This window comes from Lepidochelys kempii, chromosome 3, assembly GCF_965140285.1.
Source record: "Lepidochelys kempii isolate rLepKem1 chromosome 3, rLepKem1.hap1, whole genome shotgun sequence".
NCBI classification, from domain to species: Eukaryota; Metazoa; Chordata; order Testudines; family Cheloniidae; genus Lepidochelys; species Lepidochelys kempii.
In genome coordinates, this window is record NC_136382.1 from 10844627 (window position 1) to 10988805 (window position 144179).

Genomic DNA, 144179 nt, shown 5'->3' on the forward strand with positions numbered 1-144179 from the left:
GTAGTTACCTCCCCAACATCTTCTGTGGTGAACAAAACTGATCCAAGGGAATAATGTAGTGTCACTTTAAGGTCTTGTCCTTTTCCACTCCGGCAGCCCTGTGGTGCTACCAATTCTCTTGCAGGCATCAGCTTCTGATGTGCATATTTGGCTATTTGCTCTTCAGATTTCTTCCTAGTGCTTTGAATTTCCATCTTCCTTTTTACTGGTTAAAGTTCATGTTCCTGTCTATATGGCTTCACCTGGGCTGGGTTTCCATTGTTCTAAAGGACACCCTTTGGCTCCAACAGCCTTTGGGACCACACTATTCAACCCCCTTGCCTCCCTACTTGCCTCTCTTGTGCATGCCTTCTGTGACGCCATTTAGGTATGTATGGTTGCTCCATGAAGAGTCTAAAAATGTTAATTCCCTTCTGTGTGACTTCAGAGATTTTTTGTGTTGTACAAATAGAACTATTGCTACTCTGTAGAATTTATGACAGATTCCAGGGGAGGGATGGAGGTTAAGAAAATGTTGCCAAGTAATTTTGTGTATTTTACCTGTTGGGAAAGAGAAATAGAGATGTATGCTGGTGTAATTAAGCAGAATTTTGCCCACTGTGGACAGGGCTGGATTTAGGGGCAGGCGTTCGCTTGGGGTGCCAGGCTGGGTGGGCGTGGAGGGGGGGGGTTGCGTCAGGCTCGGGTTGCTGTTTTTGTTGTTAGCAACAAAAGGGAAAATAGAATGTTTGAAGTAAAATGTTTTAGGTATTCCATATGTGGATTCATTTTTCACTAACCTCCTAGAATGTTCTGGACCTTTGTAGAATCTCATGGAACCTTCCAGACTTTCTGAGAATTACATTTTCCTTGAACCTCCTAGAATCGTGTCAGCCATGCCCTCACAGGTATATCTGCAGACACCTATTGTAACACTATTTAATACTGGTGGTGCACAGTTCAATTTCTTCATGTTAGTACATTTCAGTTATTCTTAAAACTTTATAAATTATATCAATTTAATCTATATAAATTATAAATCTATAATGATCTAAAAAGTTTCTATATGCTAAGAGGAAACACATTTTTTCCTTTGCTTATATATGGCATGAATAAATAAATACAGATTTACAGAGCCTAGTGTAACCCACACACCTTCTGAGTGTGGTGTTATGTCCCATCTAGTGGCACCGAGACCACTTAGAGAGAGAGATAAATTGAGCCTGTTGGCTTTTAGCTCATGCGGTAGCGGCTCATGCACTAAGCTCCAGAGGTCCCTGGTTACACTAGCATTCAAATGTATCATCTTATACAATAGGGATAAATCATGCATGAAAATTGTGCATCAAAGTAATGAAATGGGCTACAAATGCAATAAAAATAAGGTATTCAAACATTTAACAAATGGAGGAGGGGCACACCGAAGATGCTTCTTGCTTAGGGCCCCATTTGATCTAGGGCCAGCCCTGACGGTAGATGAGCTGATGGAAGATCAATATCAGGTGTATGCCTCTATGACTATAATCAACATTTCTATCTTCCTTCATTCTGCTCACAAATAAACACCACAAACAAACATCCTGGGAACTCTCAGGATGCGATGACAGTGCTGAAAGGAAAGTTGGCTCTTGCAGGAATAGGCTGTTGAGATGCTGCCAGCCTCTCTCACCAAAGTGAGGGTGGAAGGAACCATAGGAGAAGGTTGGGGAGCAACATGCTGTTGTGTTTGTTTAATGGGAAGTTCTGCTTCTGTTCTCCATAAGACCTGAGACCTTTATCCAGTCTGTTTCTTCCAGTCTTCTTTAGGAGACTGGTGTCCTATAGCAGAGATTTAAGTCTGCGTCAAGACAGCTTTTAACCCTCTACAGGGGTAATAATAACCCCTATTTCCCATTTTACCACTGGGGAAACTGGGGCACAAGGAAGTGAAGGGCCTTGCCCCACCTCAAACCAAGTTAGTGCCAGACCCACCCCCTGAACTCCTCCTCTTCAGCCCTTCCCTACTCCTGAGCCTCATCCTTCAGCCCCTCCCCCTTCCCTTCCGCCAACCCCACCCCTGAGCTCCACCCCTTCAGCTCCGCCCCCTGAACGCCTCATCCTTCAGCCCCTCCCCCTTCCCTTCAGCCAACCCCACCCCTGAGCTCCTCCCTTTCAGCCCCTCCCCCCGAGCACCCCATCCTTCAGCCCCTCCCCCTTCCCTTCAGCCAACCCCACCCCTGAGCTCCACCCCTTCAGCCCCGCCCCCAGAGCGCCTCATCCTTCAGCCCCTCCCCCTTCCCTTCCGCCAACCCCACCCCTGAGCTCCACCCCTTCAGCTCTGCCCCCTGAACGCCTCATCCTTCAGCCCCTCCCCCTTCCCTTCAGCCAACCCCACCCCTGAGCTCCACCCCTTCAGCTCCGCCCCCTGAACGCCTCATCCTTCAGCCCCTCCCCCTTCCCTTCAGCCAACCCCACCCCTGAGCTCCACCCCTTCAGCTCCGCCCCCTGCACGCCTCATCCTTCAGCCCCTCCCCCTTCCCTTCAGCCAACCCCACCAATGAGCTCCTCCTCTTCAGCCCCTCCCCCCGAGCACCTCATCCTTCAGCCCCTCCCCCTTCCCTTCAGCCAACCCCACCCCTGAGCTCCACCCCTTCAGCTCCGCCCCCTGCACGCCTCATCCTTCAGCCCCTCCCCCTTCCCTTCAGCCAACCCCACCAATGAGCTCCTCCTCTTCAGCCCCTCCCCCCGAGCACCTCATCCTTCAGCCCCTCCCCCTTCCCTTCAGCCAACCCCACCCCTGAGCTCCACCCCTTCAGCCCCCCCCCGAGCGCCTCATCCTTCAGCCCCTCCCCCTTCCCTTCAGCCAACCCCACCCCTGAGCTCCACCCCTTCAGCTCCGCCCCCTGCACACCTCATCCTTCAGCCCCTCCCCCTTCCCTTCAGCCAATCCCACCCCTGAGCTCCACCCCTTCAGCCCCTCCCCCCGAGCACCTCATCCTTCAGCCCCTCCCCCTTCTCTTCAGCCAACCCCACCCCTGAGCTCCACCCCTTCAGCCCCGCCCCCAGAGCGCCTCATCCTTCAGCCCCTCCCCCTTCCCTTCAGCCAATCCCACCCCTGAGCTCCACCCCTTCAGCCCCGCCCCCAGAGCGCCTCATTCTTCAGCCCCTCCCCCTTCCCTTCAGCCAACCCCACCAATGAGCTCCTCCCCTTAAGCCCCTCCCCCCGAGCACCTCATCCTTCAGCCCCTCCCCCTTCCCTTCAGCCAACCCCACCCCTGAGCTCCACCCCTTCAGCCCCTCCCCCCGAGCACCTCATCCTTCAGCCCCTCCCCCTTCCCTTCAGCCAACCCCACCCCTGAGCTCCACCCCTTCAGCCCCGCCCCCAGAGCGCCTCATCCTTCAGCCCCTCCCCCTTCCCTTCAGCCAACCCCACCCCTGAGCTCCACCCCTTCAGCCCCGCCCCCCGAGCACCTCATCCCTCTCCCTTTCCTTCAGCTCCACCCCCTTTGGCTCCTCCACCCCGCACGTCGCCCGCACGGACCCTCGGTCCCGCCGCTCTCTTTACTCTCCCCAGCCCCCGCCCTCCTCCCGTGGGGTTACAGCAGCCCCCGCTCCCCGTGGCGCTGAATAGTGTACGGCAGGCCGCTTTGGATGCGGAACAGATGTGCTGGGGTGCGTGGGGGCGCGCCGCGTCGTTTCTGTGGGGAACTACTTCCGGTAGGGGCCGGCGCTCGGCCGGGCCGGGTGCCTGTCTCTCTTCCGCCCTCACCAGCGGGAGGTGGCCGGGGATTGGTCCTGTGAGAGCACGTGGGGTCCAGCTCCCCGCCCCCCCCGGTCTGTGTCCCACCATCCGGGGTATGGGCCATGAAGACGGGGCTTCCTTCCTGCTGTTGTTACTGCCGCGGAGCCGGCCGGGCGGGGCGGGGCTGCAGCCGGGCCAGGCTCCCCGTTCCCAGGGCGGGGCTGCCGCGTCCCGCAGGGGGCCTCGCCTACTGGGAGCTGTGAGAGCAACTCCCCCCCAGCCCCAAGGAGCTGGGGTTGTGACTCCCCTCCCCCCAGGGTGTTAGGGACCCCCCCCCCAGCAGGGGTCGTGCCTGCCCTCCCCGGAGCTGCCCTGGGAGCTGGGACCCATTGTGACACCCTCCCCCCGCCCCCTCCCCCCGGGATCCTGTTCCTCCTCCCTCCACAGAGAGGTGGGATTGTGACACCCCCTCCCTCCCCTCCCCCCCACCTCCTCCCTGGAGACCCCCCCCCAGGAGTGGGGCACGTGACTCCCTCACTCCTAAGGTGGGAGCTGGGACTCGCCCCTTCAGTTATGACCCTCCCCAACCCTTTGGCTCCCTGGTAGCGGCTGGCACCAGCAATTGTGGAAGATCCCTGGGATTGCGTGGATCCCCGTTTTGGCCCCAAACAGGAGGTACTGGTGCTGCTGAGAGTTGGGCTTTCTCCCCCCACCCCCCAGCTAGTTAGTTGCCAGGGTCATTCCCTGGCCTGTACCAACCCCAGAGAAACATGGAGTTTGCAGAGCTAATCAAGACACCGCGAGCAGATAATGTGGTCCTCCACCGTCCCTTCTACCCAGCAGTGGAAGGGACACTATGCTTGACTGGCCATCACCTCATCCTCTCATCTCGGCGCCAGGACAATGCTGAGGAGCTGTGGCTGCTGCACTCAAACATTGACTCTATTGAAAAAAGGTATTTTTCCCCTTCTTTGCCCCCATCTAATTCCTCCTCTTTGTAAGGGATGGGAAGAAGCCCTGTGAAGAATTGGGTGGCAGGAATCCAAGGGTTTAGCTCTAGGTCTGGAGGAGAGTGCAGCCCAATGATTAAAATAGAGGACTGAGAACCAAGATAGCTGCATTCTAGTCCTGTTTGGGACATTAGTTGAGTTACTTCACTTCTGTCTTGGTTTTCCTCTTCTGGAAAATGAGGGTGATAATTGCCTACCTTCCTGGGATGACTGACGTTTGCAAAGTGCATTAATGAAAGGGGCTACAGTTCAGTAATATTTAGCTTTTGTATAATGCTTTCCATCTGTGGATCTCAAAGCACTTTAGAAAGGCTGTAAGCATCAAGCAAAACGATTTGACCAAGATGCAGAGCAAGGCCAAAGGCAGAGCCAGGAATAGAACCCATATCTTTGGAGACCCTGTCCAGTACTGTCTGCATGAGGCCACACTGCCATACATGGACCAGTGCAATGATACTATGCCTACATCTCTCTCATCGTGTGGCTTGATAAAGTTGAGGAATGTTGGCTACTGTACTTCAGTATAGACTCCATCACTGAGCCATTCCATCCCATTCCACCTGATCCATTTAGCGATTACCTCTTAAATATCCTTGTTCCCTGCTGGAGAGGGAGGAAAAACAGGGATTACAACGTATGCCGTTCTGTAGGGTTTGGTAAATAGTCCCAGCCATGCATTCCTTTAGTTCACATATAGTGATGACCCTAAGACAAACCAATGTGCTAATAGAGCAGGCTTATAAAATTCCGTCCTCCCGCCTTGCTGATGACCAAGTAAAATCCAGTATTTTGTATTGTGATAAGGATGGGTGAGAGATGTTTGTACTTGGGCTGGTAGTTTTTCATAATCTTTTTGTGGCATGAGTGCCAAAGCTGCTGCTTTTTTTTTTTGTGTTGGCTTTTTGCGTTTCATGAGCGACTCTCTTGAAGCATATGGCCTATTGGTCTCATTGTGGAGAAGATCCGTCTTTAATGACACTGGTGATGTCAGTATGCTTCAGGAAATGCAGAGAGAGGAAAAACAGCCCCACTAGTATATTAACTGTTACTGCAGGAAGTTATGAAATAGCAGTGCAGGAGGGCATACAGATACATGTATTGGATCATCACTGAAATTGGACAGCTGTTCCATCCATTTATCCCAGTGCTAGCAATTCTTCAGTGCTGGAGAAACAGTCATGACTACTGAGTGAAGAAAATATTTTTTTTTAGCTGAAATAATGGCTTAGAAGAAATAATTCTGACACCAAATCACTGAATTTTGTCTGGTTTGGTTACAATTCAGCGTTTATATAGTGAGGGGGTGTTGGCCAAAAACCTATTACTCATCCCACACAGACGGCTGTACTGTATCCAGGCAACTACAGCTCTACTACCCGTGCTGCTTACTATGGCCTGCGTTTCCTCAAGGACCACTTTGAGCTGTCAACAAATGGCACCCGCCGTGAACTGTGAGGATGAAACAGAAAGGCATGCCAAAAGAAAACTGGCCCGGTTTGACTATCAGGCTGACTGTACTATAGTTGATATTTCAGTACCACCTTTTTTCTAAAAATCTATCGTCTTTGTAAACATTGCTTACGGACTGCTTCCCAAGCGATCTCTGAGGAAGATACCCACTATATGCTCATTTTACAGATGGGGAAACCGAGGAATAGAAGTGAAGTCAGGTGATCAAAGCCACACCCAGCTGGGTAGAACTCGTAGTAGAACCCCAGAGTCGTGATTCCCAGGCTCTCACTAACCCAAGCTACCAAATCTACCCAGACCACTTACGTTGAGTCCCACGTATATAACTCTCTCTACTCTCAAAAAGAAAAGGAGGACTTGTGGCACCTTAGAGACTAACCAATTTATTTGAGCACAGGCTTTCGTGAGCTACAGCACAACTGAGTTCCATGTCTGTCTTGCTAAACCCTGTCAACTTCTGCTAACACCCTCATGCTCTGTGAGATATTTGAATATTTATCTCCCTGCTCTTATTTTCCTACTCACTTCCATCTTTTGTATTTTTAACAGCAATAGGGTTTTTTTGCTAGTTAACATGAAGGAAACAAACCCTTTATTTATTCAAAATGTACGCTTCTTTCTGCTGCATAAGGAACACCTGAGGCATTTTTAATAGGTACCTTTTTCTGCATGTTTTTACATTAAATATTAAGGGCTTGTATGCATCTTATTCCTGGAAGACTCTGAGGACTGGAGAACCTAGTACAGTTATGACTTTGTAGATGTCAAGCAAGTGAAACCTGTTTAATTGACCGGGAAAGTAGTTTTTAGTCAGAGTGAAACATTTTTGTCTTTGTAGTTAACCTTTATTAACTCAAAAAAAAATCTGTTAGATTCAACACTTCTGTGCATTCAGTTAGTGGATCAGAGAGCTCCCAGTCTGTATCTTCTAGGAACATCAGGAAATCTCATACTTGAAATACCTGAGATGTGGGGGTTGTTTGTTTTCTAAACGTTAGAAATCAGGAAGAAACACTTTAACCTTCTATCCCCCTCAACACATACATATCCACGTACCACCATCAGAAGCAAAAAGAGGGCACACCCATTTTTTTTCCAGGCAACCAATACTTCCTTTCTCTTTTATAGAGGCACATGGGGAAGAGATTCGTACCTTAAAGCATTAGCAAGTAACTTAGTTACGTAAGAACATATCTTGCTGAAAGATTTGAATAGCACATCTTTTCTAAAAGAATGTAGAGCAGATAAAGCCCCAATAAGTAGTCGTTTATTTTGCATGTATGCGCTGCTGGAAGACCTGTGTATATTTATCTAGGAATTTGGACATCCATAGAGGCTATTTCTCTTCATAGTTCAACATACTGTATCTTTCACTGCAGGTTTGTTGGCTCATTAGGCACCATCATTATAAAATGCAAAGATCTGAGGATTATTCAACTGGATATACCCGGAATGGAGGAGTGTTTGAACATTGCTAGCTCTATTGAGGTAAGAGTTTTTAATATTTACTCATAGTAATAAATGACACTTCCATAACACTTATATTTTCAAAGCATTGTTCAGACCTTAACTACGAACAGCTATTCAAAGAAATTGAAGAAGAGGCTGGCAGAATGTGGGTTTCTAGTAGGGTAAAAACTAAGCTTTAATTTTAAGTTACTGAGAAAGATCTTGATAGTCATGTTTATCAGATGATAGAAGCAGCCCAGGTGAGGGAGTTCTTATTAGGGAACCTGTATGGCCCCCAAATCAATCACATAACTGAACCCAGTGGACATTATAGTAATACAGTAAATCCTTATTGCCACGTAGAGTGCTTCAGACTGTTTTAGGAGGTGAACAGAGAGTATAAAATCACTCATTTGGGTTGGAAGAGTAATTGTATGAAGTATGTTTGGTTTTTTTCACACTACTAGCAAAAATATAGTTCCCCTTTTTAATTAAACCTCTGACCAGAGTGTTTGGTTTTTCCCAAACATGACAGAACTGTGCTCGTACATGAAAATAAGAAAGTGAAGCTGGCTATTCTAGTTTTATTTGTCTAAGCTAAGTAACAGGCAAAGAATAAGTAACATAACTAAATGCTTTTACTAAGACGGGTGAATGTTATTTAAAACGAGTTCCCTTGACTGTGTTCCTGTTTAATGAGTCTCTTGTTTCCATACTTCTGTTGTACCGTTTTGCAAATGTAACCCTTAGGAGTAACATTGCATGGGAAATACCCACAGAAAGCAAGTAAGCATCACAAGTGTTCTAGATACATCTGTCTTGGAGTGCTTTTGTGTGTCCTACTAACTTTGTGTTAGGTAAATTATACTGCAATTAAATTACACTGTGCCTTAAATTATAGCAATTAACTTGACTTACAGTGTATTTTCAGGCTAATTATATAAATTTAGTTTATATTCTCAAGCTGTGCCTTGTCTTCTAGTTCCAATAACTGGCTCTGCAGGACAGTATCAAATGAACCATAGAATCCTAGAAATGTAGGACCAGAAGGGACACTTGTAGGTCATCTAGTCCAGTCCCCTGCATTGAGGCAAGACTAAGTATTATCTAGACAAAGAGTCCCCAACCTTCGGCACGCGGTCCATCGGGGTAATTTACTGGTGGGACGCGAGACATTTTGTTTACTTTGGCCGACTGCAGGCACGGCCCCCCAGTGGCCGCAGTTCAGTTCCTGGCAAATGGGAGCTGTGGGATGCGGCGGCGAGGATGTCCCTCTAACCTGTTTTTAAAAACATCCAGTGACGGAGATTCCACAATCTCCCTTGGTAATTTGTTTCAGTGCTTAATTACCCTTACAGTTAGACATTCGGAAAAACTTCCTAATCTAAATCTCTCTTGCTGCAATTTAAGCCCATTACTTCTTATCCTGTCCTCAGTGGTTAAAGAGACCAGTTATCACCCTGTTCTTTATAACATCCTTTTACTTATCTGAAGACTATGATGTCTTTCCCCTCAATCTTCTCTTCTCCGTACTAAACAAACCCAGTTCATTCAATCTTTCCTCATAGATCATGTTTTCTAGACCTTTAATCATTTTTGTTGCTCTTCTCTGGACTTTCTCCAGTTTGTCCACATCTTTCCCAGAGTGTGGTGCCCAGAACTGGACACAATACTCTAGTTAAGGAGTTATCAATGCTGAGTAGAGCAGAAGAATTACTACTTGTCTTGCTTATAACACTTGTGCTAATACATCCCAGAATGATGATTGCTTTTTTTGCAACAGTATTACATTTTTGACACATACTAGTTTGTGACCCACTATAACCCCCAGATCCTTTTCTGACATACTCCTTCCTACGCAGTCATTATCCATTTTGTATTTGTGCAACTGATTATTCCTTCGTAAGTGTACTACTTGGCTTTTGTCCTTATTGAATTTCATCCTGTTTGTTTCAGACCGTTTCTCCAGTTTGTCAATATCATTCTGAATTCTAATCCTGTCCCTCAAAGCACTTGCAACCCCTCCAGCTTGGTATTGTCAGCAGACTATAAGTGTACTCTCTGAGCCATTATCCAAATAATTTATGAAGACAGTGATTAGAACCGGAACCAGGACAGATCCCTCCATCCCCCTCCCCCTCCCCCTCCCCCCCCCCCCCCGCGGGACCCTAGTTGATATGCCCTTCCAGCTTAATTGTGAACCATTAATAACTACTCGCTGAATATACTTTTCCAACCACTTGTGCACTCAATCTAAAATAGATTTGTCTAGGTTATATTTGTTTAGTTTGTTAGAGAGGGTCTTATGAGACAGTATCAGAAGCCTTATTGAAGACGAGATACATCACATGTACTGCTTCCTATCCACAAAGCTTATTACCCTGTCAGAGAAGGGTATGAGGTTGCTTTGACATGATTTGTTCTTGATAACTCTGTGTTGACTCTTACTTATCACCTTATTTTCTTCTTGGTCCTTACAAATTGTTTGTTTTTTCCATTATCTTTCAGAGTACTGAAGTTAAGCTGAACGTTGTCTTTATTCCCCTCTTTATAGATAGGTACAGTATTTGCCCTTTTCCAGTCACCTGGCAACTCTATCTGCAGTCACTGGATCTCAAAGATAAACACTTAATAGCTCAGAGATCTCTTCAGCCAGTTCGTATTTCGTCAGGCCCTGCCAACTTCAAGACATCTAATTTGTATAAGTAATTCTTAACTTGTTTGTTCCCTATTTTAGCCTCTGATCCTACCCCATTTACACAGATGTTCACTACGTTAAGTTGTCCAATCACCGCTAATGTTTTTTTGGTGAGAACTGAAACAAAAAAGGCATTTAACACTTCAGCCATTGCTGTGTTTTCTACTGTTGTCTTTCCCTCTTCATTGAGTAATGAGCCTTCCCTGACTTAAGTCTTCATCTTGCTTCTCATGTAATTGTAAAATGTTTTTTTGTTACTCTTCATGTCCATAGCTAGTTTAATCTTATTTTTTGTTTTGGCCTTTCTTATTTTGTCCCTACATTCTTGTGATAGGGGTTTTTGGGGTGGTTTTTTTTTTAATTCATCCATTGTAATTTGATCTAGTTTCCACTTTTATATGACCCTTTTTTGAGGTTCAGGTCATTGAAGATCTGGTTAAGCCAGGGTGGTCTCTTATACTTCCTCTCATTCCTATGCACCGGGATAGATTGCTCTTGCACCCTTAATAATGTCCCTTTAAAAAACTGCCAGTTCTCCAGAACTCTTTTTTTCCTCTTAGACTTGCTGCTACCAGTTCTGAGTTTGCTAAAGTCTGCCTTCTTGAAGTCCATTGTCTTTAGTGTGCTCTTTTATAAGGAACCCTACCATTCCTTATAATCATGAACTCATTATTTCATCATCACTTTCACCCAAGCTGCCATCTATCTTCAAATTCTCAACCCAGCTCCTCACTTTTAGTCAGAATCAAATCTAGAACAGCCTCTCCCCTAATTGCTTTCTCTACCTTCTGTAATAAAAAGCTGTTTCGAGAGCATGCCAAGAACTTGTTGGATAATCTTTGCCCTGCTGTATTATATTCCCAACAGATGTCCATGTAGTTGACCACCAAGTCCTGTGCTTTGGGTGATTTTGTTAGTTGTTTTAAATTCTCATCAAAAGTTTTTGCCCTTTTTGCGTTAAAAGCATAAACGGCCTCAGCAAACCCTACTTTATTTTACACGGCAGTACAATAAAATGAGCAAAAATAAAGATGGGAACCATGGCAGTTTAGTAGGTGGTTCCAAATTGGTAATAGGATATGGGCACTAGTTAGTCCGGCCTGGTATTGGACAATTATTGTTACCATCTGGCTGTTCAGTGCCCTGTGAAATCAGCTGATGATCTCAGGCCACTCTAGACAGAGGTCTATAGCCATCCCACAATTTATTTCTTGTCTGTTCAATCCTTTGCCTCCGTGATAAGATAACTGTCTTCTTAGCCTCAGAGATGAGGTACATTGGTGGTGGCCCATGTTAGAGAAGCTTGCGCTGCTATGCCTGTTCTGCAGAAACCCTTACCAAATAAATATGACAGGAATAGCTCAGAATGCTGCAGGATCACGACTGGAGGTTACAGAATTTTGGACCAGCTACTGCAAAATACCATGACCCTTGTGTAAGATTAAATAAAAGATGAGTCTCAATACAGATGTTCTACACAAGCTTTGAATCCAAATTGTATTGCCAAAACTAAAAGACGGGAACATTGTACAGACATTTTTGGCATGAAAGGTCACCTAAGCGAACAAACTGACGCTTCATTTTTTTCCACAGGCATTGTCCACCCTGGATTCTGTCACACTAATGTATCCCTTCTTTTACCGGCCCATGTTTGAAGTTGTCGAAGATGGCTGGCACTCCTTCCTGCCTGAGCGAGAGTTCGAACTTCTCAGTTCGGTAGTAAGTTGGATATCAGGAATTTTTGTAGCGATACAGAGAGAACCACACAATCGCCTGGGGCTTTATCCTGCCAAATGTATATGTGCATATCGTCTGAGCTGTTCCATGCAGCACTGTGTAGGACGGAGCCCTTAGTGAAACCAGCTGTACCCTGTGTGGGTGGAAAATGAAAACTCTTCATGGGTCAAAAATAACCTGTGTGCTCTTGGGGCTGGCTGTTCGGCACCTATTCTTTACTATGTGCAAGTGGGTTTTTAAGTATCTGCTTAAAGGTGACCTGCAAAGTTACGTGGGGAGTGGGAGGAGGCGTTTCCCTTTTTCCTTACATATAAAAGAAGCCAGGATATCTTTTAAAAAAAATTGCTGGTTTGTCCTTGGGAATAAATTGAATCAAGTTCTCCTGGGTTTGGAGAGCTGAAATGTAGGTGGTTTTTCAGCCCTTAATTGAAGGGACTGGAATGTTAGTCTCTAAAGATCTTTCTGCTAGCCGCAGTTCAGGAATTTGTGTGTATTTCCACCCATTTCACTCAAAGTTCTAAACCAGGGGTGGCTAAACTTACTGATCCTTTGGGCTACGTACCACAATCTTCAGAAGTTCAAGAGCTGGGGTGTGCCTGCCGGGGCTCGGGGCATCAGCCCTGCAGGAGGCGCCTGCCGGGGCTTGGGGCTTCAGCCATGCTCCTGCTGAAGCCCTGACAAGCATGGCCCGTGGGGCTGAAGCCCCAAGATCCCCCCCTGCCCCGCTGGACAGAAGCCCCTAGCCTAGCACCCTGCTGCAAGGCAGAGGTCCCAAGCTCCCTCCCCCAAGTCTGGTGGGGGGGGTGGGCTCTCCGAGCCTCACTTTAACTGTAAAAGAGCCACATGTGGCTCGCGAACCACAGTTTGACCACCCCTGTTCTAAACTGTCTCAAGCCTTATTTGCAATGGGGAAATCTACCAAAAAAAAATCCCACCAGTACTACCGCCAGTTTATCCGAGCCACTGCTAACCATAACGGACCTGTAGTGTAGACAAGGCTCCTGTGGATGGATCCATTTTTTCCATGTCAGTTAACTTGCTTTTAGCTTCTGGAGAGCCCCAGGAGTGTGTATCCCATGTGTAATTGTATTCATGTAAAACTGATTGATAGAACGTCATCCTGCCTTTGTAATAAAATGTCACAGTACACTTCAAGGACAGCACTCCAGAAATTTAGCGGAAGTGTTGCTTAGTCATGCTACATTGCAACATATTCTTGTTCTGAGTCCTCTTGGATGCTGTGGCAAGAACATGTAATGCAAACTTGCTTCAAAGAAGATGGAGCAATTTACAAGTTGCAATCTGCTGTCATTTATTGATAGCATAGACTGTATGTGTACTACTGATCCTGTCTCGGGAGGGTGATGTACAGGGCAGCAGCATCCTTGTCAAGTTTCTACCATGCAGGACTGTTCCAATGAATCCATCACAACAGCAAGTTCTACAGCTAAATGATGGAACTAAGGGTATGTCTATGCTACTGTGGCATAGCTACAGTGCTGCTGAGCACCGCAGTGTAGACGCTTCCTGCATCGGCATGAGGGGTTTTTCCATCAATGTCGTTTATCCACCTGTTTGAGAGGTGGGAGCTAGGTCAATGGAAGAATTTTGTCCACAGCGGGGTTGGAGGGGGGGGGTTAGGGCAACCTAACTACAGTGCGCAGGGAATGATGTAGCTAGGTCGTTCTAATTTTTAGGTGTAGACGAGGTTTAAGTCAATGAAATATATAGCTGATGTCTTTGTGTGAACATTATGGGAAACAAACACCACTTTCTGCTGGCTAAAGACCCGAATATTTTGTGTTGAAAGAGAAAACTTGAAACATGCAGAGACAAACATGTTTACAGAGAGAGGTACATGCAAACAAGTAACCTCATTACAATAAATTAAGTAACCTCATGTCTATTTGGCAGCCGGTATCAAGCGCAGTGCCCCAGGGGTCGATCCTGGTGCTGGTTTTGTTCAACATCTTCATTAATGATCTGGATGATGGGATGGATTGCACCCTCAGCAAGTTTACAGATGACACTAAGCTGGGGGGAGAGGTAGATACGCTGGAAGATAGGGATAGGGTTCAGAGTGACCTAGAGAAAGTGGAGGATTGGGCCCAAAGAAATCTGATGAGGTTCAACAAGGACAAGTGCAGAGTCCTGCACTTAGGAAGGAAGAATCCCATGCACTGCTACAGACTAGGGACCGAATGGCTAGGCAGCAGTTATGCAGAAAAGAACCTGGGGATTACAGTGGATGAGAAGCTGGATATGAGTCAGTAGTGTGCCCTTGTTGCCAGGAAGGCTAACGGCATATTCGGCTGCATTAGTAGGAGCATTGCCAGCAGATTGAGGGAAGTGATTATTCCCCTCTATTCGGCACTGGTGAGGCCACATCTGGAGTATTGCGTCCAGTTTTGGGCCCCCCGCTACAGAAGGGATATGGACAAATTGGAGAGAGTCCAGCAGAGGGCAATGAAAATGATATGGGGAGTGGGGCACATGACTTATGAGGAGAGGCTGAGAGAACTGGGCTTGTTTAGTCTGCAGAAGAAAAGAGTGAGAGGGGATTTGATAGCAGCTTCTTGAAGGGGGGTTCCAAAGAGGATGGAGCTCGGCTGTTCTCAGTGGTGGCAAATGACAGAACAAGAAGCAATGGTTTCAAGTTGCAGTGGGGGAGATCTAGGTTGGATATTAGGAAACACTATTTCACTAGGAGGGTGGTGAAGCACTGGAATGCGTTACCTAGGGAGGTGGTGGAATCTCTTTCCTTAGAGGTTTTTACGGCCTGGCTTGACAAAGCCCTGGCTGGGATGTTGTAGTTGGTGTTGGTCCTGCATTGAGCAGGGGATTGGACTAGATGACCTCCTGAGGTCTCTTCCCACCCTAGTCTTCCATGATTCTCTGAATAGGGCTTTTTCCTAACTTGACTACAGATTGGAACCATATTTGTTTGTGAAACATAGTTAAGGTCCATTCTAACCATCAGGCAGAGGTACTACACATAACACAGCAGGTCACAATAGCAAAGGAGACCTAGACAACAGCAGTGCCATTCCTCTTCAGCAGACGCCTCTTTTTGTCAGGATCCTTCCACAGGCTATCTGGCTGCCAGTCTGCTACTTTTGAAAATAAACTTGACGTTCGTTGTAGTCAAAGCAAATTCCAGGCCAATTTATATGAACGTCCGCGTGGTGGACTCCAGTGATCCTCAAGGGCTTGTGTCAATATGCAGTAGTTGCCTTTTTGATTGAGATACTCTGCTGGATTGGGTGGACACAATACTTGCCATCTATTTTGCCACCACAGAAAAAAACAAACAAACAAAAAAACCTCTTATTGCTTTTCGGGCATCTTGCACCTGCCCAGCCAATCTTTTCATAGTGCAAGACATTCACAGCAGCCCCCAGTATGGGTTTCCCAACCCCATCGGAGCATTTATCGCTTGGGGTTACCAGCTTCAGTAGTGCATCCTCCACCCTCTTTCCCATAGATTAACTCTGGTCGGGGTGGCCTGGCATTCCACTGTCGGGGCAGGCTCCCTGAGAGAGAGGTCTTGCTCATCTGAAAGTTCTGCAGCCATTGGTTCTTATCCCAGGCCTCCAGCATGACCTGATCCACCAAGTATTATTCTTGGTCCAAACATGGCATTCAAAGTGATAAAGGTCCATAGCCAACAGGCACCTGAGCTGGGCTTGTATGAAGCTGCAATGTGAGCCCTCCTATCTCCTGACCAGTTAGTGGTTCTAGCATAGACTTCAGTAAAAGGGGCCTTTATTCTCTGCCTACTGTATTCTCAGTTGCTGTGTCTGACCCCTGATATTCAGCAGTTTCTGCATTGCCAGTTCTGTCAAAAATATGGCTTGCTGAGCAGAGAGACGCCTCGCTCCAGCGTGAATTCGGTATCTTCTCAGTACTTAGCAGTTCTGTCACAAATCTCAGTTTCAGGGAGCTGTGCAAAAATGAGAGATAGGTACACTGGGAGACCCACAGTGCCCAAGTACAGCAATTGTTGCAGGGAGTGCTGTATGTGGAGTCAGCATACTGGTTTACATGAGCTTGGGGACATAGCAAACCTTTGAAGGAGAAAACAGTGCTACAAATGTTAAACTACTGCATTTAACCTCCGAAACAGTTCAATCTTCAAGCATAGATGGACCTTCAGTCTCTTTGGCTTGGTCTGCATTGGGAAACTTGCTAAAACTTCCCACAGTTGCTATTGCTCGTGGTAGCGGTGGGGGCACCAGTTGATGCTGTTTGTGTTTCAGTATTATCTAGAGGCCTAGATCAAGGCCCCTTTGCAGACCTGTATTATATCCTTGTCCCAGAGAGTTCACATGATTGATAAATGCTGGAATCCCCTTTATATGGGATTAAAGATGACTGCATCTGTAGGTAATTCTACTGCCGTGCTCATTACAGAGAGGCTAATGACACTGATTTAAAAAAAAAATAGCAAACATCAATTTTTGGCAGCACTGGCTTGCCTTGTAAAAGTGTGCTCATTAGTGCAGTTGCATAATTGTTTTTTGGGGGGAGAGGATGGTGCGGGGAGGAATTGTCTCCTGGCTCTGGGTGAGGCACAAGTGACAAACCAAAAATCTAAGTGACCTTGTCTGTCGACTTTCAGATGGTATTTTATAACTTTTTTTTTGTAGTTTTAACTTAGAATTTCTTGGCTTTCTAACATTTCCTTCTAAAACTACAGCATTCATTTTCTACTACAACAAAACATTCTCTTGTATCTTTTCCAGACGACTGAATGGCGGCTGAGCTATGTCAATAAGGAGTTTTCTGTCTGCCCCTCCTACCCACCAGCTGTCACTGTCCCAAAATCAATTGATGATGAGGCCCTTCGGAGAGTTGCAACCTTTCGCCATGGTGGCCGCTTCCCCGTTCTAAGCTATTATCATAAGAAGAATGGGATGGTAAGTCTTGTTTGAGTGCTTTGGGCACTTAAGAGGAGTTGGTTTTCTTGGGCTGGTCAAAAAATATAAAGGTCTCTTCAGAAATCTTTTGCCCTATTTGTTGAAAAATAACATATTCTGAAGGCTTTCAATGCAACTTATAGGATGTTAACTCCCTATCACCACCCAGCTTATTCTGAGACCGTCTTTTCATAGCCGTTTATATGTAAACAAGAGAGCCTGGGCAACTCTAGGTGTTGGAATATAGGACTGCCAATCTAGACTGGTAGTGACTGAAACGTTGTCTAACATTTATTCAGTAGTGGATAGGAAATGAGTCATCTCTCAGCAGAGAGATGTCCACCTCCTGCTCACACACCTCCACAATTGGCACTTGTTGGGCTAGCTGTGCCGACTGGCTATGGACTGAACGGCCCACAGAGACTGCATGATCCTTTTCACCCTGAGATGTGGTCCATCTGGGTCATGATAGAGGCACAGTGTGTGAGAATCTAGCACTGCGTCTGCTTACACTGCACCTGTTTTGTGAGTGAGCAGAGGACTCTGTTCTCCAGGCCTGTCAATGTGGCACCTTTAACGAGCAGCAAATTCTGTCGCTGTCTCACGGACCCCCTCCACTTTTAAGTTGTCAGAATCTGAGGCTCTGACACCTCTCTGACTCAGCCACTAACTGCTTGTGATTAGAAAGAAATGTACCCAGTAGGTGGGTTATTATGTGATTCCTTGCATCTAGTACTGCGTGCTGTTGGAGGCAAGGTGTTGGATTAGATGAACACTGGTCTGATCCAACATAAGTACTTCCTGTGATTCTTCTTTTGCCCAGGCTTAGAGTTAAATCATCAACTAGTTACATGTTGACAAATCAGTCCCAGTGAAGGAGTTAGGTAGCTCATGCTGTTCCTTGTCACTGTGGAGCTTCCGTTCTCTTCTTTGCTGGGGTGGGTGGGGGGAAATATTTCCGAGATTTTTGCTCTTAATACATGTATGTTTGAAGCGTTCAAGTTGCAATGCTTGAACTTCTGATGGTAATGCCTTCTGTCATGCACTGCTACACCCTGCTCTAGTCTGTGGGCGTCAGTAGATATGTTGATTGACTCATCACGCTCACGCTTTCAGCTGTCTCTTGTACTAGTGTTATGGCATAGACTTTACAGATGATAAAGCTTTCTTCCATGAAGCCTTATCTTAAACAAGTGTGGCGCTCTGGTTTATTGGTCTTTCCAGAACCACTGAATAAAACTACTACTAGGGAACATGTTTGTATTACATAGCTGACTAAAATGTTATAAAACAGTATTGGTTATAGGTTAAAAATAAAACCCTCCTTCAAATGTTTGTCCATTAAGAAGTTTCAGCAGGAATCTGGGGTCAGAGGTTGTGAAAGTGAGGGGCTGGGAATCATGAACTGAAAGCTGAGGAGGCCGTGTGAGGATCTTTCTACTGCAAAGTGGCCTGCAGAATAATAACTTTTTAAGAAGCTAGAAATCATAAGGGTAATGAAAAAGACAGGAAGAAACTGAAGGGTGCAGTTGCATGCAAGGGGAAATCAAGGGTTTGCAGCTGAAATGGGAAGAAAGGTAGAGTGATATGGGCAGGCTTTTTCAAATAGCAGACTCTACCAAAGACAGCTCTGTGGCCACTTCAACAGCCGAACTATCCAGGTAAATGCTAAGAGGATAAGAGAGTGGGAAGGACAGTGAGGAGAGAAGTCTGGTGCAAGTCCCTGGAGGAACTAAAGGGGCAATTTTGACTTGGATCCTGAAGTTACTGGAAGAGGTATTTGAAGGCTGAAATAAGCAGTTAAACAGTTCCATCCCTGCAGTGATGTTAACGAACAGGGCTTCCACTTTCCTTTAACAATGTGTAGAATTAAACTGGCCGAAGCACTAGCAGATGGATTGCTCCCTAGAATACACCACTGGCAGGGGCCCAGACTAGACAATCTAATGGATCTCCCCGTCTCTAACAGCTGATGCTTTGTTTTTTCTCCTAGGTAATGATGCGGAGCAGCCAGCCTCTCACAGGTACTAATGGGAGACGGTGTAAGGAAGATGCAGCGCTTATTAATGCCACCTTGAGGGCAGGAAAGCGTGGCTACATCATTGATACCCGTTCCCTGAATGTTGCTCAGCAGGCCAGAGCCAAAGGAGGCGGCTTTGAGCAGGAAGTGCAGTATCCTCAGTGGAGGCGAATTCACAAATCTGTTGAGAGGTAAGTGAAATAAGAGGGCCTTCAGGGAACCCCATAGCCCCTTTCAGGCTGCCTCGAGGAACTGGGTTTTCTTGAACCAGTGTAGCTGCCTCACTGCTAACCCCCAGTGTAGATGTGCTCTGCTGGTATTAAAAGTGTCGGCTTCCCCTGATTGGAAACACCAGGGGCCAGATTCTCACCTGTGCCTGGGCTCTGCTTCGTGCAGCAGACTGGGGGTAGGCGGGCAGTCATCAGAGAGCTGATTATGGTTCCCTGATTCTCTGGGTCAGTGAGACTTGAGACCTCTCAGCTGCTTTGAGTCACACCACTGGTACAGGGTTCCTAATGTATCCTACACCAGTGGAGGATAGGCATAACAGAGCTACACTCCCTCCCCCAACTTATGTCAGGGGTATAGAGCTATTAACTGGTGCAGGAACTGGCTGCAGTAGCTTTACACTAGCAGGGAGTTGCCCTATGGCAGGGAAATTCCTTGCTGGCCACTTGTGGCCACAGTCCACCTGCACAGTGCAAAAGGCTGATCTCTTAAGAATCTTGGCTTAGGACCCTGCATCAGTACATCTCCATTATCGTAGCTACACGAGAGCAAAAAACCAAAACCCCAGGGTAGGCATGACCTTAGAGAACTAAGGGAGTGACTAGAACCTTTATGAATTGCTGCCATGTTTTTACAACTCTTGTGAGCAGTTGAACTTGATGGTTTTACAGACAGGCTTGAGTGTTGGTGCATTTTACTTTATATGCCCCTTTCTAAACAAAAATTTTAAAGGTTCAAGTTCATTTTGCTATCTCTGGTTATTAATTTCTTGGAACCAAATCTTTTATATCAAATCGTAATATGCTCTCTTCTTCCCCACACCCCTCCATCCTCTTACTTCCCCACCACCACATTCATTCTCTCTCTCTCACAATAGGTATTAGGCCATGTGACATTTAAATGTCTTATGGTCAGTAGATCTGTAACTTTTAAATGTGCCTTAAGATATCATAGCAGGAAGAGGATCAAAGAGAAACATTTAGTTCAACCTAAAGCATGCAGCTTGCTAAGTCTTGCAAATGGAAGTCATAAGATCCTGTAAATGTTTTTTCAGTTTATCTTTGTGTGTACATAGTCAGTCTGTCTGTCTTAGTGCGGTTGTAGTCTGAAAGTGACTCTGTAAAAATGGCACTGTGGGGTTCTGTATTTTTCTCAATGACCTCCAGATCACATCTTCTTAATTTACAAGTAAAGACTTGTTTTCTTGCTACTCTTTGTCTTCTGCAGCACCCATAATAAAGATTTTGCAATTGGAACTTGGTTAGTAAGTGTGTTGCAGTATGTGCCGGACTGGAATCCAGCTTTTTCATACCAGTATTGATTCAGCCATGTTTATCTGGAATAAAAAGTAGTAAAAACTTACTTAGTCAGCAAAGTCCGTGGATATAACAGAAAACACACAGGGTGCAGGTAAATTAAGGAAGACAGTGCTGTTTTTTTCATCGGGACATTTCAGAGCAGAACATGCCTTTTAAGGAGTGGAATTGCTCCAGTTTAAGCACTGATATTTTTCCATGATGCTAAAATGTGACTCCTTCACAATAAGAACAGATTTGTTGAACAAGAGAATATCGCTTTATTAAAGTCATGCTTCTTACCATAACCTCTCTTGAAGCATGAGTGTTTAAATCTGTATTTTGACTGGTGATCTTATGGATGAGTGAGCAAGGTCTAATAGCTTCAGTAATATTGCTTATGGGCTAAATAATCTTTGCTTTCCCCAAAGGTATAACATTCTGCAGGAAAGCCTCATCAAACTTGTGGAAGCTTGCAATGATCAATCGCACAACATGGACCGTTGGCTTAGTAAGCTGGAAGCCTCCAACTGGCTGACTCACATTAAAGAGATACTAACTGCGGCTTGTCTGGCTGCTCAGTGCATTGACAGGTAAATCCTAACTGTGGTGCTGCTTGTTAAATATTCCTTTCGGAGGCAGCTACAGTATTTTACTACTGAATACTTTCTTGCTTATTTCCACGCAAGACACCATTTCATCACCACCATTAAGGAGCAGCTCTCTAATAGGCCAGGTCTAGGTTTTATTAGTACAAGCATGAATGAGGAATCATAACAATTAGGGATGGACAATCGGTCATGTAGTCAAGATTGCTTTCTGTGTCATCTAATGTTTTGCCCAGTCTAACCTATATCGCCAATAAGTTAAACTAGAGTTTACACACGAGAACTACTGTTGTGACAACATATTACAGGACAGTTAAACTTGATCCTGTTTCGATCATGAATGTGTACACATTCTTTACTCTATGAACATCCTTTCCATTGAGCTAGTCCAGTACTCAGTCTAATTTTAAATGACTAAAGCGATGGGGCTTCCATCATTTCCTTTGGAGTCTTTCCCACAGTTTAATATATCTCCATTTTTTTGATATTCAAGCCAAATTTACTTTCTATCAACCTAAGCAATTTTTCTCCCTTCTTTTAAAGGATCATAACAACTCTAACTTGTCACTTAACCAAGCTTTCTCTCTCTCTCTCTCTCTCTCTCTCTCTCTCTCTCTCTATATATATATATATATATTTGTTGAGTCGTTCCTCATAAAAAATTTTCACTCTCTTCATCAAGTTTTTTCCTTTTATAAAAATTTCCTCTGGTGTATTTGTTATCTAGGTGAGCAGAAATAAATGTAGCAGTGGCCTGTTCACAGCTGTTTGGGAAGGGGCCTATTTTCTCCCATCGCAGAGGATCTACGTCTCCTCTTTGCAAACAGAAAAAACATGCTCTGTGCAAATCTGTGGTCTGAAATGTAATTCAATTTGGTTAAGAAAATGGCAGGAAACCACTGAGATGTGGCATTTAATAAACCTAGCAGCATCATGTCTCAATGTACCGGCAAGGAATTCAAACTGGAACAGGTGCAGAGAAGGGCTATTGGAATGATCAGAGTAATGGAGAGCCTGCCTTACAAGAAGAAAAGGAGTACTTGTGGCACCTTAGAGACGAACCAATTTATTTGAGCATAAGCTTTCGTGAGCTACAGCTCACTTCATCGGATGTGTGAGCTGTAGCTCACGAAAGCTTATGCTCAAATAAATTGGTTCGTCTCTAAGGTGCCACAAGTCCTCCTTTTCCTTTTGCGAATACAGACTAACACGGCTGCTACTCTGAAACCTGCCTTACAAGAGGAGACTTAAGGAGCTTGGCTTGTTTAGCCTATCAAAACAAAGACTGAGGGGGAGACATGATTGCTCTCTATCAATATATCAAAGGGATAAACACCAGGGAGGGGGAGGAGTTTTTAAGGTACGGGCCAATGTTGGTACAAGAACAAATGGATATAAACTGGCCATCAACAAGTTTAGGCTTTAAATTAGATGAAGGCTTCTAATAATCAGAGTGAAGCTCTGGAACAGCCTTCCCAGGGGATTAGTGGGGGGCAAAAAACCTAACATGTTTCAAGACTGAGCTGGATAAGTTTTTATGGAGGGGTGATATGATTGCCTACAATGGCATATTGCCCATCCACGATTGCTATTAGCAAATATCTCCAGTGGTCGGAGAAGGGGCACTAGATGGGGAGGGCTCTGAATTACTACAGAGAATTCTTTCCCAGGTGTCAGGCTGTTGCATCTTGCCCACATGGTCTAACTGATCACCAAATTTGGGGTTGGAAAGGAATTTTTCCCCAGGTCAGATTGGCAGAGACCCTTGTGGGTTTTCATCACTTTCTGCAGCATGGGTCACAGGTCACTTGCTGGTTTGAACTAGAGTAAATGGGGGATTCTTGTACCTTGAAGTCTTTAAATCAAGATCTGAGAACTTCAGTAACTTGGCCAGAGGTTAGGGGTCTATTACAGGAGTGGGTGGGTAAGGTTCTGTGGCCTGTGATATGCAGGAGGTCAGACTCGATGGTCATGATGGTCTCTTCTGGCCTTAAAGTCTGAGTCTATGAGTCTTGGACAATGAGATAAAAGGACTGCACTAAAAACCTCAAACCATGGCAATTACTTGCTTCTTATTTTATTATGGGGAAGGCCAATAACTCTCCTTTACATTGAGTGCAATGGAGCATTTATAACTCCTAGCAGTCAAAAGAAGCAGACTGAGTTTATAGGGAGTTGGCATGGGACAACCCAGGATTTCGGTGCGGACAACCTTATTCCGAAGCTAGTTACTACTTTTGAGTGGACGCTGCACTGAAGTGTATAATCCCCTTAGAAGGAATGGTGGGAGATAGATCTACATACATCCTCTTGCATCCTTGTGACAAGAAAGTTGCAAGATCAGAACCATATTGTCCTAGTTTGTCATTCTACAGGAAGCACATGGACATGTTAGTTCGCTTTTGCATTTACTGGGAGAGGGGGGAAGAGAATGGTAGTGATGTTGCTCTCAGCCTGGAACTACTGGAAAGCAAACTGAAAAAAATATACATAAGGATTAATTTATTCATAGCTGTATTGCCCAAGTTCCTTTTGGATACACTGTGCTAATGCTAGATGAAAGCATTGCCATGTACATGGGCTACATCTTTATGCCTCTGCTTTCTACTTCAAAACAAGTCGTAATAGCAGCAGAGCAATTAATTGGTGTCAGCACTGGTGCTTGCTTGATGGATTGCTCTTATTTACAAACAGTTTATAGCTCAATTTGGGCCTCTGTACATGAACAAATAAACCTACAATTAGCTTTTTAAAAAAAAAAAAGCTGAAAGGGTATTTGCACAAGTGAGCCAACTTGGTCACGTTTCAGGAGTGGGAGATGCGATGAGACCATTGTAAATAACGCCACAGGACATTTGAAGGAGGAGCTTGGTGTGATTTTCAGGGGCCCTTGGGTGGGTGTGGCATCGGAACATAAAAAGAACGGAGTGCAGGGGGATTAGCTGTTCTGCAAAGTCAGTGGGAGCTGGGGGGGAAGAGCGTATGGAATCTTAGCTGTATGTAAAGCAGTGGTTCCCAAACTTTTCCTGTCATCGCCCCTCCGTCCCCTTACCAATAATGGAGTCTGTCCGCGTCCCCTCTCCATTACTGTACGGTTGTCTCAGTAGAAGAGCTTGGGCGGAACTGGGGATGCAGGAGAAGCTAGGGCTAGAGACGGAGCTGGACAGAGGGAAGAACTGGGCTGGAAGCGGAGCAGGGGGCAAGAGTGGAGCTGGGGTTTGAGCCGGAACTGGGTTGGGGCTGGAGCTGGCCTGGAGGCGAGGTGGAGCTGTGGCTAGGGGCAATGCGGGGCTGGGTGACGCTCCCTCCCGGCCCCCTGGGGGGTCTAGTCTGGGCCCTGCTGTGCACCCCCCTGCTAGGGGGCCATGCCCCACAGTTTGGGGACCACTGATGTAAAGTATTAGTCCACTTTCACGATAATTTTCTTAGATTTTTCACTTGCTTTATGGTCTTCTGATTCATCTATACAGAGAGGTGTGTGGTAGTCCTTACATTTGGCTCTGAGGCAGAGCTAAGCAATCGACCAGAATATTTCTTGTGCCTTTGTAGGGCAAACCCTCTCTTACATATTACCCCTGTCCATTTGTAGTTCTACTTTGTATTGCTGTAGCTTCTAAATATCCTAATAAGGAGCATCAGGAGTTTTAGATGCTCGGCAAACACCCAAGAAGACAGGGGGCCTTTGTTAAGATTCTGAAGAGGTTTCCAAGTAGCCTGTTCTTTCCAGCAGAGTCCTAGAGGCCTAACTGAGCTTCTTAGCCTCCTGATCCCTTTTCTAATGGAGTTGAGATCAGTCTTTGGATACTGTCTATTTAATAGGGTGGATCCTAAGTTGATGGATCCAGGGAGAACTCTTCTGTGTGTGACACAAATGTTCTGGATTCCCAAAGCACGTAGCCAGAAATGCTACTGAATCCTTAAATGACGTGAAGCATAAATGACGCTGTGATCTGGGGCTGGAAAGAGTATCAATATTTTTTTTTCCTCCCCCTGATAGGGGTGAGTTTGAGTGGGAAAGAAGGTTGATAAGCCACCTAATGTTGTCTAAGCCCATTGCAGTTATGCTGATGTGTACTGAGAGCCTGGGTTTACCTGCATCTTGCATATTTGTGTTCCTAATCTTTCTCTCTTGAATTTTCTCTCAGGGAAGGAGCATCAGTGTTAGTTCACGGGACTGAAGGAACTGATTCTACACTCCAGATAACTTCTTTGGCTCAGATCATCTTGGATCCAAAGTGCAGGACCATACGTGGCTTTGAGGCTCTTGTTGAGAGAGAGTGGCTGCAGGTGAGAGATACTGTTTAGTTAGCGCTAAGAAAAACGTACGTGTGGCTGTCGCTAGATTGAGGCGCTCACAAGTTGTTGTTCAATATGTGTATTGTAATAGACCCTCAGGCCTCAAACATGTTGGACCCCATTGGGCTGGACACTGTATCGGAGTGACACTGTTACTGGATGTCTTGATACCTGTCTTCCATTGGCTTTCTGTCAATGGAGTATTATGCACTAGCCATCCTTCCCCATTGGCTCTGAGAGGGATCTCTCAATAATGTGAGGATTTCTGAGCCCCTCTCCCATGTCAAGGATACTGCTGCGGTTGTAAATTTAACAAATAATTCTGCTCTTTGTAGTTCATTGCAACTGGTGTTCTCAGCCAGGCGGTTTTTCTTGCATGATCAGTCATTTCATAATCTGCTAAATTCTCTTCAGTGCATATTCTTGTAGTCTGACGAAACGTGACATTACTTGCATACCTCTAGTATCACTGAAAAGTGCAGTTACGTAACAGTGACTTGCCAGTGCCGAGATATTAACACGATGCAGTAGGACACAGTATCACAGATAGAAATAGTTTTGCAGTAATCTTGTGCTTCTCCTCCTATAACATACCCCTCCTATTGCTTTGTATATGACCCCTTGTTCCTTGTTTCTTGCTTATAGGCTGGTCACCCATTTCAGCAGCGCTGTGCTCAGTCCGCCTACTCCAACAGCAGGCAGAAATGGGAGTCCCCCGTGTTTTTCCTTTTCTTGGACTGTGTGTGGCAGATCCTCCGTCAGTTCCCTTGCTCTTTTGAATTCAATGAACACTTCCTCGTCATGCTCTTCGAACATGCCTACGCCTCACAGTTTGGCACGTTTCTGGGCAACAACGAAAGTGAAAGGTTGGTGAAGAGAAGCGTTCTGTGCTCCTGGAAATCAGGCCATGCCCCGTTACAGATATTCTCTTGGTTTGAAAGAGAGAGTGGCCGATGGCTGTCTCCTAGTTTTGAAAGACCCAGCTGTGTTTTAAAAAAATCCAGGATCTTTCAATCATCTTCCCTTAAAATGAATGGAAGTTCTGTCTGTGATACTTATCTGGTCCCTATTAGTATTGTATGTGAGCACCATGCAGTCTTTAATAGATTTCCCTCACAACACCCCTGTGAGGTAGGCCAGGGCTGTTATCCCCATTTCCAGATGGAGAGGCTGAGGCCTGCATGCACAAAAGGAATTGGGCACCTATGTCTGTTTTAGACTCCGCCGCAAAGCACAAAACTCCCCCTGAACTTGTTAGGCCCCTAAACTTACTCAGCACCTAAGATTTTGCCCTAAAAGTTCCCTTTGTATCTGCCTCTGGGCATGTGCATGACTGCCTTGCTCTAGAAGTCCAAATGCCTGTCTCCTGCCTAAGCCCCAGAGCAATTCCCAAACCAGGGGAAGACAAGCATTCAGCCTAAGGCACATGCGGGGCCTCATCCAGTCAATGTGCTCAGAGGGTGCCTACTGGATTGGCCCCCTCAAGTGTGGGGGTGGAGGGAACAGGACCTCCCTCATAACTTTTAGCCCAGTGGTTTGGGTACTCACCTGGGCAGTGGCAGGAAACACCTGGTTCAAGTCCTCCCTCTGTTTGGTGGGGAGAAGGGATTTGGATAAGGATGTGCTACCTCCCAGGTAAGTGCTCTAAGCATTGGGCTATAGGTAATTCTGATGTGGGACCCACTCAAGTCTCTCTTTTTGAAGCTGTTGCACTGTGGATAAATAGTCATTGGAGCAGGGGGACTGGATCCTGGGTCTCCCACAGGAGTGCTCCAAGCCCCAGAATGTAGAGTCATTCTCATGCTTGTGCGTGCTGTCTTATCCCTCTCCCCTTCTCCTCCCACTCCCCCCCCCATGACTCTTTGTGAGAGTAGAACAAGCATGAGAACAACTCTGTAGCCTGGTGGTTTAAGCACTCATCCAGGATCCAGTGAAAAACCACCCAGAGTGCTGGCTTTTGTGAATTGCAGTCTAAAGTGCCTGTCTAGCCCCACTCAGTGTCTAGAAGCCGGGCACCTAACTCGGGCTTTGTGAATTGCAGTGATTTTACAGGCGCCTGAAAGGTGGGCGCTGTGACACTGAGCTCTCAGCGCCTGACAACTCTTGTGCATCCAGACCTAAGTGACTTGACAGGCAGCCTGTAATAGAGCAGACAGCTGAACCCAGCCTGAACCACTGGACCATCTCTTCAGCCTGCAAAGTGGAGGATGTAGTCAGTTGCTTTAATTTATATAGCCTCTGGCATGCAAACTGTCCCAAGCCCCTTTACTAAACTAAGTCCTGGCAGAGAGGCACATATGATCACCCAGGATAGGGTCACGCTCTGTGTAAACTGTGAAAGCTTTCACTTGTTGAACGACCTCTGTCAGATAGCTTGTGCTTTGGTATGTCCTGCCACAAGAGGGACCCTATACACAGTTCTAGTAGTAACCTTACTTTCACTTACACTGAGAATTGCACTGTGATGCAGAATCTGCAGACCCACCCGCCCACCCTCCCTCCGCTCCATTGTGGTAGCAAACAGCAAAGAGAGCAAATATGATTGTCAAACTTATTTCATGGAATCAGGTTGTTCATAAGTGAAGATGGCTGATTTCTACACCCACTCATAAATGAGCTCTCTTCTCTCCCCTCTTGTTTTGAATTACATGAAATTGTCCCTCCAGAATGAAATAACTTGGCGTACAAGTATGACTTTTCAGTATCATTTCACTGTCTTGGACCTCTCTTCATTAACAATCTGAGTTATCACAGTCCCTCAGCACTCACAGCATGTGGAAGACTTGCAGATATTTTAGTTCCCAGGGATTTACCTGATTAACGCAAATGAGAATGCGCAGTTTTGAAGACAAAAGACAATTCAGTAATAATATTGGTCTGTCCCAGGTGTAAACTGAAGCTGCCACAGAAGACTATGTCTTTGTGGTCTTGGGTGAATCGGCCTCAAGAACTGAGCAAATTCAAGAATCCTCTGTTTGAGGCCAACAGTCTCGTCATCTGGCCTTCTGTCGCACCACAGAGCCTGCAGCTTTGGGAAGGTAAATCAGGCTTCTTTTGTATTGTGTATTTTTGTGCTAACAGACATTCTCCTAATTGTCCACTCATCCTACAACTTGACATCTAAGGGCATGATCCAACTCCCATTGAAATCAATCATTACGAATGACTTACAGTACCCACCACCCCAGGAGACATGGTGCCACCTCCTACCACTTCTTAGGCACTTCAGGTGCTCTGAAAGTTCTTACCCAAGGGCATCAGACTGAGCCTTTTTGGACAGTTAGTGCAACCTAAGTTACTTACATATTTCTAAGGTGAATGCTCCCTCTCCTTTCCTCTTATCCTTCCCACCCACCCAAGCATTCCCAAGGCTACAGAGTCATGATTCAGTCCTCTAGATGTATAAACTCCTGAATGTGAATCTATGATCCCATCCAAGATTTACGTTAGCACTAAACTGAAGTGAGAGGGGTGGAATCAGTCCAAGGTGGAGACTGAATATTGACCTGTCAGACTAGGCTACGTGGAAAGCCAAAGTCTATATCTCTCTAACCACTCTTTTTTTTAAAAAAAAGAGAAATAGTGAACATGTTGTGGTTATTGTCTATATTTCAAAGCATTGTTTAGGTAAGTCCTTAAGAATTCTGATGTCGGTCATAGCACTCTGCATTTGTAAAGCACTGTATGAATCTTCACTAACTAGCAGTTTCCTCCTGGTGACGCTAGTCCATTCTGACTTTCCCCCTCTCTTTGGGGCTTTAGGTGTCTTTCTCCGTTGGAATAGGTCCTCCAAGTTTCTGGACGAAGCCTATGAAGAAATGAACAACATCATAGAGTACAACAAGGAACTTCAGGCAAAAGTCAATGCACTGAGGAGGCAGTTAGCAGAACTGGAAACAGATGACGGGATGCAGGAAAGCTCCTGAGATCTTGCAAGGCTTTGGACACCAGGTCTTTCCTTTCAACTCACCTTTACACTAAAGACTAAACAGAGAATGTGCATGTGTTGCAGAACCCTCTGGTGCAATTGCTCCTCAACCCTTCACTGCTGAAACCCTCACTTTACACTATCTACATCTCTTCCGTTTGGGATGGGTCTCTTGTGTTTTCTGTTTACAGGGGAAGTGCACTGTTCAGCATGGTGTTCTCTCTTGACCGTTGCTGTCTTTAATAAATTGTGTACAGTTTCAGCATAAGCTTTGTCTCTTACCTCTGTCAAAGTTTGTACAGGCCAGGATAGGAGATGGATGCGTTATGTTTAAGTTGAGGACCTTTTTTGACCTCTAAACACTCATTTGTAAGAGTATTAAATATTTTTCCAAGTGGTCGGTGAAGGCATTTTTGTCTAAGGTGCCTTTTTTGAGATTAGTTAAGGCAGTGTTGTGTTCAGTGATGCTTATTTTTGGGTTGGTTCTGATGTTGCGTTTCATATATTCTGTGTTCCTTTTATCCAGAAAGGCAGTGTGAGGACGCAAAAGTGGTATAAACTGCCTCCAGTTTCTGGCAGTTTGATGAAACCTCCTGTACACTTGACAGATAAGCATGTAGTGTTTGAATTAAGGAACCGGAATTGGCTTGGTGGGACTACTTGAAACAGAAACGGGGTGAGAATTTTGTATGCAGTATAGAAGTCGTAAGGATTGTTCTGCCAGGCTCTCTGCATTGTCTCTGTGTGTCATGGGCAAGTATCTCCAAAGGGATAACAACTATTCATATCCCACCTGGAAAACAAACAGGGCAAATAGCTAGCAGAGGCATTCATTTGTTCGTGATTAAACTAGTAACTATAGCACATGGCCCTCTTTGAAAGTTCTGATTGCACTGGCCTTTTTTAAAGGTTTGAACTGATTCATTGTGATGCTAAGGTGCAAAAATCCCCAGGCATCCTTTTAAAAACACCCACTTTGCTCCAGATGTATTTTTGTCTTGCATACTTCTGCTAGGCCTTTGGCAAAAATTGGAGTTGAATGTGGTCCAGCAACGTCTTAGAAATGTGTTATCGATTACAATTTATAGCTGCTAAAAAACTGCTTGCAGTGTCCGATTCTCCATGTTAAAAATGTTTGATTACTGTGGCTACTTTCTGCATTTCTGTGGTTAGTCTGTGCTTTCATCAACATTTTTCACTTTTTCCACCTTTTTAAAGGGACAGTCAAGGCTAGGCCTTGAGTATTATTTAACTTACCTAGACAGTTCCACTTGATTCCACACAGCTTGGTGTTTGTCAGTAGGACAATTATTTTCCCCTAAGGGAAGTGGAGGGCAGTCTCTCCGACCCACAGGGATCCTTTCCTCCTCCTCCTCTCCCTGGCTAAGCACCTCTAGAAGAGAGTGATAAGTCAGGGAGGAGCCTAGTAACCTAGTATGTGGGCCCGGCTGACTGAAAACATTGTTGTTGGGATGTAGGAGACCAGCTGAGGATGCTCCTAGAATTCCCTCAAGTCATTCCCAAGAGGCATTGTCGTATATGGCGATCAGATGGGATGGATCTCAGGTCCAGCCCCTGGCAAAGGAGCAGCTGCAGGCTGCTTTATGCGCCATGTCATAGCCTTTACTACAGGAAGTAATATGTATTGCTCGCTGCAGGGCCCAGGAGCATCTGAGCATCAGCCGCAAGGAAGGCTGTTTTCTGTCCAATTGGTCCATGGGGACGGCAGTGGCAAGCGTTCGCCAGTTTGCTTATAGCACAACTTGACATCAATCTGGCTTTAAGGTGGCTTCCTTAACTGAGATCTGTAGCAAGCATAGTTTAATTATTCCCTGCTTTTTTGCTGCACTCATCCCCAAAACTCCCTGCCTGGACTGTTTAAAGCAAGTGCTGTCAAATGGGGCAACTAGACAAGTCCCTTAACAATGAAGGCTTAAGAACGTTTTGAGTGGACAGCGACCAGTCACATTAGTCTTAGCTGGAAAACAAGCCCCGAACGTGAACGTATAACTTCCGATTTTGTTTGGTTTTGTGACTTTAAGCCACAATTACCCCATCACTACTGTTGAGATGTACAGATGGAAAAATGTTCCTAGTAAGGTATAATGTGTTCCCTTTGGAGCTGGTACTGGAGGCTGTCTGGAATGGAGGCTTAAAATGATTGTGTGTGTTTTATTTTTTTTAAAAAGCTTATAAACTTCAAAACTGCCAAGTCCATAATTGATCATTACAAGAAATAAACCAAACACAACTACTGGCCAAGGCAAAAGAGTAGGAGATTTGAATTTAATCGGACAATGAGGCTGGGTGTTTGTTTTTGTTTTTAAAGTGTTCCACATTTGCCTAATTTTCTTCCCAGTGAAGACAACAGGCGTAGAATTAGACCAATGTGGCACATTCTAGGGTGCGCGCTTTGTGTTTAACTCAATATTTTACAGTATTTTTATTCTTAAAGTGAATTGACTGGTGTTTTAAAAACAAAAAAAACAAAAAAAACCCCAATCACTTGCATAATCGACATATGTGAATGGTGAAGGCTTAAACTACTTTAAGAATGTAATCTGCAGAAAATCCTAGTTTCTAAATATGTTGTTCTTCATCAAGGATTTAAAATATTTTCTATATTACTTGACAGTGAGTGACCTTTAAATACCACTGTGCTGCCTTTTATTATAAAAATCCTTTTTCTAAAACATTCTGCTGTGGGCTGATCTAAATTTAGTCCCAAAATGATCTCATTTTATTGCAAACACTAGCATGGCTGCTTTTTATCTAACAGGGTAATGAAAGATAAAAATACATACTATTTTTGTTTTAAAGGTGCTTTTTTAAGTAAAATGGCTTTCCAGGTGGGGACATATGTTCGGATTCTCACGTTAAACATTTTTGAAATGTTTTTGAGGGAGTGGGAGGGCACCTTGGATCCTAAAACTTAAGACATGCAGGGCCCTGGTTTTTCCTGTAATGACTAGTGACCTCGAGTGCCTGTTGGTGACATGTAGAGGGGTTTTCAGAAGTTCTGAGACAGCCCTCAAAAGTCCAGACCCTTTCACATGTATCAAATATGGACCCCCCCAAAATCACTAGCTGCTCTTTAAAGCCCTGGCTCAGTTCACTGTACCTGCCCAGATACATTATTTTTAACAAATACTTTCAAAATTTTGTTACTATGGTTATCATGAGTCCGAAATATGTAATTACCAGCCATATTGGAATGGCTCAGAAGAGATTATTCAGCTCCATAATAGACTATCCATAAAACACATTTTTTAAAGGTTTTGTAACTTCCAAATGTAGCAATGATATATAAGACAGCAGGAAAGAGACTTTCTGGCCTCAGTGCATGGTGGTTCCAGTTTCTCGTGCAAACTGCATGCATCTTTTGGGTAGCCAGCTGTGACCGCTAACAAAAGGCAGAGAGAGCTCACGTGAGGCTGGCGTTTCCTCCTGACCTTGTGCTACTGAACTGCGTTCACCCCAGATGACATGAGTGTTTCCCTCTATTTAGTATTAGTTTGGATCACAACCACAATACTGTTGATAGCACTGATTGCTTTTATTATTCCCATTGTTTCAGCTGTTATATTTCCATTTTTGTTCACAGCAGGAAAAAAAAAAATCAAGGGAGGTGGATAATTATTTTTCTTCCAAATGGACACCTTCCCCATTCCCTTTAAATTGAGGAATTGGGTGGGATCATGCTCTGCACCTTGCAGGATTGCTGGATCAGGGTCCAGAGTTCTCCATACCTTGCAAGATCAAACCCCAACAGCATGTGTGTTCTTAGTGGTCTAATATCCCCTATATCAAATTCCCCTCTAGTAGTCATCTTCACCTCTCTATCACCTTCCAGGTGTTGGGTGGGGTGACCACAGATAATCCAGGCTGGGGTCCTCCGCTTCTTCTCCCACTTGTATCTTTATTCTGGGGCCACGAGGATTACTCCCATATTAAATGTTTACAATCAGCAACGTAGCACCCTTCCTTTGGGAGGGTGGCACAAGCTATGCCCGGTTACATACACCTGTGTTGCCCCATGAGAGACCTGAAGTGCTGCTTGGTGCAGATAGTCACTTGCCTTCAGGTTGGACCTGAGCTGTAAGCATTGTGTGATAATAACCAAGCTTGGTTCTTCAGCCTGGCAGGGCCTTGTGCTGTTTGTTGCCAAGACACCTGCTTCAATTTTCTTTTGTACATACATATATGTGTATATAGAGAGAGTTATAAATGTAATTAACAAGCTGGACCTAGTGCTCCTAAACCTCAAGGAAGTATAGAAACTTGATGGGGACACATGTTGCCGTTTACCAAAAATAGAATGAACTTGCACAGCATAGTGACCACAAAGGGAATATGTACTTTCAATAGACAGATATTTTGATTGTATTATTGATCTAACGTTTGAATGTGGCAATCTGTTAAAGTGCACTATTGTCCATGTTGCATACAATATAATTTGCACTGCATAGGATATCAACATCTGTAATGTATGCTTTTGTTAAAGCCCTGGAAAGTGCTATCATGTACAGGTTCCTGTACAGTGGAAAATGTCTATATATTAGAAATTCTACCTTTTTTGTAATTCTGTGATATTGAATAGCACTGTTTTGTTACGTACTATACGTGATGTATCCATTAACTAGTATGAGCTAAGTAGTAAGTGCGTTCTGTCCGAAAACCTGGAATCTCTAATCCGAGTTGGCTGCTGCATCAAACTTAATTTAAAATGAACTGTGTAACAGGAATTGTGTGTTATTATGTTAGATGTCTGCTGTTTGTGAACAGAATCCAAGCTGCCACTATGTAGAATATATCACAAAAGGCTAATGAATCTGAAGAAAATATATTGGCTGAAATTCTGTTCAGCTGTTTGAAAAACTAAGATACAAAATGGCTGTAAATTTTTGCTTTAGACTTGTTGAGAACATAGTGTAAACTGTCTGAATTAAAACCTTCCAGACTTGAAAAGAAATCCTCGCATTACAAAGCTTGGGTCTTTTCTTGTCAGCATTGTCGTCATAAATCGTGTGTGTGTGTAGGGAGACACCCCCCGCCCCCTATAACATGGTCTCTAACATTCCAGTCTGAGCGAATGTTGCTAAACTTTGTAGTGCAGTGTGGGGTTGGGGTTCAGATAAGGTAGTTCCATATTACAGGGCTACACAAAAAATAGAGTTAAATTATTTGAGGCATATAACAGGTTGCTGGCCTTTGGGCATATGCACGCATTTCAATGCCCTATTTCAAGGTTTGACCTTCTAGTAAAGGATGCTGGGAGTTGTATTCTCCACAGATTGATAAAGGGTCAGCTGAATATCATGTCTGCCAGCTGGAGACTACATAAAGGAGAGCTCCTAGCTCAGTCAGGGAAAGGTGAGGGTTGAGGTAAGAGACCTTGAGGGAAATTCCTCCCAGAGATGTGGCATGAGTCCCACGGGATAACCAGGTAAGGTGTCCGTCTCCCTTCCTATCTGGCGGAAAGTGGGAGGAAAAGCCTTTGTTACCCTGTATTTTGGGGTGGGATTGGGGTTGTGTGTCTTAACAATAAAAACCAGCCCTCAAGAAAAGGGACATGAACTGGATGGGGGTTGGGAGATTTATTCTACCTCCCCTGGCTGATGAGTTTGCCTGCTGGCTTATTGGGCAATTAGTGTGTCTCTCTCCATGTGGCAACGCTGATTAACCTGTTGGTATTTTGGGGGTGGACAGGGAATTAAATGTGGTGTTGCAAAGACAGTAAAATGTATCCTGCTGGGTATCCAAAAATATATACTGATGGGGACGTAAGGTTTGATTCTCTGTGTCTTTCACCTCGTGCTGTCATTTATACTAGAAAAACGTGGGTGTAGAATGCTGCTATTCAGATGTGGTAGCATTTTGTACCCACTTTTCACTGGTGTAAATGACTGCCCAAGGTCTAGGTCAATGGACAATCAGGTCTGTTGTCTAATTAACATAGTCACACAAATCCCCCTGAATGGCCTGATTGGTTCATGCTTGTTCTTCTGAGCAAATCTGCAAAATGCAATGAATTCGCTTTTCTAATCAAATGATCCAAGTGTGATACTTCAATTAACATTCCTAGAAGAAAATTAGGACTAATTTAACTTTTAAAATCATTGAGCGAGGGGTAGGAGGAGATCATGTTTCTCGGTTTGCCTAGCAATGTACCGTTTAAAAGCAAAGTCTGTTTAGATACTTCTGGTTTCTCCAGTGGACATAAAGCTGGTTTTCATTACCTGTTGTGAGGTTGCACCCAAAAGTCAGTGTCAGGATTGGGATTCCATTCAGCTTTGTACAAACACATATGAAAACACAATCCTTGCTCAAAGAGCATGCCATCTTAATGTTCAGATGCCAGTTCACTTGTTGAAGCCACAAATAGGAGGAGGAAAGATGAGTACCCACAGTAAAAGCACATGGTAACTCAGGTTAGCTGCATGCATACCTTGATGGTTCTCAACCATTTTCGTGTTTTTTGCTTTCTAAATATCAGCTATCCCTCAACCCAAAAATCATTAGTTGGCTCCCTTTTTAAAGTATCACAGCACAAGTGGGTTTTGAGGGAAACTGATGCAGAGAGGGTAATGGCTACCTTATGCATTGTTCAGTTAAAATGTACATAGTCCAATTTTTAGTGCCATTGTAGAGCTCTCTGCCTTGTCTTGTCAAGTTCCCCACAGTCTTGTCAGTTTCCCAAAGGAATGAAGCAAAACAGTGAGAACACAAAATGCTGAACATCACCAGGAAAGAGTCCGACTGAATAATAAGTCATAACAAAGGGCTGCATTCGGTTGCCATAAGTTCCCCACTGCTACCTAAATGTCAAGGCAGATTGGAGGTATTTGTTTTCAGAGCCGGAGATGTTGATCCTTTGTTCATGTTAAAAGGATGTTGTACATTGCTTATAACTGTATCTGATGATGATGGCTGCATGGAACAGTAGCCTTAGTAATGAACAGCACCTAAAGAGTCTAGATGGTGTTTGGTTACTTCTGAGGAAGTCATCACAGCCATGCTTCATGTTTTTTCAAAATTCGAACGAGTTCTGGGGTTGTCAGTAAATACCGGGAAAGAGCATTTGGATGCTGTGTTATGCCCACGAACTCCCCCGTCCCGGCATTGCCCTGTTTTCATGTTCTAGGGCTTCATCTGAACCAAGTGCACAGAAAGGAACTGGGGTGACCTTTTAACAAATTTTCCATTTCAAAATTCCTCCCATATATCCGGGTCAGACTTTTCTACACCTCTTATTTCAGCGAGGTACCAGGAAATCATCACAGTTTAGTTGTTTAAACCAAAAAATATTTCATGAAGTTTAGTGCTGCAAGGTGCAAATTCCAATTAGCCATCCTGACCGAATAAAGTGCAGCAAAGACTCAACCATCTTCATGTATCGCCGCACCATCCCAGACGTTGGCTTTGTCGTCAATTCAACCTCATCGATTTGCTTGCTCCGTTCTGTGATATTCCCTCTCTCCATCATGCGCAATAGGTCGTTGAGAGCAGAATGTACACTAGATGTGTGGAACTGGCCTTGCAAGTTCTGTACTTTTTGAGAAATGACTTCAAATATCAGTCACAAGGTCTGCAGGAGTAAAAGCAGTATTTGCTTCTGTTGCTTTCACCTTTTGGTGCAACACATTATGTGCATTCTTGGTGTAGCATGCGATGTTACAAGCCATGTCGTGTGTGCATGTCCTCTGGATCAATGCACTCACTTAGCAAAAACACTGCATGGAAAGTAAAGTGAAGAGTGACTGCTTCATACAGTTTCTTGCCTGTCTCATGTGTTGAAACTGCTTTTTGAATGGCTTCTGGCTTCCTGCAGAAGAAACAAGTGTTCTTGAACCATATGCCATGGGACCGTGTATAAGGCAATTCTCACTCACAGTTGGCACTTGTCCTGACATCTTCAACTTTTTCCTGATGCTTGATGTACTTCCTTGCATACCTTGCCAAATTCATTTTATGGATGCACTTGGAGCATGTAAGGTGCCTCTGAGCGTTGTGTTTAACTAGGTCCTATGTGGTGGCATTCTCCAGAGATTCAGCTACTAGTTGGCACTCTGTCTCCCCATTGTCCAACGGGGGTTGGACTACATGACCTTCTGGGGTCCCTTCCAACCCTGATATTCTATGATTCTATGATGCCTAAAAATGATCAGGCCTGAAGTAAAAACAAGGATTTTGCAATGAATTACTTTGGGATTGTAATTAAAGATGTTATATAATGTATGTTCTGCAACTGTGTGCATACTATTTGCAGATGGATTCCAGTCGTTTCTGGCTACATGCTGACCTATTAACCCGGGCCTCATTATTACTCTTTTGGCATAATAAAGCTGATAATCAGTACCACTGAACCACTTTTATTTTTATTGGGGTTGGGGGGGGACGCGGTGGCTGTTGATAGCAAATCAGCTTGAAGACTCCTTCCATTTATAGGAACCTGTAGCATTAAAAAGAATGAATCCGGTATCACGTTCTGAGCACTAACTGATAACACAGTCCTGTCAGTTGAGAACCACAACTGAACTTTGTGAGAGCTGCAGGTTTGACACGCTTGTGGTAACGTATAATTTCTAGGCTTCTTGTGTTTGGTACATTTGCGTTTGTGGGAGAAAGGGCTTTTGAATGATCCATTTCCAATGATGTATTACCCAATTTCCACCAATCGGAGGAGCTGGAATGAAGAGCCGGAGGGGCAGCGTGTGTCCCATGCCCGCACCACAGAGCATGACACCATTGAAATTCTGAGACTGTAGATTTTTACTAATCAAATGACACCTCCCTTCCCTTTTTAACATTAACTTTCCCACAGAATTACACATGCTCCCAGACTAATAAAGAAGTAGTACATGTTACAATAAACCATTCAAAAGGAAGTGGGCAAGTAACACCTCTAGTTATGGGACAAAGGAGGGTTGATGGGTTACAGATTGTTATGCATTTAAGCTCCCAGGCCTTTTAATCCTATAGCAGAGTATTGGTGCCAGCTATACGATTACCTTTCCGAACTCTTGTATTTTCTCATCTCGCTTTGCATCTCTTGCCAAACATCTGTCATTTTTTTCTCCCTTATCCTATTGAGGTTGGAATAATTCATTTTATTTACTAGGCGTTGATTCTCTGCTCAAACCAATGTAAATCCGAAGTAATTCCATTACAATCAGTAGAGTTACATCAGTGTAAAACTAGTCTAAGTTAAGAGGGGAGACACTCGTGATGCCTAGTTTCATGGCTCCCTAGCAGACACTATTTTGCCCCAAACAGTTATAGACACAGGAGCCCTTGCCCAAACAACATGCTTTATTAAATTAGTGTTTCTCAAAGCTGAGACGTGATCCCAGCTTCAGAAAGCTGGTGTCGAAAGTCAGGCAAATGATCCTGGGACAGATCCTCACATACACACGGTCAAGAAATCAAAAGCTTCTCCAAAGTAATAGTCTCGAAGGAGGGTTTTTAAAGACAGGGATGGTGTGTTTTCATCACTTACTGTTTGTATTATAGAATTGGGGCCCCTTATGCTGGGCACTCTACATACACATAGTAAGACACTCCCTTGAAAGGGATGGCTCCAAGATGGAAGCGTGTAACTGCTAATCCCTTTATAGGGGGAAATATTCTGCTGTAATATTTATTTACAAGTGGTTAATTCAGCTGTGCAGTAACTACTGAGTGCGTATGATGTGTTGGAACAAGAACTCCTCTTGGGGACAGAAAAATAATCTCTGATGAGATGGTGGGGCGGGACACTTCACACTCCTCCAGGCATATTTTCTAACTTGAAGCCGTTTTCCCTGGCTGGTAATTTCTTCAGAGTGTGAAAATAAAATTTTCTTTCCAAGAAAGTTTCTTTTATGGCATGAATGGGGAGATGATTCAGAAGGGCACGGCTGAAATGAAACCGATTAATGGAGAAAGTCGACAGTAAAACGAACCTCTCCCCATTTGTGGATAATTCTGTTTTGCAGCTTCCACTTTTAGTGGTGTGTTTGACATATAAAGGATTGATTTTTTTTTTTTTTGACTGCTCAGTATGCACACTTGTGCACCAAACCTAATGTGACTGCTTGATGTCAAAACAGTTTAAAATAACACATGCAGTTTACAAATATCCTTCAATAGGTGATTTCCCCCTCCCCACCTCCCCTCCTTTTCAAGATTAAATGAAAAGTTCCTCCTTGGCTTGGGAATTTTTCTTTCCTTTGCAATAGATGCTGTGGCTGCAATCCTAAACAGACAGGAATCTGCGTTCTCTGTACTATATTAGCAGCTTTTTAACAGTCAGTGCAGGAGGAAAATAGCAGCTTAGATGTACTTCTTGGTAATTAAAGGATTTTTGCTTGTTCAGTCCTGTAGGTTTGCCCTTGTATTTAAAAAATAAAGCATGGTCCTTGCCTTAAAGAGCTTAAGCTCTAAGGGTCTGATTCTACAATCCCTTATTCATCCGGGTGGTCCCACTGAATTTAACAAAGCTCCCTGCATGAGTAAAGACTTGCTTGAGTGAGTCGGTGTTTGCAGGATTGGACCCCAAGCTGGGAATGAGGTCACTTTCAACAATTGCATTTTTAAGGGGTGTTTGTAAGTCTAAACTCATATATATTTGAGAATGATCTGTGATCGGGGGCCCTGAATTTGCAGTGGGCTCTCAGATGGGAAGGATGGCCTTGTCATTAAGGTATTGGGCTAGGACCAAGAGATCTGAATTCAATAGCTGGTTCTGCCACCAACTTCCTGGGTGACCCTGAGCAAATTGCTTAACCTCCATGTGTCTCGATTCCCCATCATTAGATTGGGGATGATACATCCATTCTTCATTAAGCTGTGGGCCACAGATCAGTTACAGTTGGTACTTCAGCCTGATGGCAACTTGAGGGCAGAACCAAACCTGGCAGGCTGTCTCCAGAGTGGACCAGATCTGTGGACTGCAATACTCTAAGAAAAGAAATTCTCGGGTAAGCACAGATACTTTCCTATTCTTCCACCCTTTGTGTATCTCGTTCCTAGTTAGAATGTGAACTCTTTGAGGCAGGGACACTCTCGCACATTTTGTTTGTACAGTGCCTGGCGCAATGGGTCTCTCCATACGGGTGCCACCTCTAAGCACTCATGTAATACAAATAATAGTAGAGCTGTCTGCTTACTTGGAGCTGCCTAATCGATAAAGCATGCTAAACAAATGGGTCCCTACCCTGAAGATCTTGCAGTCTAAAGGCACAAGTGGGTACAATGTGGTACAAAGAAAGGTCTGGGGTTTATTACAGCTGGAGTTGTTCCTAGCACACAGGTGTGTCCCAAGGAGGCCTTTTGAGAGACAAGGAAGATCCTGTGGTATTCAGCAATCTACAGGTACAATGGGTAGCATGAAAGAAGGCACAAACTAGGGAGCAGGCAGAGACCTAGAGAGAGATCATGAGAGAAGCGTGGGTGAAAAGCAGGGAGTGGAAAGGGAGGCAGAAGGAGACTGAGCCAGAGGCAGAAGGAGGGGCTGAGTTAAGCAAAGCTTTGAAGAGGAAGGGAAGCTTGACTTGTTAGAGGGAAGAGGAGGCGAAGCGGCAACCATGTTGAAATGCAACAGCAAGGTGCTACTTCAGGTCCTAACCACACTTCAAGTCAGGTGTTCTGCCAGAGAGCCCTGAAACCATCTTGAACCAATATCGAATGCTCCTTGCCTCTCCCTTGTACAGGCAGAAACCGTACTTCCACGTGAACTTCCACACGCACAAACAAGTGACTTGAAGTCAACGGAACCTGTACGTCACTGTTTGTTCCCATGGTGATACACACACCCTAAAACAGGCCTTGACGGGGTCTATAAGGCTATGATTTAGGCATGGGTATTTTTAGTAAAAGTCATGGCTGGTCATGGGCAATAAACAAAAATTCACGGCCCACAACCTGGCCATGACTTATACTAAAAATACTTGTGATTAAATCGTGGGGGGGGGGGCGAACACTGCTGTGGGGCGCCCAGGGCCAGTGGCACCGGCTGCCGGAGGATGCAGACCGCTGCTGGCACCAGTGGATCCCAGCTGGCTGGCTGGGGACTGCTGCCTGTGGCCAGTGGACCGCAGATGCTCCAGTCAGCCACCCAGGAACTGCTGCCGGAGCAGCGGCTGGTGTGGCTGTCCTGAGGGCCACCTAAGCAGCTGGCCCCAGAGCCAGATGCTTGGGTGGCCCTGGGATCAGCCACACTGGCCCCTGTAGAAGTCACGGAGGTCACAGAAAGTCACAGAATCTGTGATTTCGTGACCTCCATGACAGACACCGAGCCCTAGTTATACACCACCCTGGAAAGCTTGGGTCCACCCCTCCCTTCATAGATACACAGACTCCAAGGCCAGAAGAGACATGAGAACATAAAAACGGCCATACTGGGCCAGACCAATGGTGCCTCGAGCCCAGTATCCTGTCTTCCATCAGTGGCCAATGCCAGGTGCTGCAGAGGGAATGAACAGAACAGGGTAATTATCGAGGGATCCATCCCCTGTTGTCCTGTCCCAGTTTCTGGCAGTCAGAGGCTTAAGCCATGTCTACACTCCCGGCTATATTGGCGCCGCTGTGATTGATGCAGCGGTGTCGATTTAGCGGGTCTGGTGAAGACACACTTTAAGTCGAAGGAAGAGTGCTCTCCCGTCAACGTCTGTATCCACCTTCCCAAGAGGCGGAAGGTCCGTTGGCGGGAGAGAGTCTCCCACCGACACATTGCAGTGTAGGCACCGCTGTAAGTCGACTTCAGTTATGTTACTTGCATAACTGAACTAGCATAACTTAGATCAACATACAGAGCTAGTGTAGACCAGCCCTTAGAGACGCCCAGTGCATGGGACGGCATCCCTGACCACCTTGGCTAATAATTAGGGCTAGTGTTTTCCAGAAATGAAAACAGAGTAATTTTGGATTTTCAAAGCTGTGTACAATATTTTGGAAATTTTGGATATGCATGATATTGATACAAAAATCTTGCATTATTATAATATTGAGGACTAGAGCCAGCTGTGTGCAGGGGAAGTGAGGGGGGCAGAGGTGCTGTGGACGCTGCTGAGAGCAGGCGCGAGTGCTGTCCTCTCCGCAGCCTGGCAAGGGAGCCTGGTGCCCCACTGCCAAGTGCCCTGTCCAGCCCAGGGAAGCTCTGTGGTCGCTTTGCTGAGCCCATGCCTGTAGGAGGAGGGGAGAAGTTGGCAGCAAGTCTCCACAGGAGCCAGCTCCCAGCCTCTGCCCTGGGGATGAGCCAGGTATCTCCGGGAAGAAATCTGGGTGGCATGACCTAGCATGCCCTGCCCGCTCTCTGAGCAAGGATTCCGAAAACAGAGTCATTTTGGAAAAAAACATGGCAAAAGCAGCAATTTCCAGAAAACGCGGGTCCTTCTAATAGCCATTGATGGGCCTCTCCTCCATGAACTTACCTAATTCCTTTTTTGAACCCAGTTGTACTTTTGGCCTTCACAGCATCCCCTAGCAACGAGTTCCACAGGTTGACTGTGTGTTGTGTGAAGAAGTACTTCCTTCTGGTTTGGTTTTAAACCTGCTACCTATTAATTTCATTGGGTGGTCCCTAATTCTGTGTTTTGTGAAGGAGAAATAACACTTTCCTATTCATTTTCTCCACACCATAATTTGTAGAGACTTCTACCATATCTCCTCCCCCCCCCTTGCCATTTTGTTGTCTCTTTTCTAAACTGAACAGTCCCAGGCTTTTCAGTTCCCCTCAGACGGAAGCTGTTCCTTACTCCTATTCATTGGTGAGGCATGATTTCCCTTTACTTAAGCCCCTTTGACTCTTCCGCAATAGATCATGTTTATCTATATGTCTGATATCTCTATTCTTTATTGCAGTTTTGAGCAATTTGCCTGATACTTAATTTATGCTTGCCAGCCTGTAATTGCCAGGGCCATTGTGGCAATCTAGTCTGACCTCCATCATAACACAGGCCAGAGAACTTTCCCCAAATAACGCCTAAAGCCGAGCTTTTGGAAAAACAGCCAATCTTGGTTTAAAAAATGTTAGTGATGGAGAATCCAGCACGACCGTTGGTAAATTGTTCCAGTGGTTAATTACTCTTACCGTTAAAAATGTTACCCCTTATTTCCTGTCTGAATTTGTCTAGCCTCCAATTCCAACCATTGGATCATGTTATATTTTTCTCTGCTAGACTGAAGAACGTATTATTAAATATTTTTCCCCATGTAGGTGTAAGCAGAGTCAGGATGAGCTCCACCCTGACATCTGGTGGTGAGGTGTGGCAAGTTGTGGAAAAGAACTTCAGGGGCTGATCTCATTTGCATAGGCACACCCACCCCGCCTAGAATGAGGCCATAGTTGCCCAAATGGTCACTTTGGCTGCTGTGAGATCCCCAGTGTCTCTGTTATTGGGGCAGGAAGAATAAATTGTTATTACCCTGATTATGAGAATCAAGGACAGTGGAACGGTACTTGGCCTTTTGTTATGATGGAGGGACTCGCCATCAACGAAGTAGCACTCGCTAGGCAAGGGACATGGGTTCCAAAACTCTGTGAATTGAGAGAGGCTGGGAACAGGTATTAATACTTGGTGGCATGGGTCCCCTGGTGAGGGCCTTACAGACTAATTGCACTTCCTCCTCTCTCCATTGTAGAATATCAGAGCTAATTTTGATTCCATTAGGAGTCTAGTTACAGGCTGCTGAGCTGAATTCACTTTGGGCTAATGGTGCACCAGCACTGAGGCTCCCCTACTACAAGCTGAATTCACAAAAGAGCTAAACTTACTAAGAGCTGAAATCACTGCGTGTTGTGTTAAGTAGTGGGGGAGCCTGAAGATATATGGCGGAGCAGTTTGCGGGACGGCGAGCAGAGCGGCTGGTGGAGCAGAGCAGTTTGCAGGACGGCGAGCAGAGCGGCTGGTGGAGCAGAGCGGCTGGTGGAGCAGAGCAGTTTGCGGGATGGGGAGCGGAGTGGAGTCGTTCGTGAGAGAGTGGAGCGGAGCTGTTTGTGAGATGGCGAGCGGAGCCATTCGTGACACAGCAGAGCGGAGGCATTCATGAGATGGCGAGCGGAGCGGAGCCCTGTAGAGCTGTGGGGTAGTCAGCTTCAGGTCACATAAGGTGCCCCTTACCTCTCCCCCCCCCCGGCCCCCCAGGCACATTTTTACCCAGACTGGGGAGTAAAACTCTGCAGATAAACTTTTGGACTCTGGGGCTGCCCTGACCAGGGACAGAGACTTTTGGGACTTTGGGTGATTTTGGGTTGCTGGACTCAAGAACCAAAGGGAAAGAACATGCCCCAATTTGCTTGGGGTGGGTTTTTTGCTCACGGGTTGTGTTATGAATCCTGTTTGTGGTGTTTCCCCAACATAATGCCACATTGTTTCTCTCTGTTATTAAAAGGCTTTTTGTTACACTCAGACTATGTGCTTGCGAGAGGGGAAGTATGGCCTCTTGGAGGTGCCCAGCGGGGGTGGTATATATTTGTCCCAGGTCACTGGGTGGGGGCTCGAGCCGGTTGTGCATTGTGTTATTGGAACGGATCCCCTAGATACTGAACCCGGCCCTTGTTGCTGCCAACCCTGACAGGCAGAAGGGTTACATAGGTACTTATGGACTGTAATTAAATCAGCCCTTTATCTTCTCTTTGTTAGACTCAAAAACTCCATCTGTTTAGCTTATCACTAGAAGGTAGGTTTTCTAATCCTTTCAACATTTTTGTGGCTTTTCTCTCAACCCTTTCCAGTTTCTCAACATCCTTCTTGAATCGCGGGCCCGAGAACTGGACGCAGTATTCCAGCCGCAGTCAGACCAATTGCAGCAGCGGTCGCATAAAAGTGTCTGTCTTTGAAGATGGTTTTCACAAGTGGCTCTGAGAATTGCTGTACCCTACCACCATTTTGTTTTACTGCCGTTTTTACTCCCTTGTTGTCCTTCTGGGTCTCAGCTGTCTGAGACTTTAGTAACTTGATAGTTACACTTAATTTTTTTCTTTTTCTGACAGTCAATAGAAGAACTACCACATTACTAGATTTCAGAGTAACAGCCGTGTTCGTCTGTATTCGCAAAAAGAAAAGGAGGACTTGTGGCACCTTAGAGACTAACCAATTTATTTGAGCATGAGCTTTCGTGAGCTACAGCTCACTTCATCGGATGCATTCAATGGAAAATACAGTGGGGAGATTTATATATAGAGAGAACGTGAAACAATAGGTATTACCAGTGTGTAATGAAAGCTTATGCTCAAATAAATTTGTTAGTCTCTAAGGTGCCACAAGTACTCCTTTTCTTTTTACATTCGCATGTCACCAGGTCTCTTTGAACATTACTTTCCAGGAGTGAAATTCTGGTGTTTTTTTTAAGTCAATGGCAAAGCTCTGATTGACGTCAATGGGACTAGGATTTCACCCTAGATGTCTTCTTTGCAATGAGTTTTGGATTATTTCCTTCCCACAAGTAGGTCTATTGAAGATATTTTTCCAGGTTGATTCTCGCTTTATTTCCTGCCCATGTTATTAAACTTTGTAAGTTCCCCCCCTTGTTTTCTTACAATCTGTTTCTTGAGCTTATCAACACCCCTTGCAATGCTCTTTCTTATTTGCCTACCCACATTACATCCCCCCTAGTACATTCTGAAACAGTCAAGCCATCCAGAAATCCCTATTTCCTTTTTAGGGATTTTAAATAAATCCTCCGGAGTCAAATGATATTACGTCTCTGCCTGCAGCAGCCATTTGCAATTGATTATTTGCACATCATTTCTCTTGGAAAAGGGTCATTTTCCTTCAGAATAACTGCAAAGGCTCTTGGGGATAAAAAAAAATAGTGGTGGCAGTAGTCACCACCTGACCCCATTGTATAATTTTGTAGGGTTGTCAATTAACTGCAATTAATGCATGTAATTAACGCAAAACAAATTCACTAGATTAAAAAATAGTTGTGATTAATCGTAGTTTTAATCCCACTGTTAAATTAAAATTGGTAGTCTAGTATTGTTATAAATATTTTTGGATGTGTTTCTACATTTTCAAATGTATTGATTTCAGTTACAATACAAAATACAAAGTGTACAGTGCTCACTCTATATTATGTTTTTTTATTACAAATATTTTAACTGTAAAAAAGATAAAAGAAAATAGTATTTTTCAATTCATCTCATACAAGTCCACTCAGTCCTACTTCTTGTTCAGCCAATCACTAAGACAAACAAGTTTGTTTACATTGATGGAAGATAATGCAGCCTGCTATTTATTTACAGTGTCACCTGAAAGTGAGAACAGGCTTTCACATGGCACTGTTGTAACCGGCATTGCAAGGTATTTAAGTGCCAGTTATGCTAAACATTCATATGCCCCTTCATGCTTTGACCTATAGGCTCTAAAGTTGCATGTTCTTTTGTTTTTGAATGCAGTTCTATATAGATATAGATACAAATTCTACATTTGTAAATTGACCTTTCACAATAAAGAGGTTGCACTAAAGTACTTTTGAGATTAACTGAAAAATACTATCTTTTGTTTATCTTTTTTACAGTGCAAATCTTTGTAATAAAAAATAATATAAAGTGAACACTGTACACTGTGTATTCTGTAAAAACAACGAGGAGTACTTGTGGCACCTTAGAGACTAACAAATTTATTTGGTTTCAGAGTAGCAGCCATGTTAGTCTGTATCCGCAAAAAGAAAAGGAGGACTTGTGGCACCTTAGAGATTAGAAAATTTATTTGAGCTACAGCTCACTTCATTGGGCATATCTTCCTACTGTATTTTCCATTCCATGCATCTGATGAAGTGGGTTTTAGCCCACTAAAGCTTATGCCCAAATAAATTTGTTAGTCTCTAAAGTGCCACACGTGCTCCTCATTGTTTTTGCTGATACAGACTAACATGGCTACCACTCTGAAACATGTGTATTGTGTGTTGTAATTGAAATCAATATATTGAAAAAGTAGAAAACCATCCAAAATTATTTATAATACATTTAAATTGGTATTCTGCTGTTGTTTAACAGCGCAATTAAAACTGTGATTAATCACAACTATTTTTTTAATCTCGCAATTGTGATTTTTATTTAATTGTTTGACAGCCCTAATAATTTGTTTGATTATCAGAGTTCCACCGGGTGCGATTGTACCAAGTTGTACTGCCAGAACTGCGTTTCAGATTAAATCAAGCTTTTAACACTTTGCCATCCTCATGAACACTTCTGCTTCCACTTTAACACTTCCACAACCCCCAACTGTTTAGTTCCCTCTGAGTGCTTCAGTGTTAATTTGTGGCACCTTAGAGACTAACAAATGGTGCCACAAGTACTCCTTTTCTTTTTGCAAATACAGACTAATATGGCTGCTACTCTGAAACCTGTCAGTGTTAATTTGTTTGAGAGCTCTTTTATCTGCACATACCTTCTCCTTAAATCACTTATCTCCCAAGGTGATGTGTTTCTCAGCCAATTTTTCTTGGCAGCTCTGATCCTATCTTTTTGGTTTTTTTCAGCACTTGTTTTTTAGCCGCGATTACTGTTCTCTCCAAGGTTGTCCCTGGGTCTTGTTCTTTAAAGCTCCTATGGCATTCAACAGCCCTTTGCTGTGCTCTGCCAGTAATTCTTTGACACAGGTATCCAAAGTACCTCCCTCTGTTTCTCTTATGCTACTGAATTTTTCTTTTAGGAGAGAACAATAAGTTTTTTCCGTTTTTTTTAATATATAATTTTGTTTCCCCCCATCCCTTTTCTTTTATTTTAAATCTAATACCACTTACTGGAGTTCTTTTCCACCTGGTCCCAGTCTCCCCCTACCACTTTTCTGGGGTGTCCATAGGGTCTGCCCTTGGATTTAACCCAACTCTCCAGCATGGTACCGGCTTCCTCATACTTAAACCCTTTCAGTGCCATTTCCCTTACTGCTCGGTAGTGACCCTCATGCTAATGGGTGTGTTACCTGCTCCAGAGGAGAGGATCCCAGGTTTACTCTGGGCTTGTCACTGAGATTACTTTGTCAATACTGGCTCCAGACAAGTGGATCCCCAAGTTTTGGTACCAAAATGTTAGGATTCCCTCCAAGACCTTTTCCACTCGGCGTATCCAGGACACTTCATCCAGTTCTCTGGGTTCCAAAAACTCCGTTCGAATCTGGATTTATCACTCAGGTTTCTTTATTGGCATTTCATAAAGCTTCAGTTTAGGCTCAGGGGTGTGTGTGTGTGGGGAGGGGGTGTGTGTGTGTGTGTGTTAAGGTGTGCCACAACTCCAAAATACATAATTATAAAACAGTTTCTACACATAGTCGAAGCCCAACTAAACACATGTACATTTCGTTCTACATTGTATCACATGCTTTATGATTGGCTTACTAATTTTGTGACCCAATCCCTGTATAGATCACGAGCATCCATGCACTACAAAGTGCAAGCAAGCAAAGCTGCAGTTGCAAGCTTATGACCTATTACTCTTCTTACTATTTCTTTCTGTACCAGCTACATATTATTTGCAAGGCCATTTGTGAATTCATGCTTTGCCCATTGTTAATCTCTGTTTCCTTACTTCTGTTTTCTTTCATTGTTCATGCAAGGCCTACAGTCGGCTCTCAAAAAATTCTGAGAACCATAAAAGCACCTTCTCTCTTAACAGTAAAGAATCGGTCAGTTTTCAAGCATGGATGACTCTTGGTAGTTTGCAGCTCAGTCCAGGATGCTTAGGGCTTCCAGAGGCTTGAACTAACCAAGCACTAAATAAACAAGCCTCTCTGAGCAGCAGCTGCTTTGACTTTCTTTGCCAGGTGTATCAGGGCCAGCCTTAGAAAAAACAGTGCCTTGGGCAAACTTGTATTTTGGCACCCCTGGTCCCCACTGCCTCCCTGGACTCCCCACCCATACCTCCATCTCCACAGCCACTGCTGCCTCCCTCAGCTCCCCATCCCATTGCTCTGAACTGCCTTCTGTGACCTTGCACCCCAGGCCCGCCTCGCTCCTTGTTTCTTGACCACAGTGCCCTGGGCTGTCATTCATATAACCCGCCCATAAGGCAGGCCCTGAAAGTGTTCCTTGGGTGCAAATTAAACCACGAGCAAACTGATGGGGTGAGGGATAGCTCAGTGGTTTTGAGCATTGGACTGCTAAACCTAGGATTATGAGTTCAATCCTTGAGGGGCCCATTTAGGGATCTGGGGCAAAAATTGGGGATTGGTCCTGCTTTGAGCAAGGGGTTGGACTAGACCTCCTGAGGTCCCTTCCAACCCTGATATTCTATTCTATGATTCAAAGTCAGAGGAGTGGCTAACCTGCAGGAGAAGTGAACCATGCTGGAAAGGAGTTGGAGCAGGGGGAGATGCAGACAGTAAGGGATATTCAGTCCTAAATGTAAAGCCCCAGAGCCAGGCAAAGAAATAGACAGCCTAGATATGAAATAGGGGGGGTAAACCATCAGCCACAATTGTTGAATTAAAGGATGTTTATTTTTATCATCTTTCTTTAATGCTGAGCTAATTAATGTACCCAAGCAGTACAGCTGTTTCAGGGTTGGCATTGAGAAGGAAGGTGTCCACAAAAGGATCTTAGTAGTAGGAAGTGGACAGCAATATGAAGAAGTTTGAGAACCACTGTCATGATGAAGGCTTTATCCTTCGGCTACGCTACTGTGCCATATCCAGAGCCAAATTCTCCCTTTAAATATCAGGTGACTATTTTTGACTATTTACCCTGTGTCCCCCTTCCCAGGTCTGATGCTGCAGAGCCTCGCCTCTTCCCCATTCCCTGTTCCTGTTTCCCCACTTAGCAAACATGATTCCAATTTCCCTTCCCTCCACTTCCTGTTTGACCCCAGTTTATATAGTAACAGTTTCAGCTTTATACCTTAAACAATCATTTTACTGAAATTTAACTAACCAATCCTAACATATTGTAACATAATTCTCTAACCAATTATATCCCACTACCCTAATTAACTTACACCTAGCAAAATTAATTATACATCAGACAGAAACAATTAGTGAACCAGACAGATTAACAATAGAAAAGTGGGGGCCATAAAGATAAAACATACAAAAATGAGGGTTTCACAACCACAACCATTGATAAGTGATTTCTTGCCAGACAGGATGCTATCAAACTAAGTTTTCTTTAACCATCTTAAGATCTGTTTCTTTATCTGGTGGTGATGGGCACTATCAGGACAGGATCTTCTTCCTAATAGCCCAATAGCACCTTCTTTCAATGTGACTGGTTTGGAATGTGAGGATGTGACCGTCGCTTCCCAGCTTATGGCTGCCTCTGCTGCTTAGCCAAAGGCCTTAGCCTAAGAACAAGACCTCAGACTATCCTGGTGAGAGAAGGCCCATACATAGGCAGACTGTGCTTTTGATTCTTTCTTTTCATACCCCTGTAACTAGCTAAGTGATAAAAGTACACCTAAGTTCTTAAAGTATAGGCCTTTACAGGCAGGCCTGAATATCTATATCCTAACACTAAATGCAGCACTAATAGGAGGAACAACCTCTAAATATACCTAGGCCGTGTTTTTCTTTAATTAAAATGAAGGATTTGTAAGTCAATATCTCCCGAGGAGAGGCTGTTTCAGAAGAGACCCCTGTCTATGATAGTGCATTTACATTCTGGGGTGAATGCGATGCCTATCATACTTTAAGCGGAAATTAAAATGACTTATTTCTGCCTGCCTGCTAATAAAGTGTGATCCCTTCTCCTGTCTGAGCACAGAGTTTGTTAGTTTTGTCAGATACCATGAACATTAGAGCTAAAGCTTTTCGGTGCTGTTGGAGGAAAGTTGTTTTTTCCTCACCTTCTGGTTTACCAGATTGTCATTTTACCGCTTAATTGCTCTCTCTCAATAATGACTCTCCCTGACTACAATACCTTGTTTGGAAGCCATGGAAACCAAAAACATCTAGAACTGGTTATTAATAAAATTACTAATTAGTGTTGGCTGCTGTAATCTGTCGGATAGTCACAGACCTTTTCTTTCTCTAAATTCTATTATTATTCTTATGCTAATCTACAGTGTAGCTCTTGAGTTGGTATCCCCCAGTGCAGAATTTGTTCTCTACAACATATTTCTTAGTGTTTAGTTTTAATTGTCCTAAACAATGCGGCTTCCACTACCATGCCGTTGAGGAGACTATCCTACTTTCCTGGAGAGACAGCTCCACAGTCTTATAGCCCTTACCGTAGGGAAAGTTTACTGTAGCTCACGAAAGCTTATGCTCAAATAAATTGGTTAGTCTCTAAGGTGCCACAAGTACTCCTTTTCTTTTTGCGAATACAGACTAACACGGCTGCTACTCTGAAAATTGCCTTTTATGGGAGTTGTATGTACACATTTGGAAGGCTGAATTTGGGCCTTGATCATCATTTATTCAAAAACATGTTAAAATCCATTTTAATGATGATCCCTAGCCTAGAGCTTACTAGAACTGCTGTTTACTTTCCAGCATTTTCTGAAGTTTGTTGCTGTAGTTAAGCTCTGTCCCCAGTGGAGATTCAAAATCAGGATCCAGCTCCAAACTTCCTTTTCTACATTCAGGGGTATTGGACTGTGGGCTTTTGGTTGGGGTCCAAGCCAAATTACAAAGGGATTACATTTTTTTTAAAATGTAGGATGAATATCAAGGAAAACTCCCTGTTCCAGTGACCTATCTTACTGTGGAATAGTCTCTTAAAGATAGAGGATAGTGGACAGACATCAATTCTCATCCTTCTGGATCTCTATGGAGCATTTGACACAGTCAACCATGGCTGCTGTCTCACCCCAGTGAGGTACCATGGGCCCAGGAGAATGCACTAAAATGGTTTGAATCCTTTCTAGAGGGATGCACCAAAAGATTAGTGAGGGGAAACAGCATCTCTGCCATTAGATCCCTCACTTGTGTGGATATCCCAAGGATCGATTCTCTCTCCAGTCCTTTTCAGCATTTACATGCAAGCCCTAGGTGATCTGGTGAGATGACATGGACTCAAGGGCAAGCAATTTGCAGATGAGACACAGCTCTATTTATCCTTCATCACGTATGACCACACAACTACCACCAAGATGGCCCAGTGCTTGGACGAGATCCAGTCATGAATGGAGAACAGCTGGCTGAAGCTGAACCTGAGCAAGACAGAGGTGAAGCCAGTGGGTAGAGGAAAATATTTTGAGGAGTATGCAGTCATGGTGCCGTCTCCTTTGCCTGAAGATGAACACCCAACATTGGTCAATTCAGTCCATACTCTAAGACAGTGGTTCCCAAAGTGGGGTCCCCCACCATGTGTTATACTAGGATCCATCCCTTAAGCCAGGGCCAGAATATGCCAGAATTGTATTTCAGGACTTTTGCTGCCTGAAGAATGCCATTTTGTTCTCAAAATGAGGTCCTCCACACAGAGTGATCTCACAAGCCCTGAGCATGAGAGGTCCAGCTGGCAGAGATGTTCCCACACTGGTGGGGGTGTTCTGTAGTACTGGTGCTTGCTCATTCAGGATTACATGATCCCTGTGAGGCTTTAGAAGTACTTTTTCTGCCACAAATGTAAAGACTCAGAACACTTCTACAAGACAGGAAAGTAATACCTCTATTTAGGGGGAAAGAAATACAGGCAAAGTGAAGTGTATAGGGTTTCAGACTCTATGGTGGAGCTGGGTATTGAGTCCAGGAAATCCTGAGATCATTAAACTCTGTGTGTGTGTGTGTGTGTGTGTGTGTGTGTGTGTATTTTTGGAGGCATCATCACAGCTCCATAGCTAAGATTACTCAAAATCATTTTAGTTAAAGTGAAAATAAGGGCGATGTGACAAAAATGGATCAGTGGTTAAAAAGTTAAAGCCTTAAACAGAAAAATGTATCTACTATTGAAAAAGAATGTGAAATTTGGGCTAACAAGGATCAAAGTAACAACAGAAGTGTAGTTAATGACTGGGAATCCTTGATCAATAATTGTCACTCTGGTGAAAGATAAAAATACAGAAGGTGACAAACTTAATGAAAGCACAAATAAGAGGAAGTATGACGAGATTTACATTAAATTTTGCTTTACCTGTGCCATATAAGAAGATATACAGTTGCCACAGTGTGTATGTTATGTTACTAAGGCCTGGTGAATAACATAGCTGAAGTCGACGTACTTAGATCTACTTACCGCAGTGTCTTCACTGTGGTAGGTTGACTGCTGACGCTCCCGCATCGACTCCGCCTATGCTTCTCGCTCTGGTGGAGTACCGGAGTCGACGGGAGAGCGCTCGGCTGTCGATTTATCACGTCTTCACTAGATGCGATACATCGACCTCCGCTGGATCGATCGCTCCGGAGGTAAGTGTAGACATGCCCTAAGTGATTTCTAATGAGTGTTTAAAACCAGGTAGACTCAGCCATCATTTAGTCACAAAGCAGGTTCTGTATAAAAACAAGCCTGTATAATTTTTCAAATGAAAATTAAGTGAATTGAAGGCTGGAAAACAGTGTTATTAACACAACCCATGTCAATCATAAAGCTCTCAAGGTTTCATATAAAGTTGTTATAGAATTGCTAAGGCTGGAAAACCACATGCAATTGCTGAAGAACTAATACTTATAGCAGTAAAAGACATGGTAAACATAATGCTAGGAGAAAAGCAAGGAAAGCAATTAGAAATTATTTCCCTGTCAAACAATACAGTATCTAGTAGAATACGTGACATGAGCGATAATGTAAAAAAACAACTGGTGTCTCGCTTGCAGCTGGGTCTGTATATTGCCTTCCAAATTGACAGATGTTGCTGGTGTGGCTAATCTTTTTGCATATTGAACACTCTTTGCAGTGACATGGGAAGTGAACACTCAACATTATTTCTACACACACAAGTCCATTGGTGATTCCGGGGGAAGCTGTTTGAAGAAAAAGGCCTATTTCAAATATTATTGTTTTCCATTGAAACTATTTTCATTTGAACTGTCTTAAAGATGATATTTGGCTATCACAGATGACCTACTTGGCAGAGTGGATTTTCTTGGTTAAATTAACTAAATTTAGGTCTCCAGAGAATATCAGTATCCATGTCTGATGTGCAAGTCAAAGTAGAAGCTGTGATTTTAAAAACGCTGCAATTGTGGTGCCATCGTGTGACAAATGATCATTTCAATTATTTGCCTTTAGTAGATTAATTTTTCTGAGTTTTTGAAAATACTTTCCTGTGAAGACTGATGCCAACATTTGGATTTGATATCCTTTGTCAAAAATGTGAAACCATCAAAGGATTTGAAAGGGAGTACTTGTGGCACCTTAGAGACTAACCAATTCATTTGAGCATAAGCTTTCGTGAGCTACAGCTCAGCTCACGAAAGCTTATGCTCAAATGAATTGGTTAGTCTCTAAGGTGCCACAAGTACTCCTTTTCTTTTTGCGAATACAGACTAACACGGCTGTTACTCTGAAACAAAGGATTTGAGTACTGAACAACAGGGGGAACTTACTGAACTGTTGTGTAATGGAGATTCGAAGATGGACTTTAAAAAGCATTCATTGATCCAGTTTTGGCTGCAACAGAAGTCAGAGTATCTGAGCTGTGCCATTTTTAATCCCGTTCACCACTACCTATTTGTGTGAAAGTGGTTTCTTGGCAGTTGTCTCACTAAAATCTAAATATAGACACAAGATGGATGTAAAGCAAGATCTTAGGCTGAAATTTTCAACTATTGCGCCAAATGTGTCAAAACTGCGTTCACAAAAGCAAGTCCACCCATCACATTGAATAACACAGAACTTTTTTAAAGTTTGTTTTCAGTTTAAATTAGTTTTAACCATAGTATTATTTTTTCATATTTTTATACTAATACCTCTGATTTCTCAGTTGTAGTAGTGGGTTTGATTTATGACTGCATTTTCCTTAATGTTCTAACGATAATACCTACCTAGACTTTGATACACAGTTTAATGGTTGCAAAAAGTAAATAACTTGCAATCGTTGCAGACTTTGCTTTTGGCTCCTTTGTGAGTCTTATTTTAATTACAATTTTTTTAAAATAATATGCTAACCTAACTAATAGAATAATAATAACATGAAACTTATGTATAAAAAATGAAAGGGGTGCAGGAAATTTAGTAAGGTGCCAAAGGGGCTTTGGCAGAAAAAAGTTTGAGAACCACTGGTCTAGGAGTACTCTTGAAATCCTCACAGATTCTGAGCTCTCTGATAGCCGCATCCACAAGTAATGCTTTCTACTATTTCTGACTAAGGGCCTCCGTTCCATCCTGGAGAACAATAACCGGGCCTTAGTTATTCACACCTTTGGTCACTTCTCAGCTGCGCGACAGCAATGCAGTATACCTGGTTATGAAGACTTCGGCACGTAGGAAACTCCAACTAGTAGAGAACGGTGTAGTGCACCTCCTCAACACACCTCCTTCAAACCTGTCCTCTGCTTCCTATGCTGGCTTCCCATAGTATTCTGAATTAAGTGACAATAGGGACTGAGACCTTGAAAAGAGCTATGTGGCTGGAACGAGGATATCTAAAAGAGCTGAAAGCTCTGGGATGAAGACCGTGGTCAATATCTCTGCTTCTCCAGCACAGTGGAACTCTCGACAATAAGGATAAAGTTCGCATGTGTGCGAGACAGAACTTTCTTGGCAGCTGGTCTGAAACTGTGGCATGAATTCCCTCAGGAACTAAGGACCATCACAAACTTTACCACCTTCCACTTCATGTGCAAGGCACATTTCTTTGACCTCCTCTTCTCTAAGAAATACAGAGCAACATATATATTTACCAAAAATACCCCCAAAACACCCTAACAAAACAAGACACTACCCAGGCACACATGATATATAGTTACACAGATGCTTAATGCACTTCTGGAAGGTACTCAGATACTACAGTGATGAGCACAGTATAAGAACCTGAATATAATAGGGAAGAGATGAAAGCCTCATCACTTAGGACACCTAAAACTCAGCTGTACAAAGAACTGGAGACTGCTTTGTAGGGAATAATCCTCCTACGACTCCTAGTAAATGGCACGAGATCAGTGGTTCTCAAACTTTTGTACTGGTACCCGCATTCACACAGCAAGCCTCTGAGTGCAACCCCACCCCCCTTATAAATTAAAAACACTTTAAAAAATATTTAACTCTATTATAAATGCTGGAGGCAAAGCGGGGTTTGGGGTGGAGACTGACAGCTCGTGATCCCCCATGTAATAACCTTGTGACCCCCTGAGAGGTCACAACCCCCAGTTTGAGAACCCCTGGACTAGATAATTTAACAAGTATTTTCCAGCTCTAATTTCTGAGAGTCAAGTTATTTTGAGGTGCCTTGACAAAGAGGGTTTTTTTAACGGTTGGATTTCCCTTTATTAAAAAAACAACAAAACAACCAAAAACCTTAATGTCCAGATCCTCAGCTGGTGTAAATCAGTGTAGCTCCAACTGAACTCAATGGAGTTATCCCAGACTGCACCAGCTGAAGCTCTGGTCCAACGTGTTTTATACTGTAAGTAAATAAGGTATCACAGCCTGGATACACATACCATTGTAATTAGAAGATGTCAGCTGTTATGTGCCACCTCAGCCCCACATCCACCATATCTCCACCTACAAACCATCCTGGATGATAGTATATAACCTAGTCATGTACCTACCTACACCGTACTCATTCAGAGCCATTCTCACATGTTCTAGCTTTTGGGTTGTCTTTCTGACCTTGTGTTGATAAAACAAGGCTCCTTCTGCATGAACAGTCTGTAAAAGAAAATTATTTCCTCTGTCTGATTCAGCTCTCTCTCTCTGCTCTTCCAGCATTCCTTCTGTCTGCTTGGATCACGTAGTTCTGTGGAAGTGTTAACTTTTTAGGCGCTGCACCACGGCAATGTGTAAATCGTGGTTCTAGTCCAAAAAGGGACAATGTAAACATGACACCTCCTTACTCATCCCTCCTACGTCCCATTATATTCAGAGCCATATCTACTGACTTCCCTGATTAAAACATTAGACCTGAAATATGATCCATGTGGATGAATCCACGTGCCTGTTTTGAGTCCGATTTCAGTGGGGCTCTATACAGGCATAAAGTTCTTTCTGCATGGACCACATTATACAAATGGGGCCCACTGAATACTTTCTATTCCTGTTAGTCATGCAAAAGCACTACAGCTCTGAGTGTCGGAGCGTGAACCGGCTTCTCTTCTGGGTAACCTACTGTCAACAGAATTGTTACTTAAGTTCAAGATGTAGAACTTTTATTGCCTGGTGATGAGTATGCCTGAAAGTATCCAGCTTGACTTTGATTCCAGAGTGAATCTGTAGGGCTGGCAGTACAGAAAAAAAATCTTTTACCTGTAAACTGAGCAAATCTGATAAAGACATCAATGAGCAGTGATGGACTGGCCTGCTAAACCCAGGGTTGTGAGTTCAATCCTTGAGGGGGCCATTTAGGGATCGGGGCAAAATTGGGGATTGGTCCTGCTTCAAGCAGGGGGTTGGACTAGATGACCTCCTGAGGTCCCTTCCAACCCTAACCTTCTATGATTCTATGATATGAGGGAGAGCCACTTTTACAGAGTCAACTTTGAGAATGGAAATCTTTTTTTAGGTTGTTTTTAAATATGGATGGTAAATTGTTACAAAAAACAAGAGTTTAAGACAAAGAACACTCAATAGATTAGCTAATCTATAATGTTTGAAATTAAGGCTCTGACCCATAGAGATGGGCCATGTATGCTTTCCTTGAGCTGTGTAACTTGTTGAAGAGAACAGGGCCCAGGCATTTTCTCTGCAGAAATGCTCTGAGATGAACGGAGTTGGACAGGATTCCTGAAGGTTCACAAGCGCCGAGTGTTTGGAAATCAGAGACTTGCCTCGTGCATACAAATCCCTACTTTCCCATTTCTTTCTCCCCAAGCCTCTAAGTGGAATGGATGCCACTACACATATCTACAGATCTCAAAGCTCTTTGGTAAACAGAGTTCATTTCGGGTGGCTGCTACTGACCCAGCTGGTGTCTGTCAACGGCACAGGGAAACCCCTCAGTCCCTTGCTGTGAATGTCTCTTGGAATTTCACTTGGCCTCTTTCACTATTTGCCTTCTTGCAGAGGTAGCTGGCTCGTAAGCCAGGAGCATTATCACTGCGCCTGATTCTGGGACGCTCTTCTAAGTCAGTCCCATAAGGCTGGCTATATGACTATATGATGGAAGGTGATAGGTCTGTATTTCAATCATATTACATATTGTTAGGATATAGATATTCAGGCCTGTCTGTAAAGGCCTATAACTCTAAGAATTTAGGTGTATTCTTATCACGTAGCTAGTTATAGAGGTATAAAAGAGAGAACCAAAATCACTGACTGTATAAGGCCTTTTCTCACTGTAACAGTCTGAGGCCCTTAGCCAGAGGCCTTAGCCTAAGAACAGCAGCAGAGGCAGCCATAAGCTGGGAAGCGACCAGTCACATCTTTACATTCCAAACTAGTCACATTGAAATAAGGTGCTATTGGGCTGTTAGAAATACAATCCTGTCCTGATAGTGCCTATCACCTCCAGAGAAAGGGAAGTGCCTAGAAGATGTAAAAGGAAACTTAGTTTTACAGCATCCTGTCTGGCAAGAACTCATTTATCAATAGCTGGGATGTGAAATCCTCATTTCTGTGTTGTTCTATCATTGTAGTCCCCATTTCCCTCTTGCTTGTCTGTATAATCTCTGTCTGGTTCTGTGATTGTTTCTGTCTGCTGTATAATTAATTTTGCTGGGTGCAAACTAATTAAGGTGGTGGGATATAATTGGTTAAATAATCATGTTACAATATGTTAGGGTTGGTTAGTTAAATTTCAGTAAAATGATTGGTTAAGGTATGGCTAAGCAGAACTCAAGTTTTACTATATAGTCTGCAGTCAATCAGGAAGCGTGGGGGGGGGGGGAAGTGGGAACAGGGATCATAGAATATCAGGGTTGGAAGGGACCCCAGAAGGTCATCTAGTCCAACCCCCTGCTCAAAGCAGGACCAATTCCCAGTTAAATCATCCCAGCCAGGGCTTTGTCAAGCCTGACCTTAAAAACCTCTAAGGAAGGAGATTCTACCACCTCCCTAGGTAACGCATTCCAGTGTTTCACCACCCTCTCACTGAAAAAGTTTTTCCTAATATCCAATCTAAACCTCCCCCACTGCAACTTGAGACCATTACTCCTCGTTCTGTCATCTGCTACCATTGAGAACAGTCTAGAGCCATCCTCTTTGGAACCCCCTTTCAGGTAGTTGAAAGCAGCTATTAAATCCCCCCTCATTCTTCTCTTCTGCAGGCTAAACAATCCCAGCTCCCTCAGCCTCTCCTCATAAGTCATGTGTTCCAGTCCCCTAATCATTTTTGTTGCCCTTTGCTGGACTCTCTCCAATTTATCCACATCCTTCTTGAAGTGTGGGGCCCAAAACTGGACACAGTAGTCCAGATGAGGCCTCACCAATGTCGAATAGAGGGGAACGATCACGTCCCTCGATCTGCTCGCTATGCCCCTACTTATACATCCCAAAATGCCATTGGCCTTCTTGGCAACAAGGGCACACTGCTGACTCATATCCAGCTTCTCGTCCACTGTCACCTCTAGGTCCTTTTCCCCAGAACTGCTGCCTAGCCATTCGGTCCCTAGTCTGTAGCTGTGCATTGGATTCTTCCGTCCTAAGTGCAGGACCCTGCACTTATCCTTATTGAACCTCATCAGATTTCTTTTGGCCCAATCCTCCAATTTGTCTAGGTCCTTCTGTATCCTATCCCTCCCCTCCAGCATATCTACCACTCCTCCCAGTTTAGTATCATCCGCAAATTTGCTGAGAGTGCAATCCACACCATCCTCCAGATCATTTATGAAGATATTGAACAAAACCGGCCCCAGGACCGACCCTTGGGGCACTCCACTTGATACTGGCTGCCAACTAGACATGGAGCCATTGATCACTACCCGTTGAGCCCGACAATCTAGCCAGCTTTCTACCCACCTTATAGTGCATTCATCCAGCCCATACTTCCTTAACTTGCTGACAAGAATACTGTGGGAGACCGTGTCAAAAGCTTTGCTAAAGTCAAGAAACAATACATCCACTGCTTTCCCTTCATCCACAGAACCAGTAATCTCATCATAAAAGGCGATTAGATTAGTCAGGCATGACCTTCCCTTGGTGAATCCATGCTGGCTGTTCCTGATCACTTTCCTCTCATGCAAGTGCTTCAGGATTGATTCTTTGAGGACCTGCTCCATGATTTTTCCAGGGACTGAGGTGAGGCTGACTGGCCTGTAGTTCCCAGGATCCTCCTTCTTCCCTTTTTTAAAGATTGGCACTACATTAGCCTTTTTCCAGTCATCCGGGACTTCCCCCGTTCGCCACGAGTTTTCAAAGATAATGGCCAATGGCTCTGCAATCACAGCCGCCAATTCCTTCAGCACTCTCGGATGCAACTCGTCCGGCCCCATGGACTTGTGCACGTCCAGCTTTTCTAAATAGTCCCTAACCACCTCTATCTCCACAGAGGGCTGGCCATCTCTTCCCCATTTTGTGATGCCCAGCGCAGCAGTCTGGGAGCTGACCTTGGGGGATGGGATGGGGGTGGGGAAATTGGAATCATGTTTTGCTAAGGGGGGAAATGGGAACAGGGACACAAGTAAAGGCTCTGTGGTGTCAGAGCTGGGAAGGGGGACACTAAGGAAGGAAACTGGAACCATGCTTGCTGGAAGTTCACCCCAATAAACATTGAATTGTTTGCACCTTTGGACTTTGGGTATTGTTGCTCTCTGTTCATGCGAGAAGGACCAGGAAAGTAAGCAGGTGAAGGAATAAGCCCCCTAACACATATGTTACAGCAAAATGCTGTTTTCCTTTTCAGATCTGGCTCACCCCTATTACTGCAAGATAGCAATGCTATTACTTAGCATTTTCCAAGGATGAAGCTCGTGGATGCTGGTGGTAGATCTTTTTCAGTAGTGACCATGAATTTCTAAAATGCACAGGGTGCAGAAACACAAGTATGAACCAGGCTCCTATGTCAAATTGCTGCCAGACGCACCTGTTTGTCCAGGCGCTTATCTGATTGTGTCCTGTGTTTTGCTCACAGTCTCAGGGGCCCAGAATTGGGACTGGGAAGGAATTTTCCCCCGGCAAGACTGGCAGGGACCTGGGATTTTTTTTGCCTTCTGCTGCAATGACGAGGTATACAAACCCAGCACTGGGCAAAGGGTTAAGGAGCTGCTCTGGGCTCAGCTGGCCCTGCTCCACCACACCTGCAAGAGACGCACAGGCTGGAGGGGGAAGTAAAAGAGAGAAGAACAGGTCACCTGGGGGTAGGCCAGGGAAGAGAAAGGACCTTCACCTTGCAGCTCCTCAGAAAACGCCTGCGGGAAGGCAGGATCTCTCCCATCCACAACTGCCTGAAGGTCCCTCTCTGAGGGAAGGGAGAACCTGCTTTTGAAAGATCCTGAGAGGGAGGCATTTCCCCCCTCACATACTTACGAGGTTTATTTGTGTTTGGTTTATGGCCTAACCCAGAAGGGGAGAGATTCAGAACTGACCCGGCTGGAGGGCCACAACACAAGAGGAAGCAGCCGCCGCGTGAACTGGGGACAACAGAAGCACAGGTGCCAACTTTATTATTTTCCAGGGGGTGCTTGACCCCCTGCTCCGCCCCCACTCCACCCCTTCATGCAAGACCCCACAAGTTTAGGATTTCCACTAGCAGCAGGGCGAATAGCTTTCACAATGGCAAATACTTTCTCCCTTTACTTATGCTGAGTGACAGCACTAGGGATCAGCATTAATTTTTTCTACCCTAAACCATTTCACATTCCAGAGACATAAGTAGCATTGCCTAGGGAGGTAATGTTGAAGAACAAAGGCTTGAGACATGCTCACACCTGGTACAGATACATTCAAGTGGATTCCTCCTCCCTGTGAATTTCACAGACGTCTCCAGCCTGCTGAGAATACAGAAATTTAGCCACAGATATTCAGAGCACACAAATCACATTTAGAGCTGGTGTATCGTCACTCCGTTGCAACACAATGTGATAAATAATACCTGTCTTTCTATAGCACAAGCCGACGGAGCAACTTGCAGTTTTTTACAATGAAGAACACCTAGCCATGCTATTGTGGTAGGTAAACCTTGTTAGCCCAGTTTCAGAAATGGGGAGCTGAGGTACAGAGGTTAAGTGATTTACAGTCACACATAAGGTCAGTGGCAGAGCTAGGAATAGGACCCAGGAGTCCTGATGTCCATTCCCGTGCGGTAACTACCCGACCTTGACTTTGTTCCCTCCCCAGAGTTGGGAATAGAACCTAGGAGTCCTCCAGTTCCTGTCATCCAATCCCTTGCTCTAATCACTAGGACCACTCCTTTCCCAAATCTTGGAACAGAGCCCAGGAGTCGAGGAAAGAGAGATGACTAGTAGCCTCATGACAGATGAGAACATTATTGTGCCTCTTTTTGGATTATCTATTAAACTACTGTCAGAACAGTTCCTTCTCCGGTAGCCTGTTCAGCTTCTGAGGTGAAGCCACTACCCAGAGCTTCTTTCCTTGTAGTTTTTCATTATCAGTGTCCATATGGACATGAGTTACATCTGACCACACACAGCACGGTAATATTCTAGCTGTCCTCAAGAAACAGAGCCAGTGTCCCCCTTGGCTTTGAATAAATGTCTTCTATTTTTCCCATTGAGACTGACCCCTGGGATGGTTATGACCTGACATCTTTGTGGATGGCATAGCTGTTACTCAAGCAGTTAGACTGAAATTAGCATTGTCTCCCACTTGCAGTGGGAGAGGAACTGTTACGCAGTCCTGTTGTAGTATTTCATCTGCCCCAGCTTCCTGGACTGTATCATAGAATCATAGAAATGTAGGGCTGGAAGGGACCTCAAGAGGTCATTAAATACAGCCCCCTTCGCAGAGGCAGGACCAAGTAAACTTAGATCATTCCTGACAGGTGTTTGTCCTACCAGTTCTTAAAAACCTCTAATGATGGGGATTCCACAACCTCCCTTGGAAGCTTATTCCAGAGCTTAACCAGCCTTATAGTTAGATAGTTTTTCCTCATATCTAACCTAAATATCCCATGCTTGCAGATCAAGCCCATTACTTCTTGTCCTACCTTCAGTGGATATGGAGATCAATTGATCAGAGTCCTCTTTATAGCAGCCCTTAACATATTTGACGACTATCCTCAGGTTCCCCACTCAGTTTTCTTTTCTCAAGACTAAACATGACCAGTTTTTTTTAACCTTTCCTCATAGGTCAGGTTTTCTAAACCTTTTCTCATTTTGGTTGATCTCCTCTGGACTCTCTCCAATTTGTCCACATCCTTGCTGAAGTGCGGTGCCTAGAATTGGACGCAGTACTTTGGCTGATGCGTCACCCATGCTGAGTGGAGTGGGACAATTACGTCCTAGTCTTACTTATAACTCTCCTGTTAATACACTCCAGAATATTTTTGCAACTGCATCATACTGTTGACTCATATTCAATTTGTGATCCACTATAACCTCCAGATCCTTTTCAACAGTACTACTATATCGAGAGTTATTCCCCCTTTTGTAGTTGTGCATTTGATCTTTTCCTTCCTACATGCAGTACTTTTCTCTTGTCTTTATTGAATTACATTTTGTTGATTTCAGATCAATTGTCCAATTAGTCAAGGTAGTTTTGAGTTCTATATCTGTATTTCTTCTGTAACTACTTCAGGTTTAATTGCATTGGGCTCAATAAGTCTACTAGAAGAGGGCACTAAAGATTTTGTTCCTCAGTCCATAAGTTTTCTAAGCAGTGATCCTAATAAATAAATTGTGAGGTGTGTTGCAATACTTTAAAAAATGCTACATGTGTGCTTGAATGTGCTGGTGCTTTTAAAAATCAAGTTCTTGCAATTTTTACTGATTTTTCAGCTACACAAGTTGGCTATATAATAAAGATGAAGAGAAACTGAACTGATGTTTCAGAGAATTGCCAAAATAAAACACTTGTGAATTATGGGCCATTAGCTGGTGTTAATTCATCTGGACTCCTATAGACAGCAAACTACTATTTCCAAGTTATCACACTGTTACTTGATGTGTTGTGCAATAGCTCAATTTCCAGAAGAAGCGAGTAGTCCACTAATGAGAATCTTTTCTGTTCAATTCATACAGAGAATTGATAATCTTGGATCAAGGAAACCCAGGAAACCCATGTGGTTTCAGTGATTCTGTATCCTGTACAGATTACAGATTTCACAGTTTGAAACTTATTTTTTATGGAAGCATTCATGGCCAGCCAGAATAGGACATGTTGGCCTCTCTTCTTACACTTCTCAATAATATACTCAGTGACACTGTAGATAAGGAAGAGCATTTCCAACCACAATTAGTCCCTCAGACTTCTTTAAGATGAATCATTTTGTGCACACTGTGAAATTTTGTTTTGGAAAGGGGTGGTACTTGAGTCATACTTGCTTCAGCTTCTTTCTGCAGCTGCTTGCTTTCACTACAACAGCTTGAAGGCATGTCCACTGTAAAAACCTCCTTGTTGGGCCTCTATTTCACATTTAATGAATATTTTTACCATTTCATTGTCATTTTTTATAATCTAGATCATGCTTTGCACAATGGCTTCTGTAACATGCTTTCCAACAGGTCATGGCCTCTTTCTACCTCAACTAATTTCTGCCCATAAACATTCATTAAACTGCTCACAGCCAGGAAAAAACTGCCAGCATTTCTTTTTCAATCTGTGCTGGCATAGGTCTTGTGACCTGAGGTGCTAGAGTAACCCACACTGAAAGTGCTAAGGTCAGGGCAGGCTGCAAAAAGGAGAGCAGATTCTCCCCAAACTGGTGGTTTACACTGTAGTTAGATTCACCAACCAGCCGCAAATTGTGCTCTTGACCCCCCGCACTGGCTATCAAGAAGCTAAAAAAGAAGAAATCACATAGCCCCTTTTATTGCATTCCAGTTCTCTGGCTTCCAATCAGTACATACGTCCAGTAAGGTGAAGTATTATTTAAAACTCTGCTCATTATACAAAGTGTTCTTCTGATCCCCAAAGGGCCAGCCACATTACCAGGTCAACACTAGTTTGGATCTCACCCAAAATACCACGTTGCCAGTCAGTCATTTCATATCTAAAATTATAGGTTTTATAATAAAAGAACAAGAAGAGAGTCATGAAATGGTCAAAGCAATCAGATACCTACATAAGACTTCAGAGCCCATATAGCAGGTTCTTAGCAGCACTGGTGAATTTGCTGGCTTGTAAAGTCCCTCAGGAACACTTAGATGAGTCTGTCAGTCCTTTGAACAAAGCTTCAGTTTGTACAAAAGTTACTCCACAAGTAAGAAGCAGAATTAAAAACAAAATGGAGAAGATGCAGCAGCCTTTTTATATTCTTTGGCATGTGGCTTGTACATCCTCTGTCCCAAACACAAGCTCACAGCACAATGAGCACGAGCCTGTGGGCATGGAAAAGCTCTTGGAGCCCCCTGTTCACAGGCATGTCCCTTCATGTCCTGCTGCTTCATAGGTGTAGCCCTTGGCTTCTCTCAGTGAGTTCATTCTACAGCTGATTGCCCTTGATAGGCCATTAAGCAGCCTGGATAGTGCTGAGGCCACTCTGCCTGGGAGTGCCACACAGAAATACCGCACAACTTTGATATACAAATATATCACACATACTTATAACTCACAATACAAAGATGATACATATAAACATGACTATCATATTTAGCGAACTATAACTTTTCCACTGATACCTTATATGGCATCTCTTGTAAGATTCATTGTAATACTGGTCTCAATAATATTATAAATGGTCACCCATAAGCCATACAGCATCGCAGTTCTATTGTCTTAGTCACTGCTTTTGGATGCCTATACCACTGGATGATCATAGAATCATAGAATATCAGGGTTGGAAGGGACCTCAGGAGGTCATCTAGTCCAACCCCCTGCTCAAAGCAGGACCAATCTCCAATTAAATCATCCCAGCCAGGGCTTTGTCAAGCCTGACCTTAAAAACGTCTAAGGAAGGAGATTCTACCACCTCCCTAGGTAACGCATTCCAGTGTTTCACCACCCTCCTAGTGAAAAAGTTTTTCCTAGAATCCAACCTAAACCTCCCCCACTGCAACTTGAGACCATTACTCCTTGTCCTGTCATCTTCTACCACTGAGAATAGTCTAGAACCATCCTCTTTGGAACCACCTCTCAGGTAGTTGAAAACAGCTATCAAATCCCCCCTCATTCTTCTCTTCTGCAGACTAAACAATCCCAGTTCCCTCAGCCTCTCCTAATAAGTCATGTGTTCCAGACCCCTAATCATTTTTTGTTGCCCTTTGCTGGACTCTCTCCAATTTTTCCACATCCTTCTTGTAGTGTGGGGCCCAAAACTGGACACAGTACTCCAGGTGAGGCCTCACCAATGTCGAATAGAGGGGAACAATCATGTCCCTTGATCTGCTCGCTATGCCCCTACTTATACATCCCAAAATGCCATTGGCCTTCTTGGCAACAAGGGCACACTGTTGACTCATATCCAGCTTCTCGTCCACTGTCATCCCTAGGTCCTTTTCCGCAGAACTGCTGCCTAGCCATTCGGTCCCTAGTCTGTAGCAGTGCATTGGATTCTTCCGTCCTAGGTGCAGGACCCTGCACTTATCCTTGTTGAACCTCATCAGATTTCTTTTGGCCCAATCCTCCAATTTGTCTAGGTCCCTCTGTATCCTATCCCTACCTGCCACCGTATCTACCACTCCTCCTAGTTTAGTATCATCCGCAAATTTGCTGAGAGTGCAATCCATACCATCCTCCAGATCATTTATGAAGATATTGAACAAAACCGGCCCCAGGACCGACCCTTGGGGCACTCCACTTGATACCGGCTGCCAACTAGACATGGAGCCATTGATCACTACCCGTTGAGCCCGACAATCTAGCCAACTTTCTACCCACCTTATAGTGCATTCATCCAGCCCATACTTCTTTAACTTGCTGACAAGAATACTGTGGGAGACCATGTCAAAAGCTTTGCTAAAGTCAAGAAACAATACATCCACTGCTTTCCCTTCATCCACAGAACCAGTAATCTCATCATAGAAGGCGATTAGATTAGTCAGGCATGACCTTCCCTTGGTGAATCCATGCTGAGTCAGTCAAGTCAGTTGGTGTCTGATTTTGCTCAAAAACATCTAATCTTATGATCCACTGAAATTCAGCATTTACATTCTCTCATTTCTAACAGGACTTTATGTAGTGTGTTTTTGTATTTTGGCAGCACACTGGAATTTATGTGAGTGGCATGTTATGCAATAATAAATCCCAGCCATTAAAAACCTCAAATTCTTAAAGAATATCAGTTGCATACTGTTTAGCACGGCAGTTATACACCCATTTCTGACACCCTGTGCCCCATGTTCAGCACTTGTATATAGTTATATATTTTGTACAAAGTATGCCTTGTTAGGCAACATCTGAAAACTCATAATCTGCTGAACATCACTGTCTGTTAAGAGCTGTATAACAGTGTGTGTAAAACTGAGATTTTACTGTATGACTGTTACTCAGAATTACAACATATTTCAGTAACACCCACAAACCAATGTCTCAGAGACAAAGACACCCTAATATGCCAGCAAGGTGCTAAGGCGCCATTACCTGTTTAATTGGATATTCATCAGCCATGGGGTAATTTCCATTTCATCCCAGAAATGCTTCAAACCTCACATACATGAGAGACTGTTTGTCTGCCCCCCAGTGGGGGGTAATTCTCAGGGAAAGGAGGAGGGTATAAAAATGAGACCGTGACCTCCACATGACCTCTCACCCTTCATCACTACTCATGGCAGTGAGATTGCTTAAATGACAAAAGATGCATAATTGAACTGGGGGAGTGGTCTTGGCCTGGACGTTTTACAGCCAGTACTGACTGCTGTAGGCTTTTGGAGAGAGAAACTCCTTTTTTGCTTTTAAACCTATGAGCCTTGGTAACGTTGAAGAATTAGCTACACATTTATCCTTTTATTTCTTTTGTAACCAATTCTGACTTATAGGCATCTATACTTGTAATCACTTAAAATCTATCTTTGTCTATTTAGTAAACTTGTTTTATTGTTTTCTCTAAACCAGTGCGTTTTGGTTGAAGTGTTTGAGAATCTCTACTTAGGTCATCAAGCCTGGTGCATAATTATTACCCGGTGTTGGAATGACAAACTATCTATCTAGTGGGCTACTGAGCAGTACAAGATGAAAGTTTCTGGGGAGCAAGGCTGGGGCTGAGGTATATAGAGGTGTCACCCAGTCTAATTCATGGATGGCTGGGCATAGCATTTATGTATCTAGCTAGGAGTAATTTTACATGCTGGTGGCTCTGTGTGTGTACACAGAGCCCGGAGAGGTTGCTGTTCACCAGCAAAGCAGTGTAAAAAGCATCACAGGCTGGAGAGCGAAGGGGACACAGCAGTCCAGCCCTTCAGGTCACGTCCTGGGGAATATCATAGTCCCATTGCTACTAGGACTTTATGTAGTGCATGTATTTTGGCAGCAAACTGGATTTTATGTGAATGGGATATACTGTATTATGCCATAATAAATCCCAGCCATTAAAAACCTCATCAGATTCTTAAAGAATATCCATTGCATCCAGTTCAGCAGGCCAATTATACACCCGTTTCATCACAGGCAAGGCTGCAGGCTGTTCTTGAACATGTGTACATGGATATCCCTCTTTGAAACTCTGAATGGTACCTCTTCCTTTATACAGACATTCCAGTGTGACTTTGTGCCTGCAGCATGGCTTAGTTTTCAATTTTAGGAGTGGGTGGGCACTAATGCTTTTGTAAACACTTGACCCTTATTCCTTGGCCCCAATCATATAGAATTTAAAGCCAGAAGGGACCACAAGATGAGAGAGTCTGTCCCCCTGTATATCACAGGCCACCAACAGCACCCAGCACTCCCCCACTAACCCCAACAACCAAAACGAGACCAAAGTATTACAGCCCACAGGAGACTAGACTATTATATGCCACAGGCAGAGAACAGGAGAGACCAAGGTGCACCAGTGCCTCAGGCCCCCACCATTGCAGGAATTAAATGAGATGATTAAGTGAGATGTACCCAAATAATCCTGGCAAGTTGACCTGGCTGCACATGCTGCAGAGGAAGGTGAAAAAACCAAGTCACTGCCTGACCTGGTGGAAAATTCCTTCCTAACCTCACATATGGCAATTGGTTAGACCCCGAGGATGTGAGCAAGAATCAGCCAGCCAAGCACCTGAGAGAGAGAGAAAGAGAGAAGTGTTTGCTGCCACCTCAGAGCCCTTGATGATCCTGCCAATGTCGCATCTCCAGGCATGGCCATTCCTGATGTTTCGGAGGAAAGAGATAAAAATAAATACATTGAGGGTTAAGGGAAAATCCCTGCCTGACTCCTGAAGGTGGCTGGCTGAAACCCCTGAAGCATAAGCTTTTAGGAACATGAGACATGAACCAGAAGTGAGACCCAGAGCTGCTGAGCCCTGCCTCCTACCAGCACAAGCAACCCTGTCATACAATCACACTCCTAAATTTGTCCAACTCTCTTAAAACTAATTAACTTGTTTGTCCCCGCAACTCCTATTGGGAGGCTGTTCCAGAACCTCACCCCTCTAATGACTGGAAACCTTCTTTTAATTTCCAGCCTGCATTTGTTCATGGTCAGTTCTTTTGCCAACATTGTCCTTTAGCTTAAATAGCTCTTCCATGCTCCCTGGTATATACTGCTGATGTATTCAGAGAGAGCAATTATATCCCCTCTGAGCCTTCTTTTTGCTAGACTAAAGAGTCCAAACTCTTTCCATCTCATCTCGTCAGATGAGCCCTCCATTCTCTGATTATCCTAGTAGCTCTTCTCTGCACCTATTCCAGTGTAAATTCATCTTGCTTGAATATGGGCGACAAGGTGTGTACACAGTATTCCAAAGGAGGTCTTATCAGTGTCGTCTACAATGGCATTAATACTTCTCTCTCTCCCCACTGGAAACGCCTTGCTTGATGCATACACGGATCATGTTTGGCTTTTTCACAGCCCCATCGAATTGGCGGGTCGTAGTCATCCTGTGATTGATCTACACACAATGGTCTCTCTTCCTCTGTCACTTCCAGCTGATGAGCCCCCAGCTTATAGAATAAATTCTTGTTGTTAGATCCTAAGTGCATGACCTTACATGTTAGACCTATTGAATTTCAGCCCATTTCTGTCAATCGAAACTTCAAATCATCCAGATATTCCTGTATAATATGCCAATTCTCCTCGGTGTTGACAATGCCTCCCATCTTTGTATCACCAGCAAATGTTATTAGCACACTCCTACTTGTTGTGCCAAGTTCCTTAACAAAAATATTGAATAATTGGCCCCGAGACCTATCCTTGAGTAATCTTCCTTCAGTCTGATCATTCGTCTGTCAGAACAACCTGTTGCCTTCTCCCCTTTAGCTAGTTCGTTATCCATCTTATTCTTACTGATCCCCATTTTCCTTAATAATTTCCTACGCGCTACTGTGTCAATTTCTTTACTGAAGTCAAGTGTATTAAATCTGCTTTATTTCCCCTGTCTAGAAAAAAAAAATCCATTACTTTCCTCACAGAAGGAAATCAGGTTAGTGTGACATGATCTACCTTTGATAGACCTAGGTTACATTACATCCTCTTTACTATTTACCCCCATGAATTTAATTATTCTTTCCTTCACAATGTGCATACTACTGAGGTCAGACTAACATACACTGGGAAAACTTCAGTCCATTTTGAGAATGGGTCTACTACCACCAACAGGTACTTGTTTCCCTTTTTAGTCTTTGGTAACGGTTCCACAAAATTAATCTGAAAATTATACCATTGTCCTGAATTTCTTTGTGGTCTAAGGGGAGCGTTGTTTTACCTACTTGTTGTTTAATCTGTGCAGAAAATAATCACTTGCCACAGTATTCTTTTACTTCTTTTTTCATTTGTGGCCACCAGCCGAGTGTTTTTAATCTCTGCATTGTTTGGTCTGCTCCCTGAAAGTACATCATGAACTAAATATATCAGATCCTTCCTGATTTGTTCTGATAAAATACCAGTTTGGGTAGTATTGCCTTTGTACATGAGCAAACAGCATTCTGTTGCAATGTTGATTCATAAGGTGAGGGAGAATCGTGTGACAATTTTTTGTACATGTTTAATCACAGGTCTGTTAACGCTGCACTTTGCTTCTGTAGTACTGCAAGTCAGCCACTGTCTTTGTGGTGCTGCCTGCTGAAACAGACAGTTTCTGGAATATTAACTGGAGGAGTTAGAGTGCTGATGATTGTGTGTGGAAAAAGTCTAATTTCTCGCTCTCTTGAGCACTTCAATTTTGCAAGAGGATTAGCCACAGAATTTTGAAAGTGAAACAGAGTCATTTTACTATAGCTTTTAACATTGAGAACAGAGTCAGGGGAAGGAAGGGGAGCAATGCAAGAAAGGAGAGAGGAATAAGACAAGGGAGATCCATCGGAGGATACTAAGTTGTGAGAGTGTCAGAAAGAAAGAAATTCTGTGAGGGCACTCCAGACCCATGTGGAGTTAGGAAGGGCAACTGAAGCAAAATGTTTCAGTGCACACAACACAGGAGCGAGATTAGCATACTGGGCTGGGTGGGATGTACAAGAAAAAGAAAGAGTGCTCTTTCTTGTGCAAAAAGAACAGGAGGACTTGTGGCACCTTAGAGACTAACCAATTTATTTGAGCATAAGCTTTCGTGAGCTACACTGTGAGCTGTAGCTCATGAAAGCTCATGCTCAAATAAATTGGTTAGTCTCTAAGGTGCCACAAGTCCTCCTTTTTCTTTTTGCGCATACAGACTAACACGGCTGTTACTCTGAAACCTCTCTTGTGTAGTAACCTGCAAACGAAAAGGTGTGGTAGGGCCAGACCTGCAGCACAGGTTACAGGGTTTTCCCCAAGACAGTAACTGCCTTTGTGTGTTCCTCTGTTCAGCATTACTGCAGTTCCTTCTTCACAAGGTGGTACAGGGGATCAGAGAGAGAAGCAAAGTTAGGTATAAAATTTCCGTGGTAGCCAGTAAGGGATTAGAAGGTAGGGACACGGATAGGTAAAGGCAAATGCAAAATTAGGTTTACCTTTTACTGAGATGGTGTCTGTTTTTAGACAAAATAATTTCTAAAAAGGAAACAGCTTGTTAGCAGCTGTGCCACGGTTGGGTTACACTTTAGACCAGCCTGTTGTAGTAGCTTTAGCAGCTCAGGTAACAGCTTGAAGTGCTCCTCCTGAGTCTACATGGCAAGGCATAAACTATTGACGTACGGGGGGAACCTAGATGGTTTAGAAAATAACAGTGCATGTTTCACTTGTCCATGGAAGAGAGAATGGCAATTGTGAAACTCTTTGTGGCAGATGTATATAAAGTTGCAAAAAGAACCAACATAAAAAACAAAATAATTATGTCAGACACAGAGAGAGAGAGAGAGAGAGAGAACAAGACCAATGTTGTGTCACATACAAGACAAAACATTACAATTTAAATTAATTAAAACAGTGCATGTTAGGAAACCAAAATTAAACAACAACAAAAATTAAACAAATTGATTTAGGCAGCTTACCTTTTATTTAAAACTTTCAGGAAATGTTCAAAAAAGTATTTTTTTGTTTGAGACTTTAATTATATTCATTTAACTGATAAAGCAATTTACTTTACTCTTACCTTGTGAGCACTGCTGTGCAGAAAAAAGGGACAAGAGTTTAGTAGTTATGCTAGGATTACTAAAAACAAAAAGTTAATTTTGCTGCTTGAAAATCATATTGCATGTTTGACCTTTGGATTTAAAAATTGTTAACTGTTAGTTTTAGCATTTTTGGTACTTTGTTTTTAATTGAACCTGCTTTATTAATTTCTAAAAATATAGTGTCATAAAAAGTAAGTATTCTGTTTTTTACAGTGCTGACTGCCAGACATTAGACATAAGACATTAGCTTACAATTTATGGCTAAAGGGTTTCTTCTTTCCCCTCTCCTTCAACTCTTTGCAAAACCAGATGTGTAAGCTTTTCTTTAAAAACAGAGGGAGGGGGGAAAAGGTAGGTAGAGACAAGAGAAACTTTTACCGCAAAACATTCTTATAAATATAAAATATAAATATCATCTAAATTAACACAGTTTCTCTAGTATTTAAGATAACAAGATAAACTAGACAGTGTCATGATACAAAGAAAAAACACTTAAAGAACTCCCCGCTCCCCCTGCCCATGTACACAAAGACAGTTCAGCCACTATGAAGTGAGCGTGTAAATCAGTATTCAGCTCTGTCCTGTGTGTTAACAAAATTGATAGTTCTTATTATCTCTTAAATTTAAACAAAACAAAAATTAACCATTTAAAAAAATACAAAAAGATTAGTCTTAATTAAAAACCAAAGTAGAGTCAGCGGCTAATAACTGTTAAATCAGCCTTAACATACACAAATGCAAACATGATTTTCTTACAATTACAGTGCTTTTTTAAAAAAAAAAAAAAAACACAGATGACAAGGTGCTGGATTTAAATCCTATAACATAGTTCAATTATGTTTTTTTCAGATAACATATTACATTGTAAGGCTGCTTTAAGGCAATAGAAATAAATATAAGACAGGTTTCAGAGTAACAGCCGTGTTAGTCTGTATTCGCAAAAAGAAAAGGAGTACTTGTGGCACCTTAGAGACTAACCAATTTATTTGAGCATGAGCTTTCGTGAGCTACAGCTCACTTCATCGGATGCATGCCGTGGAAACTGCAGCAGACTTTATATATACACAGAGAATATGAAAAAATACCTCCTCCCACCCCACTGTCCAGCTGGTAATAGCTTATCTAAAGTGATCATCAGGTGGGCCATTTCCAGCACAAATCCAGGTTTTCTCACCCTCCACCCCCACACACAAATTCACTCTCCTGCTGGTGATAGCCCATCCAAAGTGACAACTCTTTACACAATGTGCATGATAATAAAGTTGGGCCATTTCCTGCACAAATCCAGGTTCTCTCACCCCCTCACCCCCCTCCCAAAAACCACACACACAAACTCACTATCCTGCTGGTAATAGCTCATCCAAAGTGACCATTCTCCCTACAATGTGCATAATTAAGGTGGGCCATTTCCAGCACAAATCCAGGTTTTCTCACATCCCCCCCCACCCCCATACACACACAAACTCACTCTCCTGCTGGTAATAGCTCATCCAAACTGACCACTCTCCAAGTTTAAATCCAAGTTAAACCAGAACACCGGGGGGGGGGGTAGGAAAAAACAAGAGGAAATAGGCTACCTTGCATAATGACTTAGCCACTCCCAGTCTCTATTTAAGCCTAAATTAATAGTATCCAATTTGCAAATGAATTCCAATTCAGCAGTTTCTCGCTGGAGTCTGGATTTGAAGTTTTTTTGTTTTAAGATAGCGACCTTCATGTCTGTGATTGCGTGACCAGAGAGATTGAAGTGTTCTCCGACTGGTTTATGAATGTTATAATTCTTGACATCTGATTTGTGTCCATTTATTCTTTTACGTAGAGACTGTCCAGTTTGACCAATGTACATGGCAGAGGGGCATTGCTGGCACATGATGGCATATATCACATTGGTGGATGTGCAGGTGAACGAGCCTCTGATAGTGTGGCTGATGTTATTAGGCCCTGTGATGGTGTCCCCTGAATAGATATGTGGGCACAGTTGGCAACGGGCTTTGTTGCAAGGATAAGTTCCTGGGTTAGTGGTTCTGTTGTGTGGTATGTGGTTGTTGGTGAGTATTTGCTTCAGGTTGCGGGGCTGTCTGTAGGCAAGGACTGGCCTGTCTCCCAAGATTTGTGAGAGTGTTGGGTCATCCTTTAGGATAGGTTGTAGATCCTTAATAATGCGTTGGAGGGGTTTTAGTTGGGGGCTGAAGGTGACGGCTAGTGGCGTTCTGTTATTTTCTTTGTTAGGCCTGTCCTGTAGTAGGTAACTTCTGGGAACTCTTCTGGCTCTATCAATCTGTTTCTTTACTTCTGCTGGTGGGTATTGTAGTTGTAAGAAAGCTTGACAGAGATCTTGTAGGTGTTTGTCTCTGTCTGAGGGGTTGGAGCAAATGCGGTTGTATCGCAGAGCTTGGCTGTAGACGATGGATCGTGTGGTGTGGTCAGGGTGAAAGCTGGAGGCATGCAGGTAGGAATAGCGGTCAGTAGGTTTCCGGTATAGGGTGGTGTTTATGTGACCATTGTTTATTAGCACTGTAGTGTCCAGGAAGTGGATCTCTTGTGTGGACTGGACCAGGCTGAGGTTGGTGGTGGGATGGAAATTGTTGAAATCATGGTGGAATTCCTCAAGGGCTTCTTTTCCATGGGTCCAGATGATGAAGATGTCATCAATATAGCGCAAGTAGAGTAGGGGCTTTAGGGGACGAGAGCTGAGGAAGCGTTGTTCTAAATCAGCCATAAAAATGTTGGCATACTGTGGGGCCATGCGGGTACCCATAGCAGTGCCGCTGATCTGAAGGTATACATTGTCCCCAAATGTGAAATAGTTATGGGTAAGGACAAAGTCACAAAGTTCAGCCACCAGGTTAGCCGTGACATTATCGGGGATAGTGTTCCTGACGGCTTGTAGTCCATCTTTGTGTGGAATGTTGGTGTAGAGGGCTTCTACATCCATAGTGGCCAGGATGGTGTTATCAGGAAGATCACCGATTGATTGAAGTTTCCTTAGGAAGTCAGTCGTGTCTCGAAGGTAGCTGGGAGTGCTGGTAGCGTAGGGCCTGAGGAGGGAGTCTACATAGCCAGACAATCCTGCTGTCAGGGTGCCAATGCCTGAGATGATGGGGCGCCCAGGATTTCCAGGTTTATGGATCTTGGGTAGTAGATTAGAATATCCCAGGTCGGGGTTCCAGGGGTGTGTCTGTGCGGATTTGATCTTGTGCTTTTTCAGGAAGTTTCTTGAGCAAATGCTGTAGTTGCTTTTGGTAACTCTCAGTGGGAAATGTGCTGGAAATGGCCCACCTGATGATCACTTTAGATAAGCTATTACCAGCTGGACAGTGGGGTGGGAGGAGGTATTTTTTCATATTCTCTGTGTATATATAAAGTCTGCTGCAGTTTCCACGGCATGCATCCGATGAAGTGAGCTGTAGCTCACGAAAGCTCATGCTCAAATAAATTGGTTAGTCTCTAAGGTGCCACAAGTACTCCTTTTCTTTTTGCAAATATAAGACAAGAATACATAAGCCAAGTGGGTACTCATTAAAGAAGAAGTTTAGAAAGTAAGGAATCTCTTTGGTCATTACACAACCCAGAGAAGAAAAAAGCAAGCAAGATTAGCACAGAAGGAGCAGCTGCATCAACCACAGCTGAAAATAAGTTTGAGAGAGGGAAAAGAAGGATTTAGAGGCTGTTTGTCCTCTGAACATTCTGATCTGTTCCTCCAATATTTTTATTTAATTTTACTTTCCAGCCTTGCCACTGCTGTAACGGGACATTGTACTCCTGTGTTGTGTTTTTGAGATTCCTAGCCTAGTTTTTCCACCTCGGCTTCTCTTAAGCTTTCTAATTTGTTCCTGAACTCCTCCAATTTTATTTCTTGCCTCTTGCGAATTACAAGACAAGGAGGCATTTACTTACACCTTCCAATTGTTGTCTTAACTCCTTCCTTTGCTCTTTGTGTTTGTTTCTCTTTCCTCTCTGTCCTTGGAGTGTTTTACAGTAATTTTCTGGCTATCAGGAAGAAGTTGGTTTTGTGCAGCCTGACTTTTTAATCTTTGTTCTCCGGTTCTCACATATTCAGACAAGCAGAACCCCAAGAATTATTTTTACACTTTGCAGCCTGGGCAAATGAAATATTCCTACGGGTGGATACATATTTGTACTGTTTCTCTGCTTCCTTTTTAAACAACTTGCAAACGTATTTCCAAAAATTGCTTTTATTAATTGCTCTTTAGTGCAAATACAGTAGTCCCTTGTTTAATAACATAGTTTATTAAATTCTTGAGAGTTTTTCCTTTGTTGGCAAACATTTCTTAATCTCAAAGATGAATACAGCACTATACAGAAAGAACAGGTACCTGCCCATTCCTGCAGATGGTTGTGGAATGCTGACAGCGTTCATCTCCAAACTAACTTTTCAACCCTCTTTTCTTTCGTAGGGTGAGACAAACAAAACCTCCTTTTTGAGGGAAAATACTTTCCCATGATTAATTTACTGTGTGATTTGTTTTTCTAATTACTGATGGATTTTTAAAGATGGTTAAAAAGGAATCCCTAACCCAGTCATTATTACTGACAGCTGTGACAATCACCAGTTCTTAATGAATTAAAAACATTTTTCAACGGGATTTCCTCCATTTCAGAACCCATCTTCAGTAATAAGTATCCCTTATTAATCACCCAATTTTGTTTATAACAATACTTTTGTAGATACTTTTATTCGTTTGAGGGGTCTTTCCTTTAGATATCTATATTCCCACAGACTTGGAGAAACCCACAATAATGCAGTACAGCCCAATAAATGATCACACAAAGTTCCTGTATATAGGTCACTCAGATGTTAAGAGCCAATACTCTGGGCCTTAGAATGCAGACAAACTCTTTGTTAATGTTGTATAAGATTCTGGGGGGGATAGTTAATATGCAAATAAATTTAATATGCAGGAAAAAATGTTAATATTTACTAACAGGTAGTAATAACTTTGATTATCCTTCCATTTAATTTAAACTGAATCAACTTGTGATCACTCAGCCCAAGGTTATTTCCTATGATTAGCTCTTCTATGATTTCCTTACTATATATACAAAACAAATCTAAAATTGCATCATAGGATACAGAAGGACCTAGAAAAATTAGAGGATTAGGCCAAAAGAAATCTGATGAGGTTCAACAAGGACAAGTGCAGAGTCCTGTACTTACGAAGGAAAAATCCCATGCACCGCTACAGACTAGGGACCTAATGGCTAGGCAGCAGTTCTGCAGAAAAGGACCTAGGGGTTACAGTGGATGAGAAGCTGGATATGAGAACAGTGTGCCCTTGTTGCAAAGAAGGCTAACAGCATTTTGGGCTGTATAATAGGGACATTGCCAGCAGATCGAGGGACGTGATCGTTCCCCTCTATTCGACATTGCTGAGGCCTCATCTGGAGTACTGTGTCCAGTTTTGGGCCCCACACTACGGGAAGGATGTGAAAAAATTGGAAAGCGTCCGGCGGAGGGCAACAAAAATGATTAGGGGACTGGAACACATGATTTATGAGGAGAGGCTGAGGGAACTGGGATTATTTAGTCTGCAGAAGAGAAGACTGAGGGGGGATTTGATAGCTGCTTTCAACTATCTGAAAGGGGGTTCCAAAGAGGATGGCTCTAGACTGTTCTCAGTGGTAGCAGATGACAGAACAAGGACTAATGGTCTCAAGTTGCAGTGGGGGAGGTTTAGGTTGGATATTAGGAAAAACTTTTTCACTAAGAGGGTGGTGAAGCACTGGAATGTGTTACCTAGGGAGATGGTGGAATCTCCTTCCTTTGAGTTTAAGGTCAGGCTTGACAAAGCCCTGGCTGGGATGATTTAGTTAGAGATTGGTCCTGCTTTGAGCAGAGGGTTGGACTAGATGATCTCCTGAGGTCCCTTCCAACCCTGATATTCTATGATTCTATGATCACCTCTTGTTCCTTTGGTGACTGATGAAGAAAACTGCCATCTATCACCTCCAAGAACAACTGGGCCCTACTACTATTAGTAGCATTTGTTTGCTAATCTATATCTGGGAAGTTAAAGTTTTCATTTATGACACAATTTCCAAAAGTATTTTTCTAATACTGTTATAAAAATTTCTATCCATATCTAAGTCTGCCCCGTGGGTCTATAGCAGACCTCTAACACTATCCAAACAGACAGATCCTCTTTTACCATACTTCCCCACAGTGATTTTTACCTCAATAGATTCTGTTTTCTTTATTTCTTTAGTTTACCACTTTGTTGATATACAAAGCTACCCTGCCATCTTTCTGTTTATTCCTCTCTCTCCTAAATAGCATATATTTTCAAAAAGCTATGTTCCAGTCCTATCTGTGTGTCAGGGTTAGAACAGGTGAGTAAAATCACTGAGAGGGAACCAGGATCCTCTGTCTCCAATGACTATCCCTGCTAAAGTCAGGGAAAGAACTCGGGAGTCCTGGCTCTTCATCACCCCATGCTCTAGTGACTGCACCACCTATCTGCCCCAGAGATGGGGACAGAACCCAGGAGTCCTGACTCCCTCTCACCCTGATCTCCAGACTCCCCAGACCCCCTGTCTGCCCCAGAGATGGGGCCAGAACCCAGGAGTCCTGACTCCCTCTCACCCTGATCTCTAGCTTCCCCAGACCCCCTGTCTGCCCCAGAGATGGGGCCAGAACCCAGGAGTCCTGACTCCCTCTCACCCTGATCTCCAGCCTCCCCAGACCCCCTGTCTGCCCCACAGGTGGGGACAGAACCTAGGAGTCCTGACTCCCCCTCACCCTGATCTCCAGACTCCCCAGACCCCCTGTCTGCCCCACAGGTGGGGCCAGAACCCAGGAGTCCTGACTCCCCCTCACCCTGATCTCCAGACTCCCCAGACCCCCTGTCTGCCCCACAGGTGGGGCCAGAACCCAGGAGTCCTGACTCCCTCTCACCCTGATCTCCAGACTCCCCAGACCCCCTGTCTGCCCCACAGGTGGGGCCAGAACCCAGGAGTCCTGACTCCCCCTCACCCTGATCTCCAGACTCCCCAGACCCCCTGTCTGCCCCACAGGTGGGGCCAGAACCCAGGAGTCCTGACTCCCCCTCACCCTGATCTCCAGACTCCCCAGACCCCCTGTCTGCCCCACAGGTGGGGACAGAACCTAGGAGTCCTGACTCCCCCTCACCCTGATCTCCAGCCTCTCCAGAGGTGGGGCCAGAACCCAGGAGTCTCTTCTGGCACCGCCTCAAGGCCCTGTGATGTCACGGCAGGACGTCACCCGATGACATCACCACTCACCTGCTGTTACTCCGGAGCCCAGGGGTGCCTGGGCTGACCCGGCCTTCCCCACTCTCGGGGGGTGCGAAGCTGAGGCGCAGGGAGAGGCTGGCCCGACGCCTTTAAATCTTTCCCCGTGTGGCCGGTTTCCAAGGTTACCGCGGAGGTGATGGTAGCACTCTGGCCCCGCCTCCCCAAGCAGCAGGCCTATCAGGAGGCTCAGGCTGCCCGGTGGGGGCGGGGCTTCAGGGGCAGCGCGAGCGGCTTGATAGAGGAGTCGTGGCGGCGCGCGCGAGCCCTTAGCCCACGTACCGTTGGGCTGCCGCGCGTGGTGGGGGCGGGGGTCAAGGCAGCGGGCCGAGCGAGCGGAACCAATCGCTTTCCTGCTGGAGGGGTCAGTACCGTTGTGGGGGAGCAGAGAAGATGGTCCGGCCCCGGGCAGCTGCCTCTGAATGAGGGGCGGGGCGACCCGGGCGGGCCCCGCTGCTGATTCTCCTCAGCTCCGGCTCCCCGCGCCCTGGGGTCCGCCCCTCCCCATCCCCAGTGGAGCCGACGCAGCTTTGGGTTGGTCGACCCCCCCCCCCCCCCCCGTCCCTGCTTTACCGGCGTTTCCTGGCCGCCGCAACTACTCCCCCTCCCCGCGAATAGCGGCGGGGGGGAGGGGGGCGGGGCTGAAACGGGGGTGGGGGTGTCTGGGGCCGGGAGCTGAAGGCGGGCGGGCGGGGGGGGGGCACGCGCTGGGACTGGGGGGGGGAGAATTGAAGAGACCCCCCCCCCCGTTCGCATCCCCCCGCAACGCGGCCCAGCGGCGGAGCGAGAGCCAGGACGCCTGGGTTCCCTCAGTCGGTGCGTGGTCTTGGGGGAATTAACCCTCCAGGTCCAGGGGCTGCTCCTCCGAGGGCGCTGTGAGGGGCGGCGGGATGTGTGTTCATAGCTCGCTCTGGGGTGAACTGGGCTCTAGCAGGATCCTCCTTTATAAGGTGCTTTGAGGTTTACTGGTGCTCCCGAGGCGCTCGGGGTTATAACATTTTAAGGGTGTGGGGAGAGGCCAGGAGCTGAGCTGGGGCCACTTTTCCATGGCCCAGACTCAAGGGGTCAAGGGGACATCTTGTTTGTGTTGGCAGGTTGGCCTGGGATTGAGGTTCTTGCACCAGCCCGGTTGGGTCCTGCAGCTGCTGAAAGGGTGAAGCAAGACCTATAAATCAGTGACTGGGGTGCTGTGTGCTGTGCATTGCATCCTCGGCATAAGCTGAGGCTCTTGCCAAATGCACCTCCTCAAGGCGAGTGTTAACTCAGCGCTTTGCTCTTATGCGCCACGCCAATGCCTTATGAAGATCCAGTCGCTTTAAAAATTAAAGTGAAAAGCTTGCGGCGTCATACTGATGTAAGAGGCACGGTCTTGACAAGGAAGGTAGCCAAATAGCTGGGAAAAAAAGCAGTTAGATTAATTCTGACAGCTACTTGGGTCACTCTAAATGCCCCCACTGGCAGTCTAGAGATTTTGACTTTACAGATAAGTATTATTAATAATACTTAATATTTCTCTAGTGCTTGTCATTCAAGTCTCTAAAAGCATTTTGCAAAATCGAACCTGTTGGTTAAGAATTTAATACTCCATGCAGTTACTGCATTTATAGTCTCTGATAATTAAGGTAGTTAGAAGCATTCATTTACTAGAATTTAACCTGGGGGAAAAAATCCTACCTAGTTTAGTGAATCATTGTGTCTGATGCTGTTTTCTTGTATGGGTTAGACTGAAATAATTCTGAGTTTTAAAGAATACCTGTTTTCTGTAAATTGTCAGTTTAGACCTATCATCATGACAACAGAAATAAGTTTCTGTTATTTCTGTATTCTTTAAGGTTTCAGAGTAGCAGCCATGTTAGTCTGTATTCGCAAAAAGAAAAGGAGTACTTGTGGCACCTTAGAGACGAACAAATTTATTAGAGCATAAGCTTTCGTTCTAATACATTTGTTCGTCTCTAAGGTGCCACAAGTACTCCTGTTCTTTTTTTTTTGTATTCTTTAAGTATACTGTAAGTGTACTAAGCAGACCTTAGTGACAGTGAGGCTTTTATGAAAAACATGGCAAATGATTACAGCTTTTCTTTTTGCCTTACTGTAGCATGTATTTTAAAAAAAAATAATGCTTCAGTTGATTACTGAAGGAATCTAGTTTTTCCCCTTGCTTTCAGCAACCAACTTTGGGTCAAGTGCTGCTTTCCCATGTAGTTCCTTTCATGCTGAGGGCATGCTGTAGAGCAGTGGTTCTCAAACTTTTTTTTACATGGACCACTTAAAAATTGCTGGGGGACTTGGTGGACCACTTAATGATCTTTCCAAATGTTGTTTGTACCATTAGCTAACTATTATAAAGCGCATTGGATAAAAGCTCTCTATAAAAAAAAACCCTTAATAATAAATTTTTTTTGTTCTACAAATAGAAGCACACAACTTATATTTTAATATCAGTAGTCTTACCTTTCTAATGCAAGGGATGTGCCCTCTCTCCCCTGCCACAGCAGCCCCTGAGCTGGGGCTGGGAAGGAGGGGGGTCTCTCTTCCACCACAGCAGCCACAGAGCAGAGGCTGGGAAGAAAGGCCATCGCTCCCAGGCAGCCACAGCCCTGGAGCTGGGAAAAGTCACCTCTTTCTCTGGCCACGGCAGCCCTGCACATCCCAAATTCCCCCACCCCCTATTCTCACCGCACTGCCACCCCACCTACCCTCTATTCCCTCCAAGGTTACCTCCTCACCTTACATGTGCATCTCCTCGAGGCTCCAGGCACCTAATTAGTGGAGCCACACCTGCGTGGCTCCACTAATTAGGTGGGTGGCTCTTCATTCTCTCATGTGCGGCCACCCAGGCATGCACCTTAGAGGGAACTATCCATGGACCACCTGAATGGAACTTGCGGACCACTGGTGGTCCACGGACCACAGTTTGAGAACCTCTGCTATAGAGAGCCCAAGCAGATGAGCAAAAGACTGCAGAGGAGTAGGTGAAACCATGGTAATCACCTCTCTCAACTCAAAGATCCTTCCAGAGCAGAAGTACAGTAGGAGTCTCCTATACTACCTTTATGGGTAGGAAGGAAGCAAGAACTGCAGAGGGGCAGGAGAGACCATGGTCCAAGAAGGTCCAAGTGTAGAGATAGGATCTTTCTCAGGTCACCCACTTCAAGAGCTTAATATTTTTAGGTTTCAGAGTAGCAGCCGTGTTAGTCTGTATCCGCAAAAAGAACAGGAGTACTTGTGGCACCTTAGACTAACAAATTTGTTTGAGCATAAGCTTTCGGGGGCTACAGCCCACTTCATCGGATGCACAGAATGGAACACATAGTAAGAAGATATTTATACATACAGAGAACATGAAACAATGGGTGTTACCATACACACTGATCACTCTCCTTATAGTGTGTATGGTAACATCCATTGTTTCATGTTCTCTGTATGTATAAATATCTTCTTACTATATGTTCCATTTTATGCATCCGATGAAGTGGGCTGTAGCTCACAAAAGCTTATGCTCAAATAAATTTGTTAGTCTCTCAGGTACCACAAGTACTCCTGTTCTTAATATTTTTAGTAACTTGTAACTCAGATATGATCTGTCTTTCTTTGTTTTAAAACGCAATCATACTGAGCCTCAGTCTCTCTCTCTGGGGGTGGGGAAGAGGCAGCAACGTGGCATGTTGTGTCATCCATGATGGTTCAGACTGGTTGGGGCAGGTAGTGGGAAAAGAACAGGGGGAATGTGTTTTGGAGAGGCTGATCTAACAGCTGTTACTTTAACTAGTGTATGGGCTATAGACATAACCAGAGTGCATTGCACTCCTGCCGCTCGTCTTCCCTGCCCTGACTTGTTCCTTGTGCTGGTGCAGCAAGGAGGGAGTTGTAGGAGCTGGCTACCCCCATTTGAGGTTCCTTTGCTTGCAGGTGTTTTTTTTTTCCCATTGTCCTACCTGGTTTGCACAAATATTATGATTGTGGTAGAGAGATTCTAAAATCTTGACTGTGGCTTCCTGACCTTTTTGAAATAATGTGATGGACGCAAGCCTATCATAGTGGAGGCAGGTGCTTGGCAAGCTTCCTCCTCTGGGTCCCCTAGCACACTTTAGTCCAGTAACACCCTTACTATTCTAGTCTGGAGCTACTCTTGAACAGAGACTGAGGCCTGGTCTACGCTAGCAAATTAGGTCAGTTTAATTATGTCTGTCAGAGGTGTGAATAATGCACACCCCTGAGTGGTGTAGTGAAATCCACCCCCTTACCATGCTGCTCACAGCGGCAGGAGCTTGCAGCCCGCTGCTTGCGCAGCGAGCTGAGGCTGCAGTGAAGGGGGAACAGTGGGGGAGGGTTCAGGGGCGAGTTTCAGGGGCCGGGTAGGATGGTCCCGCAGGCCGTAGTTTGCCCACCTCTGGAATAGAATGAACCCGTCCAACTAATTTCCAGTCTGGCCAGAAGTAGACTTTAGATATGGGTCATTGAAACCCCTTCTATCCAAATGTCCCATCACCCACTCCAAAAACAAAAAAACAAACAAAAAAAAAACCCAATAACCTTCAAGCAACTTAACAAAGATACCAAAATAGGTAGGTACTTCTCTAGTGAATAAAGCCTAATGCTGTAACTCAAGTTTATAAGTATTAGCCAGCAAGAAAAGAATAATCTCACCAAGGTAAGTAAAGAGACTAAACCATCAATTTCTGAAGAATTTAAACATTCTTTTAAAATAATTCAGTGTCTGGTCCCTGTGGTTATGAAGGTAAACTTCTGAATGTGACCTAATGCTTCAAAGCTGTGTTCCAAAGTGTGTCGAAAGAATTATTGTGCCTCTGCAGTTGACAAAGAAAGCTGTAAACTGCTGTGTATTTAGAACTGTGATTCATGTCTCTTTCACGGCTACTATTACAAACCCTTTGTACAGCAATGAAAATAGAAATCATGTCCATTTCACACCCTTGCTGCAGCAGAAGAGGCAAGCACCAGGGAGCTACATATGGGAGAGGGGGATTTAAAAAAATGATGCTGGGGTGAGGGTAGTAAAATCCCCCTTTTTAGTCTTTCTCCTGTCTGAGGTTGCAGGAGTAGTGGAGAACTGCCCCTCTCTTCCCTAGGGATGGACTACTGGAGTTCACCCACATACTCCCTGCTTTAACCCACCAGATCGCTTCGCCCTTTTCTCTCAGTATATTCATGTTTTCTAATAGTGAAAGCACAGATTGTGGTAAGTTTCTTCTACCCACTCCTCCAGTGACACTGTGTATTCTTGGTAAAATGAACATCTTCAAAAATAAGTGTATGCATGAGCATAGCTGGGTCACACAACAGCTGTCCAGCCCACTGAAGCTACAGCTGAGATTTTGTATTCTGGGATTTGACCTTTCTTTTTATGCCTTGGGCTTGATTTCCGGTTTAATTTATTGCTGAAGCTTACAAAAACTTTACTCATTACAAATTAAACTCATAAGTTCCCTTATCTTCTTATTTTTTAAAGATCTATAAAAATCATTAATATCCAAACTAGGGCTGTCAAACGATTAAAAAGATTAATTGTGATTAATACCGAGATTTTAAAAAGATTTAATTTTTAATTGCACTGTTAAGAACTGAATACCATTTATATAAATACTTTGGATTTTTTTTCTACATTTTTCAAATGTATTGATTTCAGTTAAAACCCAGAATACAAAGTGTTCAGTGCTCACTTTATTATTATTTTTATTACAAATATTTGCACTGTAAAAAAATAGAAAAAATAGTATTTTTCAATTCACCTCATACAAGTATTGTAATGCAATCTCTTTATCGTAAAAGTGCAATTTACAAATGTAGAATTATTTTTACATCACTGCACTCAAAAATAAAACTATAAAACTTTAGCCTACAAGTCCACATTTGTAAGTTGCACTTTCATGATAGAGATTGCACTACTGTATTTGTATGAGGTGAATTGAAAAATACTATTTATCTTTTTTACTGTGCAGATATTTGTAATAAAAATAATATAACGTGAGCACCATGCTCTGTGTTGTAATTGAAATAAATATATTTGAAAATGTAGAAAAACATCCAAAATATTTATAATAAATGTAAATTGGTATTCTATTGTTGTTTAACAGTGCAATTAATAGCGATTAATTTTTTAAATCAAGTTAATTTCTTTTGAGTTAATCTCTTGAGTCAACTCTGGTTAATTGACAGCCCTAATCCAAACTGATACTGGGGAAAGCAGCCAGCTAACTTATAAACATGTTTTTTTCTTTTACATCAGCAACAGGTGCTCATGTTACCCTATCAGCACATGTAACATTTGCCAGACTCCAGAAAAAGGGTAGTCGACTGAAAGATTAACTTGTTAAATGCTTGTCAGTTGTGAGGGTATTGCGTAATTTTTTCACAAGCTTATTACAAAACTTGGAAATTCTCGGCTATTCAGCACTGAATTGCTGCTTTGCATTTTAACACAAGCCTGTTTGCTTTTTATTAATGCTTTGCACTATCAGTTATTTAAAAGCTATTCTCTTTAAATGGTTTTAGCAATAATCATATGTTGTGTACTCTCTTTAGCTAAGAAATCTTGTTACATATTTTCAGTATTCTCTACCTATCAGCTGGTAAAACAAGGTGGGTGAGGTAATATCTTGTATTGGACCTACTTGTGTTGGGGAGAGAGAGAGAGAGAGACGAGCTTTGAGCTTGAAAGCTTGTCTTTCTCACCATAAGAGGTGGGTCCAATACAAGATATTACCTCACCCACCATGTTTCTCTAATATTCCGTGGCCAACAAGGCTACAACAACACTGAATGGCACCTGGTAAAGACCTCACAGAATCACATTTGTTTGATTTAAGATGTTCCTGGCTGCTGCTGTTCTCTCCCTCCCTCTTCCTCTTACCTACCAGCCAACTCCTACTCTTTGTAGGATTTTGATTGGCCTAGCAAAGAGGCAGGGCTCTATAAATTCCAGACGCAGGCATCCCTTTCCCTTCTGCTAAATCACCAACAGAAAGAAAGGTAAGCTCAGATAGAATAGAAACAACTCTGATTTATTGCATCATCTTAAATGTTTATCATTTCATTTTTAATAAAAAATGAATGTTAACATTCAGTACACACACTTCTTTGGAGAAACTCTTTGGTTTTATTTAATTAGGATAGTGAACAAATTGTTGATTCTTTTGTTAATTTCCCTCACAAGCTAATATAATGGATGAGAAGCTTGTCAGAGAATCTAGATGGCAACAGACGTTTGACATTTGAAATGAGACAAGAATATTTTCTCTTTGGGGTGGTCAGGAAAGAGAAGGCTACCTGAAAAAAGGAGTTTGTTATATTCGTAATAATACTTAGCACCTTCCATCTTCAAAGCTGCTAATAAGTGGTAAAGTGATGCGGATGACTATAAAATAACAGAATATAATGGATTTCAAAGTTGCCTTTTCAAATTAAGGTCTGGATATTGAGAAAACTGAGTTTGTGCCTTATGCCTCTTCTCTGTTAAGTGATGCTACTAATTTATATTGGAGTCATGCTGCAGCTTTTGCTGGAAACTGGTTGTGTTGGAAATGTTTTTAGGACAGTGATTGCTGTCTGAATTTCCAGCAGGAGCCTTTTTCCTTACTGTGCAAACATTAAGAGTTCATATGAGAAGGAGAGAGGAGGAAATCATCTTTAATAGCATCTATAAAACCAACTTACCCATCTGTGAGGTTACTCTGAGTCAGCCTGTCTGGCAGAGAATTGGGGTGTGTGAGAGAGAGATGGGAAGGGCTTCAGTGATTGAACTCCACATTTTTCATTAAAACAAAAAAGTATAATTTCAGAATGGATATGTAATGTATACTTGCTGTAGCATGTGTAGGATTTCAGGTAATGCTTTAAGGTGTGGCTTCTGCTGCAATGCAAGTAGTGGCCTAGCCTAAGTACCTATATTGAGAGTAAGCATGAGTGGAAAGGCTCAAGTGTAGCTTGACGTAAGTAAATGACAGGGAAGTGACTTTGCGAGTCGCAAGACTGATGATAAACAAATGCAGTAAGTCAGTAGATTAGGATGAAATAAGAAACTGCAAACAAGTTATTGATATTTTAGGATACTTTTAAGGAGCATATGTAACTGACAGTCTCAAATATTAACCACAGTAAAGCCATAGCAACTAGTGACACAAATGCTAATGATTGTGAAATAGGTGGATAATTAACCTTTGAAAACTGAGGACCCTAAAATAAGTGGAGTGTGGAAGATCAGATAAGGAGAAAAGGGGTGAATTAATTATGAATACACATAGGATAAAATGGGTGTTAGCATAATGTGATATAAGAGAGGGTGACACCCAGAACATAGTTGAAAAGAACTGGATGACTAGACAGTAGAAACTGGGATGTGCCCATTCTCCTGATTAGGGGTTTCACCACAAGTGACTGTAATAAAGATTTGTTATTTCTTGGGGGTCTGCTATCTAACAACTCTCATATTGTGGCTTGTCTAGGGGTGAACGCTAATCAAGTAAATATTAACTATTCAAGTAAATAAAGAAGGCTACAATGTTCAGTCTCCCTCCCCCCTGTTTCCTCTCCAAATATATGGACGGGGTGGGCAGGGGGAGGAAAGCAATCCAGAGGCTTGCGGAAGTGCCTCTAACTGAGCAAGAACTACATGCACTGTGTGCCATTTTTGACATGAAACAGTATTTGATTGTAAAGCAATTTTGTAGATTAGATTTTATAAATAGGGCTTCTGAGTTTTGGCTTTAACCAATAAAGACATAAAAACCTAATTAAAAAAAAAAATTGTTAAACACCAGAAAAATACTAGAAATGGTAACTTGTATCTAAGGACTTGTCTACAGGGAGCAGTAATGCGGTCTGTGGGGGGTGATATCTAGTTCACTAATGTGTTGCATGCTAATTGGTCCATGTAGATCCTATTAGTGTGCACTAAAGACTCCCAAGTGTGCTTTAATGTAGTGTTGTTTGAAACAATATTATGTTAAAGCATACTAGAGTATGTTACTTATTACCATATATTCAAAGAGGGAGCTCCCTCAAAGCCCCCAGTTTTTGCACATCTACATAAAACTAAAAGATGCTAAAAAAAATAAACCCTGGAAACAGCAACCTTGTGTATAATAAATCGTTCTGCTTTTTGCTTGCTTCTCTGGTTCCAGTCATCCTGTAAATAGTAAAAAGAAAAGGAGTACTTGTGGCACCTTAGAGACCAACACATTTATTTGAGCATAAGCTTTCGTGAGCTACAGCTCACTTCATCGGATGCATTGGAACCATGTCAAGGTTCCTTCCCCACTCTGAACTCTAGGGTACAGATGTGGGGACCTGCATGAAAAACCCCCTAAGCTTATTTTTACCAGCTTAGGTTAAAACTTCCCCAAGGTATAAACTATTTTACCTTTTGCCCTTGGACTTTATTGCTGCCACCACCAAGCATCTAACGAATATATAACAGGGAAAGAGCCCACTTGGAAACGTCTTTCCCCCCAAAATCCTCCCAAACTCTACACTCCGTTTCCTGGGGAAGACTTGATAAAAATCCTCACCAATTTGCATAGGTGAACACAGACCCAAACCCTTGGATCTTAAGAACAATGAAAAAACAATTAGGGTTCTTAAAAGAAGAATTTTAAATGAAGAAAAAGTAAAAGAATCAGCTCTGTGTGTATGTGTATATATATATATATATATATATAAAAAATGTTTGTTTGGGGACAGTGATGTCCTACAGATGATTTACTGCAGTTTCCGCTGATGTAATTGCTTCTTCTTGATGCAATGTTAAGAAAAGCTAGGTGAAGGACATAAATCCACACTGTGTAGGGGTCAAGCACAGGAGTGTATTACATACAGCGCTGACTGAGTGTCACCTCGCTTATTAGGCTTAGAGACACTGTCAATCAATTGATTATAATGGAATATATGGATTTTCCACAGGCGGGGGAAAGTGACAGGGTAGGCAGTCCCACAACCTCGGATAGGTCTAGTAGCAAGACATGATAGCACTGTAGCCAATCATCAAAGGTTACATAATGTCTCTGCCCATGGTCTCAAGTTAACAAATTAACTTTTAACATATAATTAGTACTTTAACAAATGTATTAGTATGAAATATATATATATTGAATTCTGATTTGGGGTCCATAGGAATGAAGTAGCTCCTTTGATTGTCCAACAGATACATATCTAGGGGTAAACGCAAAGAAACAGTGAAAGTATATGGCATTAAAGATTGTCTTTCAAGTTGTTCATTTGTGTTTTAAGGCAGGCATTGGTCCCTGGGAAACTAAGGTGGGAGGAGGCCATATCTTATACTGACATGCTTGAACCTTTCATAAACCCAAGGTTGGATGTGTGGGAGGAACAGCTCCCTACAGAAGAAACTAACACAACAGAAACAGGGCTTCTTTGTTCTGTTTGCAACTTTGAATAAGACACAATTATTGCCCACAACATCTGGTGTTTTGCTGACCAGGCATATCTTAACAAAAGCAAGGTTATCTTTGGTTATTCTGCTTTCTCTTAGCTATTGCTAGGCCTCTGACCTCTTGACTGGACTTTGGGCCTGTACGCAAATCAATATACCAGGTTATTACATCAGCAATGGATTTTAACCCTTCACTTGGCCATGAGAATGTTTGTTGACTCGACTTTAGGTAGTCTCTAGAATGTATCCATTTAACCCATGTAGTGACAGCTTTCAATCATAATAGTAGGTACTGTTGCTTTTTAAGCTTGTGCCTCCATTTGCCATAGGTATCGTGATTTCTGATACTCACCACAAAAGGGACTAGGCAGAATGTTGAAATGACACCACCTTGGGTTCTAACTGTCTGCTACACTGGACTCTTTATACTTGTGAATATTTTCTTCTGCTAATGCGTGTGATGCTATCCTTATTCATTCTATTTCATGAGCTGCATATAGCAGGTCATGGCACTGGTTTGGTACTTCAGACAAAACTGGGGTTGCATAAAACTTTCCTTAAACACAGACTATTCTACACAGTTCTAAATGTCGGGAGACTGTATTTTTTCTTTTAAAGAATAATTTGTGACTAATACTTTCCCTCTTCTCACAGCTTTATTTAAAAGACAAAAATGGCAATTGTAAAGAACTTGAGCAGAACTCTTAGTCAGTTGCTACAGAGCCCCAGTTGTGGATGTCAGACTTCCCTTGTGCCAGTTAGATGTATTGGTGTCTCACCACGTCAGGTGACCTCAGATGCCAACTTTCATTCAGTATCTTTTTCAGAGACTGATCATCCTCGAGTGTTAATTACAGGTTAGTCATCATTTAATTACTTCATTCTTATTTTTGTTTCTCAGTTGGCAGTCATTTTTTCTATCGAGGCCTGATCCTGAGAATTGCTGAGCATCTACAAATTCCATGTAAACAACCAGGAGTTTTGAGTATTCAGCATCTCTCTAGATCATTATTATGATGTATTATTTTGTATTGCAGAAGTACCTGTAGCCCCCAGTTAGGATTAGCAGAATATTGTGGCTTTTTGGGCCAGTTTATTTTAGAGATATAGTAAAAGCATCCCTTTCCCTTAAAACAGCGTATTCAGTTTCTTGTTTCTGTGTAAACAAAACTCTTCTATTTTGGTTCCCATAACAATGTAGTTGAAGTATTACGTTTTGAACTTCTATTGGTCTATAAGGACACATAAGTAACAGTCAAATATTTCGATATCATTATCTTTTCTTTGACTTGGCTTTTGTTTTTACAATCTCTGTTTTCCTCTTTAGGGGGCCTGGGCCAACTTGGGGTGGGACTTGCTAAACTCTTGAGGTATGTTCTGATTTTGTAATTTTATACATCTTAAGAAGTTAAAAATCCCACGACCAAGGTTTTCAGAAGTGACTGGTTATTTTGAACGTCTCAAGTTGAGCACCCAAAATTTCTTATGAAAGCTAAGAATCTTAGAATGCTGAATGGGACATTTAAAATTTAAAAGTCCATATTTTAACATGTCCTTAGAACTCCTGCTATTACTTCAGAAATCCAAGATGTAATTAAGATTCAAAACATAATTTTACACCTTTTGTGGTGTTTATTCTTATACCTTTTACTCATTTTAGAGCTGAAAAATGACCAGTCATTCTTCCTTTTGTTGGTATTTTTGGCCTTAGTCCTGCAAATGTGTGTAATTTTGTACATGTGACTTGTCATTGGGTTCAGTGAGACTACTTGGATGCATAAAGTTAAGCATATATTTTGAGAATCTAAGGCCTTAGCTTGTGGTAAGTTTCCCTTTTTGTTTTTCATGCACTATCACAGTGCTGCTGGCTTTGAGTTCCCAATATCTCAAGCAAATGTTTAATTTGTATGTCTCTTTTCATGATCTTTTTTGAATTCTGTTGATACTACATTTTTTAGAAACCCACTTTGGGTTTTCTAAAACCCACCAACTTACTAAACACACAAACTTTTGGACCTTGCCATAACTGATGGTGTTTCTTGAAGAGAATTTCAGTGATAGTAACTTAAAAGATAAATTTTTCTATCTCTTATAGTGCAGTAGCTGCATCGTAGTTACGAATAACAGGAATGTTAAGATTTTATTTTGCAGTTGAATGGGCAAAAAGCCATAAGATAGAAACGTCGATATTTGAATTTTTCATGATAGTTTGATGTAAAGTGAATTGATGCAGAGAGAATAATAAGAGCATAAAATGATCCCTTCTGGCACTTTTTCACTGGATTATCTCACTTTTTTCTTTGTATTGCTTTCACAAGAAAACACTCTAGGAGCTGTTCATCCACATTCTTGATCTAATGTGCTGATTCCTAGATATCTGCTATACACAGAGGCAGTATTTGTCTATAGAGCATTGTAGCCATAATGGGAGCACCAAAACAAATCCTCCAAATTTGATGAGGACAGTGTGGCGGCGTGAATGCTGTTGGGGGCAAGAGGGAGCAGCTTTCGCTTCCATCTTCAACAGATAACAGAAAGCAATATGTATCCCAGCTTTGTCAAACTTGCACTCTAATGCAAAACCTTAGCATTGACCTCAGCAATGTTAAGGCAGAGTAACTTTCCAAATGTCAGATGTGCTGATATGTAGATATAAAAGCATATGAGGTCACTATTAAGGTTGTGTGTTAGAGTGTCAGTTTGGTAAAGCAGGATTACATATTGCTTCCTGGTATCTGTTGGAGATGGAAATGCAAACCTTAGGAAGTGTTGGAGTATGATATCAAGAGTATCTTAGGCAATGTACACGTCTTTCCCCTTAACATCTTACTGGCATTTTTTTGTAACATGTATGGACAGTGTGTGCTGCTGCAACTTTTAACTGCTACTAAACCTAGTTTTTGTTTGCAAATTTTCCGAGAAGAGAGAAATTTTGGCACCACGTCTGAAGCCTGGTCTACATTTAAGAATTAGATCAACCTAGCTGTGTTGTTCAGGGCTGTGAAAAATTTTGCACCTTGTGCAATACAGTTAGGCCAACCTAACCTCATGTGTAGACGTGGCTGGGTCTTCTGTCAACCTAACTATTGGCTTTTGGAGAGGCAGATTAATTACATCAGTGGGAAAAACCCCTCCTACTGAGAGAGGTGTCACGGAGTCCCCGGGTGATGCTCTGGAACTGCTCCCTAGGAAGCCAGGCGGGACTCTGGTGAGGTCTCCTCTCTGTGAGCAAACTGTCTTCAGGCAAAAAGCTCACACGGCTTCCACCTTCCTGGGTTTGACCTCGGAGCATTCAGCATCCTCTGCCCCTCCATGCACTTTCCACAGCAAGTCTGCACAGGTGGGGCTCCTGAGAAAGCCAGAGGGTCCTGCACCCCAACTTCGCAGTCAGATGTGACTCTTAGCCAGCCAGTAAAACAGAGGTTTATTAGATGACAGGAACGTGGTCTAAAACAGAGCTTGTAGGTACAGAGAACAGGACCCCTCAGCTGGGTCCATTTTGGGGGCAGTGAGTCAGACAACTATGTCTGCACTTAACTCCTCGTCCCCAGCCAGACCCAAACTGACTCACCCTCCAGCCCCTCTTCCTCTGGGGTTTGTCCCTTTCCCAGGCCTGGAGGTCACCTGATTCCTTTGTTCTCCAACCCTTTAGCTATCACCTTGCAGGGGGAAGGACCCAGGCCGTCAGTTGCCAGTAGACAGAGTGTCGGCCATTTAGGTACACTGGGCCTTTGCTCTCCAACAATTACACCCCCTTATCTCATCTAGAGACTTAAGAAATGCATAGGAGAAACTGAGACACCCCTACAGTATTCAGAGGAAACATTAAGAACTGTCCCACTTAGTCACAGTAGGAACCAACTCTACTACAGCAACACAACTGGAGCCCAGTAGCTTACTCCTGGGGGAATTCTGCACTACTGCATGCACATAATTAATGAGCAGTGCACATTTTTTATTTTTTTGTGCAGAAAAAAGCTTCTGCTGAAATGTTGCTGCCATTCCGCCTTTTCCCCACCAGAGGGTGCTGTGGTGATAGAACACAGCAGCAGCACCCAAGCAGCTAGGGAAGAGAGTCTGTCAGGCCAGGTCAGGAGAGGGGGGCTATAGGAAGCAGAGAGCTTGGAGCTGCTGGGGGTCAGACGGGAGCTCAGAAGGGCTAGTGGGGGAGGACAGACTGGGACAGGGGCTGAATGGGAGTGGAGGCGCAGGGCCACAGCGGGGAGGGAGGTGCAGGGCCATGTGGTGATGGAGGAGGGGGTGCAGAGCTACTTGGGAGATGGCTGAGTGGGGGCACAGGGACACATGGGGGCAGGAGGAGGGGGACAGGGACAGTGGGGGCACAGACACATGGGGGGGACAGGGACACATAGGGATGGGGGTGGCTAGGTGGAGGCACGGAAGCGATGGGGATTGGGGGGAGTGGGTGTCTGAGTGGGAATGGAGGAACACATACAGGTGCAGGAACGCATAGGGACAAGGGCAGATGTACCTGACTGAATGGGAGAGGCTAGGGATCAGCCAGGGTTTGCATGGGAGAAGCTCCCTAAAAATCCCTCCCCGTCTCCCAAAAAAACCTGTTCCATACTTTTTCCACCCATACCCAACAACCCTCCAAGTTCCTACCCAGGCTCCTTCCCAGCAATTTTACTTCCCTCTCCCTCAGCTCCTCGGTTACCCCTGACTCCCACAAGCCTTTGCACTGCTACTGAGGGGTGCGGGAAATACGGTTCTGTACTGTAGTTTAAATGAATTATTACTCACAGTTCTGTATTAATATGCCTAGTAAGGAATCTGTTTGTCAAAAAACATTTCCTGAATCTTTTTTGTTGTCTGTATTGTTATAGACATACTTGCTGATGGGTATTTTCAAATAAATGACCAAAAATAAATTGAAACCAGTTTGATTATATTGTGTTATTTTGACAAAATATGCAGAATTTTGCAGAATTTTAAAATATTGGTCACAGAAATTTTAGTTTTTTGTTGCAGAATTTTTTGGCTCAGACTTCCCCCAGGAGTAATAGCTGTACCACTGCAGCGGCTGTAATGTGGACGTACCTCGAGAATTAAAAAGATAGATTGGCATGAGTGCTTGCACTAGACAAAGTCATACCATAAAATTTACTCTGCCCAAATGACTTCTCCAAATTAGTTCCTATTAAAACTAATGTAGCAGAACAGTGAGTGACACATTATCTTGAAGAGTACAAGCTAATTGTACCATGTGCCTTCCTTTTCAGGAAGCGTTTTGGAAAAAACAACGTGATCCTGTCTGACATTAGAAAACCACCAGATCATGTCTTTTATAATGGTAAGTGACTGGATTAGCATATAGAGAAATCTTCATATTGCCTCTGATGTTGCTCATCCCCTGCAAGACACAGCCAAGCATTTGAACTATGTATAGTTCTTAAATTAATCAAACCACTTTTCAAAGTATTTTTATGATCTTGAAAATTCTGGGTGTTTCATTCTGACTTCTGTGAAATCTTCCCAGAAATTGGATTTTTTTCCTTTGGGTAAGGTGCATTAACATACATCTTGAATATCTTCTTCCCTTCTGATTTTTGTTGACCAAAATACATCTTAAAGTTAAATTGGCTATGGCTTTCATCCCAGTTGGTTTAACCCTCTTGCTTCTGCTGTAAGTGTTGATGCAATTTAAATTTTCCCAAAAGAACTGGGAAATGAAATCCACATTTTGTACATACTGAAATCACTTTCTTATATGCGGTATATGCTGAAATTCATACAAGATTGCCAGTATGGATTCACATAGTGGCAGTACTGCCTTGGAACTTGGTTAGCCTCCTTTCCTTCCCTTTTGCCATAAATAAACTATAAAAGGAACGAGTCTAGAGGCATTTCAATAATATTATGTAAGCTGGTCTCTGACCTCATACTACAGCAATGGTCTCCAACCTTTTTACGCCCAAGATCACTTTTTGAATTTAAGGACAACCCAGGATCTGCCCCACCCTTTCCCCAAGGCCCCGCCCTATTAATTCCACACACACACACCATCACTCGCTGTCCCCCACCCTCGCTCACTTTCATTCGGCTGGGGTAGGAGGTTGGGGTTCAGGAGGGGGTGCGGACTCTGGGCTGGGGCCGAGGGGTTCGCAATGTGGGAGGGGGATCTGGGCTGAGCTGGGGGCAGGGGTTTGGGGTGAGGGGTGCAAGCTCTGGGAGGGAGTTTGTGTGCAGGAGAGGGCTCCGGGCTGGGGCAGAGTGTTGGGGTGCAGACTATCAGAGGGAGTTTGAGTGCAAGAGGGTTGGTGTGTAGGAGGGGGTACGGGGTGCTGGCTTGGGGTGCAGAAGCGGGTTTGGGATGCTGGCTCCAGGAGGGGTCTGGGGGTTGGTGCAATCTCCTGCTGGGCAGCACTTACCTCTGGCGGCTCCCAGTTGGTGGTGCAGCATGGCTGCTGCTAAGGCAGACTCCCTGGCTACCCCTGCCCCGCGCTGCTCCCAGAAGGCCCCTCTGGGGGTGGGCGGCACGTGGCTCCGCGCATTGCCCCTCTCTGCAAGCACTGTCCCCGCAGCTCCCATTGGCCACAGTTCCCCGTTCCTGGGCTGTGGGGGGCGGTGCTTGCAGGCAGGAGCAGTGTGCAAAGGGAGGTCTGCCCCGGACCCCACTGGTCACTTCCAAGAGTGGTGTGGGGCCAGGGTAGTCAGGGCGCCTGTCTTAGTGGTTGCCACGCTGTACTGCCAAGATCGCGGCCGACTGGGAGATCCTCTAGGATCGTCCCATCACATGCAATTGACCGGCTGGTAACCACTGCGCTATCGGTGTATGCCAGCAGTTGATAGAGTATATTTGATAGAACAGAGGGTCCCAAACTGGCCTGTGGTCTGCAGAGATGGCTAATTAAACATTGTTAGCTATCCTAGTCTTCAGATGCTAAATGTAGACAAAATACATTAAATACCCTTCTGTGGAGTGCCGAAGCTGCTACAAGGATGTTATGGGATTGCACATGGAAGAGCAGCCGCCCATGAGAAAGTGTCCTTATTAAGATGTGACCCGCGCTGTGAAAAAATTTGCAGAGCCTTTGTGATCGAATCTTTGAGAGAGGGAGAGTATGAGTGCTCTAGTGGCTGCTGCCTACAGAAGGCAGAAACCTGATGCATAAAGTGGACTGAACGATATCTCTGAATAAAGACATGGGCCAGAACCTGTGAACTCATTGGTCCTCCTGTTGTTTTTTTATTGAATTTTGTCTCAAAGTGTCATCTTAGCATCCAGTTTTCTATTTGGTCCACTCTTTTAGGTCCTTTTATCTACTCTGATATCTTGGACTACAAGAATCTCCGTGAAATAGTGGTGAACAATCGAATTACTTGGCTGTTTCATTATAGTGCTTTGCTCAGTGCTGTTGGAGAAGCAAATGTTCCTTTGGCCAGAGCTGTAAACATTACTGGTAAGTGCAGTAACTACAGTAAGTGATTACAGCACTGTTTGACTAGCCTTTCAAGTACATGACATCTCTGGAGGAGATTTTGTTTAAATTCTGATAATTTCTGTTTGTTCCAGGTTTGCACAACGTTCTCGATATTGCAGCTGAGCATAGTTTGAGACTCTTTGTCCCTAGCACAATTGGAGCCTTTGGACCCACCTCTCCCCGAAACCCAACTCCGGATCTCTGCATTCAGAGACCCAGGACGATCTATGGAGTCTCCAAGGTTCATGCTGAGCTCATGGGAGAAGTAAGAACTTTGTTACGGATTGTTAGTCTCGATGGAAGGTGGATCACTGCGGTGTTCTTTCCTCTTCCTGTCTTCTCTTCCTACAGACATATTTTCTTAGTAGTATGAGGCAACTGTTGATGCTTTGCCTGAGGGGTTTGGGGTGGGAAAATCATAAGTTCTGTGTGAGGAATTAGCATGAAGTTGGAAGTTAATGAACACTTGAGTTTTAGTATTGTTTTGGCTTCTGACTCTTTGTGACCCTAGGAAAATATTTCGCCTCCCTGTTCCTCAGTTACCAGCACGGCATGGCTTGGACAGCTGAGGAATGGCACATTAGTACCGGAAAGTCTTCCTACAGTATATTTTCTAATGACTCCAGGGATCAGGATGGATACCGATCATCAGGGTGGATTAAATCAAATCAAAATAACTGACTGTTCTTATTTAATTCATATTTGTTATTTACATGTTGCATATTCTGGCATGGTAGAGGAGGGAAAGGGTAGGAATGGTATCAGAGGCACTGTGTGCCCCACCATGTGGGAATGGAGGTCACAGAGCCTCTGACATATGACACCAATGGCATGAGGAAGCGGGACATGCGGGCGGGGGGTCACACAAAGCTCCTGGCTTGTGGAAATGGGTTGTAGCACAGAGTCCCTGGCATGGGGACATGGGTGCATACAGAGCTGTTGGCAGGATAAAAGTGATGGAGGGCTTATAGCAAATCTGTGAAATAGAGAGGGAAAGGAGCTTGAGTGTGGGGGGCGGGGGGGAATGGAGGGATGCAAAGAACTGTTGGTGTATGCAGTGTGTTTAGTCTATAGAAGCAACAAAGTGTGCAACCCTCTAGTTTCATGTCTAAAGTCTTGCTCATCTCCTTCTTCAACAGTACTACCACTACAGGTATGGGCTAGACTTCCGATGTCTGAGGTATCCTGGAATTATCTCTGCTGACTCTCAGCCTGGTGGGGGAACAACTGGTAGGAAACTCTTTTTCCATGTCTCAGTATTATAGGTGAGAACATTAGCGTGCAAGCTGATTGCCCCACATAGCAAAGATGAGAGGGACATCAGGGTGTAATTTGTCTGGTGACTTCATTTGCCAAGAAACAACTAACCAGTCACTTTGAAATGCAGTCACATAAATGAATAATGGCCATCATATATAGGTGTAGTCACAGACCAGCAGGGCCGGCTCCAGGCACCAGCATTCTAAGCAGGTGCTTGGGGCGGAAGCTTGAAAGGGGCGGCTGTTTAAATGCGGCAGTGGCAATTTGGCGGCAGCTTCTCTATTCCGCCGGCCACAGCAGCAAATCGGCAGCAGCTTCTCTCTTTTGCCATCCGTGGTGGCAGTTTTTTTCACTGCTTGGGGCAGCAAAAACTGTAGAGCCGGCCCTGCAGACAAGAAATCTGTTGTATCGTATTCTAATACCAAATGTTGTGTGCTGTGTTGTACAGTGTGCCTATCAATGTCTAACTTAGAGTGCACCTGCATACATAGTCCAGTGAAAGTCATTTGAGGACATTTTTGCTAATTAAAAGAATGGTCTCATGAGAAAAAGTGGAACTTTCAGGAGACTAAGGTTGTGTAAAATGAAACACTGCTTCATCTAAATAACTCCTGAAATGCAGGTGAAAATACAAAGCATACTTCTGCTGAAACTAATCTGAGAGGTGCTGAATGGCCCCAGGGAACAGGAATGAAATATGATTCCACCCCAGAGATGGCTGCATTTCTAGAATTCTGAAAAGAATTTTTAATATTTTATTTATTTGCATTACCAAAGCATGTTGAAGCCCAAGTCATAGACCAAGACCCCCATTATGCTGGTGTACAAACACAGAACAACAAAGACAGCCCCTGCCCCAATGAGTTTATGATCTACGTGTAAGACAGATGAGTACAGATGGGGGAGTACAAGGAAACTTTTTTTTTTCCTTCAGACTATGCAGTCCAGATTTTCCATGATGCCATAAAGAATGGCAAATTCCAGTGCAACCTAAAATCAGACACACACCTCCCAATGATGTATATCGATGACTGCCTGAAGGCTACGCTAGATGTCATGGAAGTGCCTGCTGCTTCACTTAGCATGAGGACTTACAACATCAGTGCCATGAGCTTCTCTCCTGAGGAGCTGGTGCAAGAGGTCAAGAAGCATATTCCTGAGCTCCAGGTGACCTACAATGTAGATGCTGTCAGGCAAGCCATTGGTTAGTATCTGCTTTTTCATTCCATTCCATTCCATTCCAGTGATCCTGTATCAAACTTGTCTGGGTGAAGTCAGATGCTGGGACAGAACAGTATTTCCCTTTTCCCCCCCTCATCTCCTATGTGTTCTCCTTAGACACTTGCAGTTTGTTTTGATCTTGATGACATCTGGAAGTGTTGCTGTACTATTTGAAACTCTACTCTGGTACTTACTTATGAAACTTTGAAAGATCTTTGCTATAAATCTCATGCTCTGTGTTTTTTCCTCCTCCCCCCCTCCCCTTCCTTGTAGCTGACAGTTGGCCGATGAACTTTGATGACAGCAATGCCCGGAGAGATTGGGGATGGAAACATGACTTTGATCTTTCTGAACTGGTGACCACAATGTTTAACATCCTTGGCTCTGACTCCCGGGTAGCCCACATTAACTGAAACTCCTTTTCAAACCTGGTTTCCAAACTCCGACAGAGGACCAGGGAGAAACTGCTGAATTAGTTCATTATGCTCTAAGTCTTATAGCAGGTAAATTATAAACTTTACATATATTGCAATAGAGTTGGGGTTTAAATACTATAGTTTGAATTCAGTGTGGTTATTTGAGACAGTACCAAATTATTTAGTAAAACTACAGCATCATTAAATGAGAAACATATAGGATTCTTGAATTTTAGCATTTAAGAAGCTAGAAAAAAAAATCTCACTATAGGGCTGGTAATGCTATGCAGTCATTCCTACTGCCTGAGTATCCTTCTGAAAACAACACATGGCAACATTACAAAGCCTTGTGCTTAGACACATACTGAAGGATTGACAAAGTATACATTAATCAATCATTTCCTTAGTGGAGGTAGCTAGTTGTGGATTGTAGGAAGGTGGGATTGTCCCTTCCCTCTCCCACCAACAGTTAAGAGATCAGAAGAGCCATTTTATTTTTAAACTTGACAATGGTCATTAAAGGTTATTCATTTTAAAGGGAAACCTTTTAGTTAATAGTTCAACCTTCTAGCTAGGTATAGTGCTAGGTAAACCTGCAATTTGTTTACAGATGAGATTCAGAATGTTTGTAGCATTAATCTTATGTCCATAAATGTAAAGGAAAAGAAGACTTGAATTCATGACGCTTTTAAAAATACAGAGTTTTCAAAACAAGCTTTTTTGTGTTCTTTAGAAATTCTGTTTACTTCAGTTTTGTTGTAAAGATGAATTTGGGACACTAAAAATCTATGTTGCATATCTGAATCTATAGCTATCCTATTTAAAGTAGGCAATGCCCAGGAATGAGCTCACCTTTAATTAGTACCACATTTGGCCTGTTTCCATTCACATTTACTACACCATTGTGATCATATGCTGCAGAGAGCAAGTTTTTAAAGGTAGGTTGTGACTTGAGTCAGTTGTAAAGCTGAGCCAGTCTTGAAAATACCTGTTCCAGTCACTGTACAGTGTGCGCTATGTATATGTGTATTTGTAGATACTATTTATGTGTAGATATAATAAATTTGTATGCTTCAGAGGAGTGGAATCCAGAAGTTGAGATTGTGCCAGCACTTCTTTATTTCACAAGTTCAAGAAATGGAGCCAAAGGCAGCCTTCAGTTTATCTGAATCTAATACTTAAAGTACAAGTTTCTCTAGTTGCTGAGTTATGTGAAAGGTTGAATGTTTGTAATTGATGGGATTGAGTTGTGAGTGATGTCCCATAATCATCTATATAAAAAGAGTGGGGGAAGTGTACAGTCTCACCTTGCCACCAAATTCTAGCTACAGTTGATAAGGGCTATCCTACTTACTTAAAAAGAAAAGGAGGACTTGTGGCACCTTAGAGACTAACCAATTTATTTGAGCATGAGCTTTCGTGAGCTACAGCTCACTTCATCGGATGCATACCGTGGAAACTGCAGCAGACATTATATATACACAGAGATCATGAAACAATACCTCCTCCCACACCACTGTCCTGCTGGTAATAGCTTATCTAAAGTGATCATCAAGTTGGGCCATTTCCAGCACAAATCCAGGTTCTCACCCTCCACCCCCCCACACAAACTCACTCTACTGCTGGTAATAGCCCATCCAAAGTGACAACTCTCTTCACAATGTGCATGATAATCAAGGTGGGCCATTTCCTGCACAAATCCAGGTTCTCTCACCCCCTCACCCCCCTCCAAAAACCACACACAAACTCACTCTCCTGCTGGTAATAGCTTATCCAAAGTGACCACTCTCCCTACAATGTGCATGATAATCAAGGTGGGCCATTTCCAGCACAAATCAAGGTTTTATCACCTCCCCACCCCCATACACACACAAACTCACTCTCCTGCTGGTAATAGCTCATCCAAAGTGACCACTCTCCAAGTTTAAATCCAAGTTTAACCAGAACATCTGGGGGGGGGGGGGGTAGGAAAAAACAAGGGGAAATAAGCTACCTTGCATAATGACTTAGCCACTCCCAGTCTTTATTTAAGCCTAAATTAATAGTATCCAATTTGCAAATGAATTCCAATTCAGCAGTTTTTCGCTGGAGTCTGGATTTGAAGTTTTTTTGTTTTAAGATAGCGACCTTCATGTCTGTGATTGCGTGACCAGAGAGATTGAAGTGTTCTCCGACTGGTTTATGAATGTTATAATTCTTGACATCTGATTTTCATACATAGGAGTTTCTGGGACTGATACATGAGTTTTAATAGGGGCAAAAGGTTAAGGCCCACTTCTAAGGCTTGCTAGCTTGGTCTTTCCTGACAAAGAAATCTGGTTCCTCATGCAGGACACATGTTCCTTTGGGCTTTGTCTACCTCTCTTTTTTACTGGAGAAAACTGTTACCGTAGGTGACTCTGCTCCTCTCCTTTCCTCTTGCTGTTTGTTACACACATGAGATAACTGACCTAGTTTCGCAGTAATTAGAGCTAGACTTCTGGCGGCCACTTGAGCCTGAATGCACAAAAGGAGTCAGGCATCAATGCAATGCACAGAATTCACGCTGAATCCTGTAGGTGCCTGAACTCACTTGGCACTCAAGTTTTTGCAGTAAAAGTTCCCTAGAGGCACCTCCCTAAGCCCCAGAGCTATTCACAGCCCAGGGGAAGATGGGCATTTGCTCACTTAAGTTGCATGTGTGGCCTGATCTGGTAAGCTCAAACAACTCAGAGAAAGAGTGAGAGAGCATGTGTGTGTAAGAATGACTGTTGCCTGATAAGAGCACTCAGATGTGTGGGAGGAGAACCAGGATACTGTCTCCCCCCTGCTCTCCAATCACTCTAGTTTATCTAGAGTGCAACAGCTTCAACAAGAGAGACTGAGGGAGTCCCTCGTCAGACTATCCCATTGCCCAATGGTTAGGCAGATCCCAGTTCAAATCCCTTCTCCCCATCAGATGGAGGAGTTGGGCGATATGAAAAGCGCAGGGAGGAGTGTCTCCCACAGCCCAGGTGAATACTCTAACCACTGAGCTAAAAGTTATGAGGAAGCTCCTCATCTCCCCTGCTTCTTGCTAAAACTGCATAGGCCCCTAACACCAAGAGAGGGTTTGTAATGGAGAATCCCAAGCAGAGAGATGTGCCTCCCTGCAGCCCAGACATAGGTGCCTATCACCGAGACAGAGGCTGGACTTAGCACACACCCATGTTATCAGCATTTCCCATTGTCTATCTTAGGCAGAACTCCACCTAGCATGCTGGCTTTTATGAATTTCAGTCTAAGGTCTAACTTCAGGCTTTGTGAAGCACAGTGGTTTTCTAGGTGCTTAACAGTTAAGCATTGTGATGTTCACAATGCATCACTACTTCTGTGAATTCAGGCCTTTGCTACTGGACCTTTATGGAGAGAACTCCACTAATTTATTACAGAATCAACCAAAACCTAGAAGAATTTAATTTTCTTTTAAAAGCTCTAAATTGTTTTTATTAAAAATTAAATTGTACTTAACAAACAACTTTAAGATTCTGTTGTAATAACTGGGGTGGCCAATTTACCCTCATTGTAAGCTCAGTTGTGAAAAGTATATGAAAGTCCATAAAATGTTACAATAACGTATAATACCCATTGATGGAAAGCAGGTCAAGTTGCTTTCAATAATGTTATAACATTATAAATATGTGCAAAAGAACCAGACAGCCACTAAATTAGTCCAAACAAAAAAGGCCACAGTGATATAACTCAAGGACTATGTTAAAATCATACTTGGTAAAAACAGAAGATGTAGAACTGGAAATTAATGGCTCCAAACTGTTATATTAGACCTAATTAGTAGATAAAATAATGAGGGGATGGGCTATTCCACCCACCATTCCCTTTGTGGGTTGTTAAAGAAAGAGACTTTGGGGTGGGGAGGAAGAATGTAGAACAGACAGAGGTTACTGAAGCGAGCTTCACCATTATGGCTGCCATCCCTACCGTCTCCTGGAACCCCAAGCCTTCTCCATCCTAATCCTGAGAGATGTCCTGACCGGGACTGAGATGACATTGCCAGCTCCAGCTGAATCCCAAACACCACCTGTGATGAAACGGGATTGGACCTTTGCAGCAGCAGCTCCTCTCAACTAACTTCTTTTTTCCCCAAAGGACTGTTATTACCATCTGTGATATTATCTAAGACGGTCAAACCAAGGGGGTTTTTCTTCTTAAAAATCTCTCCCCAGCTGAAGGGATGCTGTTAAAAATGGAGGCCTCATTTAATGCTTTACATTTCACATACTTTAACTGTTTTTCTTTACTGTGTCTTCAATAAAAAGGTTAAAAGGATTTTTAACAGTATATTTGTTTAACATTCCCAGGGTACAATCTGAACTGTTGAACAGCTGTGTCCCCTTAATTCTCTAGCTTAGGGTGCCCTTGACACTGTTATGCTGTCAGAACATCCACTCCTGGCCTGCTCACACAGCCTTCACCATGCAGAGTCACTCCCAGTTCAATACATGAGCACTCTAACCAGTCACTCATGAATTACAGACAAGGCAACACCCGCAAATTTTTAGTCCCAGCCTTTTCCCCTCAGAAATATGCATCATGTACTGTCCAACACACTACTGAACAATGTAAGCTCAGAGAAAGTCTGTCATTTCATCAAAGGAAAATTATATATGCACCAGCCTTGCTTATCCTAATTGGAGCTTCCCACACATTTTAATCCAAATACACGAAGATAAGTTTATTAACTAGAGAGATTTTTAAGTGATTCCAAGTGATAATGCAAAAAAGTCAACATTGGTTACAAAAAATAAATAAAAGAATAATGCGCAAGCTAATACCTAACTTAACAAGCTGAATGTCTTTAAAAGCAAAGGTTTTGTCACCATATGCTGCTGTAAATTTCATAGGCTGGGTCCCCTTCCAGCCTGGGACGACAACGCCCTTAGTTCAGCTCTTTGAGAGTTGTTATCATAAGCAGAGACACAGGAGGAGAGGCAAAGTCAAGTATATTCTTCCCCCTTTATAACTGAATGCATCCGATGAAGTGAGCTGTCGCTCACAAAAGCTTATGCTCAAATAAATTTGTTAGTCTCTAAGGTGCCACAAATACTTTTGTTCTTTATAACTCAGTTTCTTGTACCAGAAACAGCCTTGCTGAATTATGGAGTCCATTGTGGATGTGAGGTTTGAAACGTTCCTGTGATGCAATGTAAACTACTTATTCACACCTTCCTGTTGCTGGAGAATGGCTGCCTAAGTAAGCGATAGCCCACTTGACTTTGTTAATACCTGTCCAGGGGTACCAGTGTGTCTTTGTCTCTGAAAAACTGGTGTGGACCTACTTTTCTAACTCTGGAACACGTTAAAGCAATGTTATACAGTAGAAACAACTTTACAGACAATGTTGATACACATTTTATCAGGATAATAATGCTCACCGCACTGAGTTTTCAAATGGTACCTCACAAGGCATGTTTTGTACAAAAGTTGTAATCTTGTAAAAGTGGTGACCGTAGTCGTATAGACTATCACAGTTTGCCATGGTACTAGGAAGGCGGAGGTTGCTATATCAAAGCCTGGACCTTCTTTAACGGTGTTTAATGTTGGATAGTGATGGTGTTACGTTAACACTTTTGGCCCTGTATTCCATTTAAATGAATTCAGCAATCCTCAAGGCTGCCATTTGAGGCTAGGGTAGGGTGACCAGATGTCCTGTTTTTAAAGGGACAGTCCCATATTTAAGCCCTACTGCAGGTATCCTGACTTTCTTAAAAATGGGTCAATTGTCCCGTATTTTCTGTCTCTCTCCCCCCCCCACTCCCACATCAGTACGGGTGGGTCTTGCTGCTTGCCGGATCCCTGCTTGCCAGCCACCCCCCTCCCCACCAGCAGTGAGTGGGGGGGTCCCATGGCCCACAATGGGGGTGATTATGCAAGGTTGGTGGTGGGGTGAAGATGCAGCGTGTGGTGCCAACTGCTCCCCCTGCTGGTCTGTCAGTACAACCCCCGTTGCATGCCGGCTCTTGCCCCGCAGGGCCCCACCCCCCCATCCCATTTCTGGCCAGCACTGGCTGCGTGCTGCAAGCTGCGATGGCTGGTGAGTGTGAGCAGATGGCGGCCGGTTACTTGTCACCTCTGCTGCCCACCCTTCGGCCCTTTACATGCTCCCCCTCTCGCTGTCCTCTCCCTGCTTTGGCCCCCTCCCATCCCGCTGCTCCTCCATATCCTCCCAGCGCTGTGCAGAGAACCAGACCCTGATTGGAGCACTCAGCTCATCAACAGCCTGGCCAGAAGGCTTCTGGCTTTCCCCCACTGCTTCTGGCTTGGCTGGGAAAGCCCAAGACTCACCAGCCAAGCCCTGCATGTGTCAAAGCCTCGCACAGTGCTGGCACGGGGAAGCCTCTCCACCCCTCAGCTAAGCTCTGGAGTGGGACAGGGGGAGGGGGGGAAGCAATGTCCAGCTTGTTCTTGCCCCAAACCTGCAGGCTCCACAGTAGCCCCCAGGGCAGGGGCTTAGCACCCTCTTCACCTACCCCACCCAGCTCCTGTCCATAGGGAGCCATTGGGCTGCTCTGTTCCCTAGGCACCCTCCTGTGCTGAGCCACCTCTCTGGCCAGGTTCCCTGGGCCCTGATGCACAATGCATCTTTTAAGTCTTAAGACCTTCCTGCCCACGCTGCAGCCCGGGGACAGGAGGCAGCTGGATTATATCGATGGCCAGCAGCAGCCTGGAGGTGTTAGCTGCCTTTTGACACTGTGCAGGCAGGAAGGGACAAGCTGCTTCTAGCCACATGGGGGGCCCTTCCCTGTGGCTGGAAGCAGCTCCTGTCCCTTCCCTCGTGCACAGTGTCAAAAGGCTGCTGCTGGCCACATTCTGGTGTGAACCCTGGCAGAAATCAGGGGCAGAGGGGTGACCCTCTTTGCCCCCCCACATGTTGCCTCGGGAAGACCTGATGCCAGGTATCAGGAGAGGCAGGTCCGTCATGGGGGTCCAGCCAGGCATGGAGGGCAGAGAACACCGGGCAGGGAGCATCGGGTCAGTTGGTCATCCCCAGCCCCTTATGTAAGAGAGGTGTATGTGTGACCTCTCCCCATGTTGTCCGGTGGGGGGGGGAGTAGGGGTGTGTTTGTCACCCCTCCCCGTGTGAACCCTACAGCCTTAAAGATAAGAAGGTAAATAAAAAGAATCCAACTACACAGTATTTCTTTTTAACGGGCTCAGTCAACTTGATGTTAATTTGAACATTTGTACTGCATAGTTCTGATTGATTGCAGCTGAACTCACTTGAATACAAGAAATTTTACCAGGTGTCCCATATTCAGCACCAGGAAATATGGTCACCCTACCCTGTGGTCTTACTTTGTCCTAATCCCTTGCTATCAAAAGCAAGGGGTTAGATCGAGCCAATACTCAAAAACAGGTTGTCCTTAATCAAAGTTGCCTGCTTTGCCTATCCATGAAGAAGTGATGCAAACTGGGGAGAAAGGAAATTCATTTTACACAAAAGGGCAGCCTCTGTGGATGTAAGTCTGAGCTATTGGCTGCTGTAGAAATATCACACATGTTGACGTACAGCATCTGGGGGTCTTAATTAACATTTTTCAAAGAAAAATAGATCCATGTCATGTCTTTTTTTTTCCTTTCCAAAAATCACTGAAATTTCCTAAGCTCTGTGGCTTCATTTTCATATTGTCCTATTTTTAGTACAAAACACCTATATACCCACCCCTTAAATCAGTGGCCCCTAAACTGTGGGTGCACCCTGTGACAAAGCTCTGTCCTTGTCTCTGTGGGTCCTGCATTTCCTGGTGGATTTTGCTAGCCTCAGAGGCTCACTGTGACCCTCCACGTAACCCTTCTCTCTCTAGAGACAAGGGTCACAGTCTACTGAGCCATTTTCATCATAAGCCAGCAAGGGAGGTGAGGAGAAGCTATCCTCCCTTGCACAGTCTCTGTGGTCTCCCAGTCTCGGTGATTAATCGGTGGGGGAGGAGGGGGCAAAAGGGAGGAGCCCAGGCCCACCTTCTGCTCCAGCCCAGGGACCCTAATAGTATCAGCTATGGTAGCTGACCTTTTAGAAACATGACACATACAATTCCCTGGGCTACTTCCCCCACAGCAGCCCTCACTTCCTCAAGCTCCACTTCACCCTTACCTCAGGGCCTCCTTCCTTGTGCCTGATATGGTGCGTACTGCTCAGCCTCTCCAACAGCACAACTTCCTCCCACAGCTCCTGACATGCACACCCACCTGACTAACTGGGAGGCTTTTAACTACTTTCAGCCAGTCCCTGATTGGCTTCAGGTGTCCCAATCAACCTAGCAGTCTCCCTGCCTTCTGGAAAGTTCTTAATTGGCCCCAGATGTCTTAATTGACCTGGAACAGCTGCCATTTCACTTATCCTGGTACCAGGGATTTGTTTAACCTGGAGCTAATATAGCTATCTCCCACTACTTTTCTATAGCCATCTGGCCTTGCCCCGTCACAACCCCCATAGGTGAGCATAGAGGAATATTCAGGGGGCTGCATGGTGGGGTCTGGGAAGAAAGCACCATGCTTCCAGCCCCACTCTGCCCGCAGACCAGCTCTGCCAAACCCAGCTCTGCCTCCACTCATTTCACTGCATTTACTTTTCATCATTTCTTCAGTTTGCAAAATTCCTCTAAAATGATCTCTGGCCTAATTACCCACAGGTGAATGTGCAGGAAGTACAAGCCACAAAAGGCTTGGTCTCAAGAGGCCATACAAAAATGGAACTGGATGCGGCAGCTTGAAGTGGTTTCCCTCATATACAGGGTTTACAGTTTTGTTCAATGGCTTTTAGCACCTCTGCTACAAAAATGGTTTCAGCACCACTGCCTCAGGGGTGAAAGTAACATTTCTCTCTTACCGGAATGGGAGGGGCAGCTTTGCATCCCCACCCTGGGAAGGGGCGGGGTGGGGCCGAGGGGGGGGGTCAGTGTCCCCAAGCTAGCCTGAGCGCCCGCCCACACTGCCAGGGTCTCCAACGGCGATTTAAAGGGCCCAGGGTAGCTGCTCCTTTCCTCCCTGCCATCATCGGCAGCCCTGGGGGGGAGGGTGGGCAAAAGAGGCAGGGTCCTTTAAAGTTGGCGATACCGGCGGCCACTTTTTACCGGTATGCCATACCGACCCGCACCACCTTACTTTCACCCTGCACTGCCTCCAAACCAGGTACGCCCCCAGGTCCCACTCTGTCTGTAGCCCCAGCTCCTCCTCCAATCCCCCCAGCTCCACCTTCATCCCAAATTCTGCTGCTGAGGGGGTGCAGACAGATTCCATTAGTGGTAAGGGGGGGTAGGACTGAAAAAGTTTGTGCACCACTGCCTTAAATACATTCTGCTTACATATTAAAGCTTTTGGCTTGGGAAACTCACTGTGGACCATGCTGTTAGATCTTCGTATGCATTATTACAACCCTGCATCACTTCTTCAAGATGTGAATAATTTACGTGAACTGAGTGACATCTTATTTTTCTTTGAGAGACTGTCAAATCTGGGGGTGCGGGCGGCGGGAAGAAGAGAGATTTTCTCATTCATGTAATGGTCAGATGAATATTCTGTGTTGAACCTTAGTTACTTTAAACATCCGTGCTTCAGTTTAGGTCATGAAGTGTCTTCTTTCCCTTATAAACATAAACTCCAGTTAGTACTACTGGGAGCTAATAAACATGAATCGAAGAGCAAATAGATTCCTAGTTTGGACATCACTTTGGGAAGTGAAGTTTTATAGAAGCTGTGAGGGCAGGTCATAGTATTAAAGATGGGATCTCAGCCTGTAGCATTCTAAAGACAGTATCTTTGATTTTTACCGAACAATATTCACTGATAACTTCAGCTGAATGTGGCCACTGCAGGAATTTATCATTTTACTTTAGTCTGGTTTTAAAAATAAGCGGTACTGTAATATACAGCTATTCTGAGATGACAGGGCAGCAATGGTCAGGGAATGCTGTTGTGTCAGACTTTTAAAAAGGTGGATACATGAGTCTTTTTACTTTTCAAAACTGACTGGTCTGCATTAGACTGATCATGCATCTATTTTTATCCTCACCATTTGTTTCTCCTCCATTCTTAACACAGTTGGATTCTAACACTTTCTGTATGAAGCGAGTTGTTTAACTGCTATGTCTTTATTCATCATAGACATGTTGACAAGTTTTCATGCCCCTTTTTTGCTTTATGTCCTGCCCTCTGGTTTCATTTTTGGATGTGTGCCCTTTTGATGTGTGTGAGTCATCTTAGAAAAAAAATGTTAATTTTTTCTTTAGGGGGTGAATTAGGACTTTGTGTGTGTGTGTATATGTCCATGCTAGAAGATTTTCAGAGGAAAACAGGTTTTCACACAGTTTAAATAAAGGTTAGCAGATTAAGCCCTTTTAAAATAATTTACCAAAGAAAGGAAAAAAGACAAGAGTTTTAAAACTGCAGGAAAGGAAAAGGTTTAAAGCAGCAAAAAAATAGTGGGTGGGGGGAAAGCACCTCCTGCTATGGGCTGTCCCCAGGCAAATGCCGGCAATTCTGGGGACAGGTAGCCACAGGCAAGCCACACCTCTTGGCTGAGCCAATCCGAAGAGGTTTTACAGAGCCATGACCTTTTATGGCTCTGTGCCAGGACCAAGCATCACACTAACCCCTGATCAGTCAGCCATTTTCAAACAGCACCGCCGGCTCCCTGTGTTAGACCTGGAGCTCTATACCTCAGTAACATTTTCTTTAAACCTGCTCTTTAGTAGCAATAGTGCTCTAAGTATTGCCAGCATAGGCACAGACTCCGTGGGTGCTCTGGGGCTGGAGCACCCCGGGGGAAAAAATAGCACCCACAGACAGCCCCGCAGATCAGCTGCTCTGCCTCCCACCCACTGTGGATCAGGGGACGGGGCAGAGAGAAGGGAGGGGTTGGAATGGGGTGGGAAGCGGTGCGGTACGGGTGGAGCCTTGGGGGAAGGGGTGGAGTGGGGACTTAGATTCATAGATATTTAGGTCAGAAGGGACCATTATGATCATCTAGTCTGACCTCCTGCACAATGCAGGCCACAGAATTTCACCCACCACTCCTAAAAAAGACCTCACACCTATATCTGTGCTATTGAAGTCCTCAAATTGTAGTTTGAAGACCTCAAGGAGCAGAGAATCCTCCAGCAAGTGACCCGTGCCCCATGCTACAGAGGAAGGCGAAAAACCTCCAGGGCCTTCCAATCTGCCCTGGAGGAAAATTCCTTCCCGACCCCAAATATGGCGATCAGCTAAACCCTGAGCATATGGGCAAGATTCATCAGCCAGATACTACAAAAAATTCTTTCCCGGGTAACTTGGATCTTACCCCATCTAAAAACCCATCACAGGCCATTGGGCCTATTTACCATGAATATTTAATTACCAAAACCGTGTTATCCCATCATACCATCTCCTCCATAAACTTATCGAGTTTAATCTTAAAGCAAGATAGATCTTTTGCCCCCACTACTTCCCTCGGAAGGCTATTCCAAAACTTCACTCCTCTGATGGTTAGAAACCTTCGTCTAATTTCTAATCTAAATTTCCTAGTGGCCAGTTTATATCCATTTGTTCTTGTGTCCACATTGGTACTGAGTTTAAATAATTCCTCTCCCTCTCTGGTATTTATCCCTCTGATATATTTATAGAGAGCAATCATATCTCCCCTTAACCTTCTTTTAGTTAGGCTAAACAAGCCAAGCTCCCTGAGTCTCCTTTCATAAGACAAGTTTTCCATTCCTCGGATCATCCTAGTAGCCCTTCTCTGTACCTGTTCCAGTTTGAATTCATCCTTCTTAAACATGGGAGACCAGAACTGCACACAGTATTCCAGGTGAGGTCTCACCAGTGCCTTATATAACGGTACTAAAACCTCCTTATCCCTACTGGAAATACCTCTCCTGATGCATCCCAAGACGACATTAGCTTTTTTCACAGCCATATCACATTGGCAGCTCATAGTCATCCTATGATCAACCAATACTCCAAGGTCCTTTTCCTCCTCCGTTACTTCTAGTTGATGCGTCCCTAGCTTATAACTAAAATTCTTGTTATTAATCCCTAAATGCATGACCTTACACTTCTCACTATTAAATTTCATCCTATTCCTATTACTCCAGTTTATAAGGTCATCCAGATCCTCCTGTAGGGTATCCCTGTCCTTCTCTAAATTAGCAATACCTCCCAGCTTTGTATCATCTGCAAACTTTATTAGCACACTCCCACTTTTTGTGCCCAGGTCAGTAATAAAAAGATTAAATAAGATTGGTCCCAAAACTGATCCTTGAGGAACTCCACTGGTAACCTCCCTCCAACTTGACAGTTCACCTTTCAGTAGGACCCGTTGTAGTCTCCCCTTTAACCAATTCCCTATCCACCTTTCAATTTTCCTATTGATGCCCATCTTATCCAATTTAACTAATAATTCCCCATGTGGCACAATATCAAACGCCTTACTAAAATCTAAGTAAATTAGATCCACTGCGTTTCCGTTGCCGAGCACCTCTGGGGAAATTAGAAAGTCAGCACCTCTGATTGCCGGGATGCAAAAGCAACCCCAAACTGCTCTAATGACTAATTTACGTAAAAGAGCTGATGACCCTCTTTAGCGGAAATAAGAGCCTGCCTTTTAAAAAAAGCTTTTCACAAATACCCTTTTGAAACAGAGCACTGAAACAGTTTTGTAGCTTTCAAAGGTAAAATAACCAAACTCCACATTTTAGGCTCAGTGGAATGAAAATGTTTAAGATGCACCCTGTCCTTTTAAAAATAAGTGTTTTGCTTGTTTTTAAAGTGCCAAACAAAGGCTGCTCTACTTGGAAATTGTAAAGGAAGCTTTAAAATGTCGGGTACCGTATAAAATCCCCAACTGATGGATTTTACCATTTAAAAAAATGTCAAACGTCAAAAGCCAGAGCTTTGTGATTGCATGAAGGTCAGAGGAGGCCTTGACAGTTCTCTGCAGAAAGAGATCCAAGGCCCCATTCCATCCCTTCTCCTTTCCTGGCTTTTTAAAATTTAAAACTGTTAGCTTCTTTTGCTCAACATACAGTTTGTATTCATATTAAATAAATGTTTAGAAGTTGAACATGTAAAACAGGACATGGAGATAAGAGAGCTGTCCTGGGTTTTAGGGGAATATTGATAAATCTCTTTTAGTGAAACAGTTTTGTAAGTAGGCATTCTTTTAGTGGTTATGCTTTAGTGAGGGCAATCATTTGTTATACAAAAACTTTGAGGCATTGTTTGGTGCAACTACGTCGCTCAGGGGTGTGAAATCCACACCCCTTAGCAACACAGTAATACCGTCCTTACCCCCCGGTGTAGACAGTCCTATGTTGGCGGGAGAGCTTCTCCCGCCAACATAGCTACCGACTCTCATGGAGGTGGAATTATTAAGCCAATGGGAAAGCTCTCTCCCCTTGGCTTAGAGCATCTTCACCATATGTGATACAGCAGTGCAGCTGCACCAAAGTAAATTTGTAGTGTAGACCTGCTGTAAGATAAAGAAAAACTTTTGGGCGGGGTTATATGCTTGGAGATATTTTGTAGCTGTGCCTGCAAAGCAACAATGACAATTTTTGGTTTTGTTTATTATTACATTAAAGAGCCCTAAAGTATTATTACCTTGTTTCATTACCTTAGTAACATTGTCTTTAAACAAGGGATATCGTGTAGAAATATTGCTTTTTAAAGCTTTGCCCTGGATGCAAAAGTAACTCCAAACTGCTTTAAAAACTAATTGTTGTAAAAAGAGCTGATAACACTTTTTACCAGAGATAAGTTCTCTGCCTTTTAAAAAAAGTTTTAATAAATCAACTTTTAAAGCAGAGCACTGAAGCAGCTTTATAGTTTTCAAAGGTAAAATAACCAACGTTCATGATTTAGGGTAGAAATTATGGAGACGCGCAAAGCCTTTTGCTAAAGGACTGAACAACTTGAGTGAGCGAGAGACTGTTCCTATATGAAGAAACGTAACCCTTGCATCCCCTCTTCTTTTTTAAAAAAACGTATCAGCTTTTGTAATAAAAGAATTTATGATCACAGGATTAAAATTTGAAAAACCTGTAAAATAGTGCTTATCTCCCCCGCCCCACACATACACTTTTAACATTTCTGCTAAACCAACTAAAGTTTTAACAAAAACATTTTAAAAAGTTTTAAACAGCAAAAAACAGCATTGATTATTTCTGACTGAGATGTAACATAACAAAAAGATCTGTCTCAGAGATGTTTTGTAGAGAATCATAGAATCATAGAATATCAGGGTTGGAAGGGACCTCAGGAGGTCATCCAGTCCAACCCCCTGCTCAAAGCAGGACCAATCCCCAACTAAATCATCCCAGCCGGGGCTTTGTCAAGCCTGACCTTAAAACCTCAAAGGAAGGAGATTCCACCACCTCCCTAGGGAACCCATTCCAGTGCTTCACCACTCTCCTACTGAAAAAGTTTTTGCTAATATCCAACCTAAACCTCCCTCACTGCAACTTGGAAACCATTAGTCCTTGTTCTGTCATCTGCTACCACTGAGAACAGTCTAGATCCATCCTCTTTGGAACCCCCTTTCAGGTAGTTGAAAGCAGCTATCAAATCCCCCCTCATTTTTCTCTTCCGCAGACTAAACAATCCCAGTTCCCTCAGCTTCTCCTCATAAGTCATGTGTTCCAGTCCCTTAATCATTTTTGTTGCCCTCCGCTGGATGCTTTCCAGTTTTTCCACATCCTTCTTGTAGCGTGGGGCCCAAAACTGGACACAGTATTCCAGATGAGGCCTCACCAATGTCGAATAGAGGGGAATGATCACATCCCTCGATCTGCTGGCAATGCCCCTACTTATACAGCCCAAAATGTTGTTAGCCTTCTTGGCAACAAGGGCACCCTGTTGACTCATATCCAGCTTCTCGTCCACTGTAACCCCTAGGTCCTTTTCTGCAGAACTGTTGCCTAGCCGTTCAGTCCCTAGTCTGTAGCAGTGCATGGGATTCTTCCATCCTAAGTGCAGGACTCTGCACTTGTCCTTGTTGAACCTCATCAGATTTCTTTTGGCCCAATCCCCCAATTTGTCTAGGTCCCTCTGTATCCTATCCCTACCCTCCAGTTTAGAGAGGTTTAATGAAATAAAAATGTTTAGGACACACTACCCTATCCTTGTCAAAGTGCATGAATATGTTTGTAAAGTACCTAACAAAAACTGTTTTATTTGTAAACTGTAAAGAATGCCAGGGATTGACAATAAAAAAAAAACATCAGTGAAGGGGGTTGACAATAAAAAAGACAAAAGCCATGTGTCAGCATGAAGGATTGAGCAATTGCATGAAGGAAAGAAACGATGTAACAAAGCCAGCGTGTTTCCTCACACGCTGTCCTGCTTTTAAAAAATCTGTTAACTTTTGCAGTGAAACAATTTTTAAGCACAGGGGTAAAATTAAATACAAGGATTAAAAGCTGTATTACCGTAAAAGCTAGAGCACAGAATGGGAATGCGTGGCCAGCGCGCGTTACTGCCATCATTTACAGACAATGGTTTCCTGTACTGATTTGCACCTTGGGGTGTGGTGCTTATTTAAAGAGTGCAGCAACAACACCAATTCTGTGAGCTTGGTGGGGGCTGTGCTTCGATAAGCTTTGCATGAGCAGTTGAGTTGCTGTGTGTTGATCTGTCTGTGTGACCCAGGGACCACCCCCCCCCCCAACAGGGAGCTCCATATAAAATGACTCCATATATAGTCATTTTCATTTGGCATTTTATTTAGCACACATGCTTTTATTTTATTTTTACAATACACCCAGGTTTGTTCCCAAACTGTGCCCTAACATTTAGGGGGTTTTTTTCTCACCAGGATTTTGTAATTTGCTGAACGAAGATGATGTTCAGTGTTTCGCATTAACCTTTCATCTGTCAGTTTGATTATTTCAGCCAGTGCTCTATCTGGGTCCTCTGCCTGTCATTTTGTCCACCAGCTCTGCTTCCTGAGTTAAATATTCCTGAACTAAAAAAAGGATCCCATCACAATGATATTTAAAACACTCCCCATGCACACATTGCTACTAATATCTTTGATTTTACAATTCACATTGTGACAGGTTCCCCCTGTGATTTACACCGTGCTGCTAAGGCATGCCAGCCAAGCCCTCCCTCAGGCTTCAGACTGCGTTTTGCCAGCACCCACACAGGTGGGGACACACCCAGCTGCAGCTAGACACACACATGCTGAGATCAGCTCTGCATGGGAATTGCCCAGCACTCAAGTGCAAACTCTGGAGTGTAAACCCAAAATTGTACCGTCTCACCCTGCATAGAGACTATACAGCATCAGCCCATGAAAATCACCCCTCCCTCAATGTAGAGGAAGATATGCACAGCTTTTTGGCCCACCCCCAGTTAGGAATTCCACCAATTGATTTTAGAGACAACAAAAACGACTTTATTAACCACAAAAGATAAATTTTAAGCGATTATAAGGGTTAGCAAACAGATCCAAGTAGATCATCTAGCAAATTAAAACAAGCATGCAATCTAAGCTTAATATACTAAAGAAACTTGTTACAAGTAGCAAATTCTCACCCTAAATGTTGGTTTAGGTAGATTGCTTTTGTTAATCTTGGTTTTATTTAGCGGTCCTGCATTTTAGGGAATATCTATTTAGTAAGGGGAAAATAATGCCTCATAACGCTTGCTCCTGCTAAAGGATGAAAACGAATAACAAATGGCTACCTACCATTTGCCATAACGCCCAGGACAATCCCCATGTTCTATTTTACATGCTAAATTTTTAAAAGATAGTTTGATATGATTAAAAATTATATGTTTAGCACAAGATTATATCAGTTTTAAATTGCCAAAAGTCAGGAAAGTAGGAATGGTAGAGAGGCTGGCGGTTAGGCTTGGAGCAGTTTCTTCAGATAACCATGTCAGAGGTTTCTCTGAACTTCACAAAACTATGGCCTTTGTCACTTATTTTCCTTTTTTTTTTAATTATAAAAACCCATCAATAGTGGATTTTCTACTGTACCCTACATTTTACAACTTCCTTTACAATTTATAAATAGAGCAGTTTTGTTTCCTTGTTTGTTTGGTATTCGTGTCAATTCATTTAGGCAAAACTCTTAAAAAAAGCAAACTAAGCCTATTTTTTGAAGAGCTCCTTTAAACATTTAGAAAGCTGTGACATGTCTTTACATTTTTTTTATTGTAAAACCCTTCTTTACAGAAGGGTTTTGTGTAATATTGCTGTTCCTCGGTAACTTATTTCTTCACAGTTTACATTCCTGTAAAGTATTTTGACAGTTTTTCTTACTATATAGTCATTTAAACAAAAAATACTAAAATGTTTATTTAAGTGTCACAGAGATAATTATTTAGTTATGGAAATTGACTTAGACATTTTCTGTTCTTGGCATTTCTTCAGGATGTACATTATTTTTTTTAAAAAAATTATGATAGTATAGCTTTTAATCATTGTATTTCATTTTAATCCTGTGATTAAAATTATTTCACTGCAAAGTTAACAGCTTTTTAAAAAGCAGGACAGGGCGTGAGGAAACACGCTGCTTCATTACATCATTTCCCTCCTTCATGCAGTTGCTCAAATCTTCATGCTGACACATGGCTTTTGCTCTTTAAACTTTAATTTCTTTTAAAAAATACATATGTAAATCATGACATTTCCCCCTTCGCTTTAAATAAAATTGTATTGTCCACCCCATCCACTGAGGATTTTTTATGTTACACTCGGGCATTCTTTACATATTATAAGTAAAACAGTTTTTGTTTGGTACTTTACAAACTAGTTAATGCAATTGGGAAAGGATAGGATAGTGTAGCTTAAACAGTTTTATTTAATTAAACCACTACAAAACAACCCTAAGACAGAACTTTTTGTAATGTTACATCTCAGTCAGAAATGATCAATGCTGTTTTTTCATGTTATATTTTACAGGCTTTTTACATTTCAATTCTGTAATTACGAATTCTTTTGTTGCAGACAATAACAGTTTTTTTTAAAAGACAGGAGGTATGCAGGGATTATATTTCTTCATATAGGAACTGTGTTTCCTTCACTGAAGTTCAATTCTTTAGCACAGTGGTTCCCAAACTTGTTCCGCCGCTTCCGCAGGGAAAGCCCCTGGCGGGCCGGGCCGGTTTGTTTACCTGCCGCGTCCGCGGGTTCGGCCGATCGCGGCTGCCAGTGGCCGCAGTTCGCTGCTCCAGGCTCGTGGGAGCTGCGGGAAGCGGCGCAGGCCAAGGGACCACTGCTTTAGCAAAAGGCTTTTCTTTCTCCATAATTTACAAATGTCATTTTTTTATTCATTATTTTTTATTTATTTTATTTCTTTATTCTAGTCCTAAATCATTCATTTTAGTTATTTTACCTTTGAAGCAAGGCTTTTTTTTTTAAAAGGCAGTGTCTTATTTTTGGTAAAAAAAAAAAATGTTATCAGCTCCTTTTACAGCAATTAGTCTTCAGAGCAGTTTGGGGTTACTTTTGTACTCTGGGTAAAGCTTTATTTCTACAAAATAGCCCTTATTCAAAGACAATAAAAATTTATTTACTGAGGTATTAAACAAAATAATAATTCTTTAGGGGCCCTTGGATGTAATAATAAACACAAAGCAAAAATGTAATTGTTGCTTTGCAGGTACTGGTACAAAATATCTCCAAGCATGTATTCCTCCCACATTTTTGTTAGTTTTATTTATGTATTATTCCTTAGACTGTTGGGAAGTAATGCCTCGTAAAGTTTCTGTATAACAAATGCTTGCCCCTTCTCAAGCAAAAAAGATTTATCAATATTCCCCTAAAATGCAGGACTGCTCTCTTTTCCCCATGTCCTATTTTACATGATCAACTTTTAAAAGTGTATTTCTTTAGCGAAAGCAGGTAACAATTTTAAATTAAAAAAAAAGTCATGAAAGGAGCAGGGTGTGGTCAGCTTGAGTGGGCGTGTGAGGCTGTTTCTGCAGAGAACTGTGTCAGAGGCTTCTCTGAACTTCATGCAGTTGCAAAGCTCTGACTTTTGTTTTTTAACATTTCTACTGTTTTTATTGTAAAATCCATCAGTTGGGGATTTTACACTGTACCCCACATGTTAAATCTTCCTTTACAATTTCCAAGTAGAGCAGCCTTTGTTTGGCACTTTAAAAAGAAGCAAACACTATTTTTTAAGGAGAGGGTGGTGTATCTTAAACGTTTTTATTTCACTACAAGTAAAATGTGGAGTGTACCTTTAAAAGCTGCAAAACTGCTTCCATGCTCTGTTTCAAAAGTTTTTTTTGTCAAAAGCTTTGTTTAAAAAAAGCAGGTTCTTATCTCTGGTGAAAGGGGTTATCACCTCTTTTACATAAGTTAGACTTTGGAGCAGTTTGGGGTTGCTTTTGCACCCTGGCAATACTTTAAAGAGCTCTATTGCTACTAAACAGCCCTTGTTTAAAGAAAATGTTACTGAGGTATAGAGCTCCAGTTCTAACACAGGGGGTCGGGGGTGCTGTTTGAAAACGGCTGACTGATCAGGGATTTAGCATAATGCTGGGTCCTGGCACAGAGCTATGCATGGCAATGGCTTTATAAAACCTCTTCTGATTGGCTCAGCCAAGAGGCGCAGCTTGCCTGAGGCTACCTCTTCCCCCTATAGCCCCCTGGACTTTCTGGCATTTGCCTGGGACAGCCCTTGGAGTGAGGTGCTTTTTTCCTTTTTTGCTCCTTTAAACCTTTCTCTCTCACTTTCTGTAACAAGCTGGGAGGCTTGCCTGCTCTTTTAAACCTTTCTCTTTCTCTCTTTTTTTCCTTTCTTTTGTAAATTTTAAAAGGGCCTAAGCTCTCTTTACTAAACTTTATTTAAACTGTGTAAAAACCTGTTTTCTTCTGAAAATCTTCCCTTAACATGTAAAAACATACACACAAGCAGGTCTACATCACCCCGTAATGAAAAAAAAAGTTTTTTTTCAAAATGGCCATTGCGCCAAAAGTGTACATGCCCAAAACGGAAAATGTAGGGTGGGATAAAAAGGGGGTGTGGAAACCTGTCAAAATGTGTATGATGAGTAAAGATGTGGTGGTTAAACTACTGACAACGTCTGACATAATACAAAATTATAATGGTTTTCTTAGCAGGATGTCAGTTAACTTCTGGGGATGAGACTTTTCCTGTGGTGTTTGGCTGCTGAAGCCCAGCCAACCTTTTGGATTGAATGGGGCACTGCAACGTCATCTGGCAGTTGAGGGCAGGAAGTGAAAAATACCATAGATATTGAAGTGGGGCTAACTCCTCCTCTGTTAATGGGAACAGAGTCAAGCCAAATAACATTTATAATACTTTGTTTACTATTTGTATTATCAAGGTACCTAGGAGCCCTAGTTGTGGATCAGGGCCCCATTGTGCAAGGTGCTGTACAAACACAGAACAAAAAGACAGCTCCTGCCCCCAAAATGCTTACAGGTAGATTCTAACAATCTAGGTGACCTTCCCTTAAGCCACCTGGTGGTAATCCCTCACACATGCTGCAGGGTTCATGTTGGGCCTCAGTTATACATGGACATAAGGCTCAGCTGGCTGACCCGTGACTGCCTACTCTTGTGTCCCTGCCATTTCTCCATAATCCTTTCAGAACTCCTCTGTTTCTTTGTGAAAGGTGCATATTTACAAGTCACTGCAGATGGAGCTGGAGTCATGGGCATTATTGGTTCTAAAAAAAAAATCACATGAGCTTGGAGGAACAAATATCCAACCCATTTGATCAATTTCTAGGTAACTGTTTTTATGCCTGTTATACAGTGGCCTTTTCTGCTTCTGATTTAGCACATTCATATCATATAATAACTTGAAATGGATCCTTTCAAAACTATTTCCTCCATCTGCATGCATTAAATCATAAGCATAGATCATGTTTAAGATGATTGCACGTACAGTTTAATTTCATAATGTACTAGTACATCCAGTGCTATTTAAGAGGCTCCTGCCAAGAGGATGGTGGAAAAATATTTTCAGCATTTCTGTCAGTGATCAGAACAGCTTGAGTTTTATCTCACACATTTCAAATGTAGTGTGTGGAAAGACAGAATGTAGATCAGAGGTGTTATAAAGTAGTTTGCAAACAGGTGCCATTCAAATCCTGCCCTCAACACAGCTTACCATCACACACTCTGGATATGGTCCAAGCTTATCCCTTTGCCTTAATTTAAATAACAAAGCAGAAGCCTTTCACTAAGATTTCATCTACGCCTGGCCATTGCTTGAGTTTTTGTTTACAGGCCCCCAATTTTCCCTCTAGTTCAACTCTGCTTTAGACAGACACTTAAGCCCCTTATGTATTCCTGGAGATAATAGGAGCTACCTAGTCTAGCACAGGGCTGAGATGCTAGGGTGATGGGTGATGTAGGAAATCCGAAGATCACCAAGAGAAGAGCTCTTGCATCTGTATGTGTGATTCTAGAATTGTTTGTCAGGGTGAGTCAGCAAAAGAGCTCTGCATCTCTGCTGGTGGCAGTAACTTTCACCTCTTTTTTCACACACCTTTCAGAGATGACATCAGCATAAGTTTGATATGGAGGTGGCCATGACAATCAGTCGGCTGATCTCTGTAAACTTGGGCTCATTCTTTGCTATATTGATAACTTTAAAGGGCTCGTCCAAGAGTTACTTTGGGAATGGGAAGAGGCTGGGTGGTGCTATTTTACTCTCCTTTGGCCCTGGAATGTGTCTCTTATCTACACTTCCTTGATTACACATGAGGTCCTTCCAAAAATCACAAACTTACAGCAGATTGACCAGCTAATTAAGGTTTAAAACTGACTATTAACTACTACTCTTACCATCCTTGTAGCCAAAGTATGGCAGCTTGTAACCTCTCAAGGGACTACTGTCAAGCTACGAAAGACTGTCCCAGTCTATGCAGTGTTGTTGTAGCCATATTGGTCCCAGGATATGAAAGAGACAAGGTGGGTGAGGTAATGTCTTTTATTGGACCGACTTCTGTTGGTGAGAGAGACAAGCTTTAGAGGCACACATGTCCCCAGGTCACTGGCTTTTGAATGACACTCTCTGTCAGCACAACTGGTCAGGAAACAGCTGAGGCTTTCACGGGGAGTTGATTACAGACAGATTTGGGGGAAATATGTGGCTGGTGACAGCAAACTTTTCACCCTTTCCAGCCCACCTAATTCCTACTCCTTCAGTGATTCACCTCCTGAGCTATTAAAGAGAGCCCATCAGGCTGGGACCTGGGCTGCTATGCATCCATTAACCCTGTGCAATTTGCAGAGTTTAGTCTTTCTGCAGAGACTTTGCAATCCCCTAAGGCACATTTTCCCTTGGAGATGTTTTTATTTTCAGAAAAGGAGCTCGGAGCAGAGATGTTTGCAAGGTGGGTCAGACTGCTCCTTTATTTGACACCGGGCCCATCAGCTCAGGATTGGCAGTTTTGGCTGTTTTTATTCTCATGTTGTTTGTCTGAAACCCCCTGGGCAAAGTGTTGTTTGCATGCCCTGCAGAGTAAAAGCTGATTAGTGAATGCTGCTTAGATTCTTTTCCAGATCCGAACGAAATAGCGGGGCCCAAGATGGAAACAGCATGTCTGCTGGTAGCACAGCCCGATGGGGAAAGCATTCCGATTTGAGGACAGTTCCGCGGTTGGGTAACTGATCCCATTCCTGTGCTGTGGCAGCAGCCCCGCTCGATTCCTGACCTCCCTCACCTCCCACAGCTCTTCAATGCCCCTCCTGACCTGGAACATGAAACACACACGAGCCGAGACACCCAGCTGCCCATCAGTGTCTCACTGAGAGCTCCGAATGGCTTGTTGTCAGCAGGGCTTTCCAGGAGGAAGCCACAGCACCGGTGTCTCATTACTGTGAAAGGCGGAGTGTTGTTACAAGGGGGATTTTACATGAACGCCACAGCTGAGCATTTCATAGATCTCATCAGTGCAAGCAAATCCACAGGCTGGAGACCCTGGCCATGTGCTCACCCTCTGACTACACTGACCAGTTCGTTCTGGCATTTATTTGGTGATCTAGCTATCAACAGAACATCCGTATGCAATCCCCTCTGCTGGTGCCTTGATCTCAGGGACAATGCAGTCTGCTCAGCTGTGTGTCACAGGATCTACACTGCACACAGTGATTCTCCTTTTGCCAACTTGTTACTGTAGCATGAGAATCTGATCTGAGTTCTAGCCCTGCTGTTCGCTGTGAAATTCCAAGTGGCCATGCACCACATGTGTGTTTTACAGCAGCCAGACTTATAGAGGAATGGATTTCCCAGACAAGGGGCTTCTCTGTGTATACTATTGACAGGGCGATGTAAACATAATCCCTGTGGTACAGGCCCGTAAGATGCTCTGGAAGTCACATTATCTTTGGTCAGGGTGCTCTGGCTCATCTCTGCCATTTCAGTGTCTCTGCACAGCTATTAAAGAGAATATGGTACAGAGAAAAATTAAGTGGAGACAAATTGCTTTTAAATCAGACAGCTGTGCTGAAGCCAAATAACACATGCTAGGCACCCCAGGGTTAGATTTTCTCACTGAGGCTTTGCCCTCTTCCATAGCCTGCTCCTGTGACCTCTACGGGCTGGGGACCTTGCGTTAGCATTTGTGGCCCACATCTCTTCAGCAGCGAACAGAATGTTGGGAATCATTAAGAAAGGGATCGATAATAAGACAGAAACTATCACGTTGCCTCTGTATAAATCCATGGTACGCCCACATCTTGAATACTGCATGCAGATGTGGTCGCACCATCTCAAAAAAGATATATTGGAATTGGAAAAGGTTCAGAAAAGGACAACAAAAATGATTAGGGGTATAGAATGGCTTCTGTATGAGGAGAGATGAATAAGACTGGGACTTTTCAGCTTGGAAAAGAGACGACGAAGGGGGGATATGATAGAGGTCTATAAAATCATGAGTGGTGTGGAGAAAGGAAATAGGGAAGTCTTATTTACTCTTTGTCATAACACAAGAACTAGGGGTCACCAAATGAAATGAATAGGCAGCAGGTTCTAACCAAACAAAAGGAAGTATTTCTTCATACAACACAGAGTCAACCTGTGGAACTTTTTGCCAGAGGATGTTGTGAAGGCCAAGACTATAACAGGGTTCAAAAAAGAACTAGATAAGTTCATGGAGGATAGGTCCATCAATGGCTACTAGCCAGGATGGGCAGGGATGGTGTCCCTAACCTCTGTTTTCTAGAAGCTGGGAATGGGCAACAGGGGATGGAACACCTGATGATTACGTGTTCTGTTCATTCCCTCTGAGGGACCTGGCATTGGCCACTGTCAGAAGACAGGTTTCAGAGTAGCAGCTGTGTTAGTCTGTATCCACAAAAAGAACAGGAGTACTTGTGGCACCTTAGAGACTAACCAATTTATTTGAGCATAAGCTTTCGTGAGCTACAGGATGCTGGGCTAAATGGACCTATGGTCTGACCCAGTATGGCCATTCTTATGTACTCTTTGGCAAGGTGGTCTGGTGCCAAGATAGGGATATGCATGCCATCTCTCGCCCCACCACAGTGAGGGAACCCCATTGTGGCAAAACCATCCACTATGTCCTGCACGTTTTCCAGTGTCATTGCCCTTCTTAGCAGAAGTCGATTAATGGCCCTGCACACAACAGCTCCCACAGTGTATTTACCAAGTCTGAATTGATTCCCCACTGACCGGTAACAGTCTGCCTTTGCAAGCTTCCACAGAGCGATCGTCACTCACTTCTCCACTGTCAGAGCAGCTTTCATTTTAGTGTTGCTGCGCCTCAGTGCTGGGGAAAGCTCTGCACAAAGTTCCTGGAAAGTGGTTTTCTGCATTCGAAAGGTCTGCAACCACGGCTCTTCAGCCCACAGATGCATGATGGTGCGGTCCCACCCATCAGTGCTTGTTTCCCAGGACCAGAAACAGCACTCCACTGCGTTCAGCTGATGCACGACTCCCAGCAGCAACCGGGAGTAGCTTCGTTCTGTGGCTTGCAGCAGGGCTGCTTGCATGACATCGCAATGTTCCGCGCCGCAGCTTCTGTCTCAGCTCTGGGAAAACCGCAGGAGAAGGCGTGTGGTGTTTGTAATGCTCACAACAAGAGTGCACAGCTGAGCAGGGTCCAGGCTTCTCGGGTGGATGCGTGGCTAAGCCAGGCTTTTGAAAAAAGGTGCCAAAAAACGATGGGTTATTTGCCATTGATATTGGGGAGGGAGGGAGGAAAATGCACCATGGGAGGCCAAAGCCATGTTCCCATTCCTGCCTGCAACAATGTTTTGGTCCCATGAGGCATTGCAAGCCCGTCCCAAAACACCCTGAGGATAATGGCACTGTGGGATAGCTACCCATGGTGCACTGCTCTGTGCATTGTTGCAAGCACTGCTAGTGAGGACAATGAATGTAGTGTGGACACATACGATGGACTTAATTAATGCAGAGGCTTGATGTCGACTTACATGAAGTTGACTTAACTTTATAGTGTAGACATGTGTCTTTTTAAATACCGCTGTCCCTTTTTTTCTCTCCACCAGCTGCATGTGTTTCAAGGATCACAGGATCTTCTCCTTCCCAGAGGCTAGCGAAGATTAGAAAGCAAAAAAAATGCACTTGTGATGAAATGTTCCCGGAGCTCCTGCTGTCCTCCCACACGGACAGAGCACAGATGAATACGTGGAAGCAGACAATGTCAGAGTGCAGGAAAGCACAAAATGACTGGGAGAAGAGGTGCTGGGTTGAAGAGAGTAAGTGGCGGGCTGAAGAGAGGGCTGAAGCTGAAAGGTGGTGGCAGCATGATGACAGGAGGCAGGATTCAATGCTGAGGCTGCTGGAGGATCAAACCAATATGCTCCAGTGTATGGCTGAGCTGCAGGAAAGGCAGCAGGAGCACAGACCGCCGCTACAGCCCCTGTGTAACCAACCGCCCTCCTCCCCAAGTTCCATAGCCTCCTCACCCAGACACCCAAGAACGTGGTGGGGGGGCCTCCGGCCACCCAGCCACTCCACCCCAGAGGATTGCCCAAGCAACAGAAGGCTGGCATTCAATAAGTTTTAAAGTTTTAAACTTTTAAAGTGCTGTGTGGCCTTGTCCTTCGCTCCTCCACCACCCCTCCTGGTGCTTCTCTCCTCCACCACCCTTCCTGGGCTACCTTGGTAGTTATCCCTCTATTTGTGTGATGAATGAATAAAGAATGCATGAATGTGAAACAACAATGACTTTATTGCCTCTGCAAGTGGTGATCGAAGGGAGGAGGGGAGGGTGGTTAGCTTACAGGGAAGTAGAGTGAACCAAGGGGCAGGGGGTTTCATCAAGGAGAAACAAACAGAAGGTTCACACTGTAGCCTGTCCAGTCATGAAACTGGTTTTCAAAGCTTCTCTGATGTGCCCTGCACCCTCCTGTGCTCTTTAACTGCCCTGGTGTCTGGCTGTGCGTAAACAACAGCCAGGCAATTTGCCTCAACCTCCCACCCCACCATAAACGTCTCCCCCTTACTCTCACAGATATTGTGGAGTGCACAGCAAGCAGTAATAACAGTGGGAATGTTGGTTTCGCTGAGGTCTAACCGAGTCAGTAAACTGCACCAGCGTGCTTTTAAACATCCAAATGCACATTCTACCACCATTCTGCACTTGCTCAGCCTGTAGTTGAACAGCTCCTGACCACTGTCCAGGCTGCCTGTGTATAGCTTCATGAGCCATGGCATTAAGGGGTAGGCTGAGTCCCCAAGGATAACTATAGGCATTTCAACATCCCCAGCGGTTATTTTCTGGTCTGGGAATAAAGTCCCTTCCTGCAGCTTTTGAAACAGACCAGAGTTCCTGAAGATGCGAGTGTCATGCACCTTTCCCGGCCATCCCACGTTGATGTTGGTGAAACGTCCCTTGTGCTTGCAGCACTATTGAAAAGTACCCCTTGCAGTTTATGTACTCACCGGCTTGGTGCTCTGGTGCCAAGATAGGGATATGGGTTCCATCTATGGCCCCACCACAGTTAGGGAATCCCATTGCAGCAAAGCCATCCACTATGACCTGCACATTTCCTAGGGTCACTACCCTTGTTATCAGCAGATCTTTGATTGCGTTGGCTACTTGCATCACAGCAGCCCCAACAGTAGATTTGCCCACTCCAAATTGATTCCCGACTGACCGGTAGCTGTCTGGCGTTGCAAGCTTCCACAGGGCTATTGCCACTCGCTTCTCAACTGTGAGGGCTGCTCTCATCTTGGTATTCTTGCTCCTCAGGGCAGGGGAAAGCAAGTCACAAAGTTCCATGAAAGTGCCCTTACGCATGCGAAAGTTTCGCAGCCACTGGGAATCGTCCCAGACCTGCAACACTATGCAGTCCCACCAGTCTGTGTTTGGTTTCCCGACCCCAGAATTGGAGTTCCACCGCATGAACCTGCCCCATTAGCACCATGATGCCCACATTGCCAGGGCCCGTGCTTTGAGAGAAGTCTGTGTCCATGTCCTCATCACTCTTGTCACCGTGCTGACGTCACCTACTCGCCCGGTATCGCTCTGCCAGGTTCTGGTGCTGCATATACTGCTGGATAATGCGCGTGGTGTTTAATGTGCTCCTAATTGCCAAAGTGAGCTGAGCGGGCTCCGTGCTTGCCGTGGTACTGTGTCTGCACAGAAAAAAGGTGCAGAACGATTGTCTGCCGTTGCCCTGATGGAGGGAGGGGCGACTGACAACATGGCTTACAGGGTTGGCTTACAGGGAATTAAAATCAACAAAGGGGGTGGCTTGCGAGAAACTGAATGGCCCCCTCAAGGATAGAACTCAAAACCTTAAGGATAGAACTCAAAACTGGGTTTAGCAGGCCGTTGATTTCACAGAGGGAGGGAGGGAGGAGAAAATGAATGCAAAACAAATCTGGTCTATTTCTTGTTTTGAGCCACTTCATCTATCTTTATACATCTTGCTGGCAGCAGACTGTGCAGTACGACCGTGTCAAGGTTCCTCCCCCACTCTGAACTCTAGGGTACAGATGTGGGGACCTGCATGAAAAACCTCCTAAGCTTATCTTTACCAGCTTAGGTCAAAACTTCCCCAAGGTACAAAATATTACCCCCGTTATCCTTAGACTGGCCGCTACCACCACCAAACTAATACTGGTTACTGGGGAAGAGCTGTTTGGACGCGTCCTTCCCCCCAAAATACTTCCCAAAACCTTGCACCCCACTTCCTGGACAAGGTTTGGTAAAAAGCCTCACCAATTTGTCTAGGTGACTACAGACCCAGACCCTTGGATCTTAAGAACAATGAACAATCCTCCCAACACTTGCACCCCCCCTTTCCTGGGAAATGTTGGATAAAAAGCCTCACCAATTTGCATAGGTGACCACAAACCCAAACCCTTGGATCTGAGAACAATGAAAAAGCATTCAGTGTTTTACAAGAAGACTTTTAATAAAAAATAGAAGTAAATAGAAATAAAGAAATTCCCCCTGTAAAATCAGGATGGTATATATCTTACAGGGTAATTAGATTCAAAAACATAGAGAACCCCTCTAGGCAAAACCTTAAGTTACAAAAAAGATACACAGACAGAAATAGTTATTCTATTCAGCACAATTCTTTTCTCAGCCATTTAAAGAAATCATAATCTAACACATACCTAGCTAGATTACTTACTAAAAGTTCTAAGACTCCATTCCGGTTCTGTCCCTGGCAAGCGCAGCATACAGACAGACACAGACCCTTTGTTTCTCTCCCTCCTCCCAGCTTTTGAAAGTATCTTGTCTCCTCATTGGTCATTTTGGTCAGGTGCCAGCGAGGTTACCTTTAGCTTCTTAACCCTTTACAGGTGAGAGGAGCTTTCCCCTGGCCAGGAGGGATTTCAAAGGGGTTTACCCTTCCCTTTATATTTATGACACACCGCTAGCCATCGTCAACACCTGGGTGATCAGCAGAAGACAGTGCAGTATGACGACTAGCCATCATCTTCTGCTAGCTGCAGGTTAAAAGACAGTGCACTGCCGGTAGGCCTGAATCGCCACGAGACAAAACAAGAGAAATGACCTGGCTGAGTCACTCCCATGTTTGCCCAGGCTCCCGGTTAAAAGAGCGCCCAGGACTACGTTGATGACAGCTACCAGTCATACTGCACTTTCCGCTGCCAAAAGGCAATTAACTGCTGCTGTGTAGCAATGCAGTACCACGTCTGCCAGCACCCAGGAGACATACGGTGATGGTGAGCTGAGTGGGCTCCATGCTTGCCTTGGTATGGCATCTGCACAGGTAACTCAAGAAAAAAGGCGCGAAACGATTGTCTGCCCTTGCTTTCATGGAGGGAGGGAGGAAACGGGGGCCTGACGATATGTACCCAGAACCACCCGCAACAATGTTTTAGCCCCATCAGGCAAGGGGATTTCTACCCAGAATTCAAATGGGCAGCGGAGACTGCGGGAACTGTGGGATAGCCACCCACAGTGCAACACTCCGGAAGTCGACGGTTGCCTCGGTACTGAGGACACACTCCGCCGACTACATGCACTTAGAGCATTTGTGTGGGGACACACACAATCAACTGTATAAAAATGCTTTCTACAAACCGACTTCTATAAATTTGACCTAATTTCATAGTGTAGACATACCCTTAGTCTGTGCAAAACTACTTTTAACTTCACATTCCTTAGCCTTACGTCACTCACATTCTGTTTTTCATAGTCAAATAGGACTGTTCCCAAGGCCTCCCTAGCTACTAAATTCTGAGATTATAAACTTTTTTCGCCCAGAGTGGCACAGTTCTCAGCAGCTTTAAGCTGATCTCTGTGACGTTTATACTCATTTTTCAGCTTAGCACATTTCATAGCTGGTCTGTAAAAGCTGTACTCCAGATACAACCTGTTAAGGACAGCTGCTTTTTGTTGTCTCAGGCTGTCAGTAACCACACAGATCTATCTCATCCACCGCCTCTCTAGGGTAAGGGTGCTGTTACTGGGGAGGGGGATCCTGTCCCTCAACCTGGTTACACACATCCAGAGTCCCACACTCAAACCTTCAAACTTCAAGCCACTGCACTGACAATCTACCCGGGAATTTGTTCTTCTAGTGGAGGGAGAAATTAGGACATTAGTTGGAGAGGAAAAAGTCTTTGCTTCTGATGAGGTTTCAACTGTGCTATGATATACAGTCATGACTTGACCCTAAGAAATGGACAGTCCTTTTTACTGCTTGTCAGAGCCTGTGAGACACAGAGCCCCAGCTTGGCCTCTTTGACAATACTGGGGATAAAGGCTGCCCCAAAGGGACATAAGAACAGCCAGACTAGGTCAGACCAAAAGTCCATCTAGCCCAGCATCCTCATATGGAAGCTGTTCCATATCCCTTTTATTTTTGTTGCCCTTTTCTGTATCTGTTCCAATATATCTTTTTTGAGATGGGGTGACCACATCTGCACACAGTATTCAAGATATGGGTATACCATGGATTTATATAGAGGCAATAAGATATTTTCTGTCTTATTATCTATCCCTTTCCTAATGATTCCCAACATTCTGTTCACTTTTTTGACTGCTGCTGCACACTGAGTGGATGTTTTCAGAGAACTATCCACAATGACTCCAAGATCTCTTTCTTGAGTGGTAACATTTAGACCCCACAATTTTATATGTATAGTTGGGATTATGTTTTCCAATGTACATTACTTTACATTTATCAACATAAACTATAAGTATTACTTTTCAAGCTCTGGTGGATCACAGGGGGCAATTCACTGACATCAACAAGGGATGGTCAGGAAAGGTGCATGATGATCACATCTTTAGGAACACAGGTCTGTTCAGAAAGCTGCAAGCAGGGATTTTTTCCATGATCAGCTGTGCTGGTGAGTTCCCCACGTAGATCAAACAGGAAATGGGAATTCAAACATTCCTGGGGCTTTATCAGAGGAGGGGCTGTTTCTGGTGTACAAGGTTGCAAAACAATCTCCAGAGCGGTCACAGTGGAGCACTGTGGGACACCTCTGGGAGACCAATTAAGTCAAATTACACAATGCTGCATCTACACTACCTCTATGTTGACCCATCAACATTGAATTAAGCACTACACCTCTCATAGAGGTGGAGTACAGGAGTCGACATTACAGGCAGCTTAGGTCAGCGAAAAGTAGTGTACATTATTAGGCCAACTTAAGGTGGCTTTTGTAGACCTACGTTTGTAGTATAGACCAGGCCTCAGAAAAGAATGAAGAAATGAAAGCAGCAGCAACATGGAATATGGCTAAAATACAGCATATAACAGAGCCCAGGCAATCAATCAGATAAGATAAGATAAATTCTCACCTGTGAAAAATGTATTCAGAGCTGAAATTGAACATAAAATTGCAGCTTAGAATCATAGAATCATAGAATATCAGGGTTGGAAGGGACCTCAGGAGGTCATCTAGTCCAACTCCCTGCTCAAAGCAGGACCGATCCCCAATTAAATCATCCCAGCCAGGGCTTTGTCAAGCCTGACCTTAAAAACCTCAAAGGAAGGAGATTTCACCACCTCCCTAGGTAACGCATTCCAGTGTTTCACCACCCTCCTAGTGAAAAAGTTTTTCCTAATATCTAACCTAAATCTCCCCCGCAGCTTAGTTTAGGGTGTGACATTCCTCTGGTGTTATCTGGACCAGCGATCTGCTAGGTCATTCCAATCCTTGACTCTGGGAGCCAGCCTTACCCTGCTCTGCTGTGAGAGAGAACCCCCACTCCCGGCCCGTTCACGCACAGCCTCTGGCATGTAAGCTGCTCCTTGGATTGTGCAACCAAATGGCACTAGCCAATATGTCTGGTCCCAGACACAACCTTAGGAACCTTCATCTTGCAGTGTCCAATTATGCCCGCTGGACACTGCAAGCTTATATGAGTTCGTCAATTTAACAAAAAAATTGATATGTACTGGGCTTGTTATCCCAAGGGGAGTCTCTGTCATGCTTCAAACCAAATGCACTGCTTCAGGTAGAAGAAACAAACAGATTTATTAACTACAAAGATAGATTTTAAGTGATTATAAGTCAAAGCATAACAAGTCAGATTCAGTCAAATGAAATAAAAGCAAGGGAAATATTACAATTACTTTAGAATATCATTGAGCTATTGCCCATGAGTCCACCTATCATGCCAGGAAAGTGCCTGAGACTTGGACCTTCTCTCTAAATGCAATTAAGGACTGGCAGAGTACCCCCACTCCTGAACATGTTGGAGCTATGATGCCTCCTGCTCCAGAATTGAAGCAAGATGATGAACCATGCCAAGAAATGGAAGCAGGACCTGACAATGGACTAGTGATAAATTGTGAATGTCAGTTTATGTATAATAATGTATAGGGCCAAATGATACCTGTAGTAGTGAATTTAACCAGTTTTACATTACCGCAGCAGCTCTGTCTTGCAAAATGTGTGCATTTCTATATGCAAATGTTAGCAAAAGTGGTGTAGAAGTTCAGACAATCAGTAGGTGGGGTCAAATTGGAGGAAATTTGGTGGCCTGAGAAGGGAAAGAGTAAGGGAAAGAGAGATAAAAGAGATGTAGGAACAGTACTAGTTGGGGTGTTGGGAACATCAGCATGGAATCATATGGATGTCACAGTATTGTGGGAGGAAAACCAAAAAAATGAGAAATCAATTATGGAACTTGTTAACAAAGTTAAATAAGCAACAGAATGAGGATATAGGAGAGGTTTTAAAGGGTGTTCAGGATGTGAGGATAACAAAACAGCTGTGTAGGGAATCAATGAAATGGGAAAACTCATGAACAATCCTAATGTAAGCAGAATCTGAATGAGCTCTCCACTGACATCTAGTGGTGAGCTGTGGAAAAAGACTTCAAAAGCTGATCTTGTTTGCATGGACACACCCACCCTGCCTAGGTGCTCAGCATGATGGGATTGCTTGCCCAAATGATCACTTGTGGCTGGTGTTGGATCCCCAGTCTCCATGTTACTGGGGCAGGAGTAATAAAGGGTTGTTATCCTTGTTGTGTGAACCAAGGGCAGCAGAATGGTACCTTGCATACCCCGATGGAGGGACTCACCCTCAACCGAATGGACTTGCTAGGCTGGGGATATGGGTTGAGAGCGGGTGGGGATAGGTACTTGTACCTGGTGGTGTGGGGTGGGACTGGACTGGATGGGACTGGATTAAGGGTCTTAGACACCATTTGACCCTTCCTTTCTCCATGGTATAATAAAAAAGCTAGTTTAGACTCAACTGAGAGTCTTGTTACATACTGCAGAGCTGAAATCATGGATACCTAATACTTAGACCTACTTTGGGACAGTGTCTCTATTACAAGAGACTGCCCAGTGTGCACCAGCAGTGAGGCTTCCCCACAAACAGCTGCAATCATGAAGAGCTGTATTAAGTGTGGGGGGCCTGAAGACATCTCGGCGAGTGGCCACCTGGCAGAGAGGCACAGCAAGTGGCCAGCAGGGTGGCTGGCGGAGAGGCATGGCAAGTGGCCAGCAGGGTGGCTGGTGGAGAGGCGTGGCAAGCGGCCAGCAGAGAAGCTGGTGGAGAGGGCCAGAGCAGAGCCCCACAGAGGTGTGGTAATCAGCCTTTGGGGTGACGAGCGAGTGCCCCAGCAGTGCAGCATGTAAGGTTCCTCCACACAGGGTGGGAGGTGAACTCTGCGGATGAACCTCTGAACTCTGGGGCTGCACTAACCAAGGACAGCAACTGTGAGTACAGAGAAGGGACAGGCACATTAAAGGGACTTTTGGGTTACTGGACTTAAGAACCTGAGGAGGAAAGGACACCGCCCAACTTACTTGGGGGTGAGTCTTTTGCTCATGGTTTGTGTTTATGAACCCTAGTTGCGGTGTTTTCCCAAATTAATGCTGAGTTACTTCCTTCCTTTTGTTAAAAGGTTTTGCTACACTCAGACTCTGTGCTTGCCAGAGGGGAAGTATTGCCTCTCAGAAGCACCCAGGGAGTGGTGTGTAATTGTCCCAAGTCACTGGTTGGGGCTTGAGCTGGTTTTGTGTTGTATTGTTGAAAAGGAACCCTAGATACTGAACCCGGCCCTTGTTGCTGCTGGCTCCACCCTGGCTCCACCTGGCTGAAGTGTTACACTAATATAGCAAAGGTGAATTACCTGTTTGTGGTATGGCAGCTTCCTGATTCAGAAGCTACTGGTAGGACTAAAGGAAATTCAAGGCAGGGAAATGCCTGGATTCATAACCAATAAGATGCTTGCACAATGGACAAAAATAAGAGTAGATTGGTGCAGGGCACTACTCATGGCTCTGTTATGCTGGTAAAAGGTGCAAGCTTGATGAAATATGGATTCTTCCTAGCAGTACCAGGACTAAGTGGGGCAATGAGAGTGTATAGTATCCAGGCATGTTGGACCCTAGCATCATGGGTTATATTTTAAAGGAATGTGTCACTCATCCTCTGATCATGGTAAGGATGGGGGTGGGGAGAGGGGGAATGTCTGGAGAGCCCCAGATACTTCATGTTGGTCCAAGAGGCATGGCACCTGGCTACGTCATTGTGACTGCTGCAAAGTGCATTACTGGCATGTGGGTTCACCTTGGATGAATAAAACCCAAAATTGTACAGTACAGCTGAGGCAATGGGGACAAAGTCAAGCCAAAGCTGCAAAGGCTGGAGAAGGCAAATATTGGGTAACCTCATGGATCAGACACTTCCAATATGGGACGCAAACATGCAATTGTGACTGGCCAATGTTCTGTTTAGTTCTAAGCACGGTTATCCAAATAGGGGATGAGGTAATTTTTCCAATTCCCCAGCATGTGATCCACAGTGTATTAGTTGATGCCTTTCTCACTGGCACTGCCCAAGACTCTGTGGGACAGCTAAGCTGAGTCATGCCACCATTGCATTTAAATGTGCAGGCTTTAATGAGCAGACACCCAGAACATTTGTTGACCTTAAAACAGGAGAGTCAAAATACTCAACGTGACCTAAATACAATGGGAAATGCTCCTGGTGGGGGTTAGTGTGCAATATTGGGGAACATCCCTGGCTACGCATGATATCAGTGGGCTTTGTAATTGTGCAAGCCATACTAGTAGTGGTAAGTGCATTGCTCTGGAAGGTTAGGAGCTTGGCGAGGCAGTGGGAAAGACAAGAGATGTACATGACATACAGGCATCCATGAACTTTAGAAAGGATCCTATGGCTTTATGGTGGGGAGCTGGGAGCAAAGGCATATTGAGGGCCCATAGACACCTGCTCTGAAGTTTTAGAGTCTGTTCTGATAATGTTTAACAGCGTAAACATAAGTAGGACTGCTCATGCGTCAGAAATTGCTGAGTATCATGTTTGTGAGGAAAAGAGAAGATCATGTAACTAAAAAGCTAGAAAAGACCAGTCTGAATTAACATTAAATCTGTCCTGACGGAGGAGAGTTAACAGGGAAATGAGAGACCAACGTACATATATGAAAAGATTAAAAAGTTATCCCTAAGTGTGTGTAACAAAAGGAGGTAGAAGCTGCCTTGTCCGGTGCTGGAGGCGGCTGCGATGAGATCGTCCTGATGAGCTTCCTACTTGTAAGTAACTGATCAACACTTGCTGAGTCTTTTGCCTTAAAGATCTGTTAGACCCATCTCAGTGCAGCAGTTTTAACCCGTAATTGTTTGGTTTCATCTCTTATGGGATCTCTTATGGGAGTGACCACTAAGGGGCACTCTACCCCCGCATGTGGGATCGTCCGAGCTGGTTCAGGAATAGCGAAGGTGGTGAGGAGTGCGCCATGCCTTCAGAGCGCGCGCCATGTAGCTTGATGATCCAGAGATCACTGAGTAACCACAACCCCCCCTCTCCAGTGCTAGTTCTTTCATCCTCTGACCAGAGAACGCTCCTTGATCCAGGTGGCCTCTTGTGGCTGGTTTGGCAGCCAAAAGCATTTTCCCTGCCAGGACTCTCCTTTTGGACAGATACAATAATACATAGATCTTCCCTGGTGCCTTTCATTGGAGGATCTCAAAGCACGTTGCATCCGTTGATTAACTCTCCTGCAGAATCCTTACAGGAAAAGACCTATAGAATTTGAATAGGGATGAATCCGGTAGCATTCTGTTGAAATTCCACAGCATCCTGTGAGATAAAGTAGTGTGTGGTGTCTGATAGGTTTTTTAATCATTCTGGAGCTGGGATATACAGCCATTCTCTTACGTCCCATAGGGTGGAGGAGGAAGGACTTGGAAAGGGGCCTTCGGTATCATAGATGGATAGAGAAACTCCGCAAGGCTTCCTTTGCAGAGCTCTCCATCGCGATGAAGGGAGCTATGAAATTCTGATGCTTTTGTTTTCTGTCTGCTGCACCTGTAAACGTTTCTAAGAATGCTGCCCGGCTACAGAAACAGCAGCCTCATTGTTGGTAGAAGTGACATGTGCCCCGCGCTGTCTCCTGCAGGCTCGACTTCCATTCTTTCTCTTCCTGAATCTACAAGAAAAGCCATGTGAGGCGCACGGCTTGCTCTTCTGTGCATGGGAAACAGCACCCGCGCATTGGCCTTTGGGAGGAAAGGATTCAGGAATGGAGGACCAGGGGTGTTGACTCCCAACCCTGCCCTCCCTTGGGGATCCCAGGGATCTGTGGGGAAGGACAGCCCCCCCCCAAGGGAGGGGATTGCCTGACCTGGGCCCCTATTGGCTGCTCTTTCACTATTCACCCCTTCGGCAAGAATTCCCCTGCTGTCACCAATGCTTTCAGAGAGGAGTGTGCTGGTCGGGGTGGCTGATGCATGCTTCTGGGAAGGAGCCACTGCATCCTAATCACACAGAGTGCCAGGGGATGACAAGTTTCATGGGACCCCCCCAGAGCATGGGGAAATGTTTTTTTGCTTCCACTCCTGCCATTCCCACCCCCTTTCACTTCTACCTCTCGCCATGCAGAGCAGCACAGTGTTCCTCCCAGGCCCGCAGTTCACTCTGGGAAGCATGAATGACTGAGTTTCCAGCAGCACACACCTCCAGTCTAGGTCTCCTGGCAGGCCTGAATGTACGGGCCTGTCTCCCTGTCAAAATCAATACAGCACGGGAAATTGTCTCGTGGACCCAAGTGGCAGACTGGCAGTTGCAGGAGTTCCAGGAATCCTTTTATGTCACTTTCCATCAGAAAAGGAATCTCAAGGTTGGATTTTTGACTGGGGAAATGGAGCTCACCTCTATGAGAGGCAAAAATTGCAAACAAGTCCCTGGCCAGCTAATCATTTTGGGCCAGAGATGAGCCTTGCTGCATGTCATAGGCTTTTTGGGCAGTGACTTCCTCCCCTGTGTTTGTACAGTGCTGAGCACAGTGGGGCCCTGATCTTGGTTGGGTCCTAGATTAATAAACCTGATTAATAATAATGTCCTGGATGGCACAAACTAGGAGATTCCTTATCAGAGGAGAGGAACAGCCAAGGTCCCAGCAAACTGTCAACATTTCTCTACTCACCAACATTTCTGATAGCATAATCAATGCTGCCAACTTTTATGGAAGTCATGGGGGATCTAGTGTTTGTCTTAAAGTCCCAGCTGCTGGAGTCTCGTGATTATGTGAGAATCTTGACTTTCTTTTTTTTTTTTTAGTAAGGTTTCAACCCCCATCATTGCAGAGAAAAGATGGAAAAACAATTATAAACCCTAAATGCTCAAATATCTGAAGGCAAATAAAAAGAAACCCAAATTTATTATTTTTTAAAATCTCATGATATTGGGGGCACGATGACTCGTGATTTTTGAATGTGCGGGGTAGTGCTGGCCGTTTGTAAATACTGGGATTACATTATAACCCCACACATACAGCGGATCAACGGTTTTCAAATTTTGATGAAATGTTCAATCCGTGGTTTCTGCTCAGAGTCTTCTATAGAGCAGCTCTTCACCCTGGGATCCAAGAACTGTTTGATTAGATGGGATCAAGGAGGGGATTGATGGTATTTTCATTCCGCAGGTTTAGAAAAGGAACACATTTGTGTTTATTCCAAAATGGGAATGCATTTTTTAAATAAAAAATATGCATTTTTGAATTTTTCCTACCTCCCTTTGGCTTCCCTTTTCCCGCACTGTGCCCAATTACCCACCTGCTTTCTCTAGTTTGCCACTGAAAAAAGGAGCCAGAAGGAAGGAAGGGAAAAACAATAAACCAAACAAAGCAACTAAATTTTTCCATTTTTTTCTAATTTTTACTAAAAAGAAAACAAATTTTTTTTTTAATTCTTGGGGTGAAAATTTACAACTTTGAAAAAAAGGCTCTTTTTAAAACTCTTCTCTTCCCCCGAAAAAGAACGGTTTGTTTGAAAAGTTTGCACCACTTCGGTGCGAGATGCAAATGGCTGATGAACTCTCACAGTGACCAAGTTTACTTTGGCAGAGTCCAACCCGCCCAATTATTTTTGGAATTGAGATGAAATTAGTTCAGCCATGGCAGGGCAAGAAGAGGTGCTGGCAGCTGGCTAGAGCCATGTCTGACTTCTGGCTGGCAACAAGCTTAACCTGTTACTGTGCACTGAGCAAAGCAGGTGAGTCCCAGCCCACCACACAGAGCAGCTGGGATCTCCGAGATAGACAAGAACATGTAGGAGGCTGTACTAAACATCTACGAGTTTGCCGAAAGACAGGAGTGTTTCTAGGAATTGGCTTGCTGTGAATTTCTCTGTAGGAGAATGGCCCAACCCACTCCAATCTACAGCAGGGATTTTGAATTTAAAGTGCTAACAAAGTTGCAGATGAGTTGGAATGTACATGGCCCCTTGGCTTCCTTCTCCCATTCCCATTCCTGCTTTCATCCATGCTGACCCCTACACACAGAACGATCTGCCCACACCCCAGCCACTACCCTGGCCTTATGAAGAGCTCTCCTAAAATGTTACCTCTTTCGGGAGTGCCTCCAGAAAATGACTTCACCTCCCCGCCGCCATCCTTAAGATAACACAGCCACCATGACACTTGCTTGCCTAGACTGAGTAGCCTGACTGCTGTGGCCTACCCCCCTTTTATTTGATTAGCTTCACTTCTGCAAATGAAGTGTAAAAATATAATTAGGAAGGCCAGAAAAGAATTTGAAGAACAGCTAGCCAAAGACTCAAAAAGTAATAGCAAAAAAATATTTTAAGTACATCTGAAGCAGGAAGCCATTCTTTTTAGGTGACAAATCTGAGAAACTGTCCCAGATTGAGGTGTCCTGAGAGGAGGTCTTGGAACAAAATGATAAACTAAACAGTAATAAGTCCCCAGGACCTGATGGTATTCACCCAAGAGTTCTGAAGGAACTCAAATGTGAAATTGCAGGACTCCTAACTGTAGTCTGTAACCTATCATTTAAATCAGCTTCTGTACCAAATGACTGGAGGATAGCTAATGTGACGCCAATTTTTAAAAAGGGCTCCAGAGGCGACTCCGGCAGTTACAGGGCGGTAAGCCTGACTTCAGTACCAGGCAAACTGGTTGAAACTATTGCAAAGAACAAAACTGTCAGACACATAGATGAACATAATTTGGTGGGGAATAGTCAACATGGTTTTTGTAAAGGGAAGTCATGACTCACCAATCCACTAGAATTGTTTGATTGGGTCAACAAGCATGTGGACAAGGGGGATCCCATGGATATAGTGTATTTAGATTTTCAGAAAGCCTTTGACAAGGCCCCTCACCAAAGGCTCTTAAGCAAAGTAAGCTGTCATGGGATAAGAGGGAAGATTCTCTCATGGATTGGTAACAGGTTACAAGATAGGAAACAAAGGGTAGGAATAAATGGTCAGTTTTCAAAATGGAGAGAGGTAAATAGTGGTGTCCCCCAGGGGTCTGTACTGGGTCCGGTCCTATTCAACATATTCATAAATGATTTGGAAAAAGGGGTAAATAGTGAGGTGGCAAAATTTGCAGATGAAACAAAACTACTCAAGATAGTTAAGTCCCAGGCAGACTGCGAAAAGCTACAAAAGGATCTCTCAAAACTGGGTGACTGGGCAACAAAATGGCCGATGAAATTCAATGTTGATAAATGCAAAGTAATGCACATTAGAAAACATAAATCCCAACTATACATATAAAATGCTGGGGTCTAAATTAGCTGTGACCACTCAAGAAAGAGATCTTGGAGTCATTGTAGATTTTCTTTGAAAACATCCACTCAATGTGCAACGACTGCCAAAAAAGTGAACAGAATGTTGGAAATCATTAAGAAAGGGATAGATAATAAGACAGAAAATATCATATTGCCCCTGTATAAATCCATGGTACGCCCACATCTTGAATATTGCGTGCAGTGGTCGCCCCATCTCAAAAAAGATATATTGGAATTGGAAAAGGTTCAGAAAAGGACAACAAAAATGTTAGGAGTATAGAACGGCTTCTGTATGAGGAGAGATGAATAAGACTGGGAATTTTCAGATTGGAAAAGAGATGACTAAGGGGGATATGATAGAGGTCTATAAAATCATGAGTGGTGTGGAGAAAATAAATAAGGAAGTGTTATTTACTCCTTCTCATAACACAAGAACTAGGGGTCACCAAATGAAATTAATAGGCAGCAGGTTCTAAACAAACGAAAGGAAGTATTTCTTCACACAGTGCACAGTCAACCTGTGGAACTCTTTGCCAGAGGATGTTGTGAAGGCCAAGACTATAACAGAGTTCAAAAAAGAACTAGATAAATTCATAGAGGATAGGTCCATCACTGGTTATTAGCCAGAATGGGCAGGGATGGTGTCTCTGGCCTCTGTTTGCCAGAAGCTGGGAATGGGTGATGGGATGGATCACTTGATGATTACCTGTTCTGTTCATTCCCTCTGATGCACCTGGCTTTGGCTACTGTTGGAAGACAGGATACTGGGCTAGATGGACCTTTGGTCTGACCCAGTTTGCCCGTTGTTATGTTCTTGTGTCAGGTCTAAAATTTCCACTGTGAGCTGTTCAGGGCAGGGACTTCGACTCCTGCTTGTTCCATAAAGCACTCAGCTCATCGGTGGTGTTGTACAAAGAATAACAGGCTGAACTTTGGTCACCCCTGGCTTTAGAAACAGCTCTGTGGTGAATAAGGGAAGAGGTTAATTCCCATTAATGGTGCTAGTTGAGGGAAGAAAGAGACAAAAGATGAAGGAAAGGAAGATAATTATCTACCTTGATTGCAAGATACATTATTTTCAATCATTTTTATTACAATAGCAGCCAGAAGCCCCAGCAGAGATCAGAGCCCCATCATGCTGGGTTCTGTACTAAGCTGCTGAAAGAGAGTCTCTGCCCAGAGGGGTTTGCAATCTGCACAGACAAATGGACACCCTGGAAGTGATGCAACATAGTCACCACTACTCCCGGGTGTCTCAAAAACACCTGCAGTAATGTAACCCTCAGGCCAGCGTGCACTGACCCGTCTGGGCCTGAGCCCCAGAGGTTGCCTCCAGCTACGTTGGCTGGGTCTTTGGCTCAAGGGGTGGCAACTCCTGCTTTCAGCTCTGCAGCTCTCTGGTTCTATCCTTGGTGGAGGTCCCAATGACATTAACTCTTTCAGTGTTCGCCGGGATATCGCCTCCCTTGTTAAACTCACGCACATTAACACCCAAGGTGTTTCTGCGGAGGAGCTGGCGGTGTAATTTCCAGCTCAGCTAGACGTGCCTATGCTGGCTCTGATCAACCTAGTGCACAAAAGGTAGCAGTGTAGCTGCGGGGGAGGTGAGAGGGGATGGCCACCTACCGAGGCAGCTAGCCCATCTCACCGTCCGAGCAGCTGAGGCTATGCTGCTATTTTTAGCTCTCTAGATCTGGTGTGGGTGTGTCTACCCGAGTGGAAAATTACACCTCTGTTTAGACACCCTACAGAACCCAACAGAGCCTAATTACAAACCTTAGTAAAGGACAAGGCAGGCTCTGGGCCTGCTGAGAGGTTTGTTCTACCTCCTAGCCAGTTGGCTCTCTGTTAACGTGCTATGAAAGTGATGGGATCTTGTATGACGGGTTCGTCCCAGTTGGTGTCCTTGCTAACTTGTCAGGCCGTGGCAAAGTCCCCTTCTGGATGTGTGAGGACTTTCCCAGGAACGGGACTAATCTGAACCCTGTCCCTATGCAGGCATGTCGGTGGGGTATCAGTTGTCAGACATGACCTCAGCATTCTTCCCGCTGCTGTTTGTGATGGGTGGCTTTTGGCCTTGTCGGGGAGCCAGTCCTCTTCAACCCAGTGACTTCACTTGGCTTGGGATTCCTGTCCCTGTCTTTCCTTTGACATCTGGCCATTCAGAGGTTAGCTGGTGCAATGGGCTTGGGAGGGGAGTTCTAATCATCTAGCCAACCCCTGCACGCACAGAACTCACGTGCAGCAGTCCAAGCACGTTGTGTATGGCATTGCAGCATTAAAGGTCACTGAACATTTCATTTGTTTGCTGGGCAATGATGTCACCTGCCAGCAGCACAGAGTTTAAATCAAAGCCAAAATTATCTCTTCCCCTAGTAGAAGCTCAGTGGTGTTGTGAACGGACCTGTTTGCTCAAGATAGTAGTGAGGTCACATTGACACCCATATCACCAGTGGTTGGTGCGGCAACCTTGCCCTCTGGAAACTTTCCAAGAGTCCCTCCGGCTGCAGGTGATGAGGGACAGCATGCTAACTTGTGCGAAAGGGAGGATTTCATGCCTTTCCTTTGCGTCTCTATTAACCGTTCTTTGCACCAACACTGCTGTGAAAATACCATGTGCCCTTCCCCATCTAATAGGCAGAGTTTCTGCATGAGCACGACTGGGCAGCCAGAGGGATTAGGGCAGCAGGCATCTGGACACTTGATTAGTACGACAGCACATACAGGCCCCAGTCAAGATCAGGGCCCGATTGTGAAGGTGCGGTATATACTCATAGCAAGAGGACGTCCATACCTCAGAGAGCTTACAATCTAAGTAGGCAAAGGGTTGAGGAAAGGAAGGATGATTGTCCGCATTGTACAGAGGGGGAACTGAGGGACAGAGGCTGGGATTAAGAGCCTAACAAAATTAGGTGCCCAACTCCCACTGAAATTCAATAGAGTTGGGTGCATAACTTCTCAAGTCCTTTGGAAATCCCAGCCAGAGAGATTAAGTGAATTGTTCAAGGTTACACAGGGAGTCTGTGGCAGAGCCAAAGCTTAAACCCAGGTCCACCAAGTGCTTTAACCACAGGAAGTAAATGGTTTGGCCTTGCTATCAACCCAGTAGAAACCCTCTTGTTTGTCTGCCAGCATTTTTTGTTGGACTTTGGAAGA

General features: G+C 44.0%; 2 protein-coding genes across 6 annotated transcripts; both read left to right on the top strand.

The window, feature by feature from the left end:
* The first annotated feature begins 3730 nt into the window (after positions 1-3730).
* Positions 3731-37716, top strand: MTMR9 (myotubularin related protein 9). Its single transcript, XM_073335672.2, has 10 exons — positions 3731-4655; positions 7560-7668; positions 11921-12046; positions 16810-16983; positions 18977-19194; positions 20958-21119; positions 25280-25421; positions 26076-26296; positions 28317-28468; positions 29193-37716. Exons 1-10 carry the CDS (start codon positions 4471-4473, stop codon positions 29354-29356), a joined length of 1653 nt encoding a protein of 550 aa, XP_073191773.2. The 5' UTR covers positions 3731-4470; the 3' UTR covers positions 29357-37716.
* Positions 37717-80541: 42825 nt separating this feature from the next.
* On the top strand, positions 80542-102156 carry LOC140908482 (L-threonine 3-dehydrogenase, mitochondrial). 5 transcript variants are annotated; one of them, XM_073335673.2, is made up of 10 exons: positions 80542-80671; positions 81402-81557; positions 91370-91572; positions 92043-92085; positions 95959-96029; positions 97990-98139; positions 98253-98425; positions 99300-99390; positions 100355-100624; positions 100915-102156. In XM_073335673.2, exons 3-10 carry the CDS (start codon positions 91389-91391, stop codon positions 101052-101054), a joined length of 1122 nt encoding a protein of 373 aa, XP_073191774.1. In that variant the 5' UTR covers positions 80542-80671; positions 81402-81557; positions 91370-91388; the 3' UTR covers positions 101055-102156. The 5 variants fall into 5 exon arrangements, with proteins under 5 accessions (XP_073191774.1, XP_073191776.1, XP_073191775.1 ...); XM_073335674.2 differs by lacking the exon at positions 80542-80671 and adding an exon at positions 80693-80841; XM_073335675.2 differs by lacking the exon at positions 81402-81557.
* Positions 102157-144179: the final 42023 nt, after the last annotated feature.

Excerpts from the sequence above, each read along its gene's own strand:
- MTMR9 (XM_073335672.2), top strand. The coding sequence starts at position 4,471 with ATGGAGTTTGCAGAGCTAATCAAGACACCGCGAGCAGATAATGTGGTC. Across the intron at positions 4,656-7,559 it reads ATTGACTCTATTGAAAAAAG|GTTTGTTGGCTCATTAGGCA; the intron begins GTATTTTTCCCC and ends CTTTCACTGCAG. Across the intron at positions 7,669-11,920 it reads ACATTGCTAGCTCTATTGAG|GCATTGTCCACCCTGGATTC; the intron begins GTAAGAGTTTTT and ends TTTTTTCCACAG.
- LOC140908482 (XM_073335673.2), top strand. The coding sequence starts at position 91,389 with ATGGCAATTGTAAAGAACTTGAGCAGAACTCTTAGTCAGTTGCTACAG. Across the intron at positions 91,573-92,042 it reads TCCTCGAGTGTTAATTACAG|GGGGCCTGGGCCAACTTGGG; the intron begins GTTAGTCATCAT and ends TTTCCTCTTTAG. Across the intron at positions 99,391-100,354 it reads GCCTGGTGGGGGAACAACTG|ACTATGCAGTCCAGATTTTC; the intron begins GTAGGAAACTCT and ends TTTTTCCTTCAG.